The 144179-nt window shown below is 34.1% G+C and overlaps 9 protein-coding genes and 1 long non-coding RNA gene across 16 annotated transcripts; 5 read left to right on the forward strand and 5 right to left on the reverse strand.

Annotated features, from left to right (window-relative positions):
- The first annotated feature begins 9636 nt into the window (after positions 1-9636).
- LOC120329701 (NADH dehydrogenase [ubiquinone] iron-sulfur protein 6, mitochondrial-like) lies at positions 9637-11879 on the forward strand. The gene is made up of 2 exons (XM_039396479.2): positions 9637-9822; positions 11488-11879. The coding sequence occupies exons 1-2, from the start codon at positions 9679-9681 to the stop codon at positions 11791-11793; spliced, it is 450 nt and encodes a 149-aa protein (XP_039252413.1). The 5' UTR covers positions 9637-9678; the 3' UTR covers positions 11794-11879.
- An 8404-nt stretch (positions 11880-20283) lies between these two features.
- On the forward strand, positions 20284-22644 carry LOC120330155 (uncharacterized). Its single transcript, XM_039397006.2, has 4 exons — positions 20284-20395; positions 20923-21120; positions 21744-21866; positions 22373-22644. Exons 1-4 carry the CDS (start codon positions 20326-20328, stop codon positions 22471-22473), a joined length of 492 nt encoding a protein of 163 aa, XP_039252940.2. The 5' UTR covers positions 20284-20325; the 3' UTR covers positions 22474-22644.
- A 2905-nt stretch (positions 22645-25549) lies between these two features.
- Positions 25550-30185, forward strand: LOC120330095 (uncharacterized). The gene is made up of 5 exons (XM_039396922.2): positions 25550-25706; positions 26118-26306; positions 28043-28168; positions 29483-29533; positions 29926-30185. The coding sequence occupies exons 1-5, from the start codon at positions 25661-25663 to the stop codon at positions 30024-30026; spliced, it is 513 nt and encodes a 170-aa protein (XP_039252856.1). The 5' UTR covers positions 25550-25660; the 3' UTR covers positions 30027-30185.
- Positions 30186-30513: 328 nt separating this feature from the next.
- Positions 30514-32884, reverse strand: LOC120330127 (uncharacterized). The gene is made up of 6 exons (XM_039396966.2): positions 32755-32884; positions 32509-32610; positions 32293-32391; positions 31930-31991; positions 31188-31416; positions 30514-30893 (listed from the first exon to the last, which is right to left on the reverse strand). The coding sequence occupies exons 1-6, from the start codon at positions 32810-32812 to the stop codon at positions 30811-30813; spliced, it is 633 nt and encodes a 210-aa protein (XP_039252900.2). The 5' UTR covers positions 32813-32884; the 3' UTR covers positions 30514-30810.
- An 8291-nt stretch (positions 32885-41175) lies between these two features.
- LOC120329829 (uncharacterized) lies at positions 41176-44868 on the reverse strand. Its single transcript, XM_039396616.2, has 5 exons — positions 44472-44868; positions 43943-44116; positions 43570-43737; positions 42940-43177; positions 41176-42419 (listed from the first exon to the last, which is right to left on the reverse strand). The coding sequence occupies exons 1-5, from the start codon at positions 44537-44539 to the stop codon at positions 41967-41969; spliced, it is 1101 nt and encodes a 366-aa protein (XP_039252550.2). The 5' UTR covers positions 44540-44868; the 3' UTR covers positions 41176-41966.
- A 2229-nt stretch (positions 44869-47097) lies between these two features.
- LOC120329828 (uncharacterized) lies at positions 47098-53920 on the forward strand. Its single transcript, XM_078118664.1, has 8 exons — positions 47098-47389; positions 47488-47655; positions 48096-48337; positions 48439-48531; positions 48612-51367; positions 51803-51972; positions 52255-52363; positions 52940-53920. Exons 1-8 carry the CDS (start codon positions 47364-47366, stop codon positions 53141-53143), a joined length of 3768 nt encoding a protein of 1255 aa, XP_077974790.1. The 5' UTR covers positions 47098-47363; the 3' UTR covers positions 53144-53920.
- Positions 53921-56602: 2682 nt separating this feature from the next.
- On the forward strand, positions 56603-64260 carry LOC120329587 (Na(+)/citrate cotransporter-like). The gene is made up of 12 exons (XM_039396243.2): positions 56603-56769; positions 57031-57296; positions 57456-57597; positions 58543-58746; positions 59577-59734; positions 60172-60294; positions 60728-60832; positions 61317-61522; positions 61972-62084; positions 62503-62664; positions 62990-63127; positions 63277-64260. Exons 1-12 carry the CDS (start codon positions 56662-56664, stop codon positions 63439-63441), a joined length of 1890 nt encoding a protein of 629 aa, XP_039252177.2. The 5' UTR covers positions 56603-56661; the 3' UTR covers positions 63442-64260.
- Positions 64261-69221: 4961 nt separating this feature from the next.
- On the reverse strand, positions 69222-106067 carry LOC120330454 (epidermal growth factor receptor-like). Of its 6 annotated transcripts, XM_078118528.1 has the most exons (36): positions 105796-106067; positions 105092-105199; positions 103919-104082; positions 103447-103591; positions 102496-102591; positions 101598-101729; positions 101185-101268; positions 99961-100088; positions 99281-99425; positions 98349-98459; positions 97800-97935; positions 93271-93396; positions 92726-92844; positions 92135-92254; positions 90966-91088; positions 89199-89400; positions 88600-88695; positions 87862-87984; positions 87380-87464; positions 86658-86764; positions 85543-85684; positions 84840-85007; positions 84573-84644; positions 83790-83975; positions 83138-83293; positions 82448-82570; positions 81201-81300; positions 80643-80740; positions 79760-79912; positions 79054-79122; positions 77450-77534; positions 76728-77006; positions 75863-75955; positions 74809-74952; positions 73031-73375; positions 69222-72389 (listed from the first exon to the last, which is right to left on the reverse strand). In XM_078118528.1, the coding sequence occupies exons 1-36, from the start codon at positions 105866-105868 to the stop codon at positions 71947-71949; spliced, it is 5079 nt and encodes a 1692-aa protein (XP_077974654.1). In that variant the 5' UTR covers positions 105869-106067; the 3' UTR covers positions 69222-71946. The 6 variants fall into 6 exon arrangements, with proteins under 6 accessions (XP_077974654.1, XP_077974656.1, XP_077974657.1 ...); XM_078118530.1 differs by lacking the exon at positions 92135-92254; XM_078118531.1 differs by lacking the exons at positions 90966-91088; positions 92135-92254 and adding an exon at positions 91349-91468.
- A 15-nt stretch (positions 106068-106082) lies between these two features.
- On the reverse strand, positions 106083-110026 carry LOC144430532 (uncharacterized). Its single transcript, XR_013479593.1, has 2 exons — positions 108045-110026; positions 106083-107915 (listed from the first exon to the last, which is right to left on the reverse strand). It is a non-coding gene; the product is annotated as an uncharacterized LOC144430532 (long non-coding RNA).
- A 14658-nt stretch (positions 110027-124684) lies between these two features.
- Positions 124685-130218, reverse strand: LOC144430555 (uncharacterized). Of its 2 annotated transcripts, XM_078118566.1 has the most exons (7): positions 130107-130218; positions 129680-129766; positions 128552-128614; positions 128107-128169; positions 127496-127549; positions 127161-127196; positions 124685-126538 (listed from the first exon to the last, which is right to left on the reverse strand). In XM_078118566.1, exons 2-7 carry the CDS (start codon positions 129716-129718, stop codon positions 126458-126460), a joined length of 336 nt encoding a protein of 111 aa, XP_077974692.1. In that variant the 5' UTR covers positions 129719-129766; positions 130107-130218; the 3' UTR covers positions 124685-126457. The 2 variants fall into 2 exon arrangements, with proteins under 2 accessions (XP_077974692.1, XP_077974693.1); XM_078118567.1 differs by lacking the exon at positions 128107-128169.
- Positions 130219-144179: the final 13961 nt, after the last annotated feature.

Here is a 144179-nt window from a genome sequence, read left to right on the forward strand (position 1 = left end):
GGTTTGAACATGCAGAACGAATAGACAAAATTTCAAGCCAACTTACATGGAAGCTAGGGTTGTAAACAAAGGCAATATTGAATGAATTTGTTCAGAATAATAATGCAGTATCCTAACGTGAGCGTGTCGATAATGTTTTTTTAATTGATTTTCACTGTTTATTGCTCTTTATTGGAGGTTAGGTTGTACTAATCATGTCGGCATGTTTATGTAGCATATAACTTTATTTCGACTTCATAATCAGCAAAACAGGCAATAAAACAATTGATAAAAACAAATAATATGATACTATAGAAATCAGGAAACAAAATCAAATGATTTAATTTATGATGTATCAAAGGACGAATATTCTTAGATTCTGATAAGATCCTTGACCCCGAATATAACACACACGTCTTTTGTGACAAAGGATATTGAACGTAAACAACAACAGACCCCTAAAACAATTGTCTAAATCAGGCATGTCCAACCTTATTAGTGTCGCTAGCCACATTCACATGAGGAAATTCATTGCGGCCGCAATCGTTTTTACCATACCAAGCCAATTCCGATTTACGTTAGAATTTGAGCATCGCTAAATCAAACGCCTGGATTGTACAACATTTTTGTGGATTTCTGAACACAAGATGCACACAAAGACCATGAACCATGAAATTCAACTCAACTTTTATGCAAAATGTGAATCAAATTTTTGTTCGTCAGCGTACTCTTATGCTTCTACTTCATAATTTTCAAATTATGAGACTTCAAGCTCAAAACAGATTTACGGCATATTAGGCATACATGGTTGTCTTACAACTTTTCCCAAACCTTTTGTAATTCCGATTTTCATCCTCAAGCTTTATCTTTTTTGTTCCAGACCTACCGTTGGATTTGTTTTTGTGGTTCAACCACAGAGATCTATAGTTCAACAATCATCAATAAAACAAGTACCGGTATGTGACTTCAACCTTGATGACTTCACAATGGATAGCAAACTCATTGTATCGCCACAGATGTTGCCTTTTGAGTGGCCTTCTGTGAAACCATGTTCTATGGCGCTTAACAACGCTTTTCTTATGGCGGAGTCGCATGAAATTATAGCCTAAAGATTATATCATACCAGGTTATTTTTATGTTAAATATGTTTATATGTCCGTTTTATATAAAAATTTCAAGTGGGCCGCGGGTTGGACATCCCTGTTTTAAATTGAAATATCACGTCCGACCCCATGTAATTTCTGATGTAACACTTTCTGTCGCCATTTTGCGATCAAACTCTAGACTTCGTAACCAGGGGTTATCTGCAAGGGAAATATGGACTCAGAATTTACAACTACCTATAGATCGCAGTATGATAATCCTACAGCATAAAAACCGCACGGAAAATCACCCGTACAGTAAAAAATTGAAGGCTTTCAACGAAAGACTACGTAAACAGCCGCCAATTCAAATCAGAGATCTGGTATACTTGGTATAACAGATCGACGTGAATTCTGTTCCAGAGATCGTTATGGGGTGAGCGCTGTTGATAACGATTGGTGCTCAGCGCGTAAATTTGCTGGAACACAACTGAGACAAAATTTCTACAAAGGGAATGCGAATGCTACAAAGTAGCAAATAATTGGTGTACAACGGAAAATGTTCAACATAATTCAAGTGAAGACGAAGAATGAGAAATATAGCATAACAAGGTTGCGCGTGAATATCAATCATTTACATTTATTTACCAGTGAGCCCGCATTGGAGAACAAACCTACTTGTTCCCGATGAACCAACAGATCTCGTTCATACATCTTCACAATATATATATACCTGAAGAAATTACCAAACGCAATGAATTGGAAGACATGGATTCAAATCTACAACCAGCAAGAGCAAAGTCCCTCGGTAAAGATAAAGAATATCTTCCACTTCGAAGATCAACCAGAACAGGAAAAAAACCTTCTAGTTTAGGGTGGTCCAAGGTTGTCGGAGCGTTGTACTATGTTTAATCATTCCTTATTTCCCAAGTTTTTCTCGGCAATTAGATTTTGTTTACGTTTTTTGTCCTACCAATTTGTACGGAAAATCTAAAATTCTTCAAGAACATTGTCTGTATTAGAGCAAGTAATCCGGGGGCAGGGGCAGTTCTTATACCTGCCAATGGCTCATCTAATGGGCGCATATTCAAACCAAGGTTTTAAATAGCGTCGCGTAAAGTAGTCGTTCGCTCATTTTTTATAATATATACAGGCTTTGGTGTATGACAAAACATATTCTCTCAACACGAAAAAGTGTATTGTTTGTTTAATTGGAAAACTTCGGTGGCGAATTTAATTCCAATTCCAAGAGGAGGGTCATTAGAGATGATTGCGGAATTACGAAAAAAAAATCCTTCAATGACACGAGCTGATGACATGATTCTGAGCATTCCATTAGGATAACTTTCCAGGTGGACCTATTTGTATACGGTAATCTACTTGTCCCCGCCACAATATCCTCAATATTAATGGATGACAAAACAGATAAGTTTTCTATCCGGTTCACATACAGGGCTTACGCAAATTTGGCAATGTGGTTCATGACGGGTTGGTGCATTACGACTCGAAAAATCGCTAGGCAAGTTTTCAGAGCTAGCAGGATGTTACTTTGAAATTAGCTAACAACAGGAAGAAATGTATAGACTCTGGCGCTGCTACTGAATTTTTTACAGCACAGCCTTCCAAAGGCTTCTACACACGGTTTGCTATCAGTTAAAACACATGCTTTGTGATTTGACTGAATGATAAATGGCGAAATATGTTTTACGGATGACGCAATACATAACGCTTCAAATTCGCATGGGATCCAGGTATGTTGCGCAATTTGGTGCTGTAGAACCCGGCGAGTAAAGTTTTTTCCATTACGGAATACATATAAAGTTAGTTTTTTACCAACCCATCGGTAAGTATTCACAGGCGATCGTCTTCGGTTGGTAAGGTTATCACTTTATGATTTGACAAATGTTTCTGGGAAGAGTGAAAAGCATCTAGTAAAGTATCGTTCCAGGCCAATTTGGCCTTAGATGAACGCCCGTCCGTCATTTTCTGCAACTCATTTAGCATGTATGCACAATTTGAGGTTACGCGGCTCAAAACTTTATATGCACTTAGAAATGAACGCATTCCTTTAGCCGTTGCTGGTGGATCGCATGTTGATAGAAGGCTAGCGGAGATTGTTCCTTGGGACCAAATCCATCCTAAGATTGTGGATTTTGGTGCAATGATCGTCTTTTTTGCCAGTAATGAAATGCGACAAGCTTTCAGGGCTTTTGAAACGTCCGACCAATTTTGGTAGTTTTTCAACGGAATTTCCACCACAATATAAATCGTCTGCCTTTATAAATAAAATCTCCTAGTATGCGGAACATTGATTCTTCTCGGCATGCCCATGACGGTTTTGTATAAACCCGTACGCCACGATATGGGGTCCCAGTTAGGCAATATTTCATTGGTGTTTTAGAAAGTGGTACTTGACAAAACGCGTTTGGTAAATCTGTTGATATGATGTCCTTCCAGCGTGCGAGATTTCGCAATGTGTTATTAACATCAGGCATAATTTACGGCTGGGGTTTGCTATACCTCCCCATCCCTGAAAACGCAGTAACTACGCGAAGTCCGCCGTTTGACTACCGTACCAAAATGAGAGATTGAGATATTCAAGATTGACGCCAATAGCCTCTGCTTTTTCAAAAACACCAACGACTTCCAGCTCATCAAATTTATTTTGAAGTTCGCCTAGTCTATCTTTGGAATATTGCGGAACATGTCCCTTACGCCTAGGCGGCTGCACAGGGCCCATATTTACCACAGCTTCAAATGGCCCAACACCACCATTATAACCATACGGAGTTGGATCAAATACAGAGTCATACTTTTTATGGAGCTCAATAAATGCGTCTGTTGTATTTTTATCCATAATTTGACCTGGGTTAACAGAGATGGTCATCGAATGCAGTACCGGATCAGACTTGGACTGGGTAGTCCGAGAACTGTGTGGACTCAAGTCTTCAGCAAAATCTTTTTGCAGTAAATTACCAAAGCAAACCTTTGAAATTCGGCAAACGTGTTCGTGCTCGTGCTTGTGTAAAATAAGCACTTATAAACTTGCACTTTCGTCATTTACCTTCACTATGTCTGGCGAAGACCATTTTATACCAGATTTTGCATACTATTGCGAGGCTCTATCACTACGGCAGTCTTCGCTGAAAATTCCTTCGGAACTTTTATATTTAAACAATACCCTGGCCAAATCGTTTGGGTGCGATCGGTGATGCGTAGAACTTTGATAATTTAAGCTTGACATAGTTGGCCGTAGTGATAAACAGATCCATCGCGATATCTTATTTTGTTTTTAAATGGGCGGAGAGTTATATCATAATTTTTTAAGAACGGTATTCCAGCTAAGATTTCGGCATCAAGGTTTTTGACCACAAGGGCGCCAAAACATTTTTTTGTTGCCTCGTGGCAAAATTAGGGTGGTTTCTCTAATTAGGCCTAATGGTGATTTTCTATCCGCCTGAACGGCTCTTTAACGACTTTGTCTTATATGGGCATCAAGCAATTTGGCTATTGACTAAATTGGTTTGAGCATCCGAATTAATGGTGATTCTGACTTTATTATCACGAATAATTGTATCAAAAGGGGGACAGCGTTTTACCTCGATGTAGCGAGTAAATGAAGTATTCAAAACGGTCCTACCTTCTTAATTAGAGTTTTCATCATCATGATCCTTGTTTGGTTGCTATACGTTAAAGCTTTTCATAGTTCGTGTTCTAACAAGCCGTCGATCAGCTCCTGGTGGAAATGGACAGTCACTTAGAAAGTGGCGTTGGTTGTCACGGCAAGACGTCGTGGATGGTGAGAGCCCGTTCAACATGGAGTGCTCCATCAAGTCGTTTTATCGGATCTCTCCTCCCTCTGAAATGGTGGGAAGTCGTATTTTCAAACTTCCCGGAGTCCGAGTCGAAGCTGAAGTATAGATAGATAGTAATTTAATTTGAAAACTTCATAACAAACATAAATTAAAAATGGAGAATTCTGGAGAGCAAGCAAAAGCCATAAAAAAAGATCAAAACACGAGAATTATCTCATGTGCCTGCCCACCAGCACGCACACACACGAGACCAATTAAATGACGCTTGGGCCAAACCAACGACTAACATACGGGCCAAACTTAACAACAAAATACGCGATAGTATTAAACTTTCGGGCTGTTGTACTTTAAACACTTACGTTGATAATGATCAATACAATCTTTTGCAAAGATAATGTGGGGAGTGAAATGTAATAAATTGGCGACAATAGTCATACATTTACGGTCATACTCATGAAGCCACGAAAGCTTTAATAAAAACCAAGCCATGAAAAACTACACTGATCGCTAGATGGGGCATTGCGGAATTATACAAACAAACGCAAAACCATGACGTAAAATTTAATGCGCGGACACTCATAAAAACAATTATCAGGAAAAACACTAATCACACGTGAACAGGTCTGTAGCCTAATTGATATATTGACGTGGCTAACATTGTTGAAACAGTATACATAAAGAGAGAACAAAACAAAAATATGACATTGGATGAATGTTTAAAAACGTTGCGCATTTGTATGGTCATAGCAAGTTACACTGCAAACTATTTACACATGTTATATAGTTGAATACTCATTTAGTTCTACGAATATTTGTGTCATGAAGCACGGAGTTCCACAAGGATCTTTACTTGGCCCATTATTTTTTCTAGCTTACATTAATGACATGTCCAGGTGTCTGAAATCCTCTGAGTCAATCATGTTTGCTGATGACACTGACTTGATTCTTCATGGGGAAAACCTTGAAGATCTGTTCACAGTTGCAAACTACGAACTAGCCAACATTCATAGCTGGATGTTAGTTAATAAATTATCTCTTAATGCTAACAAGACTAAATTTGTATTATTCCATCCAAGCAAGCATAAAAGTGTGAGTTGTACAAGACCACTGCTGCTCAATGGCAATGAAATTGAAAGAGTAAAAGAAATAAAATTTCTAGGAGTTAGCTTCGATGAAAATCTGTCTTGGAAATCTCACATATTGCATGTTATTGGTAAAACAAAAAGAAACTTGGCAGTTGCTGCCAAAGTATCCCAGTGTGTTAATCAATCAGCTTTACTAGCAATGTTTCAATCATTACTACTCAGCCATATCCGATATTGTTGCTCAGTCTGGCTCCATGGTAATAAAACACTTGTCTCAAAATTGCAAAGTATTTGTAATAATTTTTTAAGAATTCTTTTTAGGAAAGGTAAACGTGAAAGTGTAAACCATTTCTATAAAAAGCTAAATATACTCAAAGTTGAAGATATAATGAAATTTGAAGTATTATCATTAGTCCATGATTTCCATAACAATTCCTTGCCAAACTGCTTCGACGACATACTAACTAAAATTACTTCCAATCGAAGAAGTAGTTCCAACCTGTTCATACCTTTTATGAGTACATCTGTGAGCCAGCATGCCTTATGTTATACTGGGCCCAAGCTGTGGAATTCTCTCCCCTTGAATTTAAAGACATTGAAATCCAAAAAATTTTTTCAGAAAAAAGTCAAGTCCTACTTGGTATCAAAATATTAAAATTTATTATTAGAATCACACTGTTATATATTTTTCGTATGTAATTAGCTACAACTTCAAAAGAAAGACCATGACATAAGTTGGGACACTCAGCACTTGCACATACTTATTGTTTTCATGAGAATGTTGAACAGCCATAACATTGTTATTGTCTCTGAGATTGCTAATTTATTTTTGAACAAGCAGTTGAGCTCTCTTCATCTGTTTTGCATTCTAGTTGGCCATTTATTTTGTTCTATAGCATAAGATTTTCCTTAATATGGCTGTTCACATTCTGATATCTGCATGTGCATGTTTCCTTTTCTTTCAATGTTGGGTGTCTGATATTCCACATGCGTGAACTTCGTTTTCTATTTCAGTATTTGGGTGGTGTGGTTCTTTGTGAGGGTTATCGACAGTAGAATTAAACTCCTGTACCTAATATTGTAATTAGGTGAGCAGTCGAGGTATATTTGGATTCTCCCCTATTGTTATTGTTTCTGAGATCACTAATTAATTTTGAACAAGCAGTTGAGCTCTCTCCATCTGTTTGCATTCTAGTTGGCCATTTATTTTGTTCTATAGCATAAGATTTTCCTTAATATGGCTGTTCACATTCTGATATCTGCATGCGCATGTTTCCTTTTTTTTCAATGTTGGGTTTCTGATATTCCACATGCGTGAACTTTGTTTTCTGTTTGGGTGGTGTGATTTATTGTGAGGGTTGTAGACGGTATAATTTAACTCCTGTACCTAATATTGTAATTAGGTGACCAGTCGAGGTATATTTGGATTCTCCCCTACATTTTAACTTGCTGTAGTACTATATGCTGTGTCCTGCGTGTGTACAAAGTTTTTATCCTTGGTCGAATTTATGCTGTGTATAGCATGCAAATGTGTAAGGGTTAGTGTGATGTTAATGACTAATGAAGATAATGGCATACATGTGTGTGGTTTGGCCGACATCGAAAGGTTTTTGCATGGTTTGTGAACAATTTCTCTTGTGTCCCAACCACAATCTCTTCTTTCTCAGGTCTTTCAACTAGCAGTCTAATGATATTTAATTAATATTAATCAATATTTACACAATTCAACAACTTCCACTCAAAGGTGTAGGGTAGTTTTCTATTGATTCCTCATTTGCAATCATTGAATATTGTACTCGCAGATATATTTTTCGTTTTTCAGGACGTCATGATGATCAATTTAAATGCTATCTATGTCAACATGAAAGGTGTATACATCAACAAAACTTGCAGACTGATGAATCATTCGTGATGAATTTGAACTGACCGCAGTGATCAACAACCTCAATTAAAGTTACTTGCCTATAATCCATGACCCTAGAAACTTTACTTGAACCTTAAACACCATATATATTCCCTTAACCAATTTTCCTACCTCTGTATCATACCGCCCTAATTAATTTTAATTATGATTACCGGTACTGTTATTGATTAATAGTATTTAAAATAATTTGGACGTTATTTGGCTTGTTGTGGCTTCTATTTGATGAGTGAAGCAGGTCTAGCCCACCTCTTCATACATCCAACTTGGCAATTCTGATTGGGCAATTTGGCATTAGGTGACTCCAATTATAATCAGCTTGACGATATCTTTTGAGGAATACTTTTCTATCCACAATACATTACTCTTGTTGACTAATTCGGTATCCAATTTGGCAATCCTCATAAAATTATTAATTTGGTGTGGCAAAAGAATTTATTTATTTTTATTTGTTTGTATATTTTTCTTCCTTTTTACTTTTAAGTCTCGCTTCCGACAGTATCATGTCTCGATGATTGTGTGTGTGTGTGTGTGCGTGCGTGCCCTAATTAGTTTTTTTTTTACTTTTGGGTGAGCGAACACGTACTACTTCTTTTATCAATATCTTTCCATCTAAAATCTGTACGTTTCAAACCTTACTCTAGGTTTTGTTCGCTTTCCCGATTCTATAATCAGTTACTTTTACTTTTGTTTTTATCTATTTTTTTATCGTCTATTGCTGATTATGGAGTCGAAATAAACTTATACTTATAGTACTCAAGCGGAAATTCTAGAAATAACAGTATCTGCTGACAGTCCGCAATTCAACATCATACTCTTCTTCACAAAATGAACTATCGGAATCTATCTCTGATGTATTTATCTTTCGATTCTGTTATGATGTCCGTATGTTGCCTTTATGCTGCCATGTAATTTATTATTTCGGTCTTTACTTGTTGATATTCCTTCAGTGCTGGTTCATTGTTATCAATCTAGTCCTTCTGCACCGTTCAAAAATGCGACCGCACCCGACGACTGTCAAACGCGAAAACCTAGGTTTGAATTTTGTGAAGCCCCAATTCAGATGATCGAGATTAAAATTTCCTACATAAACTAAGAAAGCATTCAACATAGCCGAAATTGCATATGCCAAATTTTCGTGGTCAGATTTTGGTTTTTCTCTGTCAATATTTTCGTCAAAAAAACATTAAAACCGGGTTGAGTGGCTCGTTCAGTCCACTTGTGTCTCCACAGGCCTGTGGTGTTGTGGCTAACTCAGTTCTGCAGTTAGCTCGGTAGCGTCGTATTGGAAAATAATAAATGCTGTGGGTACCGGTACCTGTAAATATATCTATCAAGTCAGAAAACGATCTGAACATATGGACCTAATGCTAACGGCAGGGGACCTCAGTCTTAAATCCATTTGCTACTGATACACCAGCAGACTGAAGTACGATATAAAAACTGAAAAATAAGATTCTAGTAAATTTTGATCCACTGTCTACAAGGAAAAATGTGATATTCTCCAGAATTTAGCATATACAGATATATGTTACCGGTACCGGTACTCGGTAGTTGTCAATTTCTTCAGATGTGAATACGGTTCAAACTGTACCGGTACAATCTTTAGATATGCATGTGACAGTACACGAGCATTGTCTGAATGAAGGCAGGGAGGGCTGGAGGGGATAACTGTCTGCTGCTGTCACACTGTGATATGACAAATTGGCTTTACATGGCCTGTAATCATAATGTTACATTACCCCAATTTCAGAATTTGCTTAATTAAATATAAAATTAGCTTTCTTATATTTAATATGAATTATATGAAAGTTGCAACATTATCACGCATTGCAATTCGTTCCTTATCAAATGTTGGAAGTTCTTCAGAATCCTCACTTGTCAAAAGTGCAACAAAAGGAAAGTTTGTTCTTGTTGAAGGGAAATTTGTTAAAGTTCAGGTGTGCTGTCAAATAAATTTATATTTTCTGCCAGTATTCAATCTCACTCACACAAAATTTAGACTTCATTGTTTGGTGCGAACCATCCATATGCAGATCTAAAATAAGGGTTTCATAATGGATTTTTAACAGTTCTACGCCGATGAATCACAAAGGATCAGCTAAATAAATACCAGTCTGCTGTTTCATGTTACTGATTGCGTCGAAGCATTTGTTAAAACTGCATTTTTCACTACTTTTAGTTTAATGGTTTTTTATTGATTCATCTAAATATCGATATTGTGCTCCATTTAACATCTGGTTTGCAAAAATCTTAAATCCCACTAGCCTCTTGAAGGCTTTTGCTTAGTTTTTGTCATAATTTTCTTTGATTTCTTTGAAATATTATCTGGCGATAAGTATTTACAAAGTCATTGAACATCCAGACTACCAACTTCAGTTAAGCACTTAGGCTTGGTTTTTGTTTATGACATCTCTAGTTTAATAATCTTGACTCTTGAGCCTCATATTCCTTGATAATCGACGATCTAGAATTCGTTTAAATAATTCTGTATATTCTAAATTCAACAATACAGTTATTAGTGGATTAGTGGACAATGTTCATTTTTTTTTATTATTTCTTATGCTTTTCAGAAAAAGAGAGGCTTTACATATTTGAAGGAATGTTAATAAAATCGCTTTATCATGTGGCGAAGCACGTCCCCTTGCCCTGTTACCAGTCTATGTTGGCTATAGAATTAGTTAGCCAGTTAACCGTATTGAAACCGCTAACGCGGGTTGTTAGGGACCCAGATTTGAAACCCGGGCTCGGGATTGCCTGGGAATTTCACCATTTAATCCAGGGATTAATAAATAAAAATAAAAACACATACTCAAAATATTATTAACAGTCATGCACGCTCAGCCTCATCTGACATAGATTTGAAACCCGGGCTCGGGGATTGCCTGGGAATTTTACCATTTAATCCAGGGATTAATAATATAAAAATAAAAACACATACTCCATATTATGAACAGTCATGTTTATTTCTTATAAAACTGATGCAGAAACATGAGAGCATCAAGAGTGTCATTAATATCATTTCTGATTTTGTTGGTAAAAATCCAAGAGCTGAAAATGCACGCTCAGCCTCATCTGACGTAGATTTGATAGTTTTTAGTGCGTCATACAACTTTTCCAGGTCTATAAACCTAAAAGGGCCTTTGGAAGGTGTTTGAAGGTACTTTACCTACATACTGAGTTGGTGGTATTGACTTCGTTAATGCAGTGCAAACCTAAGTGGAAGGTGGTATTGACTTCGTTAATGCAGTGCAAACCTAAGTGGAAACCTATTTTCTGTGAAATATTTGCACGAACTTTTGAATCTATGAAAACATTTGGTGTAGTATTGTGAACGCTTTCACCGTATTGATATTTATTTTTTCCAAATGAATTTTATAACCATTACTAGGAATCACCTAGGTATTTTCGTGATATAAGTGCCGCAAGATATTTATAGTAAGTCATTATAGTAAGACATTCAAACAGGATGTAACAGCAAGTTTCTCATTAATGCAGACATTGACCATGATACCAGACCCAATTTCATTTTTTCATATTCAGTAAAAAGGTTTGCCACACATCACAGAATTGACTGGTATAACAGCAATCATTTACTCTTACAGGGGGAGGATTTGCCAACTCTAACTGAAGAAATTACACATACAGGACAATTTTTTGATGACGATGATTGGAGAAGAAATAGATATATTGATCGTAGTAAAATTGTGAATAGAAACTGGGCAGTGGAGATGGTCAATGACGTCCCACCAATAGAGGTTGAAAGTCGAATTGCATACTGTGAAGGCAAAGATGGCCCAGATGGTCCTGCAGCTCTTGGACACCCTCGAGTTTATATTAATTTGGACAAAGGAAAAGCTCAAAGTTGTATGTATTGTGGACTCAGATATATTAGGAAACCTCATCATTAAGTTATAATATTTTCATCCCTGGCCAATTCTTTCTTTATTGTTAAGCTGAAGATAACATTTTTCTTAAATACATCTATTTACCATTGGCAGAGTATCATCTTTTAGATCGGTTCTACTCTAGCCTACCACTTAAAAGAGTTTTACACCAGGGAACTATAGTTCTGTATATGACATTTGCACAGTAGTGAATAGTAACCTGCGTTTTGCACGCCAACTGAGGATTTTGTTTATTTTTAGTTTCAAGCAACGCAGCAAAGTATGCATTTTAAATAGTAATTTGGAATACTGCTGCATTGTCTAGGATAGGGTAGGATTCTTCGTATTCATCCAGATAAGAGGAAAGTTGGTAAGACTGCTTGCTCATATGGCTTTCGTGGCCCATCCATGTCTGGTATGGGATTAGTTGGCCAGTTATTTCTTTCAGAATCATAGACCTGATGGCGGAAAAAGCGGTACCTGTGAGCAATTTGGGTCAATAAAACTGCTCAATCTTATGACGTACCATGGCCTCTTATCCAGTTACCTGTCCGTGTAGGCGTATGGTATGGGATTAGTTTGCCGGGTATATTTTGTATTCAAATGCATGGAATTAAGGGTGGAGGAGGGAACCGTAACTGATCAACGGTATAATACGCTAATATCGGCCACATTGAATACAGTTATTACGACACGACATACTAATCTAGAGGTTCATTGGATTATATATTTTCCGGAGGAAAAAATCAATATCAGCTGAAAAGTCACCTCTTTTTAACGAGAGTTGTAATCGAGTTTCTCCCGTGAATTTTCGGAACTCCCTTTGGGGCGGCTGTCTTCGCTTCTTTACGACACGCGTTTCTGCATAGAGCTACGCAACTAATGGCAAAGATGATCAATAAATACACAATACAGAGATTGAATAAATATATATATCAGTGGCGGCGCGTCAATAGGGCCAACCGGGGCAATGCCCCGGTTGTTTTTTCGGTACAATAAAAAATATTCGGAAAATACCTCAATATCGGTTGCACAGACTGTCTACAGTCTACACTAGCCATATTCTCCCGACATGGTTCATTTTTCGCTCGCAAAGCCTTCGCCGAAGGTCGACGGGGCGACGCCGATTTTGCCCCGGTTGCTCATTGTATATCGTATTCTCTCTTTTATCTTCCACTCGCCGCGTTTGTCTTGTTTGTTTTCTGTTTCTTTTACTAAATCATCGGTGCTAGCCCCGAAATTATGACGACACAATGCCAACGTTTCTTACAACAACGTGTTGACATATTCACGCATTCCTTCTCGTTCGTTGGTTGCTTGAAGAGTTGATAGTTTCCTCGCCTTCGTTTTTGTCGCTTGTTTCGCTATTTGAATCAGTTAGAGACCTTTAGTAGTCCATTTGCTTTCGATTTTCCACATTCCTTTTGAGCTCCTCACTTCTTTCCGGCTTCGCATTTCTTAGCCTTAGACCTCATAATGAATAAGGTTGATGCACTACTTCGCACTCCGTTTTCGCAGCTGCCGCTGGAACAAAAATTAGAGGTACAACGTCTTGGGCCTTATCAACCAAAAAATTGTTCACTGGAACAATCCCATGACGGAGGAAAGCGTCGGCGTACATTCTGCGCAGAAACTTGGTATAAAAAACACGAATGGTTGTGTTACAGCGAGGACAAAAATGCACTTTTTTGTTTTTATTGCCTACTTTTTGCTACCGCCCGTGACTCACGTTGGTGTAAATGTGGTTTTAGAGATCTTAAACATCTTTCCGAGCGTGCCAGGGATCATCAATCTTCTATGGAGCATCTGGACCATGCAGTAAAATACCGAACATTCGGAAATGTTAATATTGCAGCACAGTTGGATGAAGGACGCGCGGTTTCTATTCGTCGGCACAACCAAAACGTCGAGAAAAAACGCCATGTTCTCGGTCGATTGATAGATGTTTTGAAGTTCATTGGTTGTCACGAGCTGTCCCTCCGTGGGCACGATGAACGGGCTGGCTCTTCTAATAGAGGGGTATTTTTGGATATGGTGGAATACACCGCATCCCTAGATACAGTATTGAGAGATCATCTTGATGCCGCAACTGTTTCGAAAGGGACATCTAAGGATATCCAAAATGATTTGCTCAACTCAATGTATAAAATTTATTTACAACATTTGGCTCTGGAAATTGAGAATTGCCAGTTCCTTTCAATTCAGTCTGACGAGACAACTGACATCACGTGCGTTTCCCAACTGGCTGTGATTTTTCGGTTTGTGAAAGATGGTAAACCTACCGAGAGATTTCACAGCTTTGTACCAATCGTTGATCGCACGGCTTGCGGGATATCGGCTGTACTGAAAGAAGTGTTACAGCCTTACAACGCGAAGTCAAAATTGATAGCTCAAACTTATGACGGCGCGGCAGTCATGAGTGGGTCGAAACATGGTGTTCAAGTTTATAAAAAAGAAGATTTTCCTCATGCGCATTTTTTACATTGTTATGCACACCAATTTAACCTCGTTATTAAAAATATGTGTCTTGATACCCCTCTCGTCCGTATATTTTTTGCAAATGTTTCGGGGTTTTCTTCATTTTTTTCTGTTTCGCCGAAGCGCTCTGACCTCCTTCGCCAGATATGTAGCCGCCGTCTCCCAGCTTGTGCACCAACACGTTGGAACTTCCAATCACGCGTGGTGCAGGGCGTGTCCGAAATTAGGTCTGAGCTCATTGAGTGTTTCAATGGCATTCAGAGCTCTCCGGTTTGGGACGAACGCTCTGTGAGGGAGGCGGCAGGTCTAAAGCGTCTGCTAGAAGATGGTGAGTTTTCATTTTTTCTCCACAATATTCTATCACGTGAATGTATTATACGGCGCATTGCAGTCAAGGCTAATGGATGGAGCGTCTGTGCAGTCGTGTATTTCAGACTTCTGCGATGCTGTATCTCGTATCCGGGAAACAATAAAATACGACGACACATGGAGTGCTTCTTTACCCCGCGGGCAAACAACGCAGCGTTTGATTTTGTCTGCAAAGAAATGGTGTGACATTCTGGTGAATCAAATAGGCGATCGTCTGCGCACTGAACACCTTGCCGCGTTCTCTTTGATGAACCCCAAAAATTTTTTCAAAATTTGCACGTCAATTTCCCATCCATTTGTTGGCTACTGTCTCCAAATTTTACCCCATGATAAACGTGGGTAAATTGGAAAATGAATTGCGATGTATATACACCAATCAAACTTTTTTGAACATCACATCAACTTGCGCGCTCTATGGGTTCCTCATAGATAACACTCTAGTAACTACCTTTGCGGCGTCTGCAAAATTTCTGGACCTCATTTTGACGACGCCTATTTCTTCCGCCGACGCAGAGCGAACATTCAGCACGCTGAAGCGTATTAAAACGTATCTCAGAAACACAATGAAGCAAGATACATTAAATTCCTTGGCTGTTTTATCCATTCACAGAGACGTTATTTCTGGGATGCATGACTTTAATCAGCGCGTTATTGAGCATTTTGCTTCCAAGAAACCGCGGCGTGTTGCATATATGTTCAAGCAGTAGAAGTCTAGCAGCATATGAGTGAGCGACGCATGTCCTTATCTTTGCATTACCTTTCCTTTCTTCATAGTAACGTTTTAAACCTTATTTTAGGTTTTGTCTGCTTTCCCGAAGTTTCTGTTAATATGTCATTGTATTTATCTGGGTAAATATTGCCTTTCCTTATGAAAGAGGTTTCAAAATAAACTATGTCTATATTTATTAATCCCTTGATTTGGACCGGTTTTAAAGACACTTTCTTATCGTTAAAAATTGTCGCTTTTGCCGATTGGTTGTTACCGATGGAATGGTTTTTATACTCATAAAATGATGGGAGAACTTACAGCGCTCATCCTGTCCCCGTAGATGGGGGTGACTTGGTCCCGCAGTAGCTTGCCCCGGTTGTCAAAATGACCACGCGCCGCCACTGATATATGACCCAGGGTCTTTTTTTCCATAATAAAAATAAAGTTTTTGGCTCATTCAATAAAAAAACGACCACGGCCTAACTGAAGATTCTCATATTTTAACTTCAGTTTCATACCGCCTTTCTAATATTATATTGCAACTGGCACTACTTATATTTGTGCACGAGCATAACCAGTAGTGTGATTCAGCCGGTTCGCACCGGTTTTATAGAAGCGTCTCATGGAATTTTATGAGATCAGCGAACCTGGCATTACTGAAAAAAAACATGACTTTTTGTAACTGAAAAATATGACATGTGTGATGGAGCCGGCTGACAAAAAATTTGAACCATTGAGTATATATAAACATTATTATCATAACACAAAAATCCACGAATTGCCGTATCTGGCAATGCTCGAAGAAGGTAGTCAAAAGCGAATGAAAGCTCTCAATAATATGACATCTGACGATAGTAAATATGACAACAAAATAAAACATTGACATTAGGAAGAACGTATTAATCATCCTTGTGATCACTTACGGATTCAAAAAGTTACCATAGGTCCCCACTGATTCTTCTAAACCCAATATAAGTGAATCGTTTTTGTGTCTATATTGCTATCTTCAGAGTGTTGGATTAATTTCATTATGTATGTTCTAAAATCCCGACTGTGGCGACAAATTTTGCATATTTTTCTATAGAAATTTAGTAATTCTTTTGATTTTTTCTTATTCAGATCATAACCTAATTCTTACCAAGGAGTTTCAAATTTTTGAGCTCTATTTTCAAGCAATAATGTAATCGCTAAAATTGTTCTCGCGGTCAAATAATGTATTTGCGGATTTATTTTGAATTCGTAGGGGCAGTGAACAGAAGAAGAACTTTCACTTTACGCGTGTTATTTGATCAGCAGGTTTTGTTAGGAATATCTTATGATTAAATTTTCTTCCCTAGTTTTAATTTCGTTAATGCTATTATAATCAGGCATTGAGTCCTGTTATGATAGCATGGAGAATATTCTAGAAAACATACCCTGGGTGTTGAACGGACCTCTTGAAGTATGCGCACCAAGATGGCGCACAACCTGTAGGTTGTGTACTAGGTTAGGGTTCAGGTTATGTGACATCTTGGTGCGCATACTTCAGGAATACCTGTTGAACTATAATCGGATAGAGTATATTGAAGAGTATCAGTTGATTTCAGAAATATCTCTGTTCTGTTTCGCAAGAATTCAACTGCATCTTCACCAAATTTTTTCATAGTCATCTGCAGTTTTCTCGAGGACAAAATTACAACACGGTGGACTTGACGGAGAACCAAACACCATGACTCGCATTCTGTAACAACTAGGCTTTTTTGTGTAATCACCATTGTCCCACCACAGAAATCTTGCAAAATTTCTGTCTTCTTCGTTAATTAGAACCTAATAAAAGATTACTTCGATGTCTGCCGTAAACGCAATTTCCTTTCCCCGAAAGCAAGCAAATACTGATATCAATGTGTTGGTAAGATCTGGTCTTTGTAACAAATATCTATTCAAACTCTGACCTTCGAATTAAGAACTGCAATTAAATGCAACTCTGATCTTGTTTGGCTTACAAGGATGAAAAACTTCACGATGTGAAATATCATACATATCCAGGATTACCATTGTCATAATCTGATATTCCCTCGGCATATCCTTTTTCGATAGCATCTTTCATGAGCGCACAAATTAGCAATGAGCATTTTCCAAAGTTAAGATTTTGCCTTGAAAATCTTATCGATGTTCTAAAGTACTTACATTTGCAGAATCGCTATTTCCGTTAAGAAGAGTTTGAAATCTTACACTATATGTAGATATAGAAAGAAAATTTTAGTAATTTTTCGTGGTTTTTGCAGCAAAGCCAGACTAATGAAAAACTAAATGCGCTTCCATTAAAACGTGAGTTTGTGGTAACCGGGAAACAAACGTAAACCATATGCTATCTTTGTATCACATTGAATGGATCATTAGTATCCGCAGACATTCCAAAAGTAAAAACAGCCCGGAAGTTGAATCCACTCGCGTATTTGTGTTTGTTCATTTACGGTCAAACCGTCGTTTACCAGCATTTGTGCTTGTTGCTTCATACTTTGTGTGTATGTGGGTGAGCGGGTGCATCAAGTTTTATACTTTTTTAAAAAAATTTCTCACTGTCCCGGTACTGTTTCCAGAGCATCGACTCCCTTGTTGGACACGAAATGAATCTATCGATTGTTTTGTTATTATGTCTTGTTGTTCATCTTGCTTTTCTCATTAACTACTGGATCAATTGCTTGAAATTTTCATTGGTTAAAGATACCATTTTTGCTAGAAGGCTATTACTTTTGTTCATTTTATTGCTTTTTGTGGGCTCTAATGTTATTTGGGTTTTACCTACTTTCCCCCTTGAAAATTGATACAAGTTATTAATACAAACTGGCCTGTTCTCGTTGTTTTGTTAGGAATTCGTCAGTTTTTAGCTGGGTTGTTGGTTTTTAGGTATAAGTTAAATAATTATTTTGTCTTACATGGCAAGGAGCTTTAGTTTAGTTGCTGTAATCAAAAATTTAGTCGCAACAAAGTTAAACTAGGCAGAAATTCGCTTGTTAGTAGTTTCGCAACGCAAGCGCACACCGTGGTTTATCATTGCACTTCGGGATTTCTAATTTGCAAGCTGAAATATCTGATTGCTCGCCCGATTTCTCGTTCAAAAAGGCCATGAAAACCAGACCCTAGAATCTAGTTGAGGAAACGACCTTCGATATTCGATAAAAAAAAAATTCAGATAAATTGGCATAAAATACATAATCCCGTTATATCCAAACTACTTATTCAGTTCAAGCCGAATTAATATTAAATGATTCGTGAGATATACTATTTGTAGCATTGGTGGGATGTAAAACCTTTGTCAGTCTTATCGATATCATTCACAAATTTTTTGCGTCAGTCTCTAGGCTACGATTGCTCTTCGGTTGATAACATGCTATACTTATAAAAGCAACCTAATATGCATAAACAGTCATTTTAGTGATGTACACACACAGCCGAACGAACTTAAAGGTATGTACTCTATGTACATGCTGTACTAATGCGGTTCCATCGACACGTTAATGTAACCAAATCGTAATTGCGATTCAACGAGTAAGAATCACAAAGCAATTTCACGTTGGTGGCGGTAAATATTAATTAAATTTTGATTGATATTAACAGATCGATCCAACTGAACTGCACTATCGTTCACAAGTCTGTTTCGTGATGGACTATTATTGATATAAACGTCCGAAGTATTATATACAATGCCAGAGGCTCTATCGTGCTTCCATGCAATAAATTAGTTGTGTCACTATGATCCCACGAGAAAAAGGGGTCACGAATGCTAGACAACCAGTATCATCTGCAAGATCAACAGAGAGGCTTGATGCTTCAGAAATGTCATTAAACTACGTTTGCAAAGAATTTTTCACTAACGCGCATGAAATATTGGGCATTTACCGCTGTAATAATGAACCTTATCGTTGGGTGACGTTTGTTTTCGCTGTAGATTGAAAAAGAAGAATTCTTTGTTACTTTTATCTGTGGTCTGTTATAAGTGGTATATGGTATTTCAGATAACGCAGATTATCTTTAGTCTAAAATGAATTATATAATCCCTCAGCGAAAAAGAAATAATAAATTCAAAAAGTTCCATTCTCGATTCCCATTATCTTTCGGTCTGGAAGCCGTCACATCCAGCCCGCTCTGTGTATCATAAGGTTGGATTAGTTAGCTGCTATCGCTTTGCAAAATCAGAGTCGGGCCTCATGAGATCTTGCATAAGTTACGGCCTAATCAAAGTTTTGACTTCTACAACTGTGAAAATATATATTAATGCAGAATCACCCACAATGCCCACAGGAGTCAGGAAATTAAATATCTTAGAGATTACGTTATGACTTAATATACTATTGAGTGATAGGATCTGCTGTCTGGCATGGGAGTAGTTCAAGGTCTGTAGGTTTCAGAGTTCATGAGGTATTATTTTGCAGTGTAACTGAGAGTTCGTGAATTGGTATATTCCTCTTAATATATTTTTGCGAGGAAAAATATTAACTTTTGTTGCGATATATTAGCGCAACATCGTCCTTTTCAATAATCGACATTAAAAATTTGCGCCCCTTATTGAGTGCGGAAATATGGAAAATGTCAAGAATGAAATGATCTGTCGTAAAAGGGCATCCAGACTATTTTGGCCAACTCCGCAATCAGGTTCGACATTGCTCTCAGCAAAATTTCATGAGTAGCGTTCTGCAATTGAAATTTGTTTATCAAACTAAAACATCGTATATAAATCGGTAAAATAGAACATGAAACATTTATTATCATTTATTCGTGAAATATTCCCACTAGTTCGCGTAGTTTGAAATCTGAGTAACGTCACATATAGTTGCCAATGATACTCAATTTATGTACCCCTCGACCACAATTAATACGGATATGTAGCGGTTGAATATATATTATTACCATGCTGGAAACTTTGGACTTGGAACATGATAGTCGTTAGTGGCATTCAGTAAATATTTTTTTCTTGTCACAGCCAAGTAGTTTAATATTAATTTGATACGATTCATAAGATCATGTTAAAAGTGTCCAGTGTTATTTGGGTGTCGTCGCTACTCCTACAAATGTTGGTCTCTAAATCGGCAAGTATGGTATTATCTATTAGTATTGAGTGTAAATAACAGTGTGCCGATGGTAGTTTTTTGACGCGAGTGGCACATTAAACGTACAAAGCTACCAGGTTTACAAAACATTTTTTTTACTTTGGCGATAGAAGAACCTAAAATCTAAAGTATGTGAAGTGATCTTTGTTCGGTAATATATATATCCTTTCACATTTAGTCTAATGCAGATAACAAAGAATTGCGCATTACTTGGTGTATTAATATAATGAAATGTCCTATAAAACTTTACAAGATTGCCACCTGGTCATCGTTATTTTTACCATACCCCTAGTGCTTGATCCTTTCTGAGAGCAGGAAATTGTAATATAGACAATGCTATTAGCATTTTCGTTTTTGTAAACCACTAAGTTAGTTAGTTGGGAGAGTTTCGTAAAATTAGATGTTAGCAATGAAACATTATTATTGAACCGAATTCGTGATATCAAACTTGATGATTGTTAATTGCTCAATAGGAAAGACGCAATTATTATCTACTATATTTGTTTTCAGTTGCGAGTGATATCGAAGCAATAGAAGATGACTCTTACCTCCGACCACCAAAATTTGCTTATCAAAGAAAAACAATCAACTGTTTTTACTGTGACGGTGTCATTTCGGAAAATATTACTGAGTGCAATCATGAAAATCTGCATGAAGAACTTCCCGATGCATGTACTGGATTTTGTTACCTTAGAGTCTTTATACCCGGTATAGTTTAAACTTTATTTAAAAATTGTTGATTTTTGATCGAATTGTAGAACTGTGTCTCAGTTAAGGATTTATTTTTCAGAATTGAAATAAAATGTATGTAACAGTGCAAACATACAATTTTATTATCAAGCTTACAAATATAGTTTGCAAATGTTTTGCAACATAAAATTTGAATAGGAAAGCGGATAACATATTTCTTTAAATTTGTACTCTTGGCGAGCATATGTGCTATACTGGTGCACTACGTTGATGACTATATATGTGTTGCGTTGAAGTGAGAAAAATAAGAAGTCGCCGTGTTCATGTTAATAGTATTTTTATCAAAATAGTATGACAAAGTAAGGTCATAAATTTACAAATCTTAACTTAAAATCTAATTATTACTATTACTGACGAAAAACGCAAACTTTCGGCACGGATTGATTTATGATCGTTCATAAATAGACGGACGTAAATACATAATAGTTATTGTGAGACACAAGCCACAACACGACTTGTGTTGATAAGCAGGAATCTTTATGCCTAGAAAGAAATTCAAGTAAATATTATATCAGTCCACGTTTATTCGATTTTTATTCACGCGTTTTTACAAACTCAAATTTGGGGAATATTTTTTTTAGAAAACAAGGCCAGTGACACAATTATAAAGCGAGGCTGTTCAAAATACTCGATTAACGCTTGCATGGAAGCGGAGGACATTGCAGGAGAAAAGTACAAGATGTGCGTGAAATCATGCAAAACAGGTATCGTTTTGAAATCATAAAATTCTATTTTTATTTCAAAATTATGCTCCGTTCATAATTTTCTGAGATGTTTTAAAAATCTTTTGAATTTTTATTCAAAGCTGTGTCTAGAATATTGGTGTACTTTATAAATCATTTACATAGTATATTGAAATACATGAAGATAATTTCTACTATCTGCACGTCCTATGTTTCTGCACTAAATATATACCTTATCTAGGTAGTGGTAGGAAGCATTCCAATATAACACTGTTAGATGCAGAAAAGTGACACTCAATAAAGTTTGGCAATTGTTCGTATTTTGTCTTTGAGCTGCGTAAGAAATTCGTGATCAATCTCTAACGTAGAGGAACACACTATACAGCCTACATTGGTATTCTCACTTAGATTCGACAATAACATGTATCGAGTAATCTTTGTCATGAAATACTTTGTTCATACCATTCTAGCTACCATTGCTAATTTGTATCTTTATTCATATAAATGTATTGATATTTGATTTTCAGATCTTTGCAACATTGGTGATAGCAGCTCTAAGAATTTGAATGTCAATAACTTTCTCATGTGGTCATTTCTTGTTTTGTCCGTATTTGTTATGTCAAAATAAGTCACGATAATGAACCGTATATTAATGAAATTATGAACAACTACATAATTAATGATTTGCTTGTCTATTAAACGACAAACTGGTACTTTGCTGTTTTGAAATGTGACTGTTTGTTCAAGCGTAATTTGTAAAATATTATTAATTTAAGTTTGGCGGAATAAATTCTTTATAGAAAGCATTTTACACAGGCGTGTGAAAATCCAGAGTAAAATGGACAGATAGGACAGATAAGAAAACAGAAGGCAGACGCAGATAGTATTGTCTCGCTCAAAAGCACAATTTATGATGTTATGCTCTTCATTAATAATACGACAAATTATTAGGATATTAAAGGCTTTGATGGTAGGTGTTAGAGGTAATTTCGGGCCTAAAAATTCCAGCCCGACCCGGGCCCGTGGGTATTAAACACGACCCGACCCGAGCCCGACCAATTGACTGGGTTTGCAGGCTCGAACCGGGTATGGTGAAGTAGGCTATAGGTAGAATATTTTCGAGGGTCAAGGCCGGGGAAAGGTCCATTACAGCTTCTTCTCTGTTTTATTCGAATTATTTCTTTTATAACAAGTTTTCCTTTGTTTAGTATCCACACATAGTTTAAGTATATATTTTTTTCATAAACATACATTTATTTCGAAAAAAGTCAGCGATAGGGAAGCCCGACCCGACCCGAACGTAATGATTGACATTTCAGGCCCGACCCGAACGTAATGGTTGGCATTTCAGGCCCGACCCGAACGTGATGGTTGGCATTTCAGGCCCGACTCGACCCGGCCCGAACGTAATGATTAACATTTCAGGCTCGACCCGACCCGAAATGTCGGGCTCGGGCTTCAGAACTTAGTCTAGTAGGTGTACGAAAATTATTACTCAAAGCCCATTTTCCGTTTTCATACACTCAAACGCCAATTTCATGTCCAGATCTTTAACATTATGTACTTCGTGAGTATTTCTCTTTAGTGTTTTAGAAAAAAAAGGTGTATATATATATAACTAAACAAAAGTTACTCTCATTGCAACTTAACCGCGGCACACTCGGGATAGTTTTGGGGCAATTAGCAAGACAGACGACCGACCCGTCTAAAGCAGATAGAAGCAACAAGATATTATGAAAATAGGGAATTGCTGTACACTTATCTCGAACCCATCATGTCAACTGAAGAAGGAAAAACCCTGTGATGTACGAGTCTCTCTGTTGCGAATTCCATTGGACACAAAATTGGAAATTAATCAGAAAGTGAATTACCACAATTAAATGTAAAAATTATTCATGAGTAACACAAACTAAATAGGACTGCAGTTTCAAATGTGACAACTATTTTTCAGAAAGTGTTAAACAAGCAATGCTGTAGTATGAAAAATGCCTCACTTACAATGTTTGGAAGGAACTCAAAACAATAATGCACAGGCTGTGTTCATCCTTGAACTTCAGTTTTAAATATTTCATGATATAAGCGCCACAGACAGGTGACGTTATTTTAGGATAGAGCTTACAATGCGAGTATTTATAATAAAGACAAGTTGAGAAGAACTTATTGTTTCACAGAAAAGGTTTGATAAAATTGTAATTGTTTTGTTTGTACAATTGCGGGAAATGTGTATAATTGTATATGCAATTCTAAAATTAATGCATCTCGTCAACAATATTATTAGCTTTTTGTGAAATAGCACGAGCATGGCTGTGTCGGTCGGATGACGCATATGTGATAAAATATTTTCAAAATGTATTAAAGAGAATTTTTATTAATTCGTTATGCCCTTCAGTAATACAGTCAATGTTTCAACAGATACACCTTGGATTTGCGTATCACACTCTATACCAATGATTCGCAACCGCGACTCTTAGACTCTCATTAAAAACATCCACTCAAATTTTACTGAGACTGAGGTGCAGCAGTCGAATTGATGTCATCGTAGCTGTTAGGTCGTTTTTAATGCAACTCTTCAACTTTTTATTATGATGTCGTAGTGTTTTTCTGCACAATGTTCATCCTACGTTTCAGTACACTGGTTTAATTGTTTTAAGTAATAACCAACAGGCTATCCCTTACATTGGAAGAAGAAGTATTTTCAAATTGAAATAGATGTCGTTATGAAAATAAGACGCTCTCTATTGTTGTATGTTTTGCTGAGTTGCGATTGGATTGCGACTCGCTTTTTTCAGTCTTTAGAATAAAAAATCAGAGCCCAAAGTCAAGTTTAGCTTTACATTTTTTTACCCAGAGTTTTGTTGATGTTGCTATTTTAAATTACATACTTCAGTTTTTTTTTGTTGCTATTTCAATTTACGTTGTTTTTTATGCGGCTTCTCACAACTTTACATTGGCTCTGGCACTAAAAAGGGTTGAGAACCACTGGCCTACAGTTACACAGTCATTCCAACTATAGACTATGATTATAGTCAATTTGATCATTGAAATCAACTATACGAATTGAAGTTGGGAATTGTTTACATATTCTATTTAGTTGAGATTTATAACTTGAATCCATAAAGAATTGGCCTGCGCATTGTCGAACCACGGTGAGAAATATATTTTGCTTCCCAAGGGTTTAACTCAAAGTCAAGCGAACTCCTTTTTATGCCCATGGGAATCGCAAAGCTTTTACGTCAGTTATCAGTAACATAGCAGATGTAGAATAGAATTAGGCTTGCCCATTGGCAATGGTCGATAGACATATAATGGAAACGCGGTGCCGATGTGGAGTATGTGGCGGATGTATTGAAGACAAGAATACAGTATATTGCTAGTGTATCCAATACACGTGGGATATACTTTTAGTCAGCAAAAACATTGGTTATATTAAAATTTAGAAAAGGATAAAAATGTTAATATATTCGCCACAACTAACTGAGCTCAAATGTGAATATAACAAACAATTTTCACAATCTTCGCAACAGCGCTCGTTTTTTAATTGTGTAGAGAAGCTTATTACGAACAATATCAGGCAGATATGGGGATAGATAAATACAACATTTTTCGATGCACGAAATTGTTTTAAAGTTCATTCATTTCAGAAACCCCTGTTGCCTATTCCAGGTATTTTATATCACAATCATTTTTCTTTAGCTAATATATTATTATAAAGTAAGACTTTATGTTTTCCAAAAATTTGGTTATTATTTCATTTAATCATAACTGATAATTTTTGAACAGTTACCTTAAAACTTAGCGTGGAATCTTTTATCAACATGTCTTTAACAACGCTATTTTTGGCGTCAATCCTGATGGTTTTAGGTAAGTTAAGTTTATATAACTTTATAGAAGTCCAGTCAAAAATGCGTTCGTAGAACATTTACGCCCCAATTAAGAATGAAGTATGGGAGTCAGAAATTCAAAACATATGGTAAGACACGGTATTTTTATACCTCACCAAGAAATAAACATCATTTCCACGCAGTTAGAATTGCCAACTTCGGTCATAAACGGGAGTGCGAGTATATTTTTTGCTTAATTAGATGGTTATTTCGTTTTTTGATTGTAGACCGAAAGAGACTTTTTAATGTAATATTCCACACGGTATTGAACTTAATTCCTTAGGTTTACTTTTTGCTATACCAAACTAGATCTTAGTTTTTTCGCTGTTGTCGAAGTATTTATATGAAACACAGTGAAACTGGGTCACCATAAAATCTATCATTTTTGTAGTTGCTTGCCAAGAAGAGAATACTCCTATGGACTCGGATGCAAAGCCTCAGCATTCATTTTGTTATTCTTGCGTGGTAAAAGACAAAGAGATAACGAACGAAACGAAATGTACTGTCGATACATTCACCTCAAGAACAGGAATACGTTGCAACAGCAAGCAATATTGCTATACCGAAATATTGAGACCTGGTAAGCTGATATTGATTGTTATTTGGCAGGAATTATTTTATTAAAATCCAGCCAAGATGGTTTGAAAGATGGGTAATCACAAATACATATTTCATATAATTTTATCTACAATCTGCTCACGCAAAGCCGAGGTCTAGTTTATCAACTTTTATTGTCAGTCCACTTATCAGACACACAAATTTCATGCCAAAATTTCATTGTACTTTTGGTTATTCACTACCTCGTACCATTTTTCCGAATTGCACTGCTTCGAGTCTCAAGTCAATCCATACGTATTACCGATATGTATAATGTCTTCTTAGGTTTAGTGATCCTTTGTTTTAGTGGATGTTCGTAACTTAACTTCAGATGCCCGTTTGCTATACACCTGAGTGAGTGAGCTTGACCCTTGTTTTGAGCATATTTTCTTCTAGATAATTACTCGACTCAATTACCATATGTCAGGCCCAAAAGCACTCATTCCCTCATGATTTATATGTTTTATTCGGAATAAAGGAGGCTTAGAGATAAAAATGTAGCTCAATATTGTCAAAATATGGATAAAATAATAAAATTTGCATTACTGCATTACAAAAGTTTGAAACTGCAATACTTGTTTTTCCATTACTACACCTAAGTAATGAATAATTTATTTTCTGAATTATGCATAAGGGCGAGCGCATAAAATCGAATGGCTTATCTCCTTCAATGAAAAATCAAAAAGTGAAAATCGGAACCGTGAATCACGTGACAAAATAATGCATACGTGATTTAATGCCAGCAAATTCAAAGTTTTAATTATCTTCGTGCCACATTTGTCCCGGCCATGAATTGAGTTTTGCTCGGATGCGTGTAAATTGGCAAGCTTAATATGATCTCATTAAATAAATGACAAGCATTGGGAAATTGCATGTCACAATATATTGGACACGCTTGGTAAATATAATATTTTAATTACATGAATTGAAATACAGACAGCATTGTGTAAACCATTTGCAGAAAGTGATTTCGAATCACAAATCTAAGGCTTTTATTACCAAATAAAACTGCTGTCCAAAACTGTTGAATAATTTAGAAGTATTATAAACTTCCCGAGTATGATGTTGATCCCATAGTGCTTTTAAAATCGATTTGAAATAGACTGTTAATGAATACATACGCTTGTGAACAAATTTTACATCTATCACTGGAAAATAGAAAACATCAACTTATATGGGCGTAAACAACCAATCTAGTAACTAGAAATTATTTAAAATTTCGTTTCATTAGCTTCACATTGGATTAATGAAAAATGCTCGCAAAATGTAGTACAATAAAGTTAAAAAGTGCACACAAATAAAATTATACCGTATAATTACATCCATATACATGTTCACATTAATTGAATTATCATGAGTCGAAATACTCCAATGTATTGTATGAAGGGTTTAGTTGAATAATATTAGCGCGGTATCAGATTTCTTTTGTAATTGTGGGAATGAAAGTTACTTTTGATTTTATTTGGCTAGAGACACACATGAATATAGTATGGAAACGCTCACTTGGTTTCTTGCATTTCTTTCCGTGTAAGAAATGTATCAATATTTCGAAACATTTTTTGACAAGTACCAGTCTATATAATTTTATTGAGGAGTTCTCCAAAGATTTCACGACGCAAATTTTGTGAGTAATGCAGCCTTTAACATAATCGATTATATGTTGTCTGAATATAGCCCAGCTTTGCATTTGTTCGAATTATTGTTATAATTTTTTGACAGTTGAAGGAAACGATGAAGACATCTTACTGAAACGAGGTTGCACACCGTATTACATAAATGCTTGCCTTTTTGTCATGACGAAGGAAGATGGAAATTATACAAAGTGTGTGAAAACTTGCAATCAAGGTAACTTATCAAAATATTCTTACTATCTGCTGTTTGTTTTATAACTCACAAAGTTATATGTCCGCAACAGTGAATCATTGTGTTAAATTCAACAGAAAAGTATGTAAATTCAAAAAAAATGTCTTATAGAATTTTGCATTGAATGTCATGTATTTTTATTGAATTCGCAAAAATGCAAATTCCGGTTATAGAATTTACGAGGACTGTCAATACTATCATTACTGGAAACAATTTCCAAAAATCTATTTCTAAACTCTCATAAGCGTTTAATATCAATTCCTCTGGGACAGGTATTCTTATTCTGGCAACTGTTCAATCAAACAAATAATAAGTTTTCAAAACAATTATGCGAAAGTGTTGAATCGTATGGTATTTCATAACATATTTAATGAGTGTAGAGTTTAGAGTTCATCTCCCCTGACTTCAATTTAACTTCACACTATATATCGTAAAAATTGCTAGAACTATTACATATTTGCACTGAATTTTTAAGTCTTATTCGGCCTTGAACGGATTTCGCGGATTTCGATTCCCACCTTTAATTTGCATTATCACTGATCGTTTGAAGCCTCATTTTCTCACGATCAGTGCCAAATAGTCCCCAGCGAGGTCGTTTATCAGTGAAAACATTTGAACGAATAATTTAAACTATGCATAAGTTTTCATTGCTGCCAATTTACTTTACGGAAATGTCTCCTTGCGCGTTGTGTAACATGATTACTGTCTGTCAAAAACATTCTACGTCAAGTATGACGCATGAGAATCGACAAGCCTAGAAATAAATAAAACGCTTATGGTTGAGACTGAAAAATAATGATTTGTATTCAAATAAATTTTCACTCCACAAATACCGTATTTAATGAGTCCTGCCATGAGACGGAAGACGGAATTTTAATGAGAAGTGTAAAATTTATAAGTCAAGTTCACAAAACTATGTAATGCTATTTTTTTAAATTACAGGCAAACTGGCAGTCTTTCTTTAGTTGGAGCATGCTGATATTTATGGACATGGCAATCCTAACAAATATACAATCTGCCCCATGCTTAACGAACACATTTGATAATGTAATGAAAGGAAATTGATAGATTATTTTTCTAGTATAGAGAAAAGTGTGAATTTTGTGCCAAAATTTGCCTCCGGTGAAAACTGACGCCATAATATGTACTATTATTTACTATACCCACATCACATCTAAATCGATAAATCTGGAACTGATTCATACAGCGTATAATCAACTCCTTTAGCTTATTTATCTTCAATTATCATCATAATTATGAAAATAATCATTTAATGCCATATCTTTTACACTTAAGATCAATGCAACACAGAAAATTTCATCAACTTTACTGTCTACGCCGACCCAGGTAATTTCCATTGTATATACGTTATTGTTTTCGGGATTCTTGTTTAAATATCCAGTGACTGACGCCCTGTCGGGTGACACAATTCTAGTCTAGTTTTGCGATAACGCCATAAGGTCCGTGCGTTGGGTAGTTCTACAGTGTCATATAATTGGTAGAAATATTATGATTATCCTATGTTTTGGATATGTTCTGCTTGTGTTTCTGTAGGTATGTTCTGCATTAATAGCACGAAACAATTGTGATAAAGCCGACAATTATCCAAAAGCGCTGATTACATGAGACTTTTATGTCAAAATTGTTCTCTAGCGAAAACTGCACGAATTAAGCCATGGCATGTTATTTATAAAATTTAAAATATCGCGAAAAAAAAATATGATTGCCTATGCTTTTAGATGCGACATGTACTGGTGGTAATGGAAGCATGGGTATGAAGATGGGAGGAGGATTAGCGTTCTTTGCAGCACTTTTTCTTGCGTTGCTAAATGTGATTTAATGCAGTAAAATAAATTCATATGAAATGTACAGTAAGTCTGTTGGAGAGGGCAGAAACAAAACCAATAGTATGCTCGACATTTAGAATAAGTAAGCTGACGGCATGATAGACATAACATTGATCGCTGTTTATCTGTATTTCATTGACGGTTTATAGCTAACACTATCTTTCCATAGCACAACTCGATTGTAGAGGTTGTTGTGGATTTGGGCATTGAAGAACACAGTCACCACAAGGTCGATTTACACTTTACCATCGATTCATCAGAATCGATTAAGAGCCGCAGTTTCGGGTTACTTGGTATTTGCTTGTTTGTGGATATGCAACGATAAAACTAACAAACCGCACCTGATCAGCAGATTTATATAGAAGAACTACGTTATTTTAACTAACTTTTTATTTTAGCAAAATTTTATAGCGTGTAAACTTCTTTGCCAAAAGTATCATACTAGAAAGCTCTTAAAACATTTGACAGAAAACTATCCAATGCAAAAAGCTGATCAATAGGTGCAAAATGAGACATTTAATAAGTGAATTGAAAACAAAATAAGAGTTTTTTATAATTAGATGAATACACAAAACTCATATATATTAGTCAACATTTTAAAGCAGCATATCGTTCATGTTTTCTCGACATATTGAACTGACCCGACTATGCATTAGCGAACAGTAATTTGTAGCCCTACTCCATTGGTGAGTCGGAATCGATTCTGATGTATGACGAAAGAAATCAAAAAATATTGTGGGTGACTGAATATTTAGGCACTGTATTTGATGCTGACAATCAGTAGTAAAGCGTGCCGCAAGGTGGTGCAATGTTCGAGGATACGTCACAATACGAAGGAGCATTCTTGCTAAAATATTCGCCTGTAAAAATAGATATATGATATACATTATAGTCTCATAGTTTTTCGTCCAGGACTAATATATACATCTTAAAACTATATATTTTGTTTGTAGTCTTTTTGCTTCGAAAATCTAAAAGTGATTTAATTTTTTATTTTAAATTCCAAATCTCCAACTGACTAACTAAATTTCAATATGATATATAGCATATACGAATACATTCCTAAAAAAAATCAGTTGTAGAATATATATATATCAAACAGAATTTATCGAGGTCATTTAAAGCTTCATCTCAAGATCATAATTTCCACGTACCTTCGGCACAATTAAAATGATATCGGCTTCCAAATATGCATAGAAAAAAGTTACTACATGACGAAATATCGGCATAAACCTCAAGTGACGCAGCAGGATTGCAATGCACAACAGCCGGAGAACTTTGTGAACATTTTGATTCTGGAAGAGGTTGTTTGGGGCAGCTCACGTTATCTTGACAGAGACATTTTTGCGTTCGATTATCCCAGCACATCCCAACACGAGTACACTAAAACACAAAACGTATTTGATAAAACGGCATTCATGTGGTATATACCGAATAATAATTGAAGGTAAGCTCACTAAATTTCAACACTAACGCAACTTGTAGAATCACAAAGATAAAAACATTAATTTAATCTGGCACTCATATGTTATCCAATATTAACCGAATGAAAATAATCTATAAAAATCGAGAAAATTTATTTAATATTTGAACTTCTGTTTGTGTATGATTATGCACAGATAGTTTAGTAATTCACAGAAGTTATATTCTTTCCAGAATATGTTCTAAATTACCTGGGTTCTGTTATTTAGGGGTTACACACTGTAGTACGACATTTGTTGCTAAAAAACGCCTTTCCAAGCTGTACAATACTTTGTTTTGATCGTCAACTCGAAGGGAAAATATGTGAAACAATTGTTGACATTGAATTGATGACATATAATTTCCATGGCTAGGTTATGGATATGAAAGTGAATGAATAAATCGTTTTTATTGATTCTATTGCTTTACACTTACGTCTTCCATGCACTCGTATCCATTAGGATGAGGTCCAGCAACATGATTTGTGGGACAGACAGCTGTAATGTATTATTGAACACAATTGTTTATTTTTAGTAATGCTGGTTTCATCACCAAAAACTATTGTAATAAATAGAAAAATTAGTGTTTGACTATTTCAATCTATTTGCTCTGTTATGAAGTTTCAGTTTAGTTACCTATATTATTCCAATTTTTCATCATTATATTTATACCATAATTTTGTGATACAATAATTGCGCAGTATCGACGTGAATGGGAATATTATAGGGATTTGGACATTAACATAATATTATTTTCTAGTGTTATGTCAATCCGTGATTTTGATTCTTTAATATTTACCCGCTGCACTGCATGCCCCATCGATGTCAGATTCGCACGCTTCTGTTTTTGAATTGAACGCATGACCCTGTTCGGGGCAAATGTGTTGAATTTCAACTCCTGTGAAAATGTAAAGTGCAAGTTCAAATAGCCAACACATTGTTAACTGATTTGGATGTGACATTGGATAATAACGGCAACATTCATTGTAGATAATGAATAATGAAAAACTCTTACCATCTTCGCAGGTGTAGTATATTCCTTCAGCGCATGTCATGGGCTTTGTGAAGGGAAACATTTGTCTTGCCAAGCCACTTCCATCTCGACAGCGATTGATTTCTTAACAAAAACAAAAAACGAGGTTAAAACAAGTTAAAATAAGTTTACAATTCAAAATCATAATTTCATTTCGAAATACAAATGCTGACAATAAAAAGAATAAATGTAGAGGAAAAATTCAAAAAATATGTATTGTTTCTTTACCTTGTGAATATACCAGCAATGGAATGAGTACAAGAATACAACACGAGACCAACTTCATTCTGTTATTTCTAATTGCTTATTTTATTATGAGTTGAAATCCTAAATTGCACTGCAAGTAGGCATGTATACCATGATTGGTAATCGATATAAAAAAAAATTCAATTACAATCCAGCCTTCAAACTAAAATACAAAGTCACACGCAATACCGATTCAACATATGCCGAGTTATTATGACCTTTCGGCTTCTTCATGCAACAATTAGGGTAATATAGGACATTCAAACGTTACAGTTTCTCAAATCTGTGCGCCTATTTTTCTTTGTTCGAAGCGACTTTCAAATCATTAAGAAGAAAACTCTTTCAGTAACTAAAAAATAGAATAGGCGACGCCTTGATGATCACATTCGAGAACAATCTGATTAGCAAATGTGAATGTTTTATCTTCAACACTCTCATTTATATCTATATACAAGACAAACAATGAAAATTTACAATTCCCATTCTGTCATGCTAATCGGATTTATCAGAAAAATATGTCAGGTATCTACAAAGGCAGGGTTTCGTTTTGACACGGTTCTAGTTAAGTCTCGTTTATTGCACTTGTTTCATATATTTCTCCTTTCTAATTTTTATAAAAATATGATTTATAAATGGTCATGACCGTCTGCACTACAATGTCGTGGTGGCAATGGAGAATGGAATGATAGTTACAGCGTGATTAAAGTAGAATTCCGTAATATTTATTATATCATTGCGTGTTATGATGTTGTTGACAAAGTGACAAATTATTTCAACAAATCTCCAAAAACAAAGCAAACAGGAAAACGAACCATCGAAATCTGTCGCTTTTTGAAAAATTTCACCTCGCGCAATCGAAACAATCGGGTATTCTACGAGTCATAACGAAAACATTGTAATACATATTGATAGTTCGTTTCTTGCTTGCCTAAACACAGTTAAACAGTTATTTTGGATACAATCATATTTAGGAAACTGAGTGACGGTTTCGCTCGAATTTCGTATATATGAGATATTTTATTATTGATACTTGAATGCGACTGACTGTAATTTTTGTACATGATTAAAAATCATTTTACAAGACTTGTTTCTTAGCGAAAATACATAAAATCTCAGCACAGTGCAAAAAAATGAAGATAACTCACAGTCATTACGATACTTCGAGTGTTTTCCCGTTATGATTAAGTCATACAGCAAAATTACGCAGATCAAAAACTTTGAATTGGGTTATTAGTGTGTATTGGTTCATTATAATTATCAACATAATAAGAACTGATGGCGTTATCAATTCCTGATATTTTCCAATCCATTGGTTAATAAATTGTTACATTCCAGTGAACAATAAGATAACTTATTGTTTTTTTCCGGTTAACAATTGCAGTAACCCGTGTCTTTGATAAATTTCCACTTTTTTAAACAGAAATATAATCACAATATAATAGGTCTAGAATGTTGTATTTGGTAACCAATCCGTAACAATAAATTATAAAGACATACGCGTTTCGATAATAGCTAAATAAACATTACCATATGCTTTCATATGTTCAAATAATCAGAGATGCATGTTTTTGAGAAAAATTGATTTCTGTATGACCATGAGGTCATTGAAGCCAATAAATGACGTTTTTAGTAGCATACACATTTTATGTAACCGCTGGTATCGAGAACTGATTGTTATTAATAGAAACGGAAATTTTTACCGCAACAGTTCAAATTTGAAATCATCGTTTACTGAACCTAATATATATCGTCACGCTAATAACCGAATTGCGTAAGTCATTTTTAGCAGTTTTGAGAAAAAGGTAAAAAACTTCCTAATGATATTGTTATGCCATTGAGGGTCAATAATTTGTCATGGTTCAATTTTTTGATCGTAGCCGGATTTAAGTTAATTTGTATGACGCAGTTAAGTGACGTCATAATGGCGCATTGTGACTTAGGCAGAAATGTGTCTATGACTTGGGGACATGTGTCCTGAAAACTAAACATTCTAAAACCGAATGTAATTTTCAGTATCTACAATGTCTCATCTCCGAAATAGTTAATCAGTTTCAATTACATTGTTTTTTTTAATGTTTAAAAATATATATTTCATCAATATAACACGTTCTGTACACCCACCGAAATATGGCTAAGATTAAATATAAAGAATAAAACAGCAATGCACCCAATATAAAAGCAAATCAAGGTGAATTTGACTCGGACGGTGAATATCACAAGTGCACGTCTTCCTATACTGTAGTAAAAATTCAAGTTAATACGCGCTAAGCTAGAATCCGAGATGCAAAAACTCGAAAATACTTCGCCGAGGTTATTTTGTCTTTGTGACGTCACAAAAGTCCTGCGGTACCAATGATAATTCATTATGACGAAACAATTGCACAAATGTGCATGTCATACTAAATCTCCATTTTTATGTGTTTCGGAATTCTTAAAATAAAATCTGAGTTAATAGACAGGTGCGCAGCATTACATAAATCCCTATTTTATAAAAAACTCAAAATCGCCGAAATTGACTTACGCAATTCGGTTATTAGCGTGACGATATTTGACTTGTTTATTGTTGCTACGTGACTCATTGTAGGCTCGTAAAATATTTCGGAATACCCATTTGGAACTCGCTAAACAGTTCACCATAAAATGACTCGTGCACAAAATTACATTTTCTAATACAATATATTCAATAACATTTTTTGGATGAGAATAATCGTAACCTTGCGCATTGTTAATAACGGAAATTGATAATGCCTAATATATATATAACTATCAGTTGGGGTTACGCCTTTCCTTGCTTGATGCCAGGGTCGTCCAGCCTGTGGTCGCCTATTCCGAGTGGCGGGCGTTTTTTTTTTTTAATTTAAATATACTAAACTTAACCCTACCCATTATTACTTGAGACAGATATCTGGATTTCCTTTTATCGTAGTCAGTCTCAAAATAATATTTTCAAAAATTTTGTTTTGATGTTTTAAATTTTACGAAAAGGGCACACTAAAAAGTTGTTGAATCTCAAGCGACATTGACGCACATTGTGCTCATTTATAAATTGAAACAAAATATATAACAAATTCAGAAAACACAGTCTACTGCAAATATAACATTTAATTTTGACATGTTTGTCTGTTAGCGAGAGGTGTGTGCAGATTTTTGTTTGTTCGTCAGAAATTCGCAGGTACGTTGTTCAATCCAAGCGTTTGATTCAGGGAAGAGCAAGTGACGTATCGTTTCCAAGTCACGTGTTACTTAAATATTTTGCCCATTCCTACTCAGTAACTAGTAATTATTAACTTGATTGGATTAATGTATATAAACTTGCTTTTTATGTAGGCCTAATATTACATTTCTTACGTAAGTTATAACTCGACTGGTATTTAAGTTTGGTAAAATCGTTTTCCTGCGTTAAAAAGGTTGAGCAGGCCTGTCTTATGCCTTTGCGCATGTGGAACCGTTTACGTGTAACGCAAGTATGCTGTAGCAAGAATAAGGATGACTATTCTATTTGAATTAAGGGTCTTGCTGCATACTGAGACAAATGTATTTCTGTAACGTTTCGTCTGACCAAGATTTCAGTTTCCAGTTTGTTGACTATAGGATATGAATTTTTATGCTTAAAAACGCATTATTGCCCCGTGAATAATCCAATTTAAACCAAAACGATAGGATTTATTGAATTTGCGTTGGTTATGAAATCTCTGAGCACGGTTTCGCCGTGTGTCCAGATCAGAAAGTCATCAGTATTCCTGGGGTTTAACCTTGGCTGTTATCAGCCTTTCTGACAAAGTTTGCCATGAATGTGTTAGCGCAATGCTTCCCAACCGCCGGTCCGCGCAGCGTTTTTGCCGGTCCGCGAGAAATTTTGTTGTTTTGTTGTTCTTAATCTTATGCCGTCTCAATCGCTTTGCTTAAGACGAGTTTGCGTTTGTTTATTGCGCAATAACTCCTCCGCTGTCATATTGCCACGTCTTTCGCGACATCTTGGCGACGAGTAATCACACTTTTCGCTTTTTCGACTCCGATTCATTCTCCGATGCTCTCCATAAAATCTCGCAATATTCAGAAACCCCGAAAACGGCACGCGTGCTTTTTCTGTTCTGCATTCCTTTACCTGATTAATATGACAATCCATATAAAACATTCTATTTAATCCAAAAGTCTTGCTGCACACTAACACAAATGTATTTCTGTAACGTTTCGTCTGGCCAAGTTCAGACTCCTTCAGACAAGCATTTTACAATTGTGGCAGAAAACGCAATATCATGCACATAAATAGTGATATCAAATGTTGTCGTCTCAATGTATGGATCCTACCATATAAAACAGTATGCATATTTTTATGTTTAAACCAGAAAACAGAGAAGAACAGAAGAACAGTATAATATTCCACTAAGATATGAACTTTTGCGAACCCACAGGTGGTCACTGGACGCGTAAAAAAGCATGGGCCGCTGAGATCTTTTCCAGTATTTTGAGCAGGCACAGTGGGATTGGAACTGGTGCCAAGTTACCGACGGCTTTGTCATTGTAATGTAAAATAATTTCGTGAAATTGAAAAATATTGATTAAAATTGTAATTCTACTTTACAGTCCAATTCAAAAAAGAATCACTGTCACAATTTTGGATAACTCTTGATAACGAATACCCATCTCTAAGTAATCGAGCAATCAAACTGTTGTCCGTATTTTCAACCAGTTACTCATGCGTTATGCAAAAAAACATTTTCATCACTAGCTTTGATCAAAACGAAGCAAGAGAATCGGCTGCACGCCGCTGCAAATTAACGTGTTGCAGAAACGTTTTGAGGCCTCGTTTTTTAATCATATATTAGAAACGAAACAGCAGCAAAATTCTGACTCGAGTTAATTTTATTTTTACATGATTTAACATGTACATGTTTTATTTATGTGATTTGTTTTATGTGTACCTTTCTTACGCATAATGGGTCCCCAGCACTGCATTTCATTGAGCAAATATATGGTATTAATTTATGTTTCACCCATATCAATTTTGGGCCTTGGTTGAAAAATGATTGTTCGAAGAAGTCTGACATTGGTCAGAAGAAACGTAGAAGATATACATTTATATTAGTGTGTATCAAGAATCTTGAATTAAATAGTCATTCCGAGCAAGAAAAAGGCCTGAATTCCCGAATCTGATAAATATGGACCCTTTGCGGGAAATTTATATGCAAAAAGATGCAACTTGAGAAATCAAATTACAGTTATTAGCCGAATATCTTTATTAGTTTTAAAAATGGCATGGCTACATTGGGAATTTTGCTGAAAATTGTATTTTGGATGGCTGCATATGTTGTGAATTTTCAACTTTCTCGCCCTCTTTAAAAGGTTAGAAACTCAGGAGTATTTAAGTATTCCCACCAATGACAGCTTTGAATTTATCCTGAATCACTTGGTGTACTATAGGGGCCGTAGACCAGTTTGACGGACTTGAAATTAAAATTATGAGCAAACTAATTGTGCTTGAGAATGTATAGAATCCAAATCTGATACAACTTTAAGATCAAACGATGTTTTCCCGTCGGTGATTAGAAATTTTTTTTTATCTCTTGCCTTTTCTTTTCTGACTGGACTGAATAATTAACTATATTACTCATCCAAAATTTGATATGTAAAAGTAGGTTTTTGATTGATGTTCAATTAGTACTTTTCTCAGATGGAAATGTGTCATTTTATCAGTACCATTCTGCTAAAATGGCAACACAACTGTGTTGACAAACATACGATATTTGATGCTTAACTATAAAAAAATTTACCTAGAGGTTCTCTCAATGAAATATTAAGTAAGTTTGCAACAATAAAAAATATGTTTTTTATTTTTAGTATAGAGACTAACGTCTGTATTGTTGAGTCCAAATCGCAATGTGCAATCTAGGTATAAAGTAAAATTTCCTTTTCCGAGTCTGAAATATTCTTCTGATGCTCTGCATAACTTAGCCTTGATTATCTGTTTAACAAAGTTGCTTAACACGTTGATTCCCATATTCAATCTTGCGACTTTAAATACTTACATGAAGACTATAGAGCGGCACCTGTCATTGTTTCAGGATTTCGGGGTTGAAAGTATCTATATAGTGCTTGATAAATCTGAATTTAGGTGAGAACATCCTGCAGGCAACCTATATACCTAAACGTCGAACCTATAACGCCCGTAAATAAACAGATGGTACCTGCAATTCAGCGAAGGGATTAATCAGCTAATTATGTCACTCACGGGTTTTGTTAATTAGTGAGAAACGTATAGTCGAACGTAAAATCGAAATGTAGCCGTCAATATGAGGTATCTGGCGATAAAAGTTGGAAACAAATTTCGAATTGAACTTTTCGGTTCATTCAAAAAGATGAGGGCAGCGGGGTTAGACTGAGTGAAAGAATCTCCCAAATCTAGTAACAACTTTTAATATGCTATAGCTACGCTTTCATCAGCAATGATTTTTTATTTTGTTTTTATTCAGGAGAAAAAATGATACAGTATGATTAATATCATTTCTATATGACATGAAACGCATAGTTGAATTAAAAATACCAACGGCATCAATAATATTACCAGTAGCCGCTAAAAATATTCCAGTACATATTCGTAACAGCAACTCGCATGGTGGTGGAATAATTTGCGACAAATCCTAATTGAACATAATAGCACCATTGTTATGAATCTCAACATGCCGATTGTTGTTTATTGTGAGATAGGATATGCTTTATTATTAAATACATTCCTTTTTGGTAATAACTGGAATAAAACTTATTTCACTATCAAGCGTTATTTAATTATATATTTAAGTCATACGTATCATACAGCATTCAGCTTCAACCAGTATGATACAAATAAGAAATTTGGAAGTTTACCGAGCAGGCAGAGGTGTAGATTCAGGGGCGGATTATGCCCCTTTGGTGCCCTAAGCACTGAAGACTTTGGTGCCCTTTTATGTAGTCAGAGTGGTTCGAGGTTGCTGCCTTGCTAGGTTGAAGGACCGCAAAAACTTTTGAGGAGGTCTCGCGGGAACTGGATTGCGCGGCGTTAAGTCGGCTCTGCGTTTCGTCGCTACTGTCACATGGCCCACGCTTGAAAACAGTGGAGTGTTTTTGAACACATAGTGGACCTAACGATCGTTTCAATATTATGTTGTTGTTCTTCTTGTTCTTTGACACGTTTTGAAGAAATCGCTTTTCTCTTTGATTACTGGACCAATTGATTTGAAATTTTCAGTGAGTAAAGGTTATATTGTTTGCTGTTACTTTGATGGCTGTTACTTTTATTTTCTGCTATGACGTCATTAAAATTATGTGGTGCTACGTGTACATATATTTGAGCATAGCTCTCTTGTTACTAAAATAAGGGCACAAAGCGTTAGAAAAAAGGGTTTGAATCTCGGGATCCCAACCCCAGTTGGAATAGCTAAAAAAAACTCAAAAACGTTCTGCTATTGGATACAAATATACGCTAAAATTGTTCTGTGGGCAAGCACGGAATGTATCAGCATGACATGGTTTGGACCACCCTGGTCTACCTTATCAAAAACTTCGCTGACCACAAGATCATTGAAATGCAATCGTGTAACTGTCACATTATGCAAATAGTTCATTGGTCTGATGTTTAAAAGCAAAGAAAATTTTTTAAAAAAAGGCAGCAACAAGGAGAATATTGGGAAGAAAAAACAACAACAATTTGCCCTAAGCACGTGCTTATATTGTTTAAAGGTTAATCCAGCGCTGCGTAGAGTACCCAGGGTGAAGGCGAAGGTTACCAGACCAAATCGCAACCCGTGCACATGTGATGGTAGAGTTCTTCTTTTCATTAATTTATTTGTTTTATTAGCTAAGTTGGGTGCAGTCGTTTAGTATTTCTTTACTCTTTTTCAGAACGATTTACAAAATGCTCGATTATGAACACAAGGTTTCCATCCTTGGTGAAATATCAAAATTTTGTATTGTATTCCTTTTTTTTTTTTTTTATTTCCGAGTGAGTTTGGATACCAGATTTCCAAACTCTTCTTATTGAGCTCCGGAGATAGTTCAAGAAATTCACGGCTGTTGGGAGCGAATATAAAAAATTATAAATTCTAGACAGGTAGGAAGAAAACTTTACGTCGATGCAGAGTGATTCCCAATCTTGTATTATGTTGAGAAATTCCACACTTTAATAATTGTGGGTGTTCATGAACTAAAAAAATCTATTCTACCATTAAAAAATGATAATTTAGTGAAGAAACCGGGTAAAATTCAAGCAATACTCTATTATGTCACTATGCATGAAACTGTTGTTGTTCAATCTTTAATGACTCATTTGCTAGAAATACGTGACACTTGCACTCTCGCATTTGTACAGGTTTAATAGTTTATAATGTTAATATGAATTACGATAATTCTGAATCAGTAAGGAAAGTTAGCGGGGGGCGGATTTTCTCTTTCAGTGTTAAAGTTAACGAGCCTAATAAATAGGACAGAAAAATAAAACAATGCGAGAATGTATATTGCCCGTTTTATATTTGGAGGTCAGCTAGCAAAGGTTTTGCTTTTGTTACTAAATCTATTGTTTTGTTACTTTTGAATTATTGGTTTTAGGTATGTCGAAATATTGTGACATCTTAAAAACTATACATTTCCGTTAACTGAATCCACACAGCCAGAATTTTAAATTATCTCTTGATTGTCTCTATAGTAAGTATTAACGTACTGAGAATTGTAGCTGAAATAGACAACAGTTTGTACAATATTATTTTTATTATGTTTATTATACAAGTCAAACAAATAAATATAGTAGATAGCAATGTTACATCCTCTTCATTGTTTGAAGTCCGATAGAACCAGTTATGGTTTGACACGGACGGGATTCGATGGCGCAATAAATTCCGTATTGGTAAGACTACAAGTTATTTTTGATAAAATTAGTTAACGACTAGAATACGTGCCTAGTTAATGGTAATATACATTTACACAACAGTTTTAAACGTCTGTTTTTTAAACAAAAATCCAACGCCAGAAGACTAAACTGAGATCGCAGCTATTTTATTTAAAGTTCTGAAGTAAGCTCAAAAAGTGAAATTACCTACATTTCTAAAAAGTTTAAAAAGTTATTGGAAGAAGGTCGTAAAATAAATTACAAAATATTACAATAATTTTAGAGACATCTTTTAATGAAAGCTTAATAAATATTCAAAATATAAGATAATCATTAGATTTTATGTCATGTTCCCACGCTTTCTATCTTCAAGTATTTTTTTCAAAAACATAACAAGCCATCCAGACAGTACAGCGTGAACGAACAAGTCAGGAAAAAATGCCCAAGCTATGGCAAGCCTAGACGCAGAACCAACCCACAAATATAGAATTTGTCGATAGAAATCTAATCCACTGAACGCGACTCGATACATAATTTCTAATGGTATAACATGAGCTATTTCAACTAGTGTAAAAATGAGAAATTGATAGAAATCATTGTAGAGAATCATTATAATCAATCCTGTATTAAGGATTTGACAAATAAATGCAGCTGATTCAAGATGAGGTCTCGTGATTAGCATTGATGCTCCCAAGATAATCCACAACATGATATTCATTCCATAGAAATAACCGGCTACAAAGACGCAGGTGAGAACCAAAAATGCTTTTGGCAAGTCGTCTTGAATGATTTTCTGCAATAACGCGATAGCTTGTTTTGAAAATGAAAAGGGTTTTAAGTCCATAGTCCGATTTATGAACCGGTTCAAGTCTCGTGGAAGTAATGTACATTAGTGTTGAAAATATCCACATCCTCTTGTCGTCTGACATTTCAATAGCCAATTAATTTATTGCACATTTATTTGATCTCGCTGGGACATATGATATAATCTATCCAAATTATTCATAATCATATCTCAATTATAGGATTGAAGGTTACTGATAATAGTACTGCACGAGAGAATCACCAAATGAAAATTGGTTACTTCTAATCAATGTAAAAATAGATAATACCCAGTGCTGGGTTTCAAAGTTTAACAATTGGTCTCCTTTGTTTCGAATTCACGAACAACAGGTTTTTCCATTTCAGAAAAGTATGCTTCAAAAACAAGATTGTGTTCGCCGATTACTACGACGTTCCACTCACTGGTCATACCACCTTTACAATACTAAGTGATTTTATTTCAATTACTTTTTTAGGATAATGTACAATACCCTCATCTGTGCAGCTTGTCTTTCTTGAATACTTTCTCCGTTGTTTTCAGACCGGTTCAGTTGATGAATAAGGTTCAATGCTTGCAGAGCAACCAAAAATTCAGTTTGATTTCGCTGCGGTCGATAATTCAAATTTTCCAATCCTTCCATGGTTATTTCAATTTGGTCCTGACTGGGGTGAATAGGATTTGCCGGTGTTGGCGCTGGATTTCTTACTGCCGAACACAACGGACACCCCCTGAAACGAAAATATTCATTCATAAAATGTTGCAGGGTATTATAAAAAAGAAATTAAAATAATCAAATTGGGCATATATACATTCAAAGACACGGTACTTTGTTCTTATATCTGACATTGTGTCGCTAGAATATCTTTGTAACCAAAGTATATGAATGACATATGAATTCATAACTAGCCCACTTTTTTAACCGTAGCTGCAAAGGCAATTGTTTTGATATTTTCGTAAATAAAAAATGGAAGTGTTCATTAAATGGCCGTTTTCATCATTTTCTAAATAATCTGTGGGCCAGTTGGTAAACCAATTTATACAAAAAACCTATCCTATCACGTCTCCACATGTGGTAGCAGAACAAAATTGTGTACGTGTCTCAGCATTCGTAACTTATTACCTTTCGTTTTTCTGCAGTTCTTGATTACATCCGGCACAAACAGAGTGATCACACAGTAAAGCTTCATCGGTATGTAAGCGAAAACACAAACTACATAACTTCGATTTTGGTAATTCATCAACACTGTGAAATTGGTATGAACAACCGCCAGGACAAACCAACCGCGCACTGCACAAAATGAAATCACAATTTATACAAATACTCAAATCAAACCAACTTGGATAGAATAAAATTTAAAAAGTTGTATATCAAATATCCATATACGATCGATACGTAAAATAACTGTTATATCGAATTCCAGGTTGAATAATAGCAACTATATATATCAAAAAGAATTTGCACAGACTAAAAAATAAACACTTAGAACACTTACTCCGTTACTGCTGATTTCTTCGTAATGCAATCGATGCAGTACAGTTTCGAACAACATGGCATAACTTTTGAATTTTTGAGAATTTGGTTGCAACATCCACATTTCAAAGGTTTGGGAAGGTAACGAATATTTTCAAATAAACTTGTTTGTCTGCACTCATGACATTTTACAGCTCTGTGAATCAAATAAAATGTAGGCAATAAAGACACTTAAACCCATTTCATGATTGAATGAAAAGCCTACAAATAATTTGAAAAAAGAGAACACAATTTTGAACAATGAAGAACAAAAAGAGGAACTCCGCAAGTCGTAACAAACGGTATACGAAATTATTCTTTATTATAACGGCTGGCCATTTCAGTGCATAAGAATGTTTACCTTCGTGTTCGGAATCTATTGTTCATTTCATTTCGACATATTGTGCAATCGCATGGTGGATAATGGAAAATAAATGGGTCAATAAATTTACTTGTATACCATACGCATTCTAATATGCGCGATAAATAAATAAGTTTATGACATCACCCACCTTCCTTCGCCTCGTTGTGCCATGTTAAGTATACAATTCATACAGGCGAAATGCCAACATGGCAGCATTCTTAAATCTTCTTTGTTTTGAAAACAAATAGGACAAGTTTGGTTGTATTTGATCCATTATATTTGAAATCGTTCCTCCCAGATAAAATTGTAATCCTGCTTACTGAATTTAAATGAATATAAGACTGTTTCCTATCATTTAACACCTCAACCGTGCAACATTAGTCTATTTCTATTATATAAGCCAAACCAGGTGTCACAGACAAGAGATACATCGCCAGGAATTAAAAGTATAATACTTGAATGAAGCAGCCTAAGCCGTTTAGAAGCTACCCAATACAACACCTGACACATTCAAAATGACTCTCAGCGAATACTCTGATATATCTAAACTATCACTTACTTATATATCAAAAATACTTCACATTCTATTGTTCAAGAAAAGCAGAAGTATTTCAATTAACAGGTTGAATGAAATTGAATACAACGCAAAACAATCGTTATACGAGGAGTTCCTTTGAAATATCAGGGGGTTTCATAGGTATTGTTAAACGTGGAACATCTCTCATCATGAATGACATTTTTATTATAAATGTATTTTGTTTAATTCTCACATTCGAATTTACCAAAATGTTATTCAAGGATATTTGTAGTTGAAACAGCTTCTGCAACAACTGAATAATTTGTCATATTTGCACATGAATCGTATATTGCTGTGAAACTACGGCAAAAGGGTGCGTTTTTGTCAGCTGCACACGCTACCGTAATATTAATTTCAAAAATAAAAAATAAAATCTTGCCTTGCGTATTTTCATCGCCAGTTAGTGCCTACACCAAAAAGATAGGATTTCACCGGCAATGTTTATTCGATAAACAAAGAAGCGCTTTGAGATTCCAGTACAGGTTCCTAACAGAGTGGTATAGTTAAACACGGGAAAATAACACTGATAAACGTACGCACCAGTGTGTTGATAAATCGAGACAAATCAATCAACACCATTGGTATGCATCTCAACACGCCACCAGACGTTTATTGTGGAATAGGATATGTTCAAATAAAATTTAATTACTTATTGATAATTACATGTAATCAATCCTATTTCATTGCCAAGCGCTATAAACTAGGCATGCGTACAATACAGCCTTTATCTTCACCCAGGATGATACAGATGAGAAACAGGCGGAGGTGCCGTGCCCAATGACAACCCATGCACATAGACTGGTGAAGTTTTTCTTTTCAATAATCTATATGTTCTATTAGCTAGGTTGCGTGCAGTCGTTTAGTTTCCTGCACTTTTCATAACGACTTACAAAATGCACGATTTGGAACACAGTGAGTTCATCCTTGGTAAAATATCAGATTATTTTATTGTCTTTTATTTATCTTACAACTTTGTACACGACCCTAAGATAATAAAAACAAGAGAGCGATGCTGAAATATACAGACACGAAATCCAAAACGAAATGGTACGGTAGAAGCACGCAATCTGCCACAGTATTGGACATTTACCTACACACATAAGATTAGGAAGGTAGATAGAAAAACATTTCACGCTATACAACCCCGGGTGAAATTGGATACCAGATTCTAAAACTATAATGCACACATTTTGTTTCAGGATCCAAATTTTTATTAAGCTTCGAAGATAGTTGATAGATCCGACTGTTGGGAGCGAATATGAAAAATTATAAATTCTGAACAGGTAGGAAGAAAAGCTTTACGTCGATGCAGAGTAATTCCCAAGCTTGTATTTTGTTGAGAAATTTCACACTTTAATAATTGGGGGTGTCCATGAACAAATAAATTCTATGGATATCCACGTTATTAATTTATATTTGCATCCATGATCAATATGAACCCATAAACGTGTACACCTGTCGACGAACGCAGCTTTTCGGTACCGTTGTACTTAGGCAAATCAACTATAGTCAGCCTCATATTCCAACGTTTATATAGCATGACACTGCAATAAGATAAATATTGGGAAACACGGATATGACAACGAAAAAGAAAGGCAGTGTGACATGTAAGGTATTTTGCCACATACTGCTGTCAAATCGAATAACATCGGATTCTTCCTAGCCTCGGATTGAAATTTCAAGACGGTATTTCTTGACTTAAATCAGTCCTATCCACTCTTTGAGTGGGGATTTGAGTGTAATCTTGACACACAACAAACAGTGGAACAACACAAAAACAACACGATAGTTTCTGTAAGAAGATTTCAATTAAAATATTAATACATCAAGAGATTACTCGATTCCATTAAATCTGGACTCGGCCCATCCCTGGTGAATAGTAAGATTTTATAGACTTTTTTTGCATTGTTCCTCATAGAGTGTAGGGGAGAATTATCGCATGATAGAAGCCACAGAAATGTAATTTATTAATAGATTCAGTTTCATTGCTTATCATACAACAGAATTCCGTTAGGATTTAGTTTGTGATGCAAGAACATATATTATACTGAATATACCATAAAAAAAACATTAAACAGCATAATATGCAATAACGCCATTACAGGATAAATTTATTTATCCAAATAAGTTTAAGCATATATTTCTAATTAATTTACAAGCTGGTATTTTAGTAGCCTGGACTCACAATTCGGAACACTTGACGTTGATTATACTAATCCACTTGAAAATACAGGGCTATGACGCGATATGAAAAGCTTTCATGTGACAATATCATGTATGTAGTACATAACATCTAATGTGTAATGGAAACGTTGTGTATCGATTTATTTTCTTAACATAAAGCAAATTCGATTTCATGTTGCTTTGTCTTGTTATCGAGGAAATTTTGCTGTTTATAAATATGAAAGCTAGGATTACACGGATAAATTTGATGTTCACCATGAAAATGCAATAGAAAGATAGATGGAGGTAACAGACAGGACTAAAAGGTATTTTTATGACAAAACCTTGACTTGGTATGGAATAATTTTCTTTCTTTTTAAAGACGAAAAGAATTAAAGTTAACCTTGTTCATTCTCTGCTTTAGAAAAAGATTTACCAAACACCGCACAAGGGCTGAAGTGAGAAAAAACGAGTTGCCACCATCTAAATGGCAGAATTTATCTTCAAGATATCCTTTGGCAACTATACCAAGACCAACGGACGAAAGGCCCGACCCCACCCGCAAATTGAAAAAAATTGGGGAGCTCGTTAAGTATGTAATAACTAATACCAGACGACAGACGAATATAATTAGAAATATGAATTGTTTATAGAGAATTTTGCGTGCTGGATCTGCCTATCTTGTCTGAAATTTTAATGTTGCAGTGCTGTTAGGTATATCATTTATTTTATTATATAACTACTGATGTTCATATCTTGGACATGCAAAAGCGTTATTTTATTTTCATGTTATTATTGCTGGTCAAACTTATCGGGTCTTGGGAATCAGAATGACTTAATAGTATCTTCCAATCTCCGGAATTTTACTTAAGTTATAAAATCACAGTTAGAGAATGGTGAACAATATCTTTCACGATTTAACAAATAGCACAAGTGTCTATCTGTGGATGGTATCCTTAAAATCATGTGACAGGTACAAAAATCATTTGGTTAGACTTCAAATCTCCTTTTTCTATTGTCGTTGGAATCAAGGTTGCCGAGCAAAAGCAAAAAGTTTAAAAAACACGAAACTGGGAGAAAGGGTAAATTGAAGAAATTGAGTGAGAAAAAGGATTTAGATCAAGCCAGACCATCAATACCACGAAAGACTACAACACTTCAAAAAGTTGGTTCTACTGCATCAAACGATGCACCACCAAGTTGCAAAAATGTTCACATATCTCTTCCAGACTATGAGCACATGCCTATTTTACCAAACGCATCTCGTGTTACTGGTAAATGTTTTTTAGTGCTAAATATGAAAAATAATTAAATTTACTAACACAAATTACGTTTACGATTCATCTTATTCTTATTCAAGATATTTTTGTTTCAGACGCGGGACGTCACTTGAACATCTTCCAAATTATAACTATCGTGAACATGATTTTTTCGTTATTATCTTCAGTCATATTGATATCTTTTTTAGGTAAGATTAAAAGTATGCCATTACAATGTTTTGTGTTTATATGTTGTGTATATTATCGAACGTATGAGTTTTTGGTTCAGAGTCCAGCAGAGAAGATATATTGGAAAATAACAAGGATATCAGTAAAATGAAAATCAACATGGAACGATTCCAAAGAGATCTTTACCGCGATGTTTACAAGAGAACAAACCCGTTAAAATCTCAACTTTCTGTTATTGAAGAAGACATGTTGTTAATTGCTGCTAATTTAACGAATTCATCAATGTTCAACATAGAAGCACTTAGGTTTGATACTGCCAAGAAGCTTAATCTCATAGAAAACAATATGTTAGAAGTGGAACAAAATTTGGAAAAATCAAATCAGAACTTGAATAATTTATTGGGTGGTGTTCAATCAGAAATAGGAGAAGTAAAACTTGGTGTTAGAAATTTGTCGAGCGATTCTTTGAGATTTGAGAATCAATTAAAAGACATTGAAATAGAACAGGAATCGAATAAAATAAATATAACTGTTCTTGTAGACACCATCCAACATAAAATTGAAAGGCTGGATCGAAACGTAACTATGTACGAGAAAAGTTTTCAAATAGAGTTGTCTGAAGTTGATGAAAAAGTAGAAAAACTTAAAAATTTTCAACTGCAGGAAACAAATAAAACTAATATTCTCCTACGGGACGCTGAGGAGCAGCAGAAAATGGTTGATCTAGCGTTATCGAAACTTGAAACAACTGAAACTTCTTTGCTAAATTTGAAGACTGAAATAATAGATTTATCGCAATCGTTGTTCATGAATACAAATAACTTATCGTCTTTATCAAATGACGTGGAACGTTTTAGAAATGATTTGGAACAAAAGTTGGAAAACTTAACTGTGCTGTCTGAAATACCAGTTCTTAACAGTGAACTGAGGAGAATTAAAAGAGATCTACAAGACGAGACGACAAAAGTTAATGAGAACAATAAAAGCCATGGACAACAATTAGATTTGATTATGGAAAACATCCACGAAATAAACACATCTGTCGTGAAGTTAGACAAAGAGACAAAGAACCTGTTGACAATGTTATCATTTAATGATAAAAAAGTAGATAATGTACTCGCGGCAAATAAAGTGATAAATGCTAGTATCAATGGAGTGACTGCAGAAATGAAAAGTCAAAACGATACAATTTCAAATTTGACAGAATGGTTTGATCAAAATAACAACAGAGATAAATATATGAGAGACGAATTCGCACGATTGCAAAATGAGTCGGAATATTTCAATATCAGGATACAAGACATTGAAGCAATAATAGACTCGAAAGCCAGATTGAAAGAATTAAAATCTCTCAGAGAAAAAAGAAAGCGGATGGAAAAATGGAGAAACCTGGAAAAACGATACCAAAATATTACAAACTCTACAACATCTTCTCTGAACAAAGAATATGAAAATCTGCGGAATGAAGGCGTAGTTTTGTATTCAGAAAAATCGTTGGAAGAACTTGAAAACGCACTAGCAAAATTAACCTCCGATATTGATAAGATAAATAATAATTATTCACGACTTTCTGAAAACACTAGCAAATGTGAAATACTTTTTGAAAATGTTCAAAACTGGAAAGAAGTGACAATGAATAATAAAGACAATATTGTCGAAATAAAGAAGTCAATGGAAAATTTCAAAAACAGCGAAAACATTGTTGACCAATGCATGGAACGATTCTCATCGGATTATTCTGAGCGGTTTGAAGAGTTTAATAAGAAACTAATGTTCGTGAAAAAGTTTGAAAATTTACATAAAAATGAGTTGAAAAACTTTACCTCAATAATCAATTCTCAAGCCCAAAACATTGAGGAATTGCAAAATAAATTGCAGGAATGCACAAGTCATACCGAAAATAGTATCGGAGATATGAATATAAAAATTCAAAATGTTAATAATCACTTGCAAGACTTTGAACATTCCATTAATGATTCTTTGAGTAGAGCGGTGACTAAGATACAAAATATGGAAAGTTTGCAAATGTCTTCGAAGAAAAAATGGACGGAAATAGAAAACCAAATAACAAGTATGCAAAATCAAGATCAACAAAATGAAACTTCGCAACTAATAAATGATGTAAAACTTTTAGATGATAAGGTCGAAGATTTGACTGCCGAAGCTGAAAAAGTTCAATCTGCTTTTAAAGATTTGATCTTGGATTATAGAGATATTAGAAACATGAGTCACCTACTAGAAGTGGAACTTAAAAAACATAAAAATAATGTCGAAAACCATACACACACTTTTACAGATGTAAACAGAAAAATTGCTTCCTTGGAAGAGAATCAAATTCCTAATGCAACGTTGGAAAAACTAAAAGCGGCAATTAACAATTCAAGAAAAGATTGCGAAGCAAAAATTATTGATGCAATAAATATGCTAGAAAAAGATATATTTTCATCGTCTGAGAAAGTTCAGTCTGAAATCATAAATATAAAAAGAGAATTGAATAGTTTGGTAACAAACCTAAATACAGACAATGATCAGACAATCATGACAATGACCGAAGAACATCTAAAAATTGAAAAATATTTGACTCAAGTCAACGGCTCTCTGGATGCGATGCAACTTGATGTTAATGGCATTAAAAACGATCTGGAAACATTTCAGAACATACGCCGTGAATATGATACATTGGATGGTAAAATCAAAGTGTTGTCTACCAAATTAAACAACGTAACTTCTAAATTACAAAGAATGCAATTTGATATAAATAGTGAAGAGACATATGCCACTAACATAAATGAAAATTCATTCCGAGAACTGAATGAAACGTGTTCAAACCTCATGAATGAAATCGACTCAATAAAGGTTAGTCAGCTTTTTGGTTTATTGTTAAAATTAACTATAATTTTAATGTGTTAAAATGTATTATTTCTTTTACATATTAATTGAAAGTTACTCTAGGACCTAGGTCTTTCTAAATACTGAATACTATAATTCATTTTATCGAATAGCTGAAAATCGACAAAAAAGAGAGATACCTCATAATCCTGAGATATCATTGAAACTGGTACAAATCATTCATTCTGGGAGAAAAAATTTAGGAATGTCAAGTTCATCTGTGAGGATTCAGTCTCTCAGGCAATGTTTGCTTAACGAATTACTCACGAAATAGTTACGAAGGTTGGGAAAAATTGTGCTCTCTGATACGAGTTATTGTACCATATTTAGATATTGTGAGATGAAAATATTTTTTTATTGAAACAAACTTACACAACATATTTTTATTTTATTTCCTATTAGAAAAACTTTAAAGAGGACAGAACATACGACGAACTCTTTTCCAGTTTGGAAACGTTGTCCATCGACTTGGCAAAAACAAATGAACGATTAAATAGTATCGATTATAACACTGGTGAACTAAAGACAGAAGTAGTGAATTTGAACACATTGCTTGATGAGATAATGACAAAGTAGGATGAATTATCAAATCTAATTCTACTTGTAAATTCACGTGCAATTCACATCACGAAACATCATACTGAACCACTGTATCATAAATTAATTTATTTATTTTTCTATCGCACGTACAAGGTGGACTACAGATAATAAAATAATGTGCAATACAAGGAGGTATGGAAGCAGAATGATCGCTGAAATTGGAATTAGAAGGATCTCTGAGATCAATATATCTGTTGAGATCATGAGATCATATTACTGTTGTGATTATTTACTTCTGCCTTTTATATTTGTAGATTCGATTCTTTTGAAGAAAAAATCACTGAGAAACAAAACCTTTCTGAAACAAGAATAAACAATTTAGAAGTTTCGTCGAAGAAACAAATGAGGAATTCTGCGTCAATGGTCTGTATTGTGCTTGTTAATCGACTTTAATTTTTAGTATCAAATGCGCTAAACTTTATGGCAGTCTTAAAATTCGAAATAATCAAAAATCGATTAAAGAGTATTGAATATTGGGGACGAGCGATTATCTGATGTTTCGCCAAGATGTTGACTTTCCTCTGCATTAGAACTGTACCATTGAATACGCTAGAAGCGATATATAAATTCATTGCACCAGAAAAGAAGACAGAATTTCTTATGTCAAATTTCTTTTTGAATAAACTGACATGTTATTGTCTAAAATATTGCAACTAAACAATATAACAATAGTTCGATGTGACGTCTCGGCGCCGCCAAACATAAGTATCTTAGAGAACAATCACGCGGTAGTAAGAGCAACAACTAAGAATATATATGTTATAGTAATCATATTGTAATTTTAATAACAAAACTGTGGGATTAGCTTACAGTACAATGATATTTTTATTCCAAGTTACATCTACAACCACACGATCCAGTTTTACCAAAGTCAATTGTATCAGTAAATTTTGGTTGACTATTTTTTGAAGTTACTTAGTACACTACTTTCAATTGCAGAAGGAACTAATTGAAGGAAAACAAAATTTGAACAAAGCTGTCGATTCCCTTCTAGATCGAGAGAACGAACATTCATTAAGAGTCGAAACACTGGAAGAAGTCCAAGCTTCTCAATTTCGAATCCTGCAATCCGTAGAAATTGCAACAGCGAATTTAAAAAGAAGATTAGATAAAATACAAGCGAGATTTCTCGAATCGGACTGACTATAACACAACAGTGACAACCGGATAACGGAATATATGCAATCCAAAGAGATTGCTTCGAAATGGTCCGTCTTGTTATTGCTCTATTACTTATATCATATTGTATTAATTCTAGGAGAATTTATTTTGTATTATGTAAATAGCATTGATTCACATAAAGCATTATTGACTTTTCACGTTTTTTTCTGAAGTTTAATTTTGAGAGAACTCAACTAAAGTTTTTTACAGACTTCACAAATACCCATACTGATGACTAAATATTTCACTGTATTTTTCTAATAAATTGGGTGGTGACTATCAAATATATGTGCTGTCAAATTTCCACTTTATTGATTATACAAGTTATTTATTTGAATCTGTTTACGCTTGATAAAAATGACAATACTTACGGGGTTACGGAAGCTTATTTCGCATCATGACGTTTTCGAGTGCAATTGAAACTAAACTGAAGTGGGATACATCGCATACGAAATAGAGTTGAAAGTTACTTTTACCGCCATAAATGCTCCTTGTTTTAATATTATTGTACTGGAGTGCTTTCGATGTATATCCTAATGACTTTTACTGAGAATTTGTCTATTTATATAGCTAATAATATGTGGCTTTTTGCCGCTTTTATGATTAATCACATTGATGAGGAGACTCGGTTCATCTATAGCTACACGCACCAATTACCTCATCTCAAAATAAGTTATGGCCAGTTTAGTTATTCTTTTTTGTACAACCGCGTTACAAAATGAAGTTTTTACAAAAGTTTACACTTGTGTTTCAAAACACGAAAAGATTTTTACAGCTCAGCAATTCATTACAGTTTCAAAGCTCTACCTCTTTTCATGAATTTTTTTTATTTATAAAATAAATCATTTTACTTGGAACATAACATGTGATTATGTCCTTCTATTGGAATATGTCAAGATTAATTCAAGGCAGTCGATGACATTATTTAAATGAAAACTTGCGTTTTTCATGCTTGTTCACGATGTATACCAATGTATATAATAGCTTATATAGCGGCTTATATTATATAAGCAGCGAATATTTTTTCGTCGAAACATTTCTATAAATCTCTTAATTTTTTCTATTAAAATGCTCGCGTTCCACAGACGACAAGATCTACATGATGTTACTAATAGTATGAATACCTTTGCAAAGCTGGAGCCCAAAACTTGATACCATGTGATTCTATATGGAATTGAAAATAAAATGTTAATCGAAACTCAATGCAAATGTACATCTGGAATGTAGATAGAACGATACATCTATTCAGTGCATTATTATTAGCAATTTACCATGCGCATTTGGAGATCAGCAAGCTGTCTCGTAAAATCAGAAACTTCTTATCGACTATTATGTCTATTAATTTGAATGTTCAAAACCGATATTGGGCTATTCCAATGTCTGCTAAATGTTCTCTTGGCAATGAACAAATATCAACTACCGAAGCATAAATTTAATTGGTTTAAACTACTGCACAAAATGTAAAACATGTTTACCTTTTAAATATTTGTCGGAAAGAGTAGAAGTTTGCTTACAATGCGTGACGAAACCCACTAATGCTATATATGATGTGATATAATTTTGTTGCTAGCAGTATATTTGGAAGGTATGCTTAACAACGCGTTTTCTCGACATTTTTTCTGTAACTTCCTAGTGTAGTAGAAGATCCATGCCAGATTCTGACATTATTAGAAATTAAAGTGTTGTTAGACCAAACATAATCTAATTGTAAATGATAAAGCTTAAACAAGATTTGCTGCGACATACTCGCCAGGGAACCTGACTAACCTAGACTATGTCGCAGCAAATCTTGTTTAATCTTTATCATTTACAATTAGATTATGTTTGGCCAGGGAACCTGACTAAGCTAGACTGAGGCGGAGGAATTATGCAACGTGGAACTATAGATAAAAAATTCTAGCTTCGTCTTTTGCAGTTTCTTAAATAATATCTCCGACATTGATAGATGGAGTATTCTATCATTTGAGCAGCAAACTTGTATAAATCAACCGGAAAAATAATATTTATAATAAAAAATGCGAAATTTGATACCAAAATTGATGTTAAAGTATAGTTGCTGATATTTAGTTTGGTGACGCGGATACCGATATTTGATCAGATTACCGGTTTACATTTATGGGCATCCACCCGACCACTTTAATCTGAATAACTCCCACAAAATCCAACGTTGAGTGGCATTTGTGTTACAGGTAAACAGAGCAGATAATAAAATCCAATTTATCGCAGGTTGTAAACACTTTTGTATTGTATGCCGACTTCTCCTTGTTTATCTTGCGCGATTACGGTATTGAGACACTGCTTGTCGTTGCAATTACTATCGGTTACAGTCAGATTGTCTGAAGTACGTAAACTTACCTGTTTGAGGTCGACTTGGATATTCGTATCTGAAATCTTTGTATAAAACTTGAAAGCACCCGCAGTCGGCTGTGGGATGCAGGGGGTTCGTGCGTGAAAATTGTATATGAAAATTGCAAATTCTCACAAACATTACCCAAGTACGAATGTTAAGATATAAATCATTTTTTCAGTTGATAACACTTAATGATAGATGTAGCTTATACGATTGGATATTTACCCGTAGAAAATTTAAGTTACAAAGTATCTGCGGAATTTTGGGCAAATAAAAGTGCTGTTTGTTCATAATTGTCGACTCCCTACCCATTTTGACAACGCTTGAGGAAATATTTGCCGTAGACCATTGTTAAATAGGTAGGGTTAAACGAGTCTCTATTTATCGCTATTGTTGGCTGGACTTTTTATCACATAGACAAGAGTTGCAAACATTTTCGTAGTCATGTAGTCAATACTGACAAGAACATTTTTGTTTGATAAATATCCAATTTGCAGATTTTTGGCGTGATACTCGAGAATATATATATTTTTGTATGAATGGAGTAGGCACATTGAAGATCAGCAAAGTCCTGAGTTCGATATAGTTAGTACCTTGAGGAGGAACTAGTTCTATATCGAGGTTCAATATGCACGATTGAAAGATAATAATATTGCGTTGCTACTTTTTGGTGAGCGGATCAATCAAGTTTAGTTTAATCGGGAATTCCATGTTTTCCTCTATGAAATCTGCCCACAACATGATGTGTCTGAAATAAATGTACTATGTAAAAATGGCATTTTAATTAAGTATTTGAAGACGAGCTAGACAACTGAAATTGATATAAATAAACCAGGTACAAGACGAAACGAATGTCCAATTGAGGTAGACGATACAAAATAAATTGACTAAAGAAAATGAAATCAATTTTCTGAGTATTTTAGGTTACTGTAGTAATGCTCCTATATTTTGGCAACTTGCTCATTTTCTACATGATATGAAGAAATCGATGCGCCAGAAGTATCTTTTGCGAAAGAATGAAAAATCAGGCTTCCGCATTGTACGACCATATAGTTCTATCACAATTAATCAAAAGCGATTTATTCTACATATATAAATGTTACAGTTACTTAGGACTATTCCTTTTTAAATTGGTACACAACTGGGCAATATGAGAATAAAAGAATTTTTCAAAATATTATGGAACTTCAGGTCAACATTACTGCTGATTCTCCTTCCCATTGTTATGTTACCAATTCCGATTGTACTTGATTCAACGGTAAGAGTTTTTTTTCTGTGTTCCCATAATTTCTTCAGACCTTCTTTGCCTGGCTAAAAACTATGTAAAAAATGTACTGCATATTGTGGGCGTGGCTTTATAATTACTGTTGAGATCGAATCGAGATATGTACTTTTCTCACGTGTGTTGAAAAATGAACAGATGAAGTACAAGGCAGACTGCGTTACTTCAGAATTATTGATAGTATAGGGACAAGTTAACGAACATACTGACTTCTTTTTATCATTATTAACATTTCAGGAAGCAGCATGTGGATACTGCATTATTATTATGGCTGCTTACTGGATATCTGAAGTGTTACCTTTGGCCGTAACATCTTTTCTTCCTCTCATCATGTTTCCACTCATGGGAATTATGCCCGCAAGCGCGGTGAGCGTCGTCTACTTAAAAGACACGAACTGGCTGTTTGTTGGAGGCCTAATGATTGCTGTGGCTGTTGAACATACCTGCCTGCACAAACGAATTGCACTGCGAGTGCTGTTGGCCGTCGGAAGCAAGCCAGAAAGGTGAGTTAACTTTTTCTTATTTACCACAATCATCAGACTCTTAATTTTCCTGTCTGGCACTTTCACATTTGCATCGTCTACTCTCTTTATATAATATTTTGCAATCTCCAAACCGCTCTTTGCATTTTAACTCATGGTAAAAGTATATACTTATTTCAGTCTTATGATTGGATTCATGCTTCCTACGTATTTTCTGTCTATGTGGATTTCAAACACTGCAACCACAGCGATGATGATTCCGATAGTCAATGCTGTGTTGGGTGAGTTGGTTCGAGGTCCAAGCGAATACCAAAATGACCAGGTGATTTTACTCAATTTTTTTTTCATAATATGGCAACAGCAGATTTGTATTCACGAACTGCATTCATGATATCTGTACCTGCATACTTTTGCACCCACAGATTTAAGCAACGGTATATAGATTGAACCCAGAATGTCCAGGGGAGCAAATTCCGTTGATGTAAATGTCTGTGTGTGCAAGGAAAGACACTCGGTCATTGATATTGCTTTGATTCATTGCAGCCCTGTTAACTTCAAAACAAAGTGAACATAGATGCCTTAAATGTTTTTTTTATTATTAATTTGCACAAAAAGTTAACATGAAGTGTTATAATATATAGTATATATGCTAATGAACGAAGTAGGAAATTATTGAAACTAGAGACTTCAAACTACGTGAATAATTTTTACTATAATATCAACCTGATTTGGCGCAATTGGTCACGTCAGCTTAAAATAATATTTTCGAAAACTCATTTCAGCAAATTATTTTGTCAATTTGAGCATCGCTCGTAAAACGCTCAAGTTTGAACTAGATTCCTTAAAAATAAGTTTCTCTGTTCCCAACTATCAAACACAATCCTCGCTTAATCGGATATCGTGCTGAAATGGCCATGTTTAACAATACAATTCAACTGCCTTTTATAATTGAAGCAATGAGCTATGTCACACCCGCCGTGTATGACATTCCAAGCGGTATTTCTATTACTGCCAGTTCATCGAGCAGGAAAATTTGAACGAGTTGATTGTGTAATTTAAATCGAAGTTTGAGAAAACAGCTGTGAACACTGTGCCGTTAAAGACGGTCGTCAATCTTATTTGCTTCCTGGGAGCCCATTTATGAATTTTAAATAGGGTTTGAAGAATGTGTGTGCTCATAGGCAATCAAATATATCAATCAATGGGCAATCAAAGTTATCATAAATTCGAAAATCACATTTAAATATTTATGCATTACTTCTAATAGGAGTTGGAGGATGGGCCCGAACAACCGGACTTGGAAAAGACAACTGGATTTACTACAACAAATATTGATGTCAAAAGTCAAAATACAGAATCAAATACGGATGGAGTGAAATCTTACCAAAACTCAACATTCAAAAGCGACGAATCAGATATTGATTCAGTAAATGACGCTACAAAAGCTGAAGAAACTGAAACTGCCTCAAAGGTCTCCCTTTCTATAGACATCGGCATCGCTACCTGCTGTTTATCAGCGTGACGTTCGTGGCTTAAACAATGCGTTTTCGTGTTGATAGACAAATTGGTAAAAATCATTGAAAGGTATACAAACTTAAAAAAGATCGTATTATATATCTTATTAAAATAAGTATTACCAGTCCGATGTATTATCACAGTAACAGCCAAATATTTATTTGTAAAAAAGGTAAGAATTTATTACGCACTATTTGAAATAGGAAAAAGAAAGCGGCTAATCAATGATTTTGGCTTATTTTATTGCCGCCCCTATTTTTACATTTCATTAAGCATTTTTTTAAAGCAAATTCACGCGCACTCACATAGAAATATAGCAGATTGAGCTCCAAGTTACGGACAACAATTAAACTGTCAGAAGCTACTGAGACTATAAATCATTATAGCATAGAACTACACGTAGGTAAATAAAGATTAACACGACATTCAAACCCAACGTAAAAAACAAACATATTTTAATTGAGATGTCAACTTGAAAAATGGTCAACATTGAACTGATAAATGATCAAGATCTCAGACTGAATACCAATAGTTAACAGTAAGAAATGGATGAGGCAATTTAGTCTTTGTTGTTTCTGATCGAGTTGTCGCGTGACTTCAAAATGCTCATTGTCGAATTTGAAGAAAAATGAAACGCATTATATTTGTTCGAGATCCTCATTTTTGTACTTGTCATTACCAATCAAATGAATACGCTAAAACAGGAAAAACAGATGAATTATAATGAAATACCAGTAATTTTGAAGTAATGTGTTCAAATTGTAAAATCTCATTATTAATACTCAGGAGAATGATGTTGCAGTGGTACAACCGGAACCCAAACATGAAAGCGGTAAATTGGAAAAAGGATTAACATTATGTGTTCCGTACGCTGCAAGTATCGGTGGAATAACTACCCTAACTGGAACGGGACCGAACCTTGTGCTTGCTGGACAATATCCCATGTCGGTTTATCATATATTTTTAGTAAATTTTGCATATTAAGTAAATCAATATTTTATTTTTGGTATGGCAATATGAAAAAAACTTTGTCAATTTTCATGAAAGTTTCAAGTTTTCTATCAAGATGTTAAAATAGTGGAACATGCGCGAGTGAACCAAATTGTTACTTTGGTGAAAAAAATGACTATATCTAATAGTAAAAAAAAACAGTATTATCATCTTTAAGGGAAAAAACATTACGATACAACTCACAAGAAGTGATGAAAGTTAAGGCATCTAGACAATGCAAATATGGGTTTACAAAAATGTACGATTCTTGATATTGAAATCTTACACCAAGTCATATTATTTCATCTTCAAATATTTTATATAATGTTTATCCGAAAATTTGTTGTACGGATTCCTATTTTCTCACTAATCACTAATATAATATTTTTAGACTCTTTCCGGACGCTGAACCACCTATAACATTCAGTAATTGGATGGCATATCATCTACCTCTTTCATTGTCACTCCTTCTACTTTCCTATATTTGGTTGATGTGGTTGTTTTTAGACCTCAGGTAAGTTAAATATTTTGACTAATATATCGAAATGTATAGATCACAGAATTCCCAATACAAAATTTTATCTTGATTACTTAATTTAGATGTATTGCTGTACGATAGTTCTTTTTTTTACATAGCAAAAATGAAAAGTCGGTTTAGGGGTTCATTGACCAACCGCATCAAAAACGTTTTGTCAACATGGAAACGAAAACTCGAGTCAAACAAAACAATAATATGACGAACTACTTGGATTTTAGAGAAATTCGATTTCCGAAAAGTAAAATTCAAATTCAAAGAGTGAGGTTTATACAGTCACGGCAATTTTAAAGTCTTCTTGCAATTACATTGCGAGCCTACTACATCATCGTACATTATCGTTTTTTCGTTTGCTACCATAACAACAGTTGAGAAAACACAAAATAATTATGTTGTCAAAACTACTTAACAGTATTAAGAGTATTCGGACATGGTGTGGACGTGGAAATAAGACGGAGAGAGACAGAAGAGTGAATGAATTATTAGTGAGGGAATATGCAAAGTTGGGCGATATAAGGTTACATTTTCCTTGATATTGTTTGTGAAACTTATATGTAATTTACTAATTTTTAACATTTAGTCTGAAATTTGTGAATAAAAAAGAAAAATAGAAAACGTACAAGTACAAGCTATTTCTGACTTCTTGACTTTGTCTCAGTTCGCACAGAAGCTTGGTGTGATTTCCTTGGTGAACAACAAGATTGTGGCGCACAATGAAAAGTTTGAAATAAATGGAAAACTGAAAGGCCTTGACCTACGAAGATTTGTTCCTAGACTTGTTAGGACTACGAGGATATCTTCGCCACAATTACCAATATCATCCTCACAGGCACAGCACACACGCCTGTCTTGTGTTAATGGCACGATGACTACAACCTATATTTAATCCCATTATATCGTGTCTAATTCCTGAAACTGAATTATAATTTTTATATTTATCGATCGTTCAAGTTCATAGCAAATCCAATTCAGCTTCATTTAATTTATGGTTTGTTTTCCAGGTGGGCAGAAGTCACAGTTTTGATTGTTTTCACCACGACTGCATTACTATGGTTCTTCAGAGACCCAGGTTTTATACCTGGTTGGTCTGTATTGTTTAAAGATGGTTACGTTAGCGATGGAACTGTAGCCATGACCATGGCATGTCTTCTATTTTTCTTACCCTCCAAGCGACCAACATTTTTGGGAAAAAGACCCGAAAAAATTAGTGAGTGTTTAGCGTGATAACGATTATATAAAAGTTTGATGACTTCGTATGCATTGAAATATGACAGAAACAGATTTTGAGTGTGTTGTTTTCAAAATCAAGTTGAAAATTTACATCTTACATACATTTTAGTGATGATAAATCTTTTGTAGGGTATAGCTATATACTGTTAACATATAGAATAGACAATGTTTAAAAGTAGAAACAGTGTACGGAAGTAGAAAACCGAGTATAAGCTTAAAAACATTAATGGAATGGATCAGCCAGTCCATTGTTCAACCGGGATGCTCTTCGAGCAAAATGGGAATAATTCTTTGCTTGTACTCGAGTTGGTCACATTTAGTAATTTTGGAAATAACAATAATTGCCAGTTAACGGAAAAAATGAAACTGACACGATAAAAAAAAAATTAACTCCTATACTAATGAGGAATTTCTATTTAAATATAGACGACATAAAGCCTGTACCTCCTGTGTTGGATTGGCCTACAGTGCATCGCATGTTCCCTTGGAATGTTGTCTTCTTGCTCGGTGGAGGATTTGCACTTGCAGAAGGAGCTACTGTAAGAATTTTGCCGTATAGATAACAAATACAAATGCCTACTCGTATAACAATATTGCACGTGATAATTTTACTAGCAAGGTATGATCAAATAACGCATATCTTGGATAACATTGTTGATTGTTGTCGGCAATATGCATCTGGCACAATTCTTTTCATGGCGCTATCGTTTTAGCAAGCACATACGTATATACATATTTTAAACAGTTTCCCCAATAAAATGAAGACTAATGAATTTGATAGATCCGAACAATTTCAATCATTGGTAATAAAAACTTTCAATTCCAACTTGACACGCGACGTGCACATTGATAAGAAAAAGTTCAATTCTATCAAAAAAAATTTTTAAAACAGCTTTGTCACACACATACTCATAGAATCGGAATAATAACAAATCATAAAATTGCTTCACTTCTTAGGTTTCTGGATTTTCAGACTGGCTTGGAGAACAATTATTATTCTTGAATGGCTTACCGAATTGGGTTATATGTCTGATAGTGACTGTGATAACATGTCTGTTTACTGAATGTACGAGCAACGTTGCAACTGCTTCACTGTTCGTTCCTATCATAGCGGAATTGGTAAGTTTTACTTAGAAAGCCTAATCTGGTAAACATAATATAAGAGATTGAATATTCGTCTATACCTAGTATATTCAGCTTTGTAGTACGATTCAGGTCAAGTTAAGTTTATGTTTTTAAACCATTAAAAACAATCATATACAATATTCAAAACGAGATTCTCTTAGAGATAGATAATTATTAGAGATTGTATTAAAGAGCCATCAGACCGCAGAAGGACGGGGTATTCTCCACTCCAATTTGATTACTGGAAGCAAAATTGCTTCAGTCCGATTAATAAATACATTAAAATGATATAAACCACTGTAACGTGCTATATTTTCAGGCACAAGGAGCACAAATTCATCCCCTCTATCTTTTATTACCTACCGTGGTATCAACGTCACTTGCATTTATGCTGCCGGTTGCGACACCACCAAACGCTATCGCGTTTTCATACGGTCACTTAAAAGTGGTCGATCTGGTAAGATATGATTTTACATGCTGACGTTATTTAGGAAAAACATTTAAATGTTGGTTTTTCAAAACAAAACTTGTGGAGTTTCGAATTTAATTCATTTTCTAGATTTAAATTTTCTGATATATATACTAGAACATTTATTTCTCGTTTAGGTGAAGGCTGGATGGATGCTAAATTTACTCGGAATTCTAATATTAATGGTATTCGTAAACACATACGGCATAGCTTTCTATGGTCTCGATGAATTTCCTTACTGGGCTTCAGAAAACTATACTGGTCCTACAGACCCTCCTACAACAATGATGCCTCTTATATAAATGTTACATAATCAAGTATTTTTTGAAGGTTTCATATAATTTTATAAAATATCAAAACAAAAAATAGTGATCATATGAGCTATTTTACAAAAAAAAACTCTACTGAAAGTAATTTACTCATAGACACATTTTAAAAACAATTAGTTTAAACATATCGTATTTCAAAATACACTCATTTTTTATAAGGCTGTTGTCCGTTTTTGAGGTGATGTTTCTCCTCTGCTGGATTCAAATTCATAATTCATTTCACAAACACTTTGTTCAAATTATTGTCTCATTTAAATTTATTATCACAAAATTATCTGTGATTGAATATGAGCTCGTAAAGTAGAACATATTCTGGACACAAAACCAGTCTAATCAATATTCCCTGTATTCTGAAAAGGATATGTCCCATGTTATGGCACTATGAACTCATTTTAAAAAGGCTATGTGCTTTATAAAAAACGATCTACTTTTTGAACGCTATTATCGCTCGTTTCGAATAAGCAAAGACAATGCTCTAACTTGATGCCAACCCTAAAATGCCTGAACAAACATACAAGTCGGGTGCGGACTATAATTGGTTCAATACACCAAACCATGGTATCGCAGTTGGCAATACAAAGTTTTTTCTTACAAATCCTTCAAAATGCAAACAGGTGTTATTTTTTACCTCTTCTATGATAGATTTACACTCCGACAAGTAATTAATTATAATTGATTATTATCGTTTTGTGGAGACCCAAAGCTTTATACAGTTACTGTTTTCAATTCTACAGGTTGTATTCAGTTTATATATATTTGCAATATATTGCGCCAATACAATTCATAGTAATAAAAAAGCTCTTTCCGTTTAGTAAATTGAAGTGGGCAGGTGGATAGACTACGACACGGAATTTGCAATCTAGGTACTATATTTGTTATACAAAATCACAAAAATTAAAATCCCTCAACTTGTATATTTGCAAGTAAGTTAAAATTTTCTCAAAGCTGAAAATATCGTATTATCCTAGATTCCGTGCGGCGATTTAAGCATGCTGATATGTGACTATCGTGTTGTAAAACTATATGTAAACGAGAATACCTACGACGGTGCTCGACATTGATTTACTGTGTACTTCCTCGCTATAAGAAAACGATTGCCCCAGTATATAACATAATGCAGTCAGTTATTTTAACACCCATCTTCACACAGCAAAAAACAAGCTCTGATAACGTTGTATTAGGCTGTGAGGCTGAGACGATTTTTTTTGCATATCAGGATAATTTACGCTCCCGTTTAATTAATCAACTGCGGTTTCGTGTAACTGAAATTTAATTTTTAAAAGAGAAGAAGTGTTTCTGCATTCGACCACAAATTTGACTCGTGGTATATATCAGCGTGGTCCAAGGATGTTGGCCTCGCGGGCCACACTATTATTTTTGTATTGTTCGCGGGCCACAATACTGCCAAGAATTGGTAAATAATGCAATACAAAACGAACACTTTTATATTGTCCAAACACATTGATCATTATTTGTCATTTACCAAGCTAAAACCCACTAAAAACTCAATAAAACGTGCAAAAATCTTACTGTATCTACATTTAGTGTAAGATTTCAAACTCTTCATAACGGAGAAAGTGTCATAAGGAAAAATACCGTTTTAGATTGTCACCGACACAACTTGCAGACATATTGAGCAAGCATTGTGATATTTTCCCTCCCATAGGATATCCAGTAAAAATCTGTTGGTCAGCTTTCTTTTCAAACTCATGTTAAAATTAACCTACAAATAACTGCAGAATGATTGATTACCGAATTTCACCAAATTTGAGATCCAGGAGGGTAATTACTAAATTTTCTGACATATAGGCAGCAGTTTTTGTAACACTGTTTAGGCTGGTTGCTAAAAACACTCGGGAATTATGTTGTTCGGTCATTGCATTAATATTTAGTTATCAGACATAGCCAACCTAGGCTAATAGATTTCTCATTCGATTTTTAGTTTATTATGAAGTCAATTTTGTTAGCATATATTCCCGACCAAAAAATAGAAAGCCAGTTAACAATTTAGACTGCCGAGCACGTCATTCAACTTCGCCAGTTGCCACAGCTAACTATAACACTAGTCAATTCATTGACATTAGTGAGGTAACAATATTTCGAAAGATTTTACTATAGTTATTTTTATGACGAAACAACACCAAATGCGAATTTTGTTCACTCTCGCGCCAATGCGACGCGGGCCACAGATAATCAAGCGGCGGGCCACTTGTGACTCGCAGGCCTGGGTTTGGACCACCCTGGATATATATAGAAATATTGTCGTTAGGTAAAACCATATCCATCAACATTGACATTAATTGCAATACAAGTAAATTCACAGCTATTTTTACAGTGCCATACGTTTGGGCAAATATTTGGCTTGTGATTATTCCTAGACGCTCGTCAATAGAACAATGCATATGCTGCCTAAGCGAAAACAAATGTAATCAAATGGGACGGAAGTTCGGAAAGTGTTAAATCATTTACGTTTAGGATCTTTTGTACACTGCCACTAATGCAAAAATGTGAGATTTGAGAAAAAGACCCCGCAACGTTTTAAAATAAGGAAATTGTAAATAGCCAGTAGGGGTTAAGGTTAGAAATGATTTAAAATTTTGATTTTCAGCGCAATCTGCATTTTTTACCCACCCCATAACTGGATGATTTTTAATTTTGAGCATTGGCATTTTTTTTGTCTTAGAGGGGGGGTGTACAAAAGATCTGATTTAAGTTCGTGTGAATCGTATTTCATCCTACGACGTTAAACTCAATAAAAGTTTCCCCAAAGTAAACGGCATTAAACGCTTGGGTAAATATTTGACTTGTGCATATAACCCTAGACGCACATAAACAGAACAAGAGAGCTACGCCCAAATATATGGACACGTCTGTTCGCAGTACAGTACGGTTTACCGTACCGTCAGATCACAGTCTGCGAATATATTCACACCAAGCGAAGCAGTACAGTATGACTTCCAACTTTCGCTAAGGCGGTACGGTAACGTCCCCGCAGAAAAGAAAACCAACATTATTGCAATACTGTACGGTACAGTACCGGTACCGTAGTAAGACAGCGTAAGGAAAAAATCGTAACAAAGTACCGTAAGGACTTCGTTACGAACCATCGACGTTCGATGGCACGTGATCAAAAAGAAGAAGAGTGTCGGCTATGCGTCCGCAGAACGTTCGGTGACGTCATAGCAAACAAAAACAAATCTCACAGAGCTAACAGAAATATTTGAAATAAATAGAAGTAATAGCCTTCTGGAGAAAAATTTCATCTTTAACCAGTGAAAATTTCGAAGCAATCGGTCCAGTAATAAAAGAGAAAAGCGGATTTTTAGATTTTCCACTAGATGTCCAAAAAGTGTCAAAGAACAACAAGAGAGCTATGCTCAAATATATGGACACGTAGAGTCACATAATTTTGATGACGTCATAGCGAAAAAAAAGTAATAGCCTTCTGGAGAAAATTTTTATCTTTAACCACTAAAAATTTCAAAGCAATTGGTCCAGTATTCGAAGAGAAAAGCGACTTTTAAAAACGTGTCAAGCGGTACTGAGTTAGCAGTCAGGCAGCATCTTACCTGTACACTGTAGGCCATATACGGTAATTGATCACAGAACAGTTGTTCCCTTGCAAATTTTATGTTGTTTACACTTTAGGACAGATAATTGATCACAGAACAATTCTTCCCTTTCAAATTTTATGTTGTTTCCAGTAGACTCTCATCAAAACAAGAGAGCTATGCTCAAATATATGGACACGTAGAGTCACATAATTTTGATGACGTCATAGCGAAAAAAAAAGTAATAGCCTTCTGGAGAAAATTTTTATCTTTAACCACTAAAAATTTCAAAGCAATTGGTCCAGTATTCGAAGAGAAAAGCGACTTTTTAAAAACGTGACTTTTTAAAAGCGGTACTGAGTTAGCAGTCAGGCAGCATCTTACCTGTTCACTGTAGGCCATATACGGTAATTGATCACAGAACAGTTGTTCCCTTGCAAATTTTATGTTGTTTACACTTTAGGACAGATAATTGATCACAGAACAATTCTTCCCTTTCAAATTTTATGTTGTTTCCAGTAGACTCTCATCAAAATAAACAAATATAGTAGGCTACAAGTGCTACAACGCTTGCATTACTGCACTGGTAGGACCGTGAAAGAATAAGTTACGGTAATTTCATTGTGGTAAGACACCGGTACCGGCACCAGTACCAGTATCGTACTTACGTACTGAGCTACCAGTACCGGTGAGCAGTCAGCCAGCATCTTACCTGTACACTGTAGGCCATATACGGTACCGTAATTGATCACAGAACAGTCGTTCCCTTGCAAATTTTATGTTGTTTACACTTTAGGACAGATAATTGATCACAGAACAATTCTTCCCTTTCAAATTTTATGTTGTTTCCAGTAGACTCTCGTCAAAATAAACAAATATAGTAGGCTACAAGTGCTACAACGCTTGCATTACTGCACTGGTAGGACCGTGAAAGAATAAGTTACGGTAATTTCATTGTGGTAAGACACCAGTACCAGTATCGTACTTACGTACTGAGCTACCAGTACCGGTACCGAACCTGTAGGTCTGATATTCCGTTCCGCATACGATAGGCTATAAAACTTGCATTGCAGCATTAGTAATACCGCGGAAGGAATAAGTCAATTTCACTGCGTTACGGTACCTGTATGGCAACTTACCAGTACCGACCTACAGTAGCTGTAGTACTGAGCAAGACAATCGATCGCGAAACCGCTTGAAATAAGTGTAAAACAGTGTTCCCATGAGTAAAAATAAATACCGCGAAATTTTGTATGAAATATCATATCTCATAGGATTCATATAAAATTTAAGAATAAACAAAAGTAATAGCCTTCTAGCGAAAAAATTAATCTTTAACCACTGAAAATTTCAAAGCAATTGGTCCAGTATTCGAAGAGAAAAGCGACTTTTTAAAAACGTGTCAAAGAACAACAAGAACAAGAACAACAACAACATAATATTGAAACGATCGTTATGTCCACTACGTGTCCAATTATGTCCACTACGTGTCCAACAACAAGACCAACATAATATTGAAACGATCGTTATGTCCACTACGTGTCCAACAAGACCAACATAATATTGAAACGATCGTTATGTCCACTACGTGTCCAACAATGCAAATGCAGTGACTCGGAACACTTCAATGAAAATTGGATATCTCCACCGTGCAAGCGCCAGGCAGGCGCTCCACTTGTACAAGTCAATGACACATCCTTGCAAGGAGAATTGCTGTCATATTTGGGTTGGCGCTCCTGTGACTTTCCCATAACGAATTAAAAAAGTCACATATTGTCTTTTTTTTTATCGTCAAAATGTTGCGTTGCTGTGCTTATTTTACCGGTATGGACTGTGTTTTTCCGAAGTACCACCAAAGGAGGTTTTCATTCGTCAACCTCGCCGTCTTATCGGCTATCCCCTCCCTCGGGATTATTTGTAAACTCTATGTAGCCCGTGACGCATCTTTTGTTGTTACATTTACATTTTGACAGATAAACTGACATTCCTGTAAATACACCATGGTCGCAAAAATGACCCCATCGAAAATTCTATGCAGTTCCTAAATGGGCCAAGGCCGCCCAGATGATTCCTAGACTCCTAAATCAGACATAAAAAGTGCATTAGGTGGAAAATTCCAGTACATTTCAATATATAATTGGCGAGACTTTTATTCGAGTTCACAAGTGAAATCAGAAATCCTTTCTGTCCAGAAACAACAAATTTACCCATCATTTCGTTTATTAGAAAAAATCATTCATTAAGTACAAATAAGAGTCGATGATGCCATACACTCGATTTTCAACACAGTAAATAAAATTGTATTGTAGATTGAAATTCTGAATACTAATAAAATACAGTTAAGAAAAAACAAATTAAATCATAAAATCTAAAACTCTCAACCAAATATTGGAAATCATCCGCTAAGAAATAAAACCGAAGATGTATGACAAGGTTTTATAACCTAATTCAGCCACTATACAACTCGGTGTCATACCTTGAAAAGTAACTGATGTATAAGGGTCTGATGCTGCATTACTAGATATACAAATCTTTACCGAAAACGAAGAATTTTAGGAAAAATAGTATACATTTTTGCACTGCAAAACTATTTAAAATAACTCCAGGAGGTTAAGTCAAATCACAAAACACATCTTTGTAAGCATGTTATGGAACAATACAACCAAGTTGAATATGAGCAGACATACTTCTGATGTAGTCTTTAAAATACAATCAAAGATTCCATGAGAAGGATATGAAAATATTAGAAGCAGAAAAGGTTTGAAAAATCATGATTTTCAATAAAGAATATGAATCAACTAAATTCAATTTGATAATATATGGAAGTGATTCAATGGGCGTATACTAAACATGGTGCTTCATTGTTACAAAGACCATAATGCTATGTATACCGTGAAATGGCAGTCAAAAAATCTATCAGTAACCAGTAAATGTGCAAGATAATCAAAAATCTCTTTGCAGTAAAACACTAAATAACAAAAACATCTTGTGAGTCAAAACCTATTACTTTGACAACGATTAACAATGAACTTTTAAAAGATATATCTTTGTGGAAATCTTGATTGTGAGTAACAAAATTTGAATGAATGGATGAACACATGTATCATGGTAACAAAATATGCTACCGACACCTTTTTCCATAGAATGTACCTTGGACGCACAAAATAAGAGGAAAAATTCTTCACATTCCCTGTCTAAAAGTTTGAAGATCATAATTACATAAAAAAAAATTTTCAACTCGTTTTATCATCCAAAATATGATGTTTATTACCCCCATTTGGTATTCTAGTAATAAATATTAAGGCTAACCAATTTAGTATGTCAGAACCCTTATCATTTCAATAGGAAAACTCTCATTTCAATAGGAAAAGATGTTTTATCCATATCTGCATCAAAGACACCTTTTGTGCTTCAAATTTTATATCCAGGTAACTAATTAAGATCAATAACTTGTTTTAAAATATCAGTATAAATTTGTATACATAAAAATATTTTTCCAATGAAAATTCTTAGTTACAACATAATAGTTGTTCATATTATCCTGTACAATTTTTCGCATCTGGAAAACTATTTGGAATCAATAGATTTATCAGGCATTGCAAGAAATGGAACTGTAGGGGTGAATAAGAATTTTATGAAAAATGCACGGTAATTAAACATTGTATAACTAATAACTTGGTACCTAGTTATATGAATCTATGGTCAAAGTTAGTTTTCCAAATCGCGCTATATCATGAATCCACATTTTATCAGAATTTTGATTTACAGGGATATACAGAAAGTGCGATGCCACCACAATGTAAATGCACTATGTTTTCTTAGTCTATAATTGCAAAATTATAATTCAAAGAACTGATATGAAACCACCAATATCTTCTTATCCATACATAAGCTTCAAAGGAATCAGGTCAAGAAAGCACACAAGCAAAAAAAAATCAGCAGAATGAAATAATAGAGCATTTTGTTCAGCATCAGCTTACAAATACAATAACATTCTCACAATATTAGTTAATTATCGCTTGTGACAAATTACTAGTAACTCTCAAATACACCACATCAGAAATGCAGTAACAGTATGATTATTACACCTTGGAAAAAATACATAAAATTTGTACTTAAGCCTCAATCTACTGCATGTTAATATAAAATCTGAAACAAGAACCATTTTAGTTAAAAAACCATGAAAGTATGATAGAAAAAGAATTAATGAACACTTTTCTCTTTAATTAATAGAGTACTTCCTATTCAGTTATAGCAAATTTCAACATATACATCAGAGCGCAGGTTAAAAAAAAAGAAAAGGATAACATGTCAATAAGAGCAAAAAAACAGATGCAAAGTGAAATATATTTGGTAACAAAACAAGAGACATATAAAATTTATTATACAGCACTCAAGATTACGATTTTATTTCCTCTTGTCAGATATCACATTGTAGTAACATTTTCTCCATGCCAAGGATGGAACAATTTATATGATATTTATGATTACTATAACTTAAAAGATGTATGAATATTCATGTATTACACAACTGAATTCTTAGATTTTTGGTATTTGGACGTTTAAACATAGAGGTACATAATGTTAGCTGATAGTCAGTAAGAAATGTTACATAATAGAATCTGTTGCATAAAAAAAACTTGATTTTATTTTTATAAAATTTAACAACTGATTTAAAGTATTAAAATTATATTGTAACAACAGAATTATAGAAACTGAAGATATTAGGAGAATTATTGTACGTACATTTCCGTCCAGCTGTTTGACTTTTATTTAAAACTAAAACATAGTTAGTGCCATCAGCAACAATTAGAAAATGAACAAAATAAAAGCAACATTGTTGTATGTTGAAAATGTTGTACAGAACAAATACCTCATAATATATAAAACATTATATAGTTAATATAGACAGCTTCGCATTTGCGTTTCATGTATCATTGCCTTTATCTTCAAGTAAAGCAGAACTGTCAGACACACTTTCTTTAAGCATCATATATTCTGGATTATCTAGTCCGACAGTATTAGGTGACATGTTCTTATTTGAACGTTTAACACTTTGTCGTGGTTTCGGGACAGGTTTATATCGCACTGCTGACTGATCAATGTCTATTGGTTGTTCGTCGCCACTTTGTATTTTATGTAAAGGTGACGAACTTATTAGAGGTCCGAGACTTCCGTTACTGCTACCTGCAGATGATAAAGATGAGTTTTGTCGATTTCTTGATGGATTGTTATATGTAGTACCATGCGAACGACTGTGCATTCCGTTTGAAGCAGAGAGTATAGATTGGTTATCTTCACCTATACCACTATCTGTCGTCATATATTCTTCATTATTAAAACAAGTGCCTTCCTCATTTTTTTTCGGAACTGAAAAGAGGCGAATTAATTATGATGGGAATATTTCTAGATTAAAATATGCGAAAAAAATCTTCAAATTCTGGTCACTAGCTTATTTTAAGTGGAATATATTCGGATAACCAAATTCCAAAAATATATAGTAAATATTGCAGCACAGGACCAGCAGGATAATATATATTTATATAGATGGCTTTGTAATGACTTATAATTACTGATATTTGAAATCGATTTGCCAATTAGACGCAGGGAAAGCAACTCTTTCGAAACAACAACCCAACAAGAACAACAATTTTACTGAAAGATTTATAAGTCTATTTATATCCAATAAAAGTGATTATCTAATAAACAAATCTTATACAATCTCGGAGCTATGAATAGAAAATAAATGTCATTCATTGTCCTAATGCATAATGCCAACGCATAAAGTTTGCGGATGAAGGTTTAAAAAAAATGGGATTTGTGATAGGTGTGCCACGATTTTTCATTTCATTGTTGATGTGCCATAAAGCTGAAAAAGTGGGAACCACTGCTCTAATGTTATCCCTGTGTAGACATTTGAAATGTTGTGACTGTAATATATCATTTGCTCGTTACCAATTGTGCATTGCTAACCTACTATGAATAAGTCTGGAAGCAAGAGCCCACTATACCTGTGAATGTGTTGGGATTTTTCTGTGAATCTCTGTTGAAACTATTTTCTCTGTTGACCACACCAGCCATCATAACATCAGTCTTATTGCCATCCCAGTTCAAATATTCATGATCAGACATGGTGTTAACATATTCTGGTTGTTCATCAACAAGTTGTGGCATCTGATTTGATGCCACTGGCCACCCGGAGGCACCGTCTGTCATTAATGGCATCGCCTCACCACTTTCCAGGTATGTGTTGTTAGATAATGAAGCCGGTGCATATTTTGGCTTTGTATGGGCCTTTGGAACTGTTTCTTCAATATTTGACTTTTGTGGACGAGGCTTCGATGGATCAAAGTAATCTGAGTAATGAGAATATATTCTTACTAAAATGTGACTAAATTTTGTTTAACAAATAACAAAAAATCAATTTCATTGAAATATTTTATCAAACTTACCCAATCAGCAAATAGTTCTAAACTATAAAACCCGAGCTGTCTCATGCAAGAGTAATCCTATAACTTTCAAGGAAATAGTCAAAAAGCATATACACAGATGTAGGCGCTCCAGAAGTATGTGTACCAAAATGGAGGTAACTAATTTTGTTCGCCTATTTTACATCAAGTAGTGTAATCGAACTGAAACCTATGGGCATGGTATATTCACATGGCTAACACAGACAGTCCCCGAACTTGTAATAGAACTAAAATAAGGAAAATTGGAATAAAATTATGGCCTAACCTTAACCTGGTACACATACTATGGGAGTACCCAGATGTATATTGAGAGCAGGGACAAAGCATTTGTACAGGGGTGAAAAGAAAAATCAAACTGGTAATAATATTTAATCATATGTATCTGGTGAATCAGGTATGTTTATCACACACAGTTTTATGGGGAATGCAACAAAAGACAAAACATTATGAAATGTCTTCAACCCTAAATAGGCACTCCCATGGCTAAAAATAGGTGTCTACTGTCTCTGATTCATTATTTCCAACTTTTATACATAGAACTCAAAAAATTCAATTTTTGTGTTGCCCCATTTGTGTCAACTCCATTTCACATAATATACTTCCTTCAAAAAATGGGTTCATTTTGAGCCTTAGTGAATTCCAGCAAATTAATTCGTTAATTCAGTTACTCAAATGTTTGCTACCACCTAACCACATACCACCTTTGCTAATGATAGAACATTAGCACTTTATGCATATATCTTTTTCAACAACAACCTAACCTAATATATCAAATGAGAGAGGAAAGTTCTCATTTACCTGAAATGAACAATATACGGACTTAATTTACAGATAAGAAGTGAAAATCATAAAATGAGACAGAACCCCAAACATAAATCCATGCAGTGCAGTATTTACAATTGCTCAAACTAATAACCTACAAGAAATGATAGCATTCCAAAAACAATAATTTGTGCGAAGATGTAACTTACAAATCACCTTAAAACAAAAGATCAAAAAAATAAATTGAAACAAAACCCCTGTTTAAATTAAAAAAGGCAATATTTTGGTGGTGTAAATATGTAACATTTAGAATATCATATATCTTGATTAAGTTTTTGTTTTATTTAGGATAAAAAAGTTATGAATATAACGAATGTTATTTATTATGCCGTTAAAACCAACCAATAACTGATTTGCACATACGTGTAATCTGGGACCGAATCTACTTATCACTGCAATGAGCAATAAATTGTTTCTAATAAAATTGACGGAGCCTATTTGTCGTGTTTATATCATATCAGAGACTGATAGAGATTTATAAACAGTTCTGATCCTACCAGTAGTTGATGATTTGTCTGGTCGTGGTGTCGGTAACAGATATTCATCCTCATCATACAACATTTTGTCATTGTGATCAAAATCTGATGCCGTAAGAACTTCATGATCAATAGTTGACGGTGATGATGCTGGGTCGATGTATGCTGCATTCGCAGAGATGAAAAATAGAATGCAAAACAAGGAAAATATAACAACATGCAACATTCAGACATGCTATTCAGATTCTCACAAAATCAATAATTCAAAATAAAGAAAAATAATCACAATAGATTCAGTATTTAAATCTTTGCAAGGAAAAGTGTATGGCTCATGGACAATCATAAGGCTAGTTTCTGGTCAAATTTATTGGAGTAGCAATTGCTTGAGAATGATTCCCAGACAGATATGGACTTCCAGACAAAGTAATTCGAACACTGGACAAATTGCTATTTGGCAATTACATCTTTGTTACGCCTCAAATTTTTAAATGTCAGACTCAGGACTTAGGAAACATCAAAATGAAGAGTGCAAGAGTAAACATGTTGTGATATCTTCATGACTGAACTAACGAGTTTACGCCAGAGAAAATGAGATAAAAATGAAAGTGTTGACATTGTGGGTTGACAAATTATTGTGCTGCCATGGATAAATGGAATAGTTTGAAAAACGAAAATAAAAACTTTTGCAATTCATGCTATTGCAATCACCCATACATCAGCTATAATAAAATATTCAAAATTTTTTCTTTTAAAAATTTTATTTAATCCAAGTTTATTCCAACCAAATCAAAAATATGATTCGACTGAATATTCTATTTTTCCCCAGGTAAAAAAGCATGCTATCTAATACCTATGCAAAGACTTTGATAATGGCATTTTTGTACAATACTCAAATCCTAATTTCATAAAACACCTAATCAGTATTGAATTGCAAATTTTAATTTGTTTTCAAACCACCATCACAACATCATTGACTTAAACTCGGTTCTTTCTATACAGATAATCATCACAATAAAATTTGTCACTTTAATTTCAATCTTAAAAGAAAATGTTATGTGAAATAATTGAAACTTACAACTTCTCGCATGTGTTGTAGGATCTTCGGTATATCTTGGATTTTCTTCGGAATCCTTTCTACCACCAGATGAAGTTGACCAGGCTTGATCAGCTAAAAATCAAATATTTAAGTACACGATACGTCACACATGTTTAGATCAAATATCAACAAACAAAATTTTAACAAATATCTAATACAACGCACAAGTATTAAAAAGAGATTCATGCAACAGTAAGTTATTCGCCAGTAATATTAGAATATAATATTGTACAATAATGTAACATGCGCATAAGTTCACAATATACGTGATACAAAATCCTCTGGATATTGATCGTGATCTCCATAATATTTTCACTTATTGACGAAATCAGACTTATGTTGATTTTGAAAAAATTGAATCCAAAAATTGTGTGACTAAATGATATATTATAACAGCGCACATCGTTAGATGCAAGGGACATTTTTTGCCTGGTTACTCGCAATATTTGTGCCTGTGAATGCTGTGATGTAATGATACCATGTCATGAACCAATTAAATTTTTTTTTTGGACTTAATAGTGAGAGGTTTTTATAACCAGCACATACTGTATCAATGTTTTTTTGTTTTGTTGGGGCTTTATTGGCTCCAAATTGGCAAATTGCTGTGTTAGCATTAAATAAGGGAACATATATCAAACATTTTTCAATGAAATAAAATGAATAAACATGAATTTTGCTTGGAACAAATTTTTTGCAAAGGATAAAGTGTATATCCGATTGCAGTCTAACAGAAAGGACTAGAATACTTCAAACATACAGAAACCAACCATAGCCAACCACTGATCCTTCTCATCAAAACATCTTAAAAATACCGATAAAATTAACTGAATTTTATTGCAATCACCTGCACGGCGACTTGATCCAAATCGTACAGGATGAGATTCCGCTCCTTTCTCGAGTAGTGGCATATCTACGATCATGGACTTCGAAGGCATAGATGAATTACGAAGACTGTGACCTGACATAGCAAAAACATCGTCTGGGTTGCTAGAATCAGACACTCGGGGTAGAACACGTCCCATTTCAGTATGATTGTTTGGAATTTGTGAATTCGCTGGAGGTGTAGGAAGTTGTGCAGATGGTGTGTTACGAGAAAATAATCGAGTTCCACGTGAAGAACCACCTGAAATATAGAATGGTTGATAATCTGCAAACTTCCATCATCAGATAAACTAATCAGCACATATTACTATTTACAGCATGATCACATTGTATCATCAATCCCCCCTAATTAAATACAAACATGGTTAGTCATGGTTATACATGGCCATAAGTAATTCAGAGTTCTGCAGCACACTGCCACAAATGTATTTAAGTAATGTAATGAAATACAGGTTGTTCATAATGTTCCGTAACAATTTCAATTCTGTTATTTCAGTTGTTTCTCAATATATCTCAACTAGGTTTGTAGAGGCCAACCAACCATGTAGTATCAATGGATTCTCTCAACAATTTATAAAATTTGAAAACCTCAAAACGTTAATAACATTGGTAACAAAAAATAAATCGACTTGGCCACTCTTGTAAGATCCAAGGAATTTTTTCAGACATTGGACATTCACTCACATGCTCCCATACTTGTTGAAGCACCACCGTTCACTGATGGTATTCCTTGCTCTCTGTCTATAGTAGCTTGATTTTGATATTCAGGCTGAAAAATGAGTGAAAACTTGAATTGTGTTGATACTATGGAATATTTCAATGCCCTTCTATGTATAGATAATAATGAACTTGAAACCTGAAATGAAACGCCATAATTATCAATTATCATGTTAATCGCAGAACTGAATTTTAAGATTTCGAAAACATTTCGGTACAGCAATGGAGATCTCGGTTTTGAAAAGTCATAATTTATCGAAATTATCATTATCATCTTATGTACATGTTATGCTGTTAATAATTTGAGGAAAATCACTCTCTAAAAAATTTTGGAGTTTCAATAAGTTTATTTTTGACTTAATACAGGGTGACCGAAAAAACGAACCCAGGTCTTTTGTAACATATTCTAAAGAGGATATAACTTTTGCGAAAACTGCCCAGATCAACGAAACTTGGTACATTCAAGTGAAAATTTTAAATAAATTTTCTTCGCTTTCGTAGGAATAATTAACAAAATTTTTATTTTTAGGTCACCCCTGTATTTTACTATTTCAATTGATTTTGAAATTACTGACAATTATTAAAATATAAAATAATAGTCTCATAAAATATAGAAGTAGTCCAAATTATTTTTGTTGTTCCATTCTAATCTATCCATATAGCTATAAACTATGTTTACATCCAAGTTTAGAAACTAATATTCTCTAATGACTCTACAAGCTCATGCAAATTAGAATAAAGAGAGAAACCCAAGACAAGTATCAGCGTGACAAAGATGATGTCTATAAACTTCCTAAAATCTAATATTCCAAAATATAAATCTATATATTCTCAAAATCATAAGCATAATATTTATGTGAGCTAAAAGCATTGATTCAAATTATTTGTACAACATGAAAGTAGGAATTGTTATAATATATTATGTTGATAAACGCTTAAAATTAGAATAGCAGGATGGAATTTTTATATTATCCTGAAGGAGAGGAAAGCCTACAAGACACCTCGTATCATATGGCATACCACAGCCTCTCGTCCAGATACAAGTCTGTGTCGAGTATTGGATTAGTTAGCCAACTATTATTTGTTTCTGATGCATGGTTATGATGGTGGAGGAAGCCATAACCGAACAGCAGTTACATGAACTAACTTATAAGCTTTCTCGGACTTATTTTTCTTATAGAAAATTTTCTCATAATCACACACAATCGCTAGGAAATTAGATTGAGGAGATTAAGCGAAGTTACAGGCAACCACAAAATACCAGAGCTAATGAGACTATGATGAATTATAGCTTAGTATTGCATATGGCAGCAAAACTTTTCAAAACATAGAGCCTTTAGTAATTATGATAAAAAAGCCTCAAAAATTGTTGATCATTGCCTTCTGATCTACAAACTACAACTAGTTCATAAATTTAGTGAAATGTGTTTATAATAATTGATTAGTTAGTCATTAAAATTATTCCGATCTATGTGGACATGCATTGAGTCTAGCATATGTATTTGCAGTAATTGTGAGAATCTAATTCTGTTTCAAGCTTTATATTCTGTTTCAGGCTTTAGCATACTCACATCATCTTGTATAACACTGTACGAAATGCTTGATGTTGTAGGGGACATGGATGTGTAATGTGGGGAAAACTGTTTAAAAGTTTATATTGCATTTAGACAAATGTATTTCACCAAAATTAAAAAAATAATTATTGAAATTTATTGACAAAATTTAACTAGAGAAAAAAGTGAAATTAATGTTTAGGTGGCTCAATGATTTGTAGAGGTAGGCGGAAAATCAAGATTAATCGTTAATCATAGAAATTGTAAAGATTTTTAATAAAACGATACCCTACCGATACGATACCAAATATGACCAATTTGTCTCGATTTTTGCAAGAATTGTTGTATGAAAGACAAATACCAGTAATTCCGTTAGGTATTTATTTTAGAAGCATTAAATAAAATTTTAAATTGCTAATGACCAAAAAGTCACTAATCGCCCACCTCCTAATAATTTGAGATTAGAACTTCAACGCTATTATGTTTCTAAATGATCACTTTAACAAGAACACTGGTGGATACTGCTCATTTATAGTGTTAATATTTAAGCACAAGTATTGAAACTTATTATTTGATTTTAAAAAATAAACTATTTCGCCTTGGAACTACCATTCCACCATTACGTAAATACATTTGGCTTATACTATTTTTGGCCAATAATATGACAAATATAAAGTGCAGCTTACAATTAGAAAAAATTAATCTAAAATAAAATATTTCTTACTTCTCCATTAAGACGATCTGACAGAAGATAGGAATCAGGTTCACCGATCATCAACTCCCCGTCTATACCAGAATTCTCTTCTTTTATAAGTTGTTCAAAAAATCTTCGCTCTTCTTCGGGATTAGGGCTGAGCATGTCTTGATGTTCATCATTCTAATTAATTAGAAAATATGAAAGATTTTTAAATTATTTCATGCAGTTAATATTCAGAGACATTTGGAGATAAGTCTGACCAAACCTAATCAAATTGCTTGAAAAATTTGTCGATTGAATTTTAAATGCAAGATAGGCAAATTAAAAATAAGACCCAAATGTAGGTTTAGACAAGCCCATGGGGAAAGGACTTTTGAATGATACAATACTATGTACACGAACAAAAAACTCATGTTATTCTTCAAAAAAGCTTTTCTCAGGATTATGTACTGAAATGTTAAATTTATTAAAATCAATTTTCCTTACTTATGAATAAGCATTATTTGCAATGATGGCAAAGGCTCACTGTCCTAAAGTTGTAGAAAGGATATAATCCTTATCAACAAACTAACTTATTGGCACACTTGCTCAAAGCAAATTTACTACAGATGACCAACAATCTTACATTGGGGACCACTAATTCGCTTTGGATAATCAAACCTGAGTTAGAATGACAACTATTCAGGTATAGAATTGCAAATTTTGTTCAAATTTAAATAAATTTCCCTTTGTTGCATAATAATGTGACTGTTTCTGCAAGGTCTTGTTCGGAGCGAAAAGCATAAGAATACATTGTATTGTTTGGTATTTCCTACCCAAATGACTACACCATAAATGAGTTGGTGGGCATGATATTTGAGACCTGAATTGATAACCTAAAAAGCAATGCCAGCATATGCTTTTTACTAACCTTAATTACGAGGTATCTAGTATGATCATGACACATCTGTGTGTATTCATTAACAAGTTCTGAAAATCTTGGTCTACTGAGAGGATCCACCATCCAACCTGACAAAATAAATAAAAATTAAAAAAAAAACTACAAGAATAAACTAAAGCTAACTCACTTCCCCTAAACAAATATGTTTTCAAAGTCACACAGACTAGAAGTTTAAGCTCACAAATGATGCAGTAAGAATTCAGGGTTGAAAATATCAAGCTGATGCATAGTGGGAATACCACAACACAGATAAATCGGGTGTTCATAAAGTCCAGCATTAAATTTGGTACTAGAACTTTGATGTGCTTCGTGCAACTAATGGAGGTGTATTAAATGAAGAAAAATTTAAGTAAACATTTATTGAAAAAAATATTGACAGGACTTCATGAACATCCTCTACATCTGATTGACTAATCCTAACTTACTTATATTCAATGAAAGTATTCGCGTTACACAAAATATAGGATTTAGGTTCTATTGCTGTTACAATCCATGTTATTCGATTAAATGATTAAAAACCATACTTACATTTAATTAAAATCATATAAACATCTATGGTACATATAAGAGGTTGAGTTAACCTATCTCCACGCTCCAGCAAAGATAATACATCAATAGCACTGACACCCTATAATAAAATAAATATGTAATAAAAAATGATACTTGGGAAGATAATGCTATGCTGAGATTAATTTTGATTAATTTTCATATTGCTAAACAACAGGCTGAAAGCAAAGTGACTTTGGGCCCAGTTGAAGAAGATTTAAAGAATAATGAATATTCAACATGTGCATCCACTCTATCTATGTGTAGAGCAGATCAAGAAAAAGCTTCAACACACCATATGTCCGGAATGCAAGTGGGCTCTGCATCCAGACCCACAGCTGTGAATCGAAGCTCGATACCGTCCATGTTCTTTATTTAATGGTTTAGCACAGGGGTTCTGAAACTGGGGTTCAAGGACAACGAAAGAATCCATGAAATAGTTAAAGGGGTCTGTGAAATACCAGCAGAAATTTTAGAAGTCGGATGAATTTGTATCAATACCAGGTACAAGATATTTAAAATATTTACGCTAAATAATGAAGAAATAAACGTGTATTCAATATCAGTACCACACAGTCAGATAGGCTAATGCTGTAGGGACACATTGATACTAAATAAAGCACAACCGGTGTTAGCAAAACGATGTAATTAGCCAACGTTTCGAATTTCTATACAGAAAAACTTCATCAGGGCATGATATGGAAAGGACACAAGTGGATCGGCAAATTACATCTTTTTGCTAACACCGGTTGTGCTTTATTTGGTATCAACATGAGTTTACCTGGTGGCAATCATGCTGTAGGGAAACGATAAATATAAACTCTATCGTAATTTTCAGACTAAGGCCCAAAGTTTAAGAACCCCTTGGCTAGTGAAATAAAGTTCATCTCAGCCATTTCGATTGATTTATCATCAGACAAAAAGCTGCTCTTCACACAACTCAAAATTATATAACCTATATAACCTAATCACATTTATATAAGTTTGAATATATCAACATATTCTCTTAATTCAATATCACACAAAAGGTGTTCGAGTTGTACTATCTTTATCAAATAACTAGTAAATAAATCCTCTTAACAAAGAAAATGGCCTATCGTTGAATATCAGGTAATCTAGTAAATGCAATAAAAGTAAAATAAATATCTTGAATGAATCTATCATTATAGGGTCGAATCACCGTGAAATTACTATGTAACAAATTAAAAGATAAGATAAATGTTTCTCACTCCATATGGCTTGCCTCCAAAAGTAAATATTTCCCAGCAAGTAACACCAAATGCCCAAACATCAGACTGATGTGAAAACTTTCTCTCTGTGATGCATTCTATCGCCAACCATTTGATTGGTAACTGAACATAAAAAAGAAAATTGGCCTAACCAATGAATAATGGGACATTTTATCCTAATATAAGGACAATTATAGTATACTTTGATCTATGCAGCATGTTGATCATAGTGTGTTCAAACCTCGCTAGCCAAATTAGATAGCACAGTACTTTTGATGTTCATCCTAAAAGGTGATACTGAATAATATAGCAATTTTAAATGAACCCGGGGTATGGGAGTAGTTACCCCAATGTTTCAAATGCATGGACTCCGTGGTTCAGAAAGCCATAACCGACCAGTGGTGTTCAACCACCCTACGAGGGCAAGGAATCCAGGATCAAAACCAATGCTGGATAATCAGGTGTGAAATGGCAAGGTTGTAATCCTAATGCTTAGCACAATGTGCCTTATCGCCGAGCCAGGTTGAATGTCTAAGTGACAAGGATGAACACGGCTTTCTGTTTGAATAAACATTTATAATAATAATTAATCGCTGATTTTTAAATTAGGGAAAACTATAGCTATAACTCGGCAAACGAAACGCTTCACCACAACAAAAAAGTTTGGAAATGCTTGGCTAATAAGGGCACCTTTCCTCCTTCAGCAAAATATACTGATTGTGTCGCGTTTAACATTTTCGATAAACCAAAGTCTGTAATTTTGACATGATGTGGAGTTTTGACAAGAACATTTCGAGCAGCAAGATCCCGATGAACCATGTGCTTCTCTTCTAAGTATTGCATACCCTGCATGATAAAGATATACATATTATTCCGTAAAATAATGTTACTCTCTATACTGAATATTATTTTTTGATGCCAGATGTAAAATTCCTACGAAACTAAAATAGCCCCTTATCCTCCATCTATGCCTTTGCACTAATGGCTCTGTATGGGGATCGGCAAGAATAAATATGACTAAAATACCTATGTGCTTTAAAAGTATTTCTGAACACTGACGAACAAGCTACTAGGCTAGGGGGATCGGAAAAAAACAGTTCTCATAAATTTCTTAATTACTTCTGAGTAAATGAAGAAAATTCATTTGACACTTGAATTTCTGTTTGTGTATGCTTGTACCAAAAAGTTTCAGTGATCTAGGACGCCATGCACCAAAGTTTGATGACTTGGGTCTTGTTTTTTTCGTTTACTTTGTATGTTCAATATTAATCATGGTCAGATGAAACGTTACAGAAATTTGTATGAGCATGACAAATTTCCTTGATTCACATTGAATACAAACCTTTGCGATCTGTGTACACCATGTTAACATGTGACGAGATCCGATGTTATCCTTGTTGTCCCGTACATATTCTAATAAACTTCCGAGCGGCATTAATTGTGTAATGAGAGCAACTTGTTCAGTCAAACACATACCAAGCAAACGTATCAGATATGGGCTGTTCACAGACGCCATAACATGGGCTTCCTGGATATGAATTAAATATCAAATAATTTTCAGAAAAAAAAAATATATAATCAAAATTAGACTACAAAATTCTAAGATCGTGAAAATATTCTAATGTTCTTAGCATAAACATGACTTGGAATTATAACAGTATGTAGGAAATTCGTTTGTGAATTAATAGGGAATCATTTAAAATTTACCAAATGCATATAAATCAAATATTCTAGATATTGTGATCTTTAATTGGTGACGACATCACACTAGTATTAGTATTATCCTTTTTAGCAGGTGCGGTGGCATAGTGGGTTATACTTGAATATGACAGAAAGGAAGGTTAAAAAAATAGTAAATTTAAATCTCAGGGTAAAATTCTCATCCACGCCGTATTGGAATTGGGTAGGCAATGCTGAACCACAATAGCTTCATTCTTTTTAAACTATAGTAGTACCTTACCTAACAGTGAAAGCGAGCTACATAGCCTTGTTCATTGAGACAGACAATAAATAAGTTGTATAAAAAATGGTCATACATTTATTTGACCTTGAGTAACACTACTCAAACCACTAAAATACTTAACAAAAATCCCAACAAACTGAAATTATATGATAACACACTTACGTCTACGATTTCATTATTATTTGAAAATGTTTTCAGTTGTTTGACTGCTACAGCTATCTTGATTGTCTGGTCCTGAAAAAAGACAAAAATATTTTTAGAGGTGATAAAATTTTCCAATATATTATTTATGTGTGGCAATATAAATCATATATGAAAAATCCAAAAGAATTTAGTACAGGGTGCAGGGAAGTAAAGACAATCAAAAGTGAAAGAAACATAACATTCATATAATAACTAATAAAAAAACCACTATCAAACTAAACTTACTTCAATATGCATTGGTGTCCAAATAGCCTTGTATACAGCACCGAATGCACCAGAGCCGAGTGTTTTACCAAGTGCAAGTTCGCTTTCTTTAACAATACGAAGATGGGCTCGATTAGGAGCAGTTCCACTAGGTGTCAGTGGAGTGTTGAACTCGTCAACTTGGGCACTCTGCAATGCAATATATAATAATATCATCATTTTTCAAATGTTATTTGACATCATCATCTTTCTAATTGCGCGAAAGTTGGCGAATTAAGCTAAGTGATAGGAATAGGTTCGCGGTTCAAATGCTTTGGGCTATCATTATTTGCGAGAGATTGCCACCATCGTAGGATGGCTCATGTAACTGCTGGTCGTTTACGGCTTCCTGACCCTCGAGTGGTTGCATCTGACATAAATAATTGTCTACTATTTCCATACGCGACATGGACTGGTAACCAGCTGAAAGGCTATGGTTTGCCATAGGATTAAGCCGTCTTATCGACTTTCCAATACTCTGGGATAAATAGAAAAATCCTATCCTAGAGTAGTATAGAACCTTCAATTTTACGTATGCATGGTTTGTTTTTCTAAAGATCTAGATTTCAATGCATGAGGACTCTCCTAATCAATTAAAATGCAGCAATTTACACAAAATAAAATAAAATTCTCAAATACCATCAAAGTCAAACCCAGTACATTTGAATATGATATAACTACTCACATCTCCAACTATTTTTTCTCCGATATGTTTCCTCATTGTTCGAATAGTTTTCCGACATCTGAATAATGTAATGCCAACTACAGCACCAATTATCAGAAGCACACCAATAACTATGATCCATGCAATATATGCCGATGAGGGTCTAAACAAAAACAAGAGCGATGCTCAAATATACAGACGTCACATATATTTATGCTAGGACCTGAGCAAAATAGAATTTGTTCAAAAGATCTGCAGACATGCAGTAGGTAGGCGCTTTAAAAAAAAGTGTTGCCTTTCATTGAAGCAGTGAAAGTGTTGGAGAAACTTCGGGTACCAGATGACATTAGCACATCTTAACTGCACTCTAAATTTTATAACATGGGCACAAAACAAATGTATGTGGGTGCAACACAGGTGCAGTTTATATGTGGTACAAAAATTGAAAGTACTGTATTTTTCGCCTAATGAGTCGTCGTGACGAATAGGCCGGGGTCCAGTTTAGCACTAAAAATAGGGTTCTTCTATATTACCACCAGATAAACTTGAGGCAGAAAAACCTTATTACTTCATTGTTCGTCAGTTTAGCACCAATGCGGGCTCTATAATTATCTTATTTCCATTTGAGCAGAGTCTGTTAAACCGGAACATGTTTATTTCGGCAGAATCATACCCTTTGGATTTAACTTTTCTGCCCGCCAAAGTCTTAATTCAAGATCAGGAAGATAGTAATCAAACTTAACAACCCATAAACTCAGGTTTTAATTTTTGCTGTATCGGCAAAAACCAAAGTGCCATAAACGACCCTATCTCATTGTCATAAGTCACTGTTTTTATTTTGAAGTACCCAATATCGGCCAGAAAAAGGTTGCAAAAAGAAGGCACAAACCACTTATAATTTCCAGTCTGCCATTCCTTTTTTAAAAAAATAACTGGTGACAGAAGTCAAATACCAAACAATGACAGATTGTTTGGCGCCAAATATGAAACACAAATTGATGTCAAATACAAGTTATGCTCCTGAAATTCCCAGGATGAAGTAAAAAATTTGATTTGTCTGATAAGCCAACCCAAGAAAGTCAGGCCAAAAAATGCGGCTTATTAGCCAGAAAAATAGGGTAGTACTTTTGACTCACACTGAGTAGCAAGCATATACATCTGTTACATTGTCATATGTGCAGCCCAATGGGCAATCTTCAACTTCTAAATGATCCAAACACATCTGACAAGTTGCATCTTGGTACTGAAATAATGAAAAGAGAAAACTGACAGAGCAATTCATATTCTAAATTAATCAGTTGTATGATACAAGTTGCGTAATGATGTAGATAGGTTCCTGTGCTGGTATACAAAAGTCTTCCCGAATCATCATTAAAAAAAAATACAAAAATACGGGAGAACTCGTACTACACGTATAGTAAGCAACGACTGCTTTTGATGAGAACTAAAACAGATGAATGTTTGGTTATCATTGGTAGAAGAGCAATGAATCAGAAATAATGACCCAAATGACAGTTGCAAAAAAAATCTGACCCTTATGCTATTTGTTTTGACCCATGTTTCCCGAGCGCGGAGAAATTTCATTGTTTTCCGAGAGGGAATGAAGAAATAGCCTATTACTTTGCTTTCGGTGTAGTTTTGATAATATTGTTTAGTACTTAGTTTTATTATAATAAATATTCATGGATAAGGTTTAACAGATAAAGGAGTTTAATAGAAAGATCAAAAATAGGCAAAGGTAGGAATATATTGAAAAAGGTTTGTAGCCACTGGTTTAGGTATAAAAATTATGTAACCCTTGATGGAGAAAAGACAAAATAAAATGAGTTGATTGGAAGTTGGCATGCTTGATACTTACGATCATTAGCTTTGTTTCTGGATCATATTTTCGATGGCAGAATGAACATCCATCTTTTCCATAACTGTCTTCAGGACCATCGCACCTGATTGAGAATCAGAAACATAAATCATCTTCGTAATTTTGTTTTATTTTATAGCCTATAAAATATATTTATATGCATTTTTTTCCAAACAAGGCTCTGGTACGAGCGGCCACTGTTATGTAACGAGCTACTGCAGTTTGAAGGTTTGGAAACTTTCCATTTCGGCATTTCCTTCACAATTTATTACACAATATTGCATATTCCATATTCATAAAAATAGGATATCATAATTATAAGTAGATCAACAAATATTATCAGTAAAAATATTCAAATTAATAAAAAAACTCAAATCAGCATATGAAACACATCACTTATAGATAATAGAGGAAATTGGTCGTTCAAATAACAACGTCCCGGAAATCATTTCGAAAATAAAGAAAATCTTGAAGAAACTCACCCTCCATCTATACAGTGTGAGCTGCATGGCATACATTCATTTGTTTGACTTGGGTAATGAGTTACTGGACATTTTTTAATACAAGTTCCATTGTAATGAACATTTTTACAACTAAGAGGTGACCTGAAAATATATATTGCAACATTGAACTGGGGGCTTTGCTGTTAAAATTACAAATTTTATATACTTCCAAAATTGCAGTTAATGTTATCAAACAAATAAACAGTCAGCAAAAGGAATCATCATGATACATTTATTCAATATTTTTTGTAAATATAAAGACATTTTTCTTAATGTTGTTTTTGTATTTTTGTTCACTGTATATTCATTTATATGTGTTTCTCATGTTTTCTTTATATTTTTTAAGAGCGACAAATAAACTATTTTTACATCTTGGAGCAAGAATGGAAGATCTTAAATTATTAAAAAAATCATGTTCTCTTCAATCTTCTCTCTCAATCAATCTTCTGTTTGATAATATCATCAATAAGGGCTTATTAATAAATGTTTTTGCCAAAGGGCTTATAAATATCCTTGCAAAAAGGTTACAAGATGAAGTTAACTCCTGATAACAGGTTCAGAATACAAGACATGATAAACAAACGTGACTTCTGTGTTACACTTTTAAAAATTCAAACTTTTATTAATTATTATGGTAGGCATGAAAATTAACGGTTTGGGAAGTTGTAAAGAGAGTAAGTCAAGGTCAAGATTGAATACCAACATCTTGGTTCTTACCCCTTAGGTGAACAGTTTGTAGGTCCAGGTCCAGTACATGTTGCATTGCATTCAACATCACAAGGAAAACATTTCTTGTCAATAGTGTTGTATACACTGAAATCGAAAGAAAAAGTTTAAACCAAAGTACAAAATAGAACTTGGATATGATAAAATGAATTGGTAATTCAAATTAAAAATGCATTTTTGCGAAAACAAATTTGATATCATGATTTGGAAAATATGTTTTTATTTTTTTTAAACAAAATATTTATAACCTTTTGCTCTAAAAACAGATCTACATATGCAGCCACTTAAATGTAATATGCTACCTAAATTTGGAGTGACGGCATTGTCCAGTCAAATTTTTGCATCCTAGGTGAGATGGGAAGCGTGAGATTGGAAAAAGATGTTACGATGCAATGTCATCCTAGATGGGTCCATCGCTACCACTAAACAACCATGACCGTTAATTTATTGAAATTATAGCTAAATTTTTTGTGAAACAGATAATCTCGGATCAGAACAAAAAATCCCATTCAAATTCAAATCAATAATGTCAATAACCGTATAAAGATGAGGATTTAGAAATATACAAATTTGTGATGAGAATTACTAACCCCTTTGTGAAGTTACATTTTTTGACACAGTTTGTAACATTGTGACCAGGAACCAACAGTTTTGACTCGGGATCTACGACCCACTTTTCAGTAAATCGTCCGAATTCATTTGTGTAGTCAGTGAACCATCGACAAGTGACACATTGCGTAGTGCTTGATCCCCAACAACCATTACTCGAATCACATGTTTTGCTACAAGGTACTGCATCAATATAATATGGGATTAATATCCAAAAATAAAGATGTAACATATGTTCACAAGTTCATTTATCGTAATTGGCTACTTAATAACAGGTTTTCGAGGTTCGGTCAAATTCAAATTCATTATAATTTTTTAAACAATTTGAAATATTATTACTGTTACGTGAATTTTTGAAGAAGACACCAATTTGAGGCTGACACAGGTTGTAAGTGTATTCATGTACATTTTCACTAACATGCAACCGCATTCAACCACTATCTATCATACATCTGCATCCGTTTCCAATCCATGCACAATTGCACTAACATACATATGCACCCACACATCTTTTCAACCCATGTACAGTTGTAGACTATTTGCAATATAATAGATGCGCATCCACTCACATTTGCAGCCCATGTACATTTGTACTATTCTACATACCGGTATATACCCACAAATTGCAACCCATGTACAATTGCACAATTATCCACTTATCATTCATCCAATTCACATTTGCAGCCCATGTCCATATGCACTACTATAGATATGCACCCAATTCACATTTGCAACCCATGAACAATTGCACTATTATACATATATTCCCCCATTTCAAATTTGCAACCCATGTACAATTGCACTATTATACATATGCCACCAATTCACATTTGCAACCCATGAACATTTGCACTATTATACATATATTCCCTCAATTTACATTTGCAACCCATGAACATTTGCACTATTATACATATATTCCCTCAATTTACATTTGCAACCCATGTACATTTATTTGCACTAATATACATGTGCCACCAATTCACATTTGCACTAATATACATATGCCACCAGTTCACATTTGGTAATCCATGTACATTTGCGATAACACTCAAGTGCATTCATATACTTTTCAACCCACATTCATTTGCACAGAATTACATTTATAATTAGTCTGAAGTGTGTATGTGTAGTGTGTGTAAGATTTAAATAGTCTACCAATGAATTGGTATCAGCCTCAAAATGTGAATCTGGTTTTTTATTCAATAAATTTCCAATCAATAAATAATATTCAAAAATAATTTAATATCTAAAACGGACGGCATTACATGTTAACTAACAATAAGTTGAATTTGAAACCAAGAAAACTTAAATTTACAAACAAAAACCAAAATGTACCGAAACAGAAAAAAGGATGGTTAATTAGGAAACAAATATTTGAAAATGCATCTTGAATAAACAAAAGTATCATAAAAAACTGAACATTTATTCTGACTTCGTGAGTTTAACAAAGTTGTTTTGTTATATTTCATAAATAACTCATGCAATGACAAGATCTAACTCAAAATACAGGAATGGCAGGGTAATCAAGTCTTATACTGTAAAATCTGAACTAAGTCATATACAGTTTATTAAAACAAAAATCTATTTAGAGAGCTCTTTACGAATTTCTGAAAAGAAAATGTATTCCCCATGAGTATAATTACAACAAGAAGAATCGAAAGCCAACTCAACCATAAACCATTCTAATACATGTTCTATTTCAAATTTGATAATGATGGAATATTGCTAGAATAGTTGTAACTTACAACACTTGCGCTTTTTTGCATTACTTGTGACGAAAGCGGATTGTCCAGGGTTTTTGAAAACTGTTTCCCAATGCACAGAATCAGTGTTGCACAGTGATGGATTATTATAGACGATAACTCGACCTGATGAACACACGTAACATAACATGCATAAAATAATTGAATGTAAAAAATATAATAAGTATGATTTTCCTGAGTGCAGTGTAAAATAGACTTATGATATAATAATTCATAATAAACGAATATCGAAAATGAAAAAAAAATAAAATAATTCTGCAGGCAATATAGACATAACGGATGATTCTACTGAATGATTGACATTCACAAAGGACAAAAATAAATTCACACCACAATGCATGATATATCATGTGATTCGTTCTTACAACAAGAGCTGGCAGCTTTGTTGTTGGTTGTATTAATACGTTGGTCAGGTTGTGTAAAAAGACCCCAGTTCACTTTGTCAGCATAACACAGTTGAGAATTTTCGATGACGGCCACGGATCCTGGTAGTTGATGTTTCAGGGTTGAAATATTCAGTAAAATTTAATGTTATAATCATACGTGCAAACCCACAAAATAAATCCCTCATAAGATGGTTAGTAGGCAAATAAGATAAAAAGGAGTCCTAAGTCTGAATCGACCTAGTTTCTTTTTACCATTTTTCACAATAGCTTGAAATTAACTCACTCAAAAAGCGTCCAAACTTACGCAATAATGTGATGTTGTGAAAGGCAATGAGAAGCACAGACTCGTGTGAAATTACATTATCATCAATTTGTTGCAAAAAACACAAAAAAGGGCTATTTAAATTCTTTGTTCATGGCTAATGAATTTTTTTTATCTGAATCTGCAATAAACTATTTTGAAATATATAGTTGAAATATGGAAAAAAAAACAGCACATTAACTTCCAATGATATGTAAAGCTAGGAAGCTTCTATAAAATAGTAATAGGAATTCAGACGTAAAAAGTCACAAACATAAATGCCTGTGGGCACCATGTGGTTGAGAAAACTATTTATTAACATCATAAAACATTCTGTGACCTCATGATAAAGAAGAATGGACATCAAAGTTGAAAATATATCTCATGGCCAGCACTTGTGTTAGTAATCGAGAGTAGCAAAAATAAATCCTGCTTCACCATGAAAACTGTGGGGGAAAACTTACGACAAGAGTCACTGTTTTCATAGAGTATATCTATTGTACTGTCATTGCGTTGTCGCAATTTATCCCATACGATTGTGTCAGCATGACAAAGGCGAGGGTTTTTAGTAATACTGACAGCCCCTTGAAGAAAATCATTAAAAACTGTTATCGACAACATGTTATATCCATTAAACAATAGTACACCCCCCACACATTAATGAAACAATTAAAATAACAAAAACAGTTGATAGGTATATTAACATAAAACTAATCTTGATGTCTATCGAAATACTAAGTCAAAGATCCAATATAATTGCTAAAATTTTCAATTCAAGAATTTTCCTTTTTTTTTTCATCTTCAGTTATAAGAATACTATCCAATACTCATCCTGATTCAAATTTTACATAAGAGCAAAATTTAGAAAAATCCTTCACAAGAATCCATTTTTATAAAGATTAAAAATTCTGATCAAGTAAACAAAATTGTGTGTCTTGTTTCAACTACCCTATTTACCCGGCACTAAACAATGAAAAACTAGAGTCTCTATTGAGTATCACTCGTTTGAACAGTCTACTGTAAATGATAGAATGAATGGACTTATTTTGGCATACCTGACTCAATTTCTTGAAGAGAATTAAGACAAAGACTTCGCAAACTTCTGGCATCTGTCATTATGAGCAAACTATAAGCATCCATTCTTTTTTCATAACCTCTGATTCTCTTCAAATTTCTATACAAAAAGTTCATTCATTATGTTTTTCAAAATCAACCCTCAAATGATGCTTTCATTTCAAAATCGGTCAATGAAATCATTACACTTCAGATGAGAGAACAGCAAACAGTCTTAGCTAAAATAAAATCTTATCCTATACTTCTATATCTACACCATGTGGGGATTTTTGACATATACACACTGACCCTAAAAAAACAGAATCAATAATTTTCCTAATTACTTCCACAAAAATCAAGCACTTGATCTTATGTTTGTGTATCATGTACTAAAAGGTTTGAGTAATCTATGATGCTTTGTACAAAAGTTATCTCTAGAATATGTTCCAAACAACCTGGGTCACCTGTCAAGGTCACCCTGTATGTATTTACGAATATTTAATTACTAATTTGGTATAAATTAAAACTAAATATATATCAGACATACTTGAATATACAGAGATCTTCATATGGCCAGGATTCAATTCCCAGAAATCCAGTAATTTCTTCCACATTTTCAAAAACATCAAAAGCAGATTTGTCAGATATTGCAGGAATTTTACAATGGGAGTCACTAAACATGAGCAAGGATTAGCAAAATTAAAAATAAACATAGATCAAAAACTTTCAACATTTTCACTGGTGTTTTTGAATAAACTTTATTTAAAATGGAACCACCATCATTAAAAATAAACTTTGATTTTAAAAGAAGAACCACAAATGTGATTAAATGAATAAAAATTAAGTGTTTAGAGAAATTATTTCTTTTTTTTATCTGTTGCAATGCATTATATTAAAATGAGATAAATGTCATATTAATTTATAAATTCGAGATATTTTCAATTGAGTAAAAATTATTTTTATTCTATTAAATAGCCGAATGTCTACTGATAAAATGTAATATATATGCAAAAACGAACAATGATTATGTTATAAATGACTTCGCAAACTGAATTTTTTTAATATAACTTACAAGTTAATGATAAAATGAGTAATATTATTCAATATGAAAAGGAAGTGTTAAAAAACTGTGTTTTACTAAAATCAAATGGTATATTATAAATATAAAACAAAAAATATATATTGCTTCAAAAACCATGTTGATATAAGAAGAGCGTGACGGCTATTGTACCAGCTGTAATATAACTCTTGTATAAATTTTATAACTATGATCTCATCAATGTAAGATACAGGCAATATCAATCAACTTTGCAAACAAAGGGTGAATAAAGTCATGCAATATACAGGAAGTGGGAACACAACACCAAGTAATTGTTCCAAGGAAATTACTACAAACTGGATCGCTTAGGAATTTGAAATGCCACATTAAGTTGATGGGCATTGTTATTAGCTTCTTGCATGAACAAAGAACATGAGTTGACTAATGGATTTTAGAATCCTTCAAAATATATAGCAATTTCAATTTTTAATTAGGTATTTAATTGCAATCTAAACAAATCATATTTAAAAAAACAGGACACTATATCTTCATTACTGCCTCTCCCCACATTCCTGTAAGATTTTAAGTCTATACTAAAAAGGAAAAAACAATAGTTCATGTCCCAAAAACTGAATATTAAAATAGTATAATAATTACTGATCATATTGATTAAGCAATAATAGTGCTAAACGATTTCACTGCTGTCAGAGTTGACTGCAAAGTCTATGCTTGGAATATTTAAAAACAAAAGCTGCAAAAAAAATTAAAAAGAGTCTACGAATTTTTCATGAAGCAAAAATTTTCTTTAACAGTGCAATATAAAATAATTAACAATAATAACAAAACTGCATAATGTAATGAAAAATAACTGAATGAGTAAACATTTTATTAGAGTATTAGAAGGATAGGCCATAAAAATTTCACTGAAATGGAAAATAAGTTGTGTGTCATGCTCGCGTAACATAATATAAAAATCAAGTATGTAAATAAAATCACGCTAGGAACTCCGTTACTGAATGTTCTAAGAAAAATAAAGAATTTCGTTATTCAAGCTGTCTGTACTGAAATCATAAGATCGGCAGTAAGCCAAGTTATCAAGTAAAACAACTAACAAAATAAAATTTGAATTATTAAGTAGAAAAAACTGCAGAATTCAACAAATTAGCTTCAAATGCTAATAAAATTTTATTATTATTAGCAGTCACTTTCAAATCAACAACATTATTGAGCATCCATATTTTCATATTTGCGGAAGAACCAAAGTTTTCTTGCGTAATGCGTGTGTTGCAAATGCATTATTAGTGATGCTTGTAATACGTACCCCTCTTTCGATTCGTTTGCTACTTTTGTAAAACTGTTGACAATAGAATGCACAATCAATGAAGTGAATCTCCCAAATAGCAAGATAAAAAACCCTCAGTCGAAGGTGGAAAAATACTTACACATTAATTGATAAAAAATAAACTGAAAAATTTGAGGGCTGAAGCATACCCCAGATACACTTAAAAAACCTGAACTGTTTATGATAGATTGAATCAATAATATGAATATCAATTTTCATTCACCAAACAAGATTTAACTTGGCTTAAAAAAATTCACACCAATGCATAGACTATAATATTACAGGATGACACAAAAACAGAATCGAGGTCAAGAGTCAGATCACCAAAACTTTTGGGTACAATCATACACAAACAGAAGTTCAAGTGGTATTGTTCTCCATTTTCGTAAAAGTACCGTAATTGAGAAATTTATGGTTCTGTTTTTATGGGGTCACCCTGTACTTCGCTCCTAGATTATAAACAGTCATTCATTAAGCAAACAAATATATTATTCACTTTTATATATTCAACCAACACTAAAATTCCCCTTGTTCAAATATACCCAATTTTAACTTAAAAAATTTCCTTGTATAATCAGCGAATTTATTGTTTTAAATATTTTATGTTGTTGCAAATAACAAAACGTAGGTCTACTCTACCATTCCAAATATGTGAACAACAAATATATGTGTGACAAACTGACAATATACACCAGAACTTGGCATATAACATGACACCTGATTTTTTGGTTTAGCAGACATCATTGTAAACCAACACATGAATTCCAGTGCAATAAATTATAATACAGAGAAAATAATATTATGAATAATACAGTGAATTCAAGTTCTCAACTCTCAAAGACCAACATAAAAATTTCCAAAGGAAAGAGAGAAGTCTATGATTATAAAACACAGTTCATTGGTCCACTTGAACAATAATGAAATCACTTATGCAACACTTGGTGCCTAGAGTGTGTGACCAACATTTTTTATTCAGAGTGACCTTCAAGATATCAGAAGAATTGCACTAATATTAAATGAGAATTATTCAAGATTTGGAAGTAATATTATTAAATAGGCAATGTTCTACAACATAATAGTTGCATTGTCTTTTTGAATAAAAATGAATGTGAATACATAGCCTACATGAATATTCATGAAAATCATACTTATTCCCATAAAATGAATAACTGTGATGAGGAATATAGAATAGAATAGGCCTACATAATAAGAATGTCTACTTCCAACATATTTTTTTTTATTCTTTTAATAGTATATTATTAACCGCCCCTCCGCAATAAAGATAAAATCTAATATTTTAAATAAAACATTAAATTAAGTGTGTCAGGTCAGGCAACATATTGAAGAAACTTTATTAAAGTTCACTAAATAGTAAAAAATATGTGAAGGGTCAGACAAACAAGGTCAAAGAAATCCCATAGGAAAAGGCAGCTCATAAATAAAACATGAGACAATCAAGTAACCTATCAAAGATTTAGTAGAAAAGCTTTTTATCCGCATGCAAAACAACAATTTCTTAATAAAGACAGAAAATGTTGTGTCATCCATGTATTGGAAATTCTGCTGTAAGCACTTTAGCATAGAGACTAACTCTGTTTACCCAAGACAAATCAATGAAACAAAGATTTACAATTATCGTTGTGACATGGTAAAGAAAATGAGATAGAATAATATCGAAAAATGGACAAATATTGAAGAAATTTGAGACTCAATTATAATCAGGTAAAGTCAAAAACATTATGTTTAAATGCTGAATAAATTTTAGAAATATTTATGCCGCTGTTTTTTTTTAAATGTTAGTTTGTAATTTTCTGAATCCTGGCAAGAGTATAAATAATACTCATTCAAAATGTTTAGAGCCACAAAATTATTTAGTCAACCATCAAATTTTGTCCATGGCTTCACAATGATTAGATTACGAGCTTCCACTCACATCAAGGTCATCACTGTTCAGATATAAGCTAGGTACTAGATTAGAGAAGATACTAATGAAATATTCACTTTCACTTTAGAGATATAAAATTTTCATGAAATATACAAATAACCATTTATTTAAGTAGGCTATTGATTGCCTCAAGATATTGATTTTTACAATCATTATGTTTTGTAAACAGGAGATGAGCAAAATTGTATAACTCAATGTTCCAAATTGTGATATATTCGTAATATTGATAGTATTCTAAATTTGGAAAAGTCAAACAACACAGAAACACAAAACAAATAAATAGAGAAGAAAAATATAACAAGGGGCTGTTTTGTCAAATTATTTCAATGGGAAAACGTAAGTATAAGGCATAATTTAGTACCAACAGCTAATTTCATATGATTTTTTTAATTCCAAATACTATTCCAAATAAATATACAGTCATTAATGGTAATTAAATATTTAATAAACCTAATTCATATTAGTCTATATACTGGCGAATAAATAAATATCAAATCAAGGCCAAATAATCCTAACCGCTAACTTCAAGTCAGTGTGATAATGTTCATCTGTGATTGAAATTCTGTTCTTGAATATTCGGGGTATAGAAAAAAGGACAGGTGAGGTATATACAATGTTAATTCCAAAAAGATCCAAAATTTCTACTTCAGTCAAGTATAGCATTGTGTGTAGATAACTAACCTTTTTCATATTAATAGCTGCATTACTAGCCTTATAACAATTGAAAGAAAATAATATAGAAATTCTTACCCTCTGAAAGTATTCTCTCTAAAATTAAGCGAGCCTTCTATAATTGTGCAATTTTTGCTAAAATTTCCAATATTTCCTGAATGTATTACATCATCATACATCAATGGTCCAATTTTTGCTTCCAACCCATAACAAACTGTGTAGTAGAAAAAAATGATAAGGAAAGATCAAAAAAATCTGTTTCGCTTGTTGTTCTTTGTTACAAAATATTTTCTTCCATAATACAACAATTATTCTGAAATTTTAATTGAACAAATCCTAGTTCAATTCATCGATACACAGAAATCCATTTGAATTGACATTGATTTAAATAAGTCTCATGCACAGTTTATTACAGACATAAAAGGACAAACAAAAATGATAATCTTCCATAAACAAACAAGTATTGATTATTGCTATGAGATACCAGTTGCAAAATAGTCTTGTCAAAGTCAAATTTGTCTAGCGGACGAGGTAAAAGCTCACCATCCACAATTAACTTATGTACCGGTATATCAATTATTTTTTATTAGTAAAAATTTACAAATAATAAAAAATTTAAAATCTTACTGTTTGTGCAGCCCCCAGGGGGACATTCCTTGCAATAACCTTTATCAGCATAATATTTCTCAGGACATGTTAAAACACATCTTCGATCTGGTTCATATATCCTCCTTGTACCTGAAGAAATCAATTTGCAATTTAATAATAGCAAAATTATAATACTGAAAGTTATAGAATATCTATGTAGGATTTTGAAGTTGCGACAAGGCATATTCATATGCAATATCAATAAACCTAAAAAAACATAATAAAAGTGATTTTTTTGCTAGCATATAGGCACTGTTTGAAAAAGTGAATTAGCATGCATTTTGAAACATTTGCTATCAAGTATATCAGTATTTATCTGGGATGTGTCACTGTCACTGATAAAAGCCTAATGGATTCAGTGAGAATAGATACCATCAAGAAAAAACAAGGCGGTAATTGGAAAATAAATATATTAAATATTCTATGAGAACTTGGAAAATCCCATTTATCAATCAAATCTCAAAATACCGTTTATCAGTCAGTATCAGTACTTCAGCAACATTAACATTAGCTCAAAAAATCATAAAGAAGTAGCTCATTTAATAATCCATTTACAGCGGCAAAACGTTGGTATGATATTGCACAGAATGATTAAAGAATAAATAGGATTCATAAACATAATTAAATTAATTAATCATTAATGATGCATTATGCAATGGACATTAATGTTGCATCATGCACCTGCATTCCAAAAAGTAATACCTCAGTATATAAGGATAAAAAAGGGATTACACAGCAATTACACACACAAACAATAAAATTCCTCAGAGACCATTTATAAGAACTAAAATTGCAAAATAAAGAATGATACCATGCTCCCCCAGAAACTGATAATAAACACGTAATCCAGTTGTACAAACAAGAAGAGTAATTTGCCTTGCCGATAACATGAATGAATATAATCAGCTTACTTGGACATTGAGGTACACAGTACCAAACCAACTCGTATCGAATTTTCGATTTATCAATTCCCGATACAATATCTGTAGAAGACGGATCAGATCCTGATGGACATCGCTCTCCACATTTTCCAAAATTATTAAAATACTTGCAAGCCTGGAAAAACAAAGGACCAATGCTCAAATAGATGGAAATGAACATCAAATGAATAACAGCAGTACATCAGTAACAGTTTATTATGATCATTCAGATACTTCGAATCAAAACCACTAGTGGTGCTCCAGAAGTATGCGTACCAATATAGAGGTAACTAATTTAGTTCGTTTACATCAATTTGTGTTAAGGGACTGAAACCTATGGGCAGGGGATATTCACTTGGCTAACACAGACAGTCCCCGAACTCGCAGTAGAACTAAAACAGGGAAAATTGGAATAAAATCATCGCCTAACCCTAACCTGGTACACATACTATGTTTCAGTGTCCGCCATCTTGGTTTACATACTACAGCCTACGGGAGTACCAAATTTTTTATACTTCAGAAACTAGTACAATAATGTTCTTGTTCAGGGATATAGCCTATACATTTTCTTTTGTGAATACTTAATACCAAAAAACTCAAAGCTGCATGGTTACTTTATTCAACACCTCAGCTTCAAATTTATATTTTCGAATAATAAACATTTTACATACATGGCATTCTCTTTTTATTCCCTTGCTGCTATCCTCAACAATACATCCTGCTGCACAATAACTTTCACAACAACCACCATTTTGATTACATCTTCCAGTGCACTTATCTCTACATGGCCTGCGTGTGACTAGAAAAATAAATATTATTAATAAAAATGTATATAATGTTTCGACTTAAGAAAATAAAATACGAAGTAGAGATAAAAGATCAGAGATTTAGTTCGAACAAATATCCAAATGATATCGACGCAGTGAAACCTAAGTAGGTAGGTTATGTCATATTTTTCAAAAATGGACTTTGATCTTCTCTAATGGGGATCAGGGGCCATTTCTTGGTATGGGCTCAAAGCTCTAGTCTCTGTACCTGCTCTAGTGTCCATTTTTAGAACCAAACTAATATAAATAGTCAATTTTCTCAAAAAATTAAAATGTGATACAAGATGAATTGGTTTTACTGCAGCGACATATTCAGGAGGCACAGTAATTAGAAAACATAACTGTCTTTATTAAAAGTAAAGAACCTCGTCAATGGTTAGTTATTTTGAAGTATTAACTAGAATGAAATTTTTGGTACTCCTGCAGTATGTGAACCAAGATGGCGAACACCGGAACGTAGTATATGTACCAGGTTCGGATTGGGCCATAGTTTCAGGTACAAATACTACGGGAGTCACTTGGCTCCCCGAACTTGTAATATAACTAAAATAGGAAAAATTATGGCCTAACCCTAACCTGGTACACATACTATGTTCCAGTGTCCGCCATCTTGGTTCACATACTACGAGAGTACCAAATTTTTTATAATTCAGAAACTAGTACAATAATGTTCTTGTTCAAGGATATAGCCTATACATTTTCTTTTGTGAATATAACTATATTTAAATAAGAAAATGTCTATTGTTAACAATGTTTAATGATTATAGCACAAGTACACTAGTGCGGGTAGCATTACAATACCTAACTATCTTCACGCTTCACAGTCGAGCGATATAAAGCCTTTTACAGTTGCAATTAGACGTGTGTATAACCAGTATATGCGTCACTCAGGCACGACAAAATTGCCTTAAAAATGTATTGATGAAAACAGAAAATACTGTGACGATATCTACAATAGTATGTGAGAAGAAAAACTGACACTCGAAAAATTAGGCATTTCAAGACAAAAAAGCAGCTCAAATCATTAATATTGCAATCTTAATTCAAAACATCATTAATAATACTTACATTGTTGGCACAAGTCTGTGCTGTTTCCCCAGCAATGTGCTTTATCATCAACATCTTTATGAATACAAGAACTTGGACATTTGCCTATGAAGGAAAAAACATCAGTAACATTCATACCTTCGATATAGGTAAGTCAAACGCCACCCACTCAAAGAGTGAAACTAGTTTTTAAAATTATTCCCAGTTATTTTATTCATCAGGTTTGATAATAATAAAAAGCTAACATATGAAAGTAAACTTCAATTTACTTCTAATTAATGTACTTGCCACAAATGCTTAGTGGGGGCCTTTGCTAGTGGCCCCCAGAAAAAGAACTACTCCCTGGTCCTCTAATGGGGCAGATGGCCTTGTTTGAGAAATTCTGGTATAGAGAGTCTATATAATAGGTCAATGGCACAGCAAAATCGACTCACATATTGCAGTTTTGCTGACATTCACGTAGGCTTTCTGTTCAGGTTTGTTAAGTATTTCATCAGTCCATATAATAGAATCGACATAACATAAATCTCTATTTCCATCAATCTTGACATTTCCATTCATTATTTCTGTTATATGCAATATACAGAGTTAAAAATAATCGACAAAATATTTAATGAGATTAAAAAATAACAACAATGTCAAAATATTTCAGAGCTGAATATCGTGAAAAACGACTTCTTCCAATATTCCAATATTGTATGTCTGAGGAAGTCTGACCTTGGTCAGACGAAATGTTACAGAAATATATTTGTGTTAGTGTGCAACAAGAATCACTCAGGAGTCATAAATGAAATAAAATGAAGCACTGTGATTTATGTTACATTCAATTCAATAAGTTGAATTAAAAAGACTTGTAAAAATGAGCAAAACTTTTTATATCACTTTCCTTTACAGTACGTTATATGATTCACATAATCACATTCAACAATAAAATAATGTTATTCTGCTTCCTGGGATTGTGTAATCACCTAAAGGTAGTGTAATAAATACAGTCTGGAATATTTATATTCATGATATAAAGAAAGAACGAGTTTAACTCTCAAATGAAAAAGATTGAGTCCAAACTCTGTTACAATCCTAGAAGAAACTCAAAGAATCAACACGCAACTAAATATGTTATGTTTTATCATTCTGTATTTGGTCATTAATTCTGAGATACTCTCACAAATTATTATTATATAGGCTAACCACAATATGAATGTTGAAAATAACATGTTAGTTTAATAATAAACAATATCAGAAGCTAGATTCCACCCTATGGTCAATTTACATTCGTAGAATCGAGAAAAAACATCATCCAGTATGCAACGTATTGGTATTATATTACTATACCTGTCAAATGTGGCATTAATATTCCACGAAGTCCCATTATTGGATCATTAAGAACGTAATTCCCATAAATATAAAGAGAATATCCAATTTCTTTATCTGAAAAAAATAAGGAAACATAATGACGATATCATATACGTTGAAAAACTAATCAAACAAAAAAAGAAATCTAAGATGTAAAAGGAAATTTCAAAAATTTAGAAAAATATATTAATTTTGGTAGCAAAATTTATTCAAGTTAGATTTATTTAAAATTGAAACAATTACCACAGGAGGAATTTTAGTGGTCTACAAGACAAACCAGAGACATCATAAACGTCAACTATTCGGTGAAGTTTATACTTGTTATATTACGTACGTTTGAAATTACTGAAATTAATTGATATAAAAAAGACATGGTAGCATAGCCAGACTCAACAATATCATAAGGAGAGCTTTTCAACCATATTGCATTCAGAAATGAAGAATTGAAACACATAACAAACCATGACATCATATAAGGAGATTAGGCCCTCATTCCAGATTGAAAATACCAGTTTAAGTCTACTGGCAACCTATGACCCTTTTAATTCCCTAAGGATAGGATAATATTATTACAATGAATTCCATAGTAGTAACGGACAGCTATTATTAAGGAAATTTTAGATTCCTTCGAGTAAAACCAATTTGCAGAGTTACAAGAATGCACATAAGTAATAGAAAACAAGAAATATCTAATTAAACCTCAGCTTTCAATTTTTGAAAATTTGCATAATTTTGTGTTATGGTCAGCCTTAAATATATTTATGACAATGGACAATATTGATTTAAAAATTTATCGAGATAAATTTTTTAAATATTTATATTTATTGAAAAATGTATCATTCATATGAATGAGAAAAGACGATCTGATTTTTTTGTACAAACATTAAAAAAATAAATTAAAATCTCTTATCAAATCACAAACAAACTCACCGTCTCTTGCCTGCCCGCAGGCCTGATTTTGTGTTCTGTCAGCATGATACAATGTACGGCCACGTATTAGTCGCAATGATGAAAGATCAATGTAATGAATATAGGTTGTTGATATTAAAACATATCCAGTGACTGTATGAATGTGCTACAATAAAATGAAACGTATTGATATTTAATTATTAGAAATCAGTCCAGTGAACGTTGTGACGTTGAGTGACGTTGAACTCTGTGTTAAATCGACTTCAGATTTAGTTTTCATCAAAAATATAGTTGGTGAATATTGAGGCAAATAAAAAGGACCCCTGACATTTAATGTCAGGAACCATTACACTAATCAATATATATTCCCAAGTAACAGTTTTTACAAGTAAGTTGTTAAAACCAAAATCAGGACAACATATCAAATTTGAAAGCTAATGCCAGACTACTCAGTCAAGCTGTACTTTTACGGTAGTTTCAAACATTCACTCACTTTTGTTGCTTCTAAAGTCCACAAGTTGATCTTGGGTTTTGGATGAATATATACAATTTCCAAATTCCCATCAATCATTGTACAATTTGTGTACCTAAGAAATGCAGCATACTGCACATCGGAATCGTGAGATGAACTCAGACGTGACGCTGTGCCTTCACAAACTAAAAAGATGTTTATTTAATTTAAAAATTGTATAGAACAATATGCTGTATAAAGGTGTACAGGGCAATAAAGCATGGACGGCTCAAGTTATATAAACGGACAAATTTATACAATTAATAAGAATCCAAATTAAAAGCAAAGGTGAATTCTAAAATATATAGAATACTATTTGTTACTCAACAGTTTTATTTTTAATTTCACATCAGATAAAATTGAAGGATTTTGCAGACATGAAAATACAATACAAAGAAAAATCATGCTATAGAAGTTAGGCATACTTCACTAGGCACATGTCAACTTAATTAAAGGACTATATTGAGCATACGGTATGTGAAAAATCTCTAAATGAACAGATAATTTTACATGGACTGGCAAACTACTGCATCTATGAATCATACTTGGGCATGAATATGTAAACAGATAATTTCAAATGGATTTCGTTGTTATAGAGCAGAGCCACACTTTAATGAGCAAAGTAGGGCTGACTAGTATACATACAAGCTGCTATTACTTAATCGGTGTTTTCTATAAGAGAGCTTTGAATTGGAGGATATCCCACATCAAGTTTCGGATACGTGTTGAGATATTGAATATCATAAATCATTACAGGCAAAATTATTTAGTTTCTATAGCCTGTGATATGCTATTCAGAACTCCACAGATAGCTAAAAAAAATAATCATTGAACCAATATTTAAAGCATGACTGCTGGGTTGAAATTTTCTTTGTAAGCAATCACCTATTTGAGTTCATTACCAATCAAAACAGGATGTACACCATCATTTTCTCCCAATAGTAAAGTTCATTGATAAGAAAATAACTAATCATTCAATAAAAGAATTTTTCAATTATCTAAGATGACATAAAATAATTCAAACTCGAAACCAATGAAATCAAAATGCTTTCTTCCAAACCATCGAAAAACAACTTTTTTTTATAAGAAATATATGGTTTATGGTTGAAGAAAATAAACATATATTTTAACAGAAAAAAGTACAGCCGAACTTACTGCATTCTGTTATATTGCAACACTTGTCATAGGGATCTGGCAATTCCACAACAACTTTGGGATATCGGCAGTCCAGAGGTTGAGGACATATTTTATCATCGCATGAATCTGATGAAATATTTATTAAAATTTAAAATTTAATTATGAATTTATTAAATTAAAAAAATGATAAGATATTAGTTAAAAACATATGAATATATAAGGGACTTTTCGCATTTCCACGTACCAGAGCCCTATATTGAAGAAGAACAGAATATGGTAATGAATAATATTATGATCCATTATTCATGAATACTTGCCAGTTGAAAGTACGGTTGGTTATCCATTAGGGTCATCTAGTTTACACAGATAAACAGAACAGCATGGGTTAGCATGGTCCATCACAGTCATTGTGTCATCAGAATGCTATGATGCAGTTATGTATATGCAATATCTTTTGTGATATCAGAAAGTACTCAATGTCTGACACAATTCTAATGAATTTGCATGCATTTTGCGTAAGATATTGAAAATATTAACAATAATTTAAAAACCCAGACACAAGTTAACTGCCAGAGTTGGCATTCGTTTCTTGATGAAACATTCTAGACAGACAACATGATAGTACCCCCAAGTTCATGATTAACAAAATTATAAAACAATATCTCCTTGAGACAATTTTAAGTATTCCATTCAGTAAATATAAGCATATTAAATTCACATACCGGACTGACTATATCCCAAGTGAAGAATGGCAGAGAAACATAGAAGAACGATGATTTCATATAATATTCCCATTCTGAATTCTCAGTCGGACAAAATATATATGCTGCCTTTGTTTATGCTGAATTATGTTTTAAGGTCTGATTCATTCCAATTTATCCAGTTCCAGTGCAGTCGCAAAGTCTTAGGTTAGGAATACAACAAACTGCAAATACTGGATTTCTTTGTTATACATCAGTTTGATGTAGATTGTTTTATAATGATAATAAGACCCCTGCAATTCAAAAGATGATCATGAAACAAGTGTAAATTTTTACCCACAAAAATATGTGATAATTTGTTACAATATAATACATGAATGATGGCCGATAAATATACAGATTGACCAAAAAATGGGAATCCATAAATTTCTTAATTAGTTCTACGAAAATGAAGAAAATTAACATATTTGTGTATGATTGCACCCAAAATTTTAGCAAATTAGGAATTACTGTATTCCAAATGACCTGAGTTATGTTTTTTGTTTCAGCCTGTACGTAAAAGTGAATCTTTGTTACATAATATCCTCATTCATATCCTATGATTTCTTAATATACCATACATAAAAATTTATCGAATCTTGGCGAACCAAGTAAATATTGGTTTTCTATGGCCAGGACATATCTCACTAAATAAATATTAATATTCAAATACTCAATGCGAAAGTCTTACATTTCACTTGACTAGTATATTTCACCAGTACAAAAACAAAAAACAAATTGTGTAATTTTGTGCCAAAACCATTTTCATAATGCAACATTAATATGAGGTGAATTATAGGCTACATTTCGAACAAAATGTAGAAAACTAGCAAACACACAAAACATAAATATAGCTCAAGTGGAATGATAAGAATTTATTATTTCTAACATTTTTATTGTGAAAATATTCTATTTAATGGGTTCTCATAGCATAAAAGTAGCATGTCTTATAAATTGTAAGAAAGAATAATCTTGTTGTTCCCTGAGAGTCTAAAATTTTGAATTATTCCAGCGGACTCACTCATAGAGTCATAGCCTTATGAAATCAAATCTTGTACTATTATATATAAATTAAGCAGAAACCTGATTTTCATAAATACTAATATGAATCTTTATCTAAAATTACTGCAATCCTATGAGTACATAGATTGACTGTTATTAATGTTATCAATTAGCATAAAAATGAGCATGAAACATAGGTAAGAAAATTTGCCTCAAATTGACCACAAAAATGTGTCGCCTCAAGATAAAATATACCGGTAATAGTGTTTAAGAGAATTGATAGTTTGATACCTAGAGTGATCTGAAATTAACCAAAATTTAACCAAAAAAGGTTATTCAAATTTTATTTACAAATACAAATATCTATATTTTTATGTCAGTATGTCAGCTTGAAATTATATTTAAACGCTGGTCTGCTAACCATTCAGAAAACATTAATTCTTTTAATGTAAGAAAAATTTTGGGAGTTGTGCTAGAATACAACTTATCAATAACAACAACAAATTGCTTTCATGTTTCTATATGAAATGGAACAGAAATCTATGTTTATATTCAGAAAGGTTTTTTTTAATCTGAGTTTCAACAGTTGAACTCGAGCCTTCATAAACACTCATATACAACAAAATAGGGAATAAAATTTAATTTGTAAATCATAGGCCAAATTATGATCAAATCCTGAAAAATCTATGTCACATACATTATTAACAAGACTCTCAATAACAAATTTTTGGTTCCAATACATATTTCCTCTGGTATTAATAAAGGATTTCAAATCTGATTCTATTTAGCAAAATATTATATTATCATAAATTTTCTTTAAATTTGGAATTACTACAGGATAAATTGTGATCTATTAATGAACTAAAGAATGAAGTCGAAAGAAAAAAAAATATATAGGCTATACGATTGATGCATCAATTCCCAAATGTATTAGGACTGAGAAAATATTTTGTTGTTACATAGAACTACATATTCATAGTAGTGTCCGAATCCAAGATGTCCTGACATTTGGTTCCATAAAACAAACATCCGATTTGACTCTGAAATGAGGGGTGTCTGGAACGATGGCAGATGCGTGCATTAGATCGAGCCATGCTTGTCTGTATAATAATTTAAATCAGTCTCAATGTGCGTAAACTGTCACATGACTGAAATTATGTTCTTTGCTAAAAATTCTCGAATGCTACCGGTACGTAAAAAAAAAATTTCGGATCAAATAAAGCAAACACCTTCATTTATCTCTCAGATGCGTCAGATCGCGCCAAGCTTGTCTCAGTAATAATTTGAATCAAACACGAGTCGGCCGTCACTTGACTAAAATTGCGCTTTCTTTAACAACTCTCGAATGCTACGGTAAATCTTTATTCCTTCAAAACACTAGATTATTTTTTCTGATTAATCCAATGGTGGCTTTTTCAGAATGTCCTTTTTAGTTTATTGTGCAGTGCCAGTCTGCCTTTTTGAGTCGATAGAGGCCCAAGCTGTCTCGTAAAGGAGGGGTTTGCACTCACTGTTATAACTAATGTCTTAATATGGAGGCTCTTCTTGGAATCGAAGAACTTTGCCCTACTGGACTGAGGGAAACATCACAGACTATGTTTTTAATATAGATCAATCCAATCATGTTGTTATTATAATGATAATAGTCTATATTGGAAGTTTGAATTATGTTTAAATAATGAGATATTGTGAACCTTCTTAAGATCTCAAGTAGTTAAACAAAATTGAGTGAAATGATTGGTTGCTCCTAAACTGTGCAAGTGCAGTTTTAAGTATTCTATGGCGTCTGCAGCTGCCGCAAAACCATGGCGGTATTTCCATACCATGGCCGCTACGGCCAAACCTATGGCGACTGACTTTTTAGCTGCCACAAACCAATGTCGAGCTGCCGTTACCGCGGCAGCAAATTGATAACCAATGGCAGGTAAAATTTTGCTGCCGTAACCGCGGCAGGTGGGCCGTAAGGACAGGGCTGTCCCTTAGGGTGACAAATATTGGGTAAGTTGGAACGTTTTTCTTATGGATACAGTCTTGATGGATTTGGGGTTAGGGTTAGGATTTAAGTAGATATAATTCCGCATGATCAATTAGAATTTGGTACATTAGTTTGTGAATATACCGTTAATACTGATTACTGAATACAGAATAGCGCTATAAAACCATGGCAAGAGCTGCCGCGGTTCGTTCGTGGCAGGAGCTGCCATGAAGTGGTAAGAACTGCGCCTCAAACTGTGAGTGTGACCTATAATATCAACATAATAGTGATATAAAAAACAACAACCCAGGCTGCCAGGATTGTTACAAATTGGGAAAATCTGCAAGCGCAAAGAAAATAAATAACAAAAAACTTTTGATCGATGTTGCAATGCCAATGCCATCCTGCGATGGACTAGTTTTATCTGAATTATTATTTTTATTAACAGAATCAGGTCATTATTCAAAAAATTGCTTTAAATCATTCGAAATGATGCCGATTCAAATCGGTTTAATATCTGAATGTGAAATTCTAAAATTGACATCCTATCCTCACATAATCCTATTCAATTCACTAAGATATGCTGGAGACACACAACCTGATTTTCAAAGACTACATCGATGCACCCAAAGGGGGCGGAGATTTGCTACCGGTAAGTCAGCAAGTGCTGAAGTGTTCCCTTTACTTAATAACTTCTATATGGTTGTGTGTGAGGGTGCGTGTGTGAAATATTTCAATTATTTTAGGTGAGTGAACACGTACCACATCTTCTTGGCAAAACCTTCCATCTTATATACATTCTGTATGTTTTAAACCTTATCTAAGGTTTTGTTCGCTCTCCTGATTTCATAATCAGTTTTTATTTATTTATTTTTACCATTCATTTTATTGTTTTGCTGATTATGGAGTCGAAATAAACTTATACTTAAGTGGCAGAGTGTAGGAGTGCAGGAATAGGGTGTCTGGGTGTGGAGGCGGGTCTGAATTGATAAAAGCCAAGTTTTAGGGTATAAGTTATTTTGACTTCATAATCAGCATAGGATACGATAAAAACAAAATAAATGAAACTGATTACAGAATCAGGAAGGTCAACAAACAGACAAAACCTTCAGTCAGTACCGTTAATAGAAAAACAACACAAGGCAGTTACGGTACCGGTAATTGAAGTTTAATTTCATTAATATTGTATAGAAACCGGTACCAGTACATTAATTATGTGAAATTGTAGGTGAAGAATTTTACCTTTACGGTACCGGTAATTAACACTTTCACGATCACCTATCCCTGATGATAAAGCATAATCTGGTCTCGCCCTCTTCAGCCCACTAGTGTACGTTGGTTTATTGTGCAGTGATAGCTCGTCGAGATCAGGGATGCACAACCTGCTGCAGTACGTGGAAAAGGTCAAAATTGTCTTTACAAAAATCAAAATTCTTTATTTATTGTTTACTACATCTGTGATGGCTTTTGCGTTTGTCTGCACAAAAAAAAGAGCTGTGCCGAAATATGGACACGAACATGGACATGACTTTCTGTGGGCTCCATGAAAAAAATATTTTCTCTTTTTAACAATTTGTGTGATGACGAATTACAAATTAAAAATTGCGCAACGCATGGCTGTTCCGCATTCGCACTCGCGATCTGATGTTTTTCGAATTTGGGAGCTTTTTAGTGACACAAGATGGTATCATCGTCATAAAACCTGTGAAAGCTAGGACAAACCCGGCACTAGTGTCCTGGGACTGGTAGCCTACGGTATTGCACACCGACCCGCACAAAGCAATAATCAATTACTGTGGATTATTTTCGTTATTGTATCATGTTTATATTAGTGTTGATTTTGTTTTTGTGGAAATAAATCTCTCTCTCTCTCTCTCTCTACGTGGATATGGAATGTTCCGATATGGAATGGCAACTGGACGAGAGGCCGTGGTTGGCCTAACTAATTTCAGAAATCTAGCTGGGACACATAAAAATTAGTTTTTACATACACGAATTCAAAAGTTCTTACAATGCAAATTTTATTTATTTAACGTTTCATTGGGACACTGACATTTCGATTTTTTGCACAATTTGTTAACATCAGCTTTGACAGAAGTTGTAGCAACCCTTGCCTGACTGGTCAAATATTCTTCTGTCAGCTGACTTCTTCATCTGCTTTTTGTTAGCTTCATTTTCTAGACAAATTGGGGCGACAAGGGCAAGAAACAATATTTATTTTTACTTATGTTAGCGCCATTTCAAACATAAACTATCAAATTAGGATTTGATGGAAGTAAATGTGAGTGTTGACAAGGGCCACACTAAACGACTTGGCGGGCCAGGTTGTGGCCCTTTATTGGATGTGTGAATGCTTCATTGGGCTTCCACTCTACAAAATGTTGAAAATCAATGCTGTATGTAATGTTCCTCATGCAACAATTTTTGTGCCCCGCCTGGTTGTTGTTGCACAACCTTACCTTAGCATCAGATACATTGTCGCCAAGTAGGCCTATTAAAGAATATAAATTATGTCAGTATCTGTAGTAAATTTTGTCAAAATCATCGTGATTCAAAGCTCTCTGTCACGAACTTCGAAAAAGTCAGGATGTGATCTTGCATCATTCAGAAATGGTATTTAAATTGATTTGATTACAATAATATGCAAACTTAACAGCGTAGGTCCAAAAAAAAATTAGGGGTGACGTACGTGACGTACGTCAGCCTTTCTAAGATGAGCCCGACAACCTGTGAAATATTATCTTCCGGGGCAGCAAGCCGGGAAATGTCAAATGGCTCGTCCTCGAAATGATAGATTTTGCATAAACAATGATATATCATTGGCGATCATAAACGTAGTTCTGTTAATCATTTCACTATCAGAGGTATGAACCACGAAATTTTACTTGAATCCTGAATTTTCCCGACTTTGTCCCCGAGGTTGACTTTTTGCTGTGACAGATTGATGATCTCTCTGTTTGCAATTGCTAAAGTTACCCTATAAATAAAGTTTTTGCCACTGAATGTAATATATATAATATATATATATATCAATTTGAAAGAAGCATTAGTATAAAGTAGGCTAAACATTAACGATATGATTGCCGCAATACATTTTTAACATGAACTCATTTTTGACATGAATACTCTTGTCAGTGGAACGAAATTCGGGCCAACAAGTCAATGTTTTTTAATGCGGTTTTCTGCTGAAATGTGTCTTGCTCAGGTTTAATTAAATTGAAGATTCGTCTCTGGCAACCTCATGCCCTTACTAAAAACGTGTTTTGTGGCCACCTTGCAATATGGATATTTCGTACGGGTTTGCTTATTTTTATAGCAATGAAACAAGTTCGAGATATCATCATATGTTGGGCCGTTTAAAAGTTGTTCGCTCAATCTTGACTTCTTTAGTGGCGGCTAGTTTGTTTAGCAGAGAATCCAGAGTAGCTGAAATTAGTCGACGGCTTGATCTATACCAGTGTACAATTACGAATGCAAAGTTCCGTACCGTTTATGACATTACTTCGCGAAATCAGATCTCATCATGATTTTTAATGCAACACATATGTTTAATTTAAAACTTGTCCGAATACATCCCATCCTAACAATATTATATAAATACGCACGTATAGAAATATTCACCGTAAAATACCCCGGTATAGTACTGAATCTCAAGAGATCATATTATAGGCTTTAATTATACGAGGCTCCGCCAGTAGGAAATTTTTGTTTAAACGCTCCAGAATATCATATACTCGTATATATACTATAAAAGGGCACTCAACAAGTGCGTAACGTCTGTGGCAATACAATGGGTTTTCTATCCATCGTGAAGTCATCAATGATTCAATAGTCAAATTTCATAGTACGTTAGGAACAAATTATATATCACGGCATATTGACACCACAAATATAAATTTTTGAATGGCGCTTATTGTTAGTCCAGGCCACATTGAAGAGAAAATTCTGTGATAGCCGAAAAGAGCGAAATGAAGTGTGTTGCAGGAAATGTGATTGGTCAATGATTATCAACCGTAACTTAATTGCAAATTATAAAGTTCAACTGAAAAATTAGCAAAACGTAATTCAGATCCGTACAACCTTCAATCGGTACACCTGCTTGTATCGGGATTCTCATTCATTCTCGGATGCTTCGTCCTCTGAAGACATTATCTATTGAAGTCTTTTTGGTAACTTTTTTTTGTACGCTACCTTTGGCGCGTAGTCCGTAAGTCATAGTCCTTTTCCGCTTACAGCATGGCTTAGAAAATACAAATTCACATCTTCTTAGCATTATTCGAAGGTGTGAGACAAGATTCCCATCACTTACCTTAGTTGCACGACTAGTATATATATATGAATAGACTAACTATACGCATAGACCATAAAATCTATGGTTTAGTTTTCAAGACCAGCGTGAATCGAGAAGAACTTTGCTCTAAGGTCGGACCATTTATTCAATCTTTGATTCGCCTATCTATGAAGCATTTGAAGAATACTAATAAAATATTGCAGCGGATTTATGTTCATATATATAAATATGAATTCTATAAAAAATATGTTCCACATTTGTACGCTAGTAACGTTCCACTATTCGTACAGTGAAGTGATTTTCACGATACCCATTTGACTACCTATTTCATATTGTCCCTATTTTAGGCGGTTGGTGTCAGTTATCTATAACAAGCGCAAAGAACATGAAAGTGGTACATTTAGATCAGGGTCGTCCAACCCGTGGCCCGCCGAGGAGTTTCGAGTGGCCCGCGCTGTATTTTTGGAATTAAATAAAAAAAATTGCGTAAAACTTCTATTTTTCGAGTGATGTAGTTATTATGAAGATTTGATACGAACAATTTGTTCATTTTCCTGAAATGCGCTCTGCTAGCCTTTTCAAACGAGCCATGAGTGCCATCACCAAATGGTAGATATCGATACATAAATAGTAGCTCACACACTTGGGCAGAATGGCAGTTTTAATGACCTCATAATTTGTCAGCACGTACTCGTACAAGCAAGTTTTTTCACAGATGAACCATGTCAAATCCCCTGTGAGATCACTAATTTCTGACAGTCATATGAAAAATTCGCTTCGCATTGATGCATCGTCCTTTTCAGCGAATATTGACAAACTTGTTAGCGAAAAACAGTGCCTTCACTGTTTCACTTCACACTAAAATGTCTACGTGTAGAAAAAACTTTGTTGACTTCACTGTATTTTTGTTTTTTTATTGTTCTTATTATTGAGAAAGTTTGGTGCGAGGGTTTTGTTTGTTTTTACATTAACTTTTGGTCAGTGTAGCAAAACTAGAACATAATTACCATGTTAAGTGGCCCGCGCAATTATTACTAAACTAAATGTGGCCCATCGGCCAAAAAGGTTGGCCGACCCTGATTTAGATGTTTCACGTCTCCCCAAAATTACAAAAATGAAATAATCAATCAAAGTTTTATATTTATACATATGCACTTTTATTTGAAAGGTGATACAACCATTAGAAAAACGTATAAAACGTCCAATACACCAAGTTGAAAACTGCAAACGACGTGGGAAATGCCACTCGTGAAACCTTATCAATAATATTAACATCGTCCACAACTGGCATTTTTATCGAGTTCACTCTTTTCTTTGCTCTTTTCACCATTGTCGATCGTAAATTAGTTTCTTTCGTTTTACGTTGCCTCAAAGCCATTTTTCGTCCTCTATCGTTTCTTCTCTGCGAAAGAATTGTTAAAAATACGTTAACTAATTATCATGGGCGCTTAAACTTTGAATTCTAACATTTTAGCACAGTATAATTGGCGTTTACGAAATGGGCAATAGTGTGATTTGGGAAGTACGATCCAAAGGATGAAAACTGTACTTTTTGTCAGTTATTCTTCACTGTCTTAAGTCAAACTTTTTTTCACTAGTCAGTGTAAAAAATCATTTAAACAGGACAAAAAATCAAAAACGTTGATGTCAGCTTAAAGTCATATTTTATTTTCCCAAATGAACTTTCGAGAATAGTTGGAATTATAGAGTGCAATGAAGTGATTGTAGTAAAGTATCATTAAAATTAAAAACCAAGACTGATCAGTTACGCCCACAAAAAAAACATGAAGGTATAGTCCCCACAAAAACTGTACGTCAGCTGATCCTACAGTCACGGGATGGGAACTAAGTTGAACGCTACAACTTTTTTCCCACCAGAAATAAAGGAAAGTTCACAGAAAAAATAAAAGTATATAGTTTAGAGTCTGGAGAAGAATAACACAGTGAGTGGACACCGAAGTACAAGGTTGGAGACGACGTCCGACAAAATGTTCGAAACTAAAGCAGACTGGAAAAGGACGTAAGGGGTTTACAAGAACGGGAGTCAGAACCGAGGACTTACAACAAGTCGAAATAACCAGTAAGGAGACCAACTCTGAGGAATGCTAAAATCAGAGGACATATCACGAGGAAAAAATGACCAATGCAAAGTCAAGAAGTTTCGAAGACTGGGTTGAATCATCACATCAGAATATAAGTAACACTCTTAAATCTCGTTATGACCGAGATGTTGAGCCTCTCTGTACATTTTTTGAGTAAAAAAGTATCATGATATAACACCATTTTGTCGCTAATACAATGAAAGAGCGACATTCGCGACGGTGGACTATTTCATCGGACCTTCCTGATGGCGTTTCGGGATGGGTATAGGATTGAAGTCCATAGTTAACTATTTTAGAATTTGTCGAGGACGCCTTCTTTTTATGTGGATAAAAGATTTTATATACATATATGCAATGGTGGGATTCAAATTTTTTGTCATCCGGTTCCATCATACAAATGTCATATTTTCAGGCGGTTCTGTTACAAAAAGTCATGTAATGTTAACCGGTTCGCTGATCTCATAGGATTCCGTGAGACGGTTATATAGAACCGGTGCGAACCGGCTGAATCCCACTATTGCATATATGATATATATAGCCTATACTTTGGCATGAGACAATTTCATTTTGGCATAGTCTCTGAAATTGCTCCTTCAAAGGTTTAAAATCAAAGTTTGCAGAAAAAAAAACTATCTCTTGGTCACAAAATATAGTGTCATAATAGATTTTCTTCGATACCTTCCAGTAACTGGATCTTTTTGATTGTTGAGTCGAAGAAATCTTTCTATCCCTCATTACGAAATTAGTTGATTGCATCTGAGTACGTCCGTCACCGTAGACACTGGTCTAAATGATATGATCAAATTTCACTTATATTTTCGATTTAAAAGGTAATTTTTCTGATGACCCCTAAAGGTCGTATATAACTTTACCTCCCAGCTATGTACCGAAAACATCTGTTTATTTGATATTTGTATATGTATGCATATATTGTTTTCTTGGTTTTTCTTGAACCAATTCTAGTTGGGAACCTTGAATCTGCGTGGGATAAAAAAATGGTTGGCCATAAGATGTCACTAGAACCACGCTCATATTATATAGCCACAACATCATTAAATTGTTATCCTGTAATGTAAATATGTGAATGATGAATATATTGAAAAGCTAATTTTACATTCACTAAAACGTTTTTGCTTTATTATAATTGAATAACCAATCGCATTACTTTAAAGTTCATAGTTCATTTATTTATCAATAATTTTTCTTTTTAATAAAAAAAGAAAAAAAGAAAATCATTGTTGTTGATATTGGGTGTCTGGATTTGCCAATTCAGTGCGTTTCAAAATTATTTTGGCAAAATTTACGCGATAAAGACAACCTTTAAAATAAAAATAAAATAGGTAAATATTTATGGTGCTAAACAACTTTCATCCGAATTACTAATATAACATTGGGCCAAAACTTTTCAACAAGAAACTCTTTTTATTTTCGCGAAAATAAAACACGCGAATGGAAGAACAAAGTTTAATTAAACAGTTTATTTGCTCGTTTTCCCATGGTTTTGCCAAGACTGGAAGTTTAAGACGTTATCTTGCCACCAAAACATATATGTATATTATATATAATATTCACATTCATGGCTCAAAGCCAAAAACTATGCTAAAAGGGTTGTACTATACTGCGATAATGAACAATATGGACTCGCGGAATGGCTTGAAGAAATAGTTAAAAGAAAAACGGTATTTAGGGTTGCAGATATTGATCTCTTCTATAAATACGAACCGCTACGGAATTAAGTAACATATACAAGATTACATAGCGTTCTCTCGTAAATATGGATATTTTATGTTTCACTATAATAAAACCGTTTTTATGTCAAACGTTATATTTACTAGCTCGGCCATCAAAGTCCGCACAATCGATCAAATTGTCAAAGAGTTTGTCTTAAGTAAAATGTTTTTTACTATATAAACTAATTCATAGTATTTATTGAAGAGTGGAAAATTGCTTGAACGTGTTTACAATGTTCAGCTGAGGTAGCTTCAATCAATCGTGGAAAAGTCTCAACAACCAGGTATCAAAAACTAGTTTTTAAAATATTTTCGACTTAGTTAGTTGCGGAAATTCACCGTTTTTCTGTTGAATCATCTCACCACGACTAAGAATAATAAAATATTAGCGATGTCATAGTTAATTGAATTATTTTTATATCATATATACGTAATCTAAAACTCGTCAACAACACTTTAACATAAATCAACATTTGGGTTTGCTACAAAAACGCAGTTTACTACGTGTTGTGTATTAATTTGGTAAGGAAAATAGCATTTTAGGCGTCAGTATTGACGTCATGCACACGAGACTTGCTTATACAAACTTACTTTTTGCGCACTTCATCGTCAAAAATATGACCAAGGGGTAAATGAAATATATATTAGTGCATTAATTTATTTTCTTCATGAATTGTTTCTAAACAACAATTTGAAAAGTATATTTCAGATTCAATCATAATATACAAATACCTGTAATTCATCTCGGATTTTCGTTTGCAGTTTCCGTTTTGGCGCTTCTACCTTTTCCACCATAGTATGTATAGTTTACGAAAGCGTATTCAAGCAACGCCATGAATACAAATAAAAAACATATGATAAGATAAACATCCAATGCTTTGATGTCTTGTATCTTCGGAAGAGATGCTCGAACATTTGTGCTGATCTGCATAAATTACTGATTAGTGACAAGAAGTTGTGATAAGCTATTTTTATAAGTTTCATACAGTTGTCAAAAACTATATAATCCAATAGGCCATTGGTTTGACGTCAAATATCAATTGTGCACAATTCTAATTTTTCCAAAGAAAATGATTTTTTTTGATCAAATCAAGAATATCAAATCTAAACGAATGTTTATTTGTTGGTTATATGCAATATAGTGAAGTCTCGTAAAAGAGTTTGACTTTAGAATGACGCGCAACCCTTTCGTATGCGTAAAAGAGTTTGGCTTTAAACTGTGCTCAGTCATCCAATTATCATAAACTGGTACAGATGGAATATTCAATTACTTAATTAACTGTTATATCCAATTTATATTCATGGGATTGAATGAAATAAGAAGCAGTAATTGGCTTCTATGACAAAGTTTTATTTTTCATTCCACTTTACAATTTATACGGTAGGCCTATATCGCAAGAATATTTTTTGGCATTTTGTCTTTCAAATAGAAACTCCTTAAACTAACTGAAAGCATGTTTTGTATTATGTGAATGTGTATGTTTAGAAACTAATAGGAAATTTAAAATACTTTCAAAAAGACAAAGGCAAATTTTTGCTAAACATATGAGATGTCTTCAGAGAATGGAGAGTGCGAAGTTGAGACTGACAGTGATGCTGGTTCTGACTTAGACTCTGATTTTGTTCCATGTTCATCAGCGGACTCTGTTAGTGAGTTACAAACTATGACACTGTCTGAATTGCATTCAACTCGTGGGTACTATATATACTCAAAACGATGAAATGGGGAAAAAATGAAAGCAGCCTAAGCAAGGCAAAATGTCCCTGTTTATATTGTGGCAAAATGCTATTCAAAATGAAACGACATTTAGAAACAGTAAATGTGCGAGAAGCTGCGGTGGAAGAGGCTTTGGGACTGGATGGGAAAAGAAGAATGATAAAATTTGATCTTTTGCGCAAGGAGGGCATATATAAGCATAATTTAAAAATGATAGAAGAAGACAAACCCATAGATGTTGAAAGGCGCCAAAAACAATGTCAAGCCGAATTGTCCCGTTTTGAAATATGTATTTCGTGTCATGCAGTTATTGAATGAAGTTACTTTGCAATCCAGGTAAATAATTGTTCGAAGATGAAATTCTCGAAAGAAAAAAAGAGAAGTGGTATACCTGTACGCTCTATGCATGAAGAAGGAGACGAAAATCCTGAATTTCGTGGCATGCTAGCCCTGTTTCAGAATGACGATAGAAGAAATCTGTGCAAAACTCATGCATCAATTCTAACATTTGGGAGGTATTTATTTTGATTATTTGGAAATGGCTATAACATTACATGATACTGATGGAGTTAAAAATGGAGCACTTCTTTATGAAAATGTTATCAAAAGGGCTTTAATGGTCTTCAGAGGTGAATATATAAAAAAGGGAAATGATGAGAAAGCAAAAGTTATAGATACATACTACAAAATAAACTCAATATTTTTTTTATTACATATGTTCTGACGTTTGGCATCTATTTTGTGCCACCAGCTTACTAATATCAGGCTGAAATGATTTTACAGTACCAACTCTAATTAACGACGTCACATGATCATCGGTTAATCTGGATCGTAGAGAATGTTTGATTAATTTCAGTAATCTAAAAATATTACGTTTATCATTTCATGTATTAGATCAGTAAACAAACAAATGACTGACTTTTCGTATACCGAACATTTCCCGCCACATTTCCTACCATTACGTGGCATAGGACCGCTTGAGTTACAATTGATATTGATTATTAGTAACTAGGTAGTTGTATAAATATAATAATATACAAACACATTGAAATTCTCTGTTCGAAGTTGATCTGTAAATTTGTCGCATTGAAGGTGAGATTATTCTGATAATGTCTACTTATAATGTATTCTTTCATTGTACTGATGGAAATGTGACAAATTAAGTAATGTGCTTTTGAATTTAGAATTTCAAGAAATGCAGAAATATTGCAACTCTCATTTTTCTTCAGATATGCCACCTTCTTTATGTTCTTTGCGTTTCATTTATTCCTTGATTCTTTTGCTAGATGCTCAAAACCCAGAAATCATCAAAAACATCTTGCTGGAAAGCATTAATGAAGAGAATGGTGCATCATCCCATGACACTGGGGTCCACGAAGCATAGCTTTCATTTAAATGATTTTCTTTGTAAATAATAGAAAGTTTGATTAAATTAGAAATTTTCAACAATATTTGACTCTTTTATTAGCTTTTATGCTGACGCGTTTGAAATTTGCCATACGATTAATATTCAAAATATTTGAAGTAATAAAAACGCTGAAACGCTGATTGATATTTACATAAATGAAAATACTTTATAAAAAAAAAATACGACAATCAATAATAGTATTGCGCGACATTATGCAAAACACTGTTTACAAAGACAAAAATTTGCAAAATCAACTATACAGTGAAGTTGATTTTGCAAATTTTTGTCTTTGTAAACAGTGTTTTGCATAATGTCGCGCAATACTATTATTGATTGTCGTATTTTTTTTTATAAAGTATTTTCATTTATGTAAATATCAATGATTGAAACTGTTAGTTCACTCATAGTGTAAATAAGATGAAATTTGATTTATGGTGTTTATGACATTCAATTTATGACAGTGGAGTGAAGGAGCGCGTTAACTATATTAATTCAGTAATTTGCGAGAAACGTTTCGTGTTGTAGAAGATGAAAGGTTTCGAGTTGCAAAGGATGGCTTTCAGGGACATTTGATTTTAGCATCATCCCATAATTGATATCCTTATACTCCAGGCCATACACGCACAACTGTCAATGCGGTAATTTTTGTCTATATTCTGGGTATGGGGACTTAACTTTACCACTCATTTTCCACAATCAGAATTTCACCACATTCTGTACCCGGACTAGATCGAGGTACGTTATTGAAGATACTTTTTTCTGGGCCTACCATACTTCCCGCTTTAGGCGGGACAGTCCCTCTTTTTAGCGTCTTGTCCCGCCGTCCCGACAAGTCAGCCAAAAGTCCCGCTTCGGCGTTCAGCCATTCAGCATAATACACAAACATTACTAATTAACATGTTCTCGTTATTGTTGTTGCTATGTAGCGCAACGCTAGGCTACTTGCTGGAGGTGAATGCGTTATTTTGTTTGTTTCGTTGTTTCCCGCTAACATTTTTAGCGAACGTATCACATGTAACATTGTCTTTTTGAAGACGGTGTTATGTACAGAAGCCAGGCTATTTTACTATTCTTTCTTATTTTTGCTGTACATAAAAAATTGAAATTCGAAATATTTGTATTGTTAACATCAATTTCTGTCTATTTTTCGAACTGAACCTGATATTTGGACAGAGAATATGCGCATGAACTCTCGATGACAATATGGCTAATGAAAACAGCCGGGATGATTTAAAAAGTAACTCTATGTAGTAAAATCGGAAAATGTAAAGTTACAGAATCACAGTAAAGGGGTTGTTGTTTTTGGAGGCGTCCCGGGTTGCATTACCCTTCGCAAAGTTACGCAACATATTTTAGGTTATGGAACTACATTGCGTGAGCGCTGCTGTATATAAAACCATAAAAATGATTAAAAATGTCACAGCTTGAAATGACTCATAGTTATGAATAGTTCCAGATTACATTGATGTTATTGCTGATATTCCATTAGATATTATGTGCTGAATAAACTGGATTTATTCTTTCGTGCCTATATTACCAACTCTTGAGTTGTTGATGCACCAAAGCCACAACTAAACACTCTCGTATGTACCTTTTTTGAAGCAGGGTAATGTTAATTCCAACAAAGCACAATCCTCTGTCTGGTGCAAATGAAAAGTGCTTCACCTTCTAATGAAACCAATCCTATAAAGTTACGCAGAAGTCCAAAGCCATACTTTACTACATAATTAAAAATATCACAAATATTCTAGAATGATATAAGATGTGCGTTGTCTGGAACCGGTAAAGTAGAGGTAAAACGTCCCATTGAATTTGATCAAATGGCTGCTTGTATAATAAAATAACTCAAATTGAAAAAAAAACATGTGTGCTTATATGTCTGTCACCCATTAGCTTGGTGTAGTTTTGTTTAGTCATCTAATAGGAGAGACCACAGTGGTAAGCACTTTATTTTAATATTCCCTTTTACCTTATGCATGCAAGGTTCGCGCACCCCTGGGCCGCAAACTAATAATATGATTACGATTTTTTATTATTTTTAAATAAAGTTATGTGATCTGAGCTATAACGCTTTATACATTCCTGTAAATGGTACATACAACTAATTATTACACAAACACTAATCATAAATTTGGAAAGAGTCAAAAACAATTTCGGTCCGTCGCACTTTTTTTATATGAAGTTTTTCCGAGCATTTCAATCAGTAGGGTACACGACCGCAAATAAATATCAAATGGCAACAACGCTGCTTATAACATTCAAACAATCAAATATTATATGACAAATAATACTCATGACTAGGTATTAGCTTTAGGTATATAGTCTCAAAGCTTTGTGTTCCATTTTTGATATTATAACAAAAAATTAAATATTTCAATATTCACAATAAATATATATATATAGTTGGTTAAAGACTGAACAAAGTCGGTCAATATTGTCCCAACAACTAGAAAATTTCTCGAATATTTCTTTATGCAAAATTTACCTTCATCTAACCTTGAAGAGTTTAAAAGCCCATAATATGTGTGATATTTGGCAATTTCTGTATATATGTAGATGACAGATATCTTGAGAAAATACTTCAGCCAAGCCTAATGGCTTACCCGACTATGTCACTTAATAAACTGTACGAAAGCATTGAAATTAGGCATGCCTTTGGCACCGACTATTTTTGGTTAGTTTGGAGTTTAATTGGCACATCTTAACTATTTGACAAACAAAGATGCAAATCCCAAATATATGGACACGAAGACCCCGTGATGCCGATACTATATATATATATTTAACTAACTATAAGACCATAACCTGTCATCTAAACACCGAGTTTGCTTAGGCTGATCAAGCTTCACTGAAAATAGTGTTCTCGTGAATCAAATTAAAAAAGAAAATTCTGTGTGTAGCATCGGAACCCAGCGCTCAGAGAGAATTGAATAAACATATTAATAAAAACTAATAGGCTTCTATCTTCTTCTTTCATCTTTATGTACTAAAAATTTCAAATCAAATATACTATATTATAATTTGGTCCATTTGGTTAGTAGAAGAAAGGCGACAACAACAACAACAACAACTTAACAACTTGATCCACATGTGCACCTCGAGCACAATAACAGAACGTACAATACGCTATTCGCCAACTAACAATGGCGACTAGTTATAATTCCCGATCGCAGGTTGGTTGAATTTTCAAAAAAATCAAAATGTTTTTATTTGACGAATTTCTATCGATATTCATTTGTCAGCAACGCAGAATTTGGTTCATGGTATCAGTTACTAAAATTTGATGTTTTGCTCTGAATTTCCATTTGTACCCAAATGAATGAGAGAAATTCCTATTTGTTTTAGTTTCTGTTTAATCTAGGTTGGACGGAATTGTTTAACTCGTTGAGATATCGTCAAACTCAACGCGAAATGACAATTTGATAGTTGATGGTATTGAGAAATGCACTCAGAGTCGGGAATGGCTGCTGAGAGAATCAGTCAATTTAAATGGTACTCCCGAAGTATGTGAACCAAGATGGCGGACACCGAAAAGTCATATGTGTACCAGGTTAGGGTTAGGCCATAAATTGATGTACAAATACTACGGGAGTCACTTTGCTAGTCCCCAAACTGATAATAGAACTAAATTACCAAAAATTGGAATAAAATTATGGCCTAACCCTAATCTGGTTCACATACATCGGGAGTACCATTTGAATTTAGTACATAATATTCCATGAAATATGAGTATGATCCTAACAAAATCTGGAATATCTTCTTAGTCATTTCAAACCGCGATATTATTAGAGAACAGTAGAGGTTGCGCGAGACTAACTCCCAATTCTTTCTCTATGCCTTTGCGCTAGTGGATCCGTATGCATGTAATGCAAGGATGCTGTAGCAGGAATAAAATATCATAATATGCAATTCAAGAGTCCTGTTTTTTTTTTTTTTTTTTACAATCTAGGACTCTTGAATTGCATATTATTAGAGAAGTTCGTGATTTTATATACAGCAGCGCGCATGCAACGTAGTGCCATTACCTAAGATATGTTGCGTAACACTGTGGGGCGGAATCACAAACAGTGCTATACCTACAACAAGCTACCCCGATCTAGTCCGGGTGCGGAATTCGGTGAAGTCCCTGGTTGTGGCAAAGGCTGTTATGCAACTAAATAACCTGATCCAACGGGTTGGCTCTTTATAGGGCGCTTCAAAAGTATGTGTACCAATATGTAGGTAACTAATTTTGTTTGCCTATTTTACATCAAGCTGTGTAAAGGGACTGAAACCCTGAAGAGGGGTATATTCACTTGGCTAACACAGACAGTCCCCGAACTTGTAATAGAACTAAAATAAGGAAATCGGAATGAATTATGGTCTAACCCCAACCTGGTACACATACTACGGGAGTACCGTTTATAGTCCGTTGACAAAGTATGCGCTAAAATTTAACTTCTTCACAGTTATGACATGGGGTATGAAAATCTGAATATTAGGATAATGCTATATTCAGCGGTTTTTAAACCTTTCAACTCCTGCAGCTTGAATTGGCCACGATTCTAGCAAATTATTAAATAATACCGGTTAACACATTCTTTGTCTCCTTGCCCTTTGAAAAATTGAAAAACCCACAAAAATTATGAATTGTATTACATTTTATTTTCAATATGAGTAAAATAAAAACTTGATTCGGTCAAATGGGGGTAAATGATAATACTTATATACGTGCATATAAAATACGTATAATGAGTATTAGTTCAATATAAATTAATCGACATTGATATTTGACAAGATAAAATACACGACATTCTGATATATATACAGGATTGGATTAATCATTACGCAAATTAAGCACGTGTTAGGGCAAAGGGGAATGGGGGCACCACAGAAATTTTCATGGACAAGTTCAATAACGCTTCAAGATTTAATCAAATATATCGAGTTGTGAGACTCAAATTCTGACCTCAATATTGACCCAATCGAAATAAATTGTTGTTTACTTTTGGTTATCAAGTATATCATCTTAAACCGTTTTATAAAAGTTTGTGGGCATGAGAGCTAATACCAAAAATATTATGTAATTGATCATAACTTGGTCTTCAATTAGTAATGAATACCGAAACTTGCTAATTCAATATTGGACAGCATAGAAAACGAGTTTCACTGTTATTTTATATATATACAGGGTGTCTTAAAAATATGGATGCACTATTATTTTGGTTTGCTTTTCCGGTACTCATCATAAAGCGTTCATTTCTTCAGTAAACATGGTATGGATAGGTAGTAAAATTTAGGTATTGTTTGCATGTTTTTTTTATCAGTCCCCAGAATGACAAGGAGATTGAATCAAAAATGAGGTGAAAAATTGATGTTTGTCAATAAGCATATAAATCAGTGAGGCAAACCCAGTGCCTCTTTTACAGAGAATATGAAATTATTTCGGCTCTGAATATTTTCCTCAGAGCGTACGCTCTTTGGTTTTTCCGATCTTTGTGCATCAATTACAGATCCAGTTTTCATAAATTTACGAGGAATTGCATATTGCTATATTGGCAAAAAGCCTATACATCAGTGAAGCAAACAAAGCGCTTCTCCAACAGAGAGTTAGGAATTAATTCGGCTCTGAATGTTTTATCAGAGCGTACCCTCTTTGGTCTTCCTGATCTTTGTTTATCAATATTACGACGAATTTCATAAATTGTTCGTCGTGCAGAAGCCAAATTCATTTCAAATTCTCTGTTAAAGAGGCGCTGAGTTTTCCTTACTGATTCATGTGCTTCTTGACAAACGGCAATTTTTCACCTCATTTCTTGATTTCTTCTTGTCATTCTGTGGGTTGAGGAAAAATGCAAACAATACCTAAATTTTACTACTGATCCATACTATGTTTACTGAATAAATGAACGCTCTATGACAAGTACCTGAAAAGCAAATCAAAATTAGAAGTGTATACTTACTTTTGAGACACCTTGTATATAAGGCAAATACTGGCAAATAATCGTGTTTATTCAATTATTGGAAATAATTACCTTCATCGTTGATGGTGAGAAAAGGTTTTTGAATGACAGTGGCATGGGAACATTCATGACTTCTGTTGTCTTGCTCTCACAATAATTCGGAATAGGCATTTCGGCTGACTCCTTTTCTATACCTACTTTGGCTTGTGTTTTATTATTAATATTTATGTTTTTCATTTTTTCATTTCGATATGCTTTGTAGGCTGCCAAACCCAAGACTACCATAACAAATCCGATTCCAACACCGATTGCTACAACGCCAATTGGCGACACTCCTATGCCAGTTATGTATGAAACTAACGCTGCGTTGTGGAGAGTGAGACCCCCAATCATTCCACCAACAACGCTACCACTAACCATGGTGATGCAAATGTACTTTACTCTCATACGTTTGTTTTGATCGTACCAAGTTTCCAGTCATTTCAGCTTTTCCTTATCACCTTTACATTCGTCTTCCATCATTTTGTAGCATGTCTCCAGATCCATATAAGGGGGGGTCTAGGCAAAAATATAAATAATGTAAAATAGATTAAAAAGTGAAGATTGCTTAGCGTAGTCCGAGACCCTACAAATAAGGGATGATCACTAAATCCCTGCCTCTAACGTACAACGACGAAACAAGAATATTTTAGTAATGACATCATGAATATAATATATATTCGGAATTCAAAATTTTTTCAAAGAGTTTCTTTGTTGTTGTCATGTTTATCTCTATTTCTCGACAAAGAGCCACCAAGCAGTATACCGACGGGAAAACTGCAATTTAATTTGATTTTAGTATTTTATTAGAATGACAGGTTTATGTTCAGGTTGTCATTATACTTTCATGTTCATATATATGAGCATTGCTCTCTTAATTGAGATGCCGAAAGGTTTTAGCAGAAGTTTTCGATAAAAAGAACTAGATATATCAGGAACATCATTAGCGGCGAAAGCATTTCAATAATGTTCGAATATTCATTGAGTATAATAACGAAAAAATAATTTTGAATGGCGCACTTGAATAGAGCCGTTAGGTTACTTTATCCTATTAACCTATTTGATTCCGATATATAATTGAAAGTCCCACTGATCTATCAACTTCCCATATATATCTCAACATGTATTACATTTTATTTACCTTTCCTCCAAGTTTCTTGTACACTGTCTCGGGATCCTATAAAATAAGTCAAAGACAAGTTTTTAAAAAAAATAAATACACACAAATAATTTTTTACCAAAAATGTGGTAAGTCCATATCATCTATAAATGAAGATTTAATGATTTATTTGATGACAAAACCTATTGTTAACTATTTAAAATTGGACACGCTTTGCTACTCAGAACTTGCATACCGTGCTAAACATCAGATAAACTCGGGGTGAACGTTTAATAATAATGCTTGATAAGCATTTGGAGTAATATTACGCATTTACTTATTGAATGAATAATGTATGAGACAAAACAATCAATTACCTTCATGTCACATAATTCTTTCTGAACAGTGTGTAACTTGTTGTTCATTTCAACCTATAAAAATAATTGCACGTTTGGTAATATTCTATTTTGCAAGAAATTTAAACAATTAAGTTTCAGTAAAATTACTTATAAATCCGAACCAGAAATGTATTTGGTAGGTATTTTACACTTATAGTAAACTATTATATGAACTAAAGATATTTGGGCTGAAATGATTTTTGTTGTACCATATAAAAGGTACTCGGTGTTTGTGCGGATAGCGAGGTTATTTTGAAAATATCTGAAAAATCTTATATATATAAAATCTTTATCTGAAAAAATTAAAAGTCCTAAAAGACTTCTTAGCAAATTTCTGAAACATTTTTTAAAACTGGGGCAAGCAAGGACCTCAAGACTCAGGTAATTTTAGGATTGCTTCAATATATAAGGAAGATGTATTGTTTAAAATATGTCTATTTTAACTTCTGTTGAATATGATCAATGTAAATATGGCCGAATATGATACTGGGAAGAGTCGTCGAGGACCTTTGAATTTGGATTCAAAACTCATCTTGCACTGCTATGAATTATGGTTTTGGTGATTTTCATTTTAAATACAAAATACTCACCGACTTTTTTCTTTGCTCTGCTATTTTTGCATACTGGTGTTTTACTCGTTTCCCTGTTTTTTCCTGTTGAAATAAATAACGCGGAATAAACCGAACAACCTTTTTTGAACTTATGATATAATTTTGTGAATATTGTGAAACACTCATTCTTTATAGTTATACCTATCTGAATTTTATTTGAATTTATTGAATTTTCCCTGAAGAAATAAGAAGCACTGGATAAAAACAGCAGCGTTTTTAAATTTCTAAAATTTAATTTTATTCCTTTTTACTTGTGATAAGACGAATAGTACATTTATATAAAAAAAACGGTTTTAAAATATATGTGGTTGACTATGGTGCAGAGAAGTGCCGTCGAGGACCTTTGAATTTGGATTCAAAACTCATCTTGCACTGCTATGAACTATGGTTTTGGTGATTTTCATTTTAAATACAAAATACTCACCAATTCATTTCCTTGCTCCGCTATTTTCGCATTCAGGACCTCTAATTGTTTCTCTGTTCGCTCCTGTTAAAATAATTAACGCGGAATAAACTGAACAGCCATTTTTGAACTTATGATATAATTATGTGATTAGCATGAAACACTCATCCTTTATCGGGCGTTTCCAGCACGCGGCCCGCGTCATTGTTAAGATTTTTCCACGAAAAACGAAAATAGTACGATGTCAACTATTAGTAAGTTTTATCGAGTTATTTATCATCAATAGCCCGGTCCGACAAACTGTAAAGAGTGAATCAAAAATTTCCCCTGTTATTTCACTTTACCACATTCATGTTTTAAATACAATAATTTCATTTCGAATGTTCATTGTGAGGAAATAAACGAGTTTCGGTCATTCCATTGTGTCCGAAGAAATGTTTGCAAAGCTAATTGCACATTCACGTTGCAGACCTGCGATGTTTGACTGTATATACTTATATTCGCTATCAGTTTTTTCAACAATGAAAGTTAGCAAGTCAACCCTCCGCACACGACTAACGGACGAGCATTTGCATGCTGTCTTAAAACTAGCAAACCAACGCAAAATAAGGTCAAACATCGAAACCAAATATCCAGCACAAGTAAATTGAAAAGGTTTCACGTCTCGTTTGCTGTAAGATTCAAGTGTAATTTCAACACATTACATTCAGATACCAATTTTTGTACCTAATTTCTTGGTTTTCGGCCCGCGTGGACAATAAATTTCAAGAAGTGGCCCGCGACATGTTTTGAGTTGGAGACCTCTGCTTTATACCTATCTATTGTAGAATATGATTTTTTTGGAGAACGGGATTCCATAACATTCCAATATATCAGTTCTCCGAATTACAGCGCTTTGTTCAGATAGTCCTATTTTTTATAAGCTCGATTTAGAAATGCGTCGCACACACAGCAGCTAAATAAATATACCTACATAAATACAGGAATCATTTTATTTCACCGTTTTTTTATAAAGAGTAAAATTAATTTTTGATCAAATGCCAAAATAAAATTGAAGTAAATATTTGCTTACAGCAGAAAGGCAGAAAAACAACAATTTCATAATTTTTTTAAAAAACATTTTGTATTGAGATTAGAGAAAATTCTCACTTGCAGTTGCTTCATTTGTTCCAACACCTTTTCCAGCATTTGTTCATTTCGTGTATCACTTGACGGAGGAAGAATCGGAAGAAATACCTAAAATAATTGGTTATTTTGAATCCTGACGAAAAACGGAAAAAAAACATTTTCCGATGAATTAATATAAATGTTAGTTACAGATAATTATATAATCTAACTAACTATTTCACCAATGTCGAAGCTCACGCCATCAAATGTGCTTCAAAGTTATTTCCTTATTCAACTTATCATCCAACATATTTAATGCCAAGTACATTTGTATAAACTTGAAATAAAAGAAAACATTTTGAATTGTTTTTGCATTATATGTGCATTATGGCTAGAGCAAAATATCTTGCCTCTATGTGCCTAATATATTCTTCATAGCGATAGCTTTACTACTAAAAAAAAATCTTGCCTGGTTGTTTTAATTTTCTCCATCTGATGCACTTTCTACAAGACCGACACTATTTGATGAAGTAGCCATTGTAACTAGTTTTCAATAAGCCTATAGACTGGAAGAAAACAAAATGCATTATTTTATTTTATTACCTTGAATAAACAGTGAAAAAAAAATGAACAAACTCGGCTTAGTTATGATGAAAAAAAAACATTCACAGATATATAACCTTACCAAACCATACCCTGCAAATTTCTTTGTTTAAATGGAGCATATCGACAAGCACTCTGTTATAAATAGGTTTTACTTTTTTGTGTGATATATTTTTTTAATTAAACTGTACGTTGACGAAATACGAACCTATGAGCTACTCAAATTGCGCGACAAAAAGATTGCCGGTTCTACGCATTGACATTTGATGAGAACTGAATTGAATAGCACGGGTGCACTAGGTAAGCCTAATAAATAGCCGGTGATTCATATCAAATAATTTTGAATGGATGAATACTAATTTGTGCAGTTCCTCATTTCACATGCTACACTAACCTATGAACTACTGGAACGGTGCGACAAATGAGCAGCGTAGTTATACGCACTAACCTTTTTATCAGAGCTGGATTGAATAGTAACACGCGTGAAGTATACATAGGCCTGATGAAGCGCATGTGATTCATATCAAACAATTTTGAATAAATGATTACTAATTTGTGCAGTTCCTCATTTTACATGCCTCACTAACCTATGAACTACTGGAATGGTGCGACAAATGAGCGTAGTTATACGCATTACCATTTTTATGAGAGCTGGATTGAATAGCAACACGCGTGCAGTATACATACGCCTAATAAATAGCCTGTGACTCAAATAGAATGATATTTAAAATGATTACTAATTTTAACAGATCACCTTTGTCATATTTTTTTACCCAATATTTGTTTGAACTATGCGCGATTGACGTCAATAAACTATTATAGTGGTAAAAAGAGAGAATTCAAGTGTTTCTTTCTATTTCCGTATTCGTCCAATGTCTCGGTATTACATTCGTAAAATGCGATGTCATGCGTTTGTAGCAAATATGAACACTATAACTTGGACCGCTTAGTACGATAACTTGACGGCAGGGTTTTCGAACTTGGCCTTTGACCTACCATTGGCGCCAAGGAGAGTGGTCCACGGGGACACTTAAGCTTCACTCACTAGATGTCATTTGATATAAATACATAAATTCAAATTAAATTGGCTCAGCTTTTCAATTTAATTATGAGACTGTAATATATTCAATTTCACTTCCATTCTTTGACTTTCTCAGTTGGATTTCCAAGAGAATGTGTAGTTTGTAAAACTCTCTTATTCAACGGAATACTTTGCAAAAGTAAACAAGCCTAAGTTAAAGGTGAAAAATATAGGTCAAGTTATAATGGAATGCCTAATCAAATACTTAGCTTAAACATATGGACACGGGGACGTTCCCTAGTATTACTGTCTAATTGAGCGTGTGTGTTTATCTGAGCGAGTGTTTAACGCAAGTTACTTACGAATAAAAGCAAAACAGTATATTGCCGCCGCACCCAAAGCAAATGCTTCATTACTTAGTGATGTTTTGAAGTTTTAAAATAAATTGTAAGCATTTTAAAGTGAAGTTTTGAATATCTTGGTTTGTTATATTGGCCCCTGGCAAATGAATTGTGCAATATAACGCTAATGAAACGCCTAATTTTAACCCCACGTCAAAAATAAAACACAAGTCAGGAAATATTAGACCTTTAGCATCATCTTGTCATGCCAATATCCTGTAAATTTAGGTTACGAAACTGGTCACTAGGACCGCGAGTGGACCAACTCGCATTCCGAACCACAACAGAAAAAACGCTTGCTAAAAATGGTTCACGCTGTAAGCAATTTAGACTAGGCAATTTGAATATTATGCTGAATGTTAGGACCTCTCTTGCGTGAATTCGAATGCCGCAGGGATGATCACGAGAGGCAAAAAATGCTCCTTGCCGCTGTCGGGTGGTTCTTTTTAAAAAGGGGATATTCTATTACAGATAAAAATACGATTAAACACACTTTATTGCAACATTACCGGTACACATTATTTTCGAGAAGGGTTTCGCTCGTCAATATCATTCATGCGAATAAATGGAGCAATTGACAAAAAGTCCGCATGATGTCTCAATTTGTATTATGGCTAAATTCAATGCGGAAACAAAACAGAAACCGAAGATCTGCTTACAAAATCTTTATTCATTGAAATTTTCAATCGGTCCGGAAATTGAAAAGAAAGGCAATTTTTTCATAACGATAGAGAGAAATATTCTAACAAAAACACGACAAACAAGAACAACAACAACATAATTACAAAACGATTCATAGGTACATTTCGTGTCCGATAAGTTTACGACAGGTTAACTTGCATTTAACTTCATTCTTTTCTTACACATATACCACTACCAACGTTTCCCCCATGTCAATGATTTTTAGGGATTAGCTCAATGTTTTTAAATCTATATATATATATCAATTTGAAAGAAGCATTAGCATAAAGTGAACATGAACGATATGATTGCCGCAGGACATTTTTAACCTGAACTCATTTTTGACATGCATACTCTTGTCAGTGGAACGAAATTAGGGCCAACAATCCAATGTTTATTAATGCGGTTTTCTGCTAAAATGTGTCTTGTTCGGGTTAAATTAAATTGATGATTCTTCTCCGGCAACTGCATGCCCTTACTAAAAACGTGTTTTGTGGCTACCTTGCAATATATATATATATATATACATCTATTTGCTGCATTTCGGTCACATGTTATTTTTTGCTGCAGTTGGGCTACTCGTTTTCTGTGGCATATGGTGAGCCACTCACAGCGTTATTTTTAGCGGTTTTCAATAAAAAATGGTATGACAAAATTTCACGCAAGTAATACAGTTCGTTTTAAATATAGTGGAGTTGGTGCCCAATCGTAGTCGCCCAATTCCGAGGGACTACGTTATTTAGCCTATTTGCGGGAATGAGAAACATCATTGGATATGGTCGACACCGCGAGCTGGCTATTTAATCATAGTCCATCATTAAAAACGTTCACGCTTCCCCTAAATGCTTTGCTTGTAAGCCACTGCCCACCTGTTGAATATATTTGTAAAAATATAGTCTGCAAAACGCTCTGCCCGGAAACAGAGCTCAATGACCTGTAAACATTGAAATCACTCGAGTGTGACTAGATTGACGGGTACTCGCATCCGAGACCCAAAAACCCGATTTTGCAAAAAGAAACCTCTTCCTTTGGCCTGATCACTTTTGTGGGTTTTGTAGACATCGTGACAGACCTTCTTGCCAAGTTTGGCACGGATTAGTTCCCTGTAAAATGTTCGTTTGTTCCCGAAACCCCGAATATACTTTCGTATCAAGTTTCGTCGTGCGTAACGACATCTGACTCCGACTGCGCTTTCCAACTGAAGTGCTCTCGGTTGCCTAATCACAAATGAGTTTCTCGTGTAACAGACGATATTAGACCATGCACATGAAAATATGAGACTACTCATTTAATTATTTTTATACTCGTAATAGATGACACACATGGAAAAATAATAAATTCACAATATACATACTGAAAAGTATTGTTCAGGAATTGTTCAGAACTAAAATCTCATCGTCTACAAAATTATATTTTGCGAAGTAATTGCAATTTCAAAAATAGAATAGACTATTTTATTGAGGTCAAAGTGTAACCTGAAAAGAGATCTAATAGCGATATTTTGAAAGTTGTTCATAGTGGAGTTATTTCCATAATTTCATAAATTGGATTATCTGTTAAATGACTTATTGCTGAAAGTTACGAAGTCGTGAGTTAAACTTCAAACACATATAAATGAGCGAATTTTCAGTCAAACTTAATTTTATTTTGCATTAGTCGATGTGAGAATTTTATAATTATATCTTAAGGGAGTGGTTTCAATTACCTATATGACCTCGGACCCCAAAATGGAAAATTTGTTCTAGTGCATTTGGATTAAAATTTTTAGTATATTCGGATATATTTCAACATAAGAAAGCTAAAAATGTTATCATCAATGAAATTCGAAAAAATTGGATTTTAAATTTATTTTTTTATCGTTTTTTTCGGCCATCACTTTTGATATATTTGATGAAAACCAATGATGTCAATACCAATCACTTGGTATATCAGAGACGCATTGAATTCGCAAATAAATGGGGTTAGAAAACTAATTATCGCATATCGAAGTTACTATAGGGTTTCATCGATTATCTTAATTTTGTGCGTTCGATGTCGTTTTTTGTTGTATTCAAATGTATTTGTATAAGTGCATTACACGTGCTTTACATCACTTTTAGGCAAAAGAACTAGAAAATATCGATTCATGATGTTGAGGGTCTTGAAATCGCCATAATTATTAAGTTGTTTTGCGATAATTTATTGTATTAACAATTGAAAGTATTTATATGAGCAAGTTAAAACTACACGTTGTATTTTGGTACCTCCCACCATTAAATCGAACCATCACCTGAATAATTACCCGTTCTTTGAAATAAAATATATTCTTTCAAATATAGTTACCATTACCAGAAACTTTTCCTAATAAATGCAATATTTCGTGTTCTGATGACCGTAAGTTGCATAATTATATATTTAAAACGGGAGAACAGAGGGAATGGGGGTGGAAAACGAAATAACTCGGCATCGTCAGGAGCAATTCAGACTTTCCGTACATAGACGTGTCCTAATTCCTGCGTTTCCACAAGTCTCAGCAACAAATTGTACCCCATTTGTTTAATTAGGAATGCTGTCGCTAAAATAATAACATGAGCTTTTAAATATGCCAGAGTTCCAGTTCGTTAGAAAAATTTCAAGAGCTAAGTAAATTATTTTAATCTGAATTTCAATTTCAGGCAATATATATATCTGAGTGGGATGCGTCCAAATTTGTCCACAGTGTATAGGCCATTAACTGATTTGCTTATTTAATAGTCGGATAATAGTTACGCGAGTTAATGTAATTGATATTATGTGTTTACAACAATGCGGAAAAATCCTAGTAAAAGTACACAGTAATCAAGAATAAATATCACGATGACCGCTATATATAACGCACCACACTTTTTCTAGTATTTCGTTGTCAGCGATTCAAAGTCCAGAAACGTTATGAAGGTATTTCGAACAATTTTTACAAAATGAATAAAAATAACCTATATTCATTTGCCAAAATGGGCATGGTTTCAGAATCCAGTTTCATTTTTAAGATAAGGGAAAATCAATATGTAGATCAAAAATTGGTGCGCGTGTTTCGTGCCGAAATTTTAAAGAATTTAAAAACCAATTGAAAGATGCATTATCAGAAACTTGAAAAGAGGGGCGATATTACATATTAGAAAATAACCTGAGTATCTTTAAGAGAGAATGTAAGAGTAAATTTATTTCTCATTTTATTTTTAGTTTCACACCAATCGCTTATTCACTTCCTCATAAAGCATAAGGTACATGAATAGGTACATAAATTTTGAGTATGAGAATTAGATACAGATGTTAAAAAAAGACATTCCTTGTCGATCACCAACATATTTTACCAGGCTCGCACCGATTTCGATTGTAGTTTTGTTGGCATACTCAGAATCAACACTCACTTAGAGGCCAGCTTACAATGCTATATATCACTTATATTCATGAATGGTAATAGATAAACTTTTATAGTGCACAAGAGGGGTTTGGCTGATAAATAACTTTCCAATCATACCAACGGTTTGTGGATATTCGGCCAATATGTTTTTTTTTCCGATATTTGCTGAACAACTACTTTTTTCAGATCAACCATATGATTTTTCTTGCGATATTTACTAGTTTTATCTTCACCGAATTCTTCATTCTCCAAATACCAACTTTCCTTCCACATGTTTTTGAATGACTCCGAATTATCTTATATACTGTACAATGAAGCACATATTTCTTCAATCATTTATTGAACCGCTTTAACGTCTTTTATTCATTAAACCCTCAAAATGGAAGCAAAGCGCTTTGTTTTTAGTCTGTTTTCTTGTTAGCATCGTAATTCACCACATCTGCGATTAGGAAAACCACGCTAACGTTATTTGATCTAAAATGCATCTTTAGCAAAGAAATGATTTTGTTGATTTGGTTTGGGAAAATATAATAATGTACCGGTATGGATGTTTGGCGCTCCAGAAATATGTGAACCAAGATGGCGGACACCGGTACGTGGTATGTGTACCAGGTTAGGATTAGGCCATAATTGTATTCTAATTTTCCTTAGTTCTATTACAAGGTCGGGGAATACCCAAGTGAGTCCCGTAGTATTTGTTCCTGAAATTACGCCTAACCCTAACGTTGTACACATACAATGTTCCGGTGTCCGCCATCTTGGTTCACATACTTCTGGAGTACTGAATGTTTCATATTCATTTATCGATATAGATAGGTACCAGTTTATGGGACGACGTCCCCGCTTTTTTGTTAGCTTTCAAGCAAAATATAAATAAAGTCGGCAATAGTCAAGCATGTTGTTAAGAATATGGAATATGTTGCCAAATCAAAAACTGTTATCATATGTAATATGTATTATTAGTTAATTTTCTGAATGAGCAATGCTAGAATGTACAGAATTGATTGGTTTGAAAAAATTAATCTTTAATGCTCAAAACAAAAACTAATCGGGTGTCTATGAAACTAATGAATATTTGACATTATGATAGTTGTTCAATAAATTATATTCACCTTCAAGTAACGAATTGAACTTTGGCAACTTCATTCACAAGTTGTGGCAAACAGTGATTCATATCCAGGAGTTCAAATAAAACTATTAATATGCAACTTACTAAATATTAGCTGGCAGAACAAAACAACATAATAAAGTTTTTATATATGGTCCATTATATTGATATATCAGCAAAACCCTGAAAAGAAACTCTATAAACACTCCTAATAATATCACGAAAAGACTCTATTCTGTCACTCTGGAGAGGATTATTATGTTTGCTCCATATATTCTCATGGCTGCCATAATTAGATAGTGAGATACTTTGCACACTTGAAGTGATATCCCCACCAATTCGATTAATTATGGGAAATCCTTACCAAGTACGGTAAGACAAGCAAGATCCGACTGAATTTATCCTTTATTTGAATCGATAACTAAAACCGACTTCTCATCGCTCCTGACTAAGCAGATACATACTATATATGACGTAATAGGTCCAGTCTGCAAGTTTGCACATTTAGGGTGAAATTTACCATAACAGTACTCCAAGTTCCAGATATGTTTCCAGCGAATTATTGGAATACAATACGATAGCGAAAAAAATTTTCTGTTAATCCTCAAAATCTTGTCAAAAGATAACCGGGTCTAAAAAGAGAAATCATGATATATATTTGTAGCCCCAACTTAGCAAAAACAACTACAAGATAGATAGCTGGGCCTAGAAACTGTCGACAAGAACCAGAATCACAAAAAGTTTCACACTTTTTGCTCCTAAAGAAAATAAAGTCCAAACTATTTGTGCGACAGCAAAATGTGGCCCAAATATTACCGTCGCCCAAGTACAGCGAAAATAACCCCGTGTTGTCGATCAAATCGATAAAATAGGAATACATATATACAAATTGCATATTTGCTATTTTACAACCGACCGTTATGAATATTTTCGATGGGTGCATTGGTTTCAACATAATTTTGGTAATTTAGAATACTGAGTCACCACGTGCTATTTTTGTCAGGTTTTAGCGTGCTCGTTTCAAACTAATTCCATAAGAGGAGAAGGCTGAAGTATTAATCGCAGTGCATGTAATGGATTTTCCTCAAAATCGCAATAATATATGTAAAGTTCGACTGGTTTCTATTATAGTAGCACAAGATACTATTTACCTCTGGAAATAGGAAATCTGATAACAATGATTAGCGTATTGCAAACCATGTCGAGTCAATCAGTACATTTGTGATCACGACCATTCCAATAAATTGTATTCGAAATTCAAGTAATGTGAAAATTGTGGTAAAGTGTACGAATTATATCAAAAAAGGCTAAAAAATCATCAATTTACAACTTTACTCGAAGAATATAAATCAGTACATAGCCATATTATTTTTTATTCAGTTGTTAATCTTGGGGATAATACAGGGCTTGGCATTCAGTTCCCGAGATAAATATAGCGAAGAGTTAATTTACGTCTGCTACTCGTGTATGATGATGCATTCCTTCTATATGCAATCAGAGCAAAGTGTATGTGTTTGTATAAGCAAATTTACTGAAAGCAAAATTACGCGCATCACTCAAAAATATAGAACAATGATCTCTGAGCAAAGTTACAAGAGACAAATGAAGTTGAGCGAACTTCTGATACATTTTTGCACTTTTTAGCAAGGTTTCTAGTGCTTTTTGACGGTTTTTTATTGTTTTTACACGTTTTAACAAGATAATCACGGCGTAGAAATAAGAATTGTAATTGGTTAGGACTGCAACACAAAATAAAAACTTCATCACAAAACTTAGATTTTGAAATGTTTGTTTGTCGAATTCAAAATTTACCGCAATTGTAAAATTTGAATTATTCGTTTGCTGAATATGAAAATCTTATAAAACTTCGAATTCTAAACCTTTGTTTACCGAATATGAGATATAATCTTCACAGCTGTTTGCAAGTTCACTAAATGTTTCGTTTCTGCACTTGTTTCAGTCCTATATACATCGTTCAAAAGAATATGAGACAAAATAAGCATATGGTTTGCCTTGAAGTGGTGGGAGTGACGGTGTCGTAGCAATTGTGTTCATTAGACAGTGGGTAAAAATTTATAATTGAGTACGCTGTGAACAATCAAATGGCGATAAACAAGAGAGTTATGCTCAAATTTATGAGCACATAGCGCAACATAGTGGCAAAATTGTGATGACGTCATATCACACGAAGAAACGAATCCCATACAGCACACCGGGATACTTGAAATAAATAAAACTAATAGCGTTCTAGCGAAAAGTTTAGTTTCAAATTGATTAGTCCAGTAATCAAAGAGTTTTTTTCTGTTACAAAGAACAAGTACAACAACAACATAATAACAAAACGATCGTTATGTCCACCAACGTGTCCAATGCATCTTGACATTTGAAATGTCTATATTCATTATCTCCACGTTTTAGCAACGGATAAAATTACTTATCTAGAATTAAAAAAAAAAGTCGGTGATTTGACAACTATTTTCATTTATAAGTTTACCGCAATACTTCCCACTGAAGTTAAACTTTAATTACTTATTGTATTTGAGATGTTTTTAACAACTGATTAATTTCAGCATTTCAACCCATTTTTCTTAAATGTGTGATAATTATGATAAAAATACATTTGTTTATTATCGATTGTTCGAGCAAATATTCATTTCATCTTAAAAGTATTTCGAGATATTAGAAGGAAGTAAAAATCTACCACGAAGGGTTAATTTATACTTTAAAAAGGATACCTAAGTTCATAATATGCACCATTTCTTACGGCGATGAACGAGATCCGTCAAAGATTTTAGGCTAGAGCGAAATGTTAACAGGAAAACATGTTTCTCACTTTGGAAGGACCGTTTGCAAACGCGATGACCACTACACTACGGAAAGACATCAGGGTCGGTTTCAAGCCGATTTCACGAACCACGGGTGTATATGTTTCCCTATATAGAAGTCTCCCAAGAGTATTGTTCATTTTAATATGACCCACCGGCGTATGCGTTTCTGTAGCGTAGTGGTCATCACGTTAGCTTTACGCGCAAACGGTCCGCATCGTTTAAAAATTGGTATTTATCTAGTTAGTGTTAGGAATGATTTGAAAATTGGAATTTCTTGCGCAATCGTTTTTTTTTTTTTTTAATTTTGAGTGGTAGCGAGTGTGTTTATTTTTTGCCCTAAGATCCGAAATTTTGAAACAAACGATTTCATGGCATTTAAAGTTAGACACAAAGTGGTAAGAACGTCTTTTTCAATACTATTTTGCTCTATTCTAGAGCTATTCACTGATATTTGGCCGTTTTGGGGCTTACTATCAGTTCATCCTCCAAAGACTTACGCTCAGCGGCACCTAGTCGCTACCCCTGCGCTACGGTGACTGACGAAGACACCGCCGTCAAAATATTACTTATAGGCAGATTTTCCTCGAGGCAAATTCGGTAATTAACATGCTGCGTTTGTTCGTGCGGTTATATATGTTTATTGTATATTATTACTAAAAGTTTGTAAGAAAGGGATAGGATTTACATATTGGTCCGGTGTATGTATGTATGTTTATTCGTCTCGTAAAAGCAATATAAAAGAATTAGTAATTATAAATACTGAATACGGTATGTATGCACAAGATCATACTGGCCTAAAACACGAATATGCGTCATACATCCCTTTTGATATGTATAAATTATATTACGGTACATCAAATACGTATAATATAGTCCTTTATACAGACAGTTGTGCAAAGAGGGTGGCTGGGTTTGGTAACAGAGGTAAGGGTGGAGTATCCAAAACTGTGTGTACAAAGGAGTTTGTATAACAAAACAACATCTATATATATAAATACAGACACAACACAACATGAAACACACTGCATGTAAATATAGTAATAAGATTAAGAATTTGGATGTAAGTACAATACCATTGAGTGATGATACCACATATATACTATAAAACGGGGAAATGGTCAAGTTTAAAGGGTGTGTACATATATGGTATGCACCACACAAGGGTGATAGTGTTGTGAGTGGTCTATGGCTGTTCTGGCAAAAGTGTGACCCTACAAGTTTTGGTGCAATGTGATAAAGTTATGTATCAAATTACTCACTCTTCTAAGGTATTTTCGATTTTTGGATTCTGCCAAAAGCGATGAAGTTTCAAAAAAAAAAAATATGAAATTTAATAAGAAGCATTTCCACACACAATCCGGTGGGGGTGATGAAAGCCGAAATGACTGCGTAATCAAACCTGAGTACCACGCCCTTTTGCCAGGTTACCAGTCCGTGTGGGTTATGCGATTAAAAATCGGTTATGCTGTCCAGTTAGTCAAGTTATCAAACATGGAATTATTTATTGATGCAACCCAGTGGTTTTGATTTTTTTTCTTTTTTTTGGTGAAGCATAATTCTAGTGGAACATTTAAGGGGCCCGAGGAATCCAATAGTGCGATAGTTCAGTTGTTTGAATAGTAGGCTACATATAGAAAATCTAATACTGGAGACACAAAATTATATTTATGCAAGTATCGTAAGTTTTATAATATTGGCGAATCTAAATGGATTACGAGTTGGATTGCGCGAGACCAACTTACTGTACTTCCAACATGTGGTCGACTATGTCGAATATATCATGTCTTTTTATAGTCTTTCTTGGCAGTTTAGTGTGTTGGCCTGTAACTTTGCTCAGATATCGGTCTCCTGTATTTCTGAGTGAGTGCGCGTGATGTTACCAAGTTAGGCTTTTTCAGCTCATACTCTCAATGGACACTGAGTGTACAAATGGATCTTTACAAGTCAGTGTATTAAATTTACATTATCCAACTGGAGATCCAGAGTTCAGACCTCAGTCTAGTCGCGCTTATATGAAGATCCTACCCAAAGCGAAACCCATAAGAGCACAAGTAAGCTTTCCTCACTGTTTCAACTTGCAATGGGCCGGAATCGATTCTCTTGCGTTCTTCCTTAGCTTGGAAAGTTAGGAGAGAGCGTTCAAATGATCAATGAAATTGTGCAAGATGATTAATGAAATCCATCAGTCGATGTTATGGTTGACACGAATCATCCAACTGAGCGAAGTCGGGCCAATTTTGCCAACCAGTAAAATTTAGGCTAGCCCTACTCGCGGCCAAAGTTAAGAAGTTGAGACGTTGAGCCCTAGTTTCGTGGAGCTGATGACTTTATGTAAATGTTTAATCTATGGCTGCAAAAATTATACATAATGAGATTTTTTCCTCCGGTAGTGGGAAAGCCTACAAGAAAACATCTTTTTTATATGGCGTTCGCTTAGGGCTAAATTGGTCGCCATGTCAATCACGTCATCGTAAAGTTGTCGCTCAACTAACGACTGTTGAATATCGCGTCACCGTCGGCCTAAAGCTGACAAACTTTTTGCGGGTGGTGGCATTTTCGTTAACCGTCGGCCTAGCTTTTTGATTGTCAAGTTCAATATCAAGTTTACAGCTTTTGGTTTTGCTGTAGGTAAACATGTATGCCTAAAGGATAATGGCAAAAGGTCAACTTTTCTTCCTCCACCTCTGCCTGGTTACACTTTAAAATGCGGAAAAAATTACTTATGTTTGCTAAACTCGATTCAGTGGATAAATAATAATAGATTGAGCAGATAAATAAAAGTACTTCATTGTTACGTAACATTAAAAGCACACACTACGTAATGAAAAGTAATCGACATAGAAAGGTGAAAATAATTTATTAATCCATATACCCAGCATTTAAATTAGAAAACAAAACAAAAATATTCAATCATATTTTAGGTATTCGCGGCGCATTTAGCAACTCGCTGCATTGCATCATTTTTCTTTATCAATTTCATTTTTGGTGTTCCGCGAAGCGACCTAAAAAGTGCAAGTGTTCTGTGGCTTGGGGTAGGGGTGGCGGGAGGAAGCCGCCAGCAATCCTCTGGTACTAAATTATCCCCTACGGTATTTGAACCTGCGAATCTAAGCGGGGTAGTCCTAGGTTAGAAATCAAGCGCATTCCTAGGGCTTAGCACGATGCGCCACTCAACGCAAACGTAGTCAGCTGCAGTGCACTGGCTGACATAGATACTAAATACATTAAAATACGTGTATACCCTTCCCCTGGGTGTAGAAATCTCAGGAATGTTCTTTACGGCCTTACATACCTGTATCATGATCGTTCTTTACCAAGAGGTCTAATCTAGAGACAGACTCAAAGTGCTTCAAACGGACCTAAATTACTATATAGTAGGCATCGAAACAACGTCACAATATGACCTCTCTTTTAACGACATCGTCCGCACGTTATAGTAAGAAAACTTAAAAGTATTCTTGGCTATGCGCCAGTTAATGAGCTAAGATTTGTACGCCATTGCAGAGAATGCATTGATATAACGCTGAACCTGTACACGCCGTTATTCTTTCATTGAGTTGTAGGACGGTTACATTTTTGATGGCATTCACGTGCGCGTTTACTCGACAAATGTAAACAAACAAATATAATGGAATTGCTGGATTCTTTGTACTAAGCTCCCGTCACTGATGCAAAAATGTGTGATCTGAGCTAAACACCCCTGTCAAGTTTTAAAATACAAAATGAGTAATTATGCAGTTAGGGTTTTGGGTTAGAACGATTCGAAAATTTGAATTTCCGGCTGATTCTGCATCCCTCACCTTAACTGACTAAGTATTATTTTTATTTAATTCGAGCGTTGGCGGGGTGTTGTTTTGGGGCGGGGCTTGTTACAAAAGATCCTGAGAATATTACTGTGAACTAGGTATTATACTATGAATAAAGCAAATCCAACCGCCATTTGCATTCTGCAACTTTGAGATCACGCGTCAGAAGCGTGATCGACTCTTAACGACAACCTGGAGTAATTAAAGTAATCAGGTAAAAACATTTGATTACCAACAATCAGATAGCTTTTTTCGTCAGATATTTTTGCGCGGGAAGCCACAAGCGACATCGCTTCCAGTCAGTCACAAATGTTCGTGATGGGATAAGATTTGATTTTGTGTAGGATGTATGGATAGGCTGCCTGTTGGGATAGGACAGCGAGTTCGAAACAATATTCAGGTGAGTTAAATGTTCTTTATACTCATTGTTTTCATTGCTATTATATTGCTTTCATTTTACTATTGTATAAGTGGTAAATTAGAGGTTTTCGGGCCTGTACGACTTGGACTTATTAACTAATACAGAAGTCCAGATTGATGGATGATTCTCTTTTGCACCCAACTCACTAACAGCGGGTTCTATCGTTTTCTCACAAATAGGCCAAACTTAAAACCTATATGACAATACATAAGCTTATTATGAAGAAACTTAAACGTAATACACTTACTTTCAAAACTTTCGCAAATGTAGCGCAAAATCCATGGTTTAATAGAG

Source organism: Styela clava, chromosome 12 (assembly GCF_964204865.1).
Source record: "Styela clava chromosome 12, kaStyClav1.hap1.2, whole genome shotgun sequence".
Classification (NCBI taxonomy): domain Eukaryota; kingdom Metazoa; phylum Chordata; class Ascidiacea; order Stolidobranchia; family Styelidae; genus Styela; species Styela clava.

Excerpts from the sequence above, each read along its gene's own strand:
- LOC120329701 (XM_039396479.2), top strand. The coding sequence starts at position 9,679 with ATGAATTATATGAAAGTTGCAACATTATCACGCATTGCAATTCGTTCC. Across the intron at positions 9,823-11,487 it reads GGAAATTTGTTAAAGTTCAG|GGGGAGGATTTGCCAACTCT; the intron begins GTGTGCTGTCAA and ends TTACTCTTACAG.
- LOC144430555 (XM_078118566.1), bottom strand. The coding sequence starts at position 129,718 with ATGCTGGAAAAGGTGTTGGAACAAATGAAGCAACTGCAA. Across the intron at positions 128,170-128,551 it reads CGGAGCAAGGAAATGAATTG|GAAAAAACAGGGAAACGAGT; the intron begins GTGAGTATTTTG and ends TTATTTCAACAG. Across the intron at positions 126,539-127,160 it reads ACAAGAAACTTGGAGGAAAG|ACCCCCCCTTATATGGATCT; the intron begins GTAAATAAAATG and ends ATTTTTGCCTAG.
- LOC120330454 (XM_078118528.1), bottom strand. The coding sequence starts at position 105,868 with ATGGGAATATTATATGAAATCATCGTTCTTCTATGTTTCTCTGCCATT. Across the intron at positions 91,089-92,134 it reads TGAAAACAGTGACTCTTGTC|GTCGAGTTATCGTCTATAAT; the intron begins GTAAGTTTTCCC and ends TGTGTTCATCAG. Across the intron at positions 81,301-82,447 it reads TTGGAGGCAAGCCATATGGA|GGTGTCAGTGCTATTGATGT; the intron begins GTGAGAAACATT and ends ATTTTATTATAG.
- LOC120330127 (XM_039396966.2), bottom strand. The coding sequence starts at position 32,812 with ATGAAGTTGGTCTCGTGTTGTATTCTTGTACTCATTCCATTGCTGGTA. Across the intron at positions 32,392-32,508 it reads ATACTACACCTGCGAAGATG|GAGTTGAAATTCAACACATT; the intron begins GTAAGAGTTTTT and ends ACATTTTCACAG. Across the intron at positions 31,417-31,929 it reads GATACGAGTGCATGGAAGAC|TGTACTCGTGTTGGGATGTG; the intron begins GTAAGTGTAAAG and ends TTTGTGTTTTAG.
- LOC120329829 (XM_039396616.2), bottom strand. The coding sequence starts at position 44,539 with ATGCTGCCATGTTGGCATTTCGCCTGTATGAATTGTATACTTAACATG. Across the intron at positions 43,738-43,942 it reads AAGAAATCAGCAGTAACGGA|TGCGCGGTTGGTTTGTCCTG; the intron begins GTAAGTGTTCTA and ends CATTTTGTGCAG. Across the intron at positions 43,178-43,569 it reads GAACTGCAGAAAAACGAAAG|GGGGTGTCCGTTGTGTTCGG; the intron begins GTAATAAGTTAC and ends TTTTCGTTTCAG.
- LOC120330155 (XM_039397006.2), top strand. The coding sequence starts at position 20,326 with ATGTTAAAAGTGTCCAGTGTTATTTGGGTGTCGTCGCTACTCCTACAA. Across the intron at positions 21,121-21,743 it reads CCTTAGAGTCTTTATACCCG|AAAACAAGGCCAGTGACACA; the intron begins GTATAGTTTAAA and ends TATTTTTTTTAG. Across the intron at positions 21,867-22,372 it reads CGTGAAATCATGCAAAACAG|ATCTTTGCAACATTGGTGAT; the intron begins GTATCGTTTTGA and ends TTTGATTTTCAG.
- LOC120329587 (XM_039396243.2), top strand. The coding sequence starts at position 56,662 with ATGAGAATAAAAGAATTTTTCAAAATATTATGGAACTTCAGGTCAACA. Across the intron at positions 57,297-57,455 it reads GTCGGAAGCAAGCCAGAAAG|TCTTATGATTGGATTCATGC; the intron begins GTGAGTTAACTT and ends TACTTATTTCAG. Across the intron at positions 62,665-62,989 it reads TTCCTATCATAGCGGAATTG|GCACAAGGAGCACAAATTCA; the intron begins GTAAGTTTTACT and ends CTATATTTTCAG.
- LOC120330095 (XM_039396922.2), top strand. The coding sequence starts at position 25,661 with ATGTCTTTAACAACGCTATTTTTGGCGTCAATCCTGATGGTTTTAG. Across the intron at positions 26,307-28,042 it reads TACCGAAATATTGAGACCTG|TTGAAGGAAACGATGAAGAC; the intron begins GTAAGCTGATAT and ends ATTTTTTGACAG. Across the intron at positions 28,169-29,482 it reads TGTGAAAACTTGCAATCAAG|ATCAATGCAACACAGAAAAT; the intron begins GTAACTTATCAA and ends TTTACACTTAAG.
- LOC120329828 (XM_078118664.1), top strand. The coding sequence starts at position 47,364 with ATGGAGGTAACAGACAGGACTAAAAG. Across the intron at positions 48,532-48,611 it reads CATATTGATATCTTTTTTAG|AGTCCAGCAGAGAAGATATA; the intron begins GTAAGATTAAAA and ends TTTTTGGTTCAG. Across the intron at positions 51,973-52,254 it reads CTTGATGAGATAATGACAAA|ATTCGATTCTTTTGAAGAAA; the intron begins GTAGGATGAATT and ends TTATATTTGTAG.